Source organism: Acomys minous (assembly GCF_964271855.1).
Source record: "Acomys minous genome assembly, chromosome: 6".
NCBI lineage: Eukaryota > Metazoa > Chordata > Mammalia > Rodentia > Muridae > Acomys > Acomys minous.
In genome coordinates this window covers 61,071,082-61,215,260 of record NC_140487.1, presented here as the reverse complement: position 1 = coordinate 61,215,260, position 144,179 = coordinate 61,071,082, and the positions used below count along the sequence as shown (strand labels likewise).

The 144,179-nt window shown below is 42.6% G+C and overlaps 1 protein-coding gene and 1 pseudogene across 6 annotated transcripts; both read left to right on the top strand.

Annotated features, from left to right (window-relative positions):
• The first annotated feature begins 8,104 nt into the window (after positions 1-8,104).
• Positions 8,105-11,530, top strand: LOC311599649 (cytochrome c oxidase subunit 6B1-like; annotated as a pseudogene). The gene is made up of 2 exons: positions 8,105-8,135; positions 11,246-11,530. The product of its transcript is annotated as a cytochrome c oxidase subunit 6B1-like (transcript).
• Positions 11,531-70,750: 59,220 nt separating this feature from the next.
• Positions 70,751-140,420, top strand: CUL1 (cullin 1). 5 transcript variants are annotated; one of them, XM_084786144.1, is made up of 23 exons: positions 71,200-71,452; positions 97,698-97,761; positions 97,874-98,174; positions 111,407-111,581; positions 112,234-112,401; positions 116,264-116,314; positions 116,836-116,926; positions 117,524-117,687; positions 122,187-122,349; positions 122,909-123,039; positions 127,172-127,279; positions 127,360-127,466; positions 130,013-130,061; positions 130,677-130,808; positions 131,812-131,929; positions 132,558-132,634; positions 133,076-133,207; positions 134,296-134,388; positions 137,018-137,065; positions 137,145-137,227; positions 137,690-137,795; positions 138,849-138,962; positions 139,922-140,420. In XM_084786144.1, the coding sequence occupies exons 3-23, from the start codon at positions 98,035-98,037 to the stop codon at positions 140,000-140,002; spliced, it is 2,331 nt and encodes a 776-aa protein (XP_084642270.1). In that variant the 5' UTR covers positions 71,200-71,452; positions 97,698-97,761; positions 97,874-98,034; the 3' UTR covers positions 140,003-140,420. The 5 variants fall into 5 exon arrangements, with proteins under 5 accessions (XP_084642271.1, XP_084642270.1, XP_084642268.1 ...); XM_084786143.1 differs by lacking the exon at positions 71,200-71,452 and adding an exon at positions 75,979-75,999; XM_084786145.1 differs by lacking the exons at positions 71,200-71,452; positions 97,698-97,761 and adding an exon at positions 70,751-70,947.
• The last annotated feature ends 3,759 nt before the right edge of the window (positions 140,421-144,179 follow it).

Genomic DNA, 144,179 nt, shown 5'->3' with positions numbered 1-144,179 from the left:
TTCTTTTTAGAGTAAAGAAAAAGTTCAGCGTTAAACAATAAGTAGTTGTATGACATGGTGACTGTATCAAATGCCACCAGAGTGTTCAGATAAAAATAATGTTTTGCCTGCAATCCCAACATTTGGGAGGCTGAGGCAGGAGGATCAGGAGTTCAAAGTCATCTTCATTATCCTTGGCTACCTACCTAGTTATGGCTCTGTTCCCGGAAAGGCCACTGGGCACCAAGCCGGAAGTGTACACTTTTCCGCTGGAAGATCCGAGCAACAAAAGCATGGTGTCCCGACTTCATTTCTCTCAGGGGCATCAGGCTCCAGACAGGGGAGGGTGGAACGTAGAACAAGATCCGTGCCACAAGATTATGGGTCCAGGCGAGGTGCGAGAGAAAAAGATCTCTCCTCCCCCCACCCCCAGCAAAGTGTCTAGTTAACTCTTTTAGTCCAACAGCCACTTTAGCAGCAAAGGGTTCAGATAATCACCTGCTCCTGATCAGAGTACAGCTTGAAAGCGGGTTCTGGAGCTGAAGTTCAGGGTGACCATGAAGGTCCGGCCTGCAACATTCTGTCTGGCAGTCAAGTGCCAGGGTCCAGTGATGAATTCTTCAGGGAGAAAGGGGGCCCTTCTTTCCCCGGTGCTACAGCTCAGAATAAAAATCCAGCCTCAGACAATCTTCGATCTTCGGTGAACTAGATGGTGCACCCTTTATTTTATGTGAAACAGGGACTTAAAAACCTTGGGCAGTGGGAGGGGCTTTGAGGATGAATGCACCTCATTGGCTGAGACTCGGATGGAAGCAGTGCTCTATTTGCATGGGGAATGATAACAGGTGACAGCTCACTTGACTGACCACCTGAAGCCACCTTGGGGCTGTGTCACATGCTTGAGGCAGGCATGGAAACAAAGAGACAGCTTTGTCCCACACCTGTTTCTCAGGATGAGATTTCCAGAGTTTGAACATCCTCTATCTCAGCAGTTCCGTGCCAGTTCCCCTGAAGGCCCATACTCAGTGACTTTGAGGCCAGCCTGGGCCATATGAGATATTGTCCTAAAAAAAAAAAAAGAAGAAGTTAGAGCTTCATGTGGTCCTTTGGCCTCCACATTTGGACTGTGGCGTGTGGGACCCACACACATACACTAATACATAAATGTATTTTTGTAAGTTAAAGAAAATGAAGATTTTGCAGTGCCATATGAAGATGCCAACTGTTGGCAAGAGATTGCAAGCCGAGCCACATAAGAAGGAGGTTTACAGAAGTTGGAAATGGCAGAAAAACAGAATCTGTCCTAAAGCTTCCAGATGGGATATAACCTTATGAGAATTCTCCTGCAAGGGAAGTCTGAATATTCACAGTACAAAGAAGGACCCTGAGAATGGACTTGTCCAAGTTTGCTCTTCAAAAATACGCCCCCCACACACTGGCAGCTGCATATTTGCCGCTCCGGGTCTTCTTTTCCCCTCAGGGTGTCCAGACACCATCACACACCAGGCTGAGCTGGAAGGAAGGAAGCTTAGTAAAAGCAAATGGGTTACGCAGCATCAGCCGGCACTGAGTGAGGAAGAAACACGGTTTTCAGTGAAACAGCTCTTTTTATTGGGGTGTGTGTGTGTGTGTGTGTGTGTGTGTGTGTGTGTGTGTGTGTGAATCAGGGCTGTGTAAACCTGGGGGTGTGGGTAGGGGTATTCTGGGTGAATGTTCATCATTGGCTGGGGCCGAGGTGCTTCATTCGCCTGAAGAGGAATCCCAGGTGCCACTTGGATACGTCCTTATAGGAGAGAGGACATTTAACCTGAAACCTGGCCACCAGGCTATATAACTACCTCAAGGGTGGCAGAGGTGGGGGTCACACAGGCTATGTGTGCTGGGATGTGCAGGCCCATAGCATGGAGGGAGCAGTCCTATTCTTGTCGGTCTCAGGATGAGGATTTTGGGATTCAGACACGCATCAACCTCACATTTGCTCTGGACCAGCTCCCCAGGTCACACACTTTCCAGCTCCACACATAGTGAGATGAACTCAAATTGACACTAATCCTCCTAAGGCTTGCCCAGGAAGCCATCATGCTGGGAACTATTTTGCATATTTTTGGTTGTTTGCTTGCTTTGTTTTCTTTCCTCATGGCTATTATGTCCATTTTCCCCCCTTCCTTAGAAGCATGTTCAGTGCACAGAACAATGCCTAGTTTCTGGTTAAGGGTGTACAATGCTCTTGAAAAGAACCCGTGCTAGGTGGCTTAGACCACCCACAACTCCAAATTCAGTGGAGCCAATGCCTCTGCTCTCCTAGGGCCCCAGTGTTCACCTGCACAGATCCTGCTCCGCCCCCATACCACACACATACCATAACTAAAAATAAACTATTCTTTTTAAGTTCCCTGGAACCAGAATGATGTCTCAGCACTCACATGGCAGCTCGTAAGTGTCTATAACTCCTGTTCCAAAGGATCCAACACCTCTTTCTGTGCATGCATGTGGTACACAGACATGCAGGAAAAATATGCATGTGGTGGTGGTGATGATGGTGGTGGTGGTGGTGATGATGATGGTGATGGTGGTGGTGATGATGGTGATGGTGGTGATGATGATGATGATGATGATGTTCCCCAACTGCAAAGCTTCACCTAGAGACATTTATTTCTACATGGCTCCAGAGGCTGGAAGTCCAAGATCAGTATAACCACAGGGCTAGCTCTTCTGGAGCCTCTCTCCTTGCCTTATAGGTAGCCATCTTCTCATCTGTCTTTACAGAGTCTTCCCTCTGTGGGTGTCTATGTTATGTCCCAATCACCTCTTCCCAGAAGGACATCGGTCACCCCGGACTTGGCTCCACCTCAGTGAACTCATTTTAACCTAATTACCTCTTTATAGACTCTTGCTCAGACCACAGTCGAAATCTGAGGTACTAGGGATAAAGCCTTCAACATATGAACTTAGGGGAGACACAGCTTAGCCCTAACAATGAGAATGTTGTATTGTTAACTCACCCGCAGTATATGTTCATGTAATAACACGTCACTGACAATACTATTTTCAGTACTGTTCTGGGAACAGGTGCCCTGGCAAGGCAGGCAGCGAGGCAGCTGAGGCCTTACAGAAGAAAGAACACACTCCATTTTCATTGCATATAAATATGAATTTGCTTTGAGATTTTTGCTACTATGTCTCTGACGCATCTGCTTTCTCTATAAAGTAGCAAGCAAAGTCACCTGCTGAAAGGGAGGCATTGTTCTTGTTAGGAGAGCCAGGACCTTGCTGAGAAAATTATAGCCAGCCATTTCTACATTCATGGATGCTTCCCTCATGGATGCTTGTCTGATCTCTGAAATCCAACCTGTTTTGTTCAAACAGAACAATTGCTCAGGAAACTGGGACAAGACAATCACAAGTTCAAGACCAGCTACTTAGCAACAAGATAGTGCCTCTAAACAAAACAAAACCATACCCTTGATGACCCTCCGGATCTTGGACGACTGAACAACCGGCTCTCTCTGTCAGATGGGCTTGAGAACTTGTGTCTTGGAAGCTCAGGAAGTGGGTATAACAGAAAAACCAAAATAAGGGGTCAACCCGAGTCTCAGAACTTCCTAAGTTGTATACATGCAGCTACTGTCAACCTTTGAGCCTGGTCCAGCAGCTGGGATTGTAGTTTAGTGATAGAGCATGTACTTAGCATGAGTGAAGCCCTGGGTTCAATTCTCAGCACCAAAAAAGAATAAATAAGAACTGCTGCCCAGCCATGGGCAGATTCTATGAGCTAGCACTATGTACAACACAGCCATTAGGCTTCTGAACATACTCAGCACTCAAATTTGGCTTTTTGCTTCTGTTTTGAAACAGGGCCTCACTACGTATCCCTGGCTGGCCTGGAACTCACTCTGTAGACCAGGATAGCCTCCAACTCACAGAAGTTGGGATTAAAAATGTGCCACCATTCTGGGGTTCAGATTCGGTTCTTCATCTCTCCCGCCACCTTCACTTTACTGCTTGCTCAGCCTCCATCTTTTGTAGCTGCTTCTTGGACCTGAGTTCTCATCCTTGGCTGGTGGTAAGGCCTAATGTTCTCCATTATTCCCTTAGTAGTAATCTTCAAACCTGGCTTCAGCGATCTGAGATACCATTTTAGCCACGTACACCAGAACCCCACTGGGTAACATTTCTGAAACTTACTCTAGCCTCAATAGATATCAAACAATATCAAACAAAAGATAGACTAAAACAATTGGATTAAATAGTAGGGATGACAAGTGTATATTGTTTTGGGGAGAGAGGTGCACACGTGTGCACATGTATGTGGGCTCTTATACACGTAGGCAAAGGCCAGAGAAATATCAGGTGTCTTTCCCCATTGCTCCTCATCTCATTTTTTTAAGACAGGGTCTCTCAGTGAATGCAAACCAGCCATTTCAGCTAAGCTGTTTGGCCAGTGAGCTCCCAGAAGCAAATGCTCCTTCCCCAAATGCTGGGTAACAGACAAACATTCCAAAGTAGAAAGAGAAGAAAGAGAGAAACAGAGGAAAAGAAGGGAAGAGAGAAGGGGAATCACGGACAGAAGGAGGGGAAGACAGTAAAAGTAATGAGAGAAAACTGGAAAAGTCTTCAGAGTAGGGAAGGGCACTTGACGATGATGGCTAATCTTCTTGTCGACTTGGATGGATTCGAGACTACTGAGGAGACGCTGTTCTGGGTGTGTCTTTGAGAGCATTTCCAGAGAGATTTAACTGAGCAGGAAGGTAGGCAGCACCATCCCTCAGGCTGGGAGTCCCAAACTGAATAGAAAGGAAGAAGCCAGTTGGGCACCAGCGTTTGTCTCTTTCTGCTTCCTGAGTGTGGATACATTGTGACCAGCTGCCTGACGCCACCCTAGGTAAAGCCTCTCTCATCACCACACCTTCCCCAAGTCATGATCCCCAAAATATTTTTCCTTTTTTACCTTGCTTTTGTTAAATATTTTGCCAAAAGAATAAGAAAAGTAGTACACACACACACATACACACACAGTGATAAAAAAAAAAATCAAGCAACATTAAATAAAACATTTGTAGATTTGTCTTGGCTGTAATTTGTATCTGGAATGTTCCGCAAAGGCCTATGTATTGAAGGCTTGGTACTAAGCTTGGTGCTATTGGGAGACGGTGGAACCATTAAGAGGTGAGGCCTAGTGGCAGGATTTAGGTCTTTGCAAGTATACCCCTGAAGGGACTTTCAGAACAATGGTTTCTTTTTATTAAAGGCATGTGTCTACCTGCATGAATTTATATGTGCCACCTAAGGGCAATACCCTTGGAGGCCTACACACACATGTGAACACACACACACACACACACACACACACACACACACACACACACACGTCTATAAGCTGATAAAGAGCTAGCAAAGTATAGGTAGAAATGACTCAAAATGCCCAAAATTCAAAATGTTCCTGGATATGAGACCATCTACTAGAGTATGGTCAACTATATAGGAGATAACAGTGATTGGGAGACCAGGCCCAGGGCCTATGCAAGCTCAAGATGAAAGGATTAGCTAGCCTGACTCCATCTTAGGCCTGTCCTCCATCTTCAGTTCTGGGAAAAACTGTAAAAACCACCAGGACTGAGGGACCACCCATCAGCCAAGGACAGATGGATGCTCCCAATCCCAAGATAGATTACTGTTGCTTCCCATATCCTGCTGACTCCACACGTTACTGACTCCCTGGTCCTCACCACATCCCGCCAACTCCAGCCTTGTTAAAAATAATGAGTCCATCTGGCACTGACCAGTCTAGATAAGATTACCCCCCACCCCCAAACACACACACCTTCCCGCTTATGGTTTTTGATTTAAGAAGACTGTAACAGTCTTGCTCTGGGTTGTAGTTCCAACTCCAGAGCTTGGAGCTGCGTCCCTGGCTGCCAGTAAGTGCTGCCTGGAAAATAAACTTTTTGTTCTACTATAGGGTGTCCTTGGTATTTCCTTTGCGTGACTCCAGACCCACCAAAGCCAGACAAAAACCCCAGCGTGGAGGGGAGATGTGGACATGGAGTCTCACCCCTAGCTGAGAAGCTGTCGGCAATTAATAGTTGGTGGGAGATACATAAAAATATAGACATGGCATGAGGTTAGAGGTCGCCAGGTGTGGCCCCGTGGGGTCAGGGCTGCCGGGGCAGCTCTCGGCACCTTGCCGCGTAGGTCTGCTCAGGGTGTCGTACATGTTTGCGTACCTGCACAGTGGCTGGCAGGTAGACCAGGCCATCCTTTCAGAGGAGGACCGGGTGGTCGTCATTCATTTTGGACACGATTGGGACCCCACTTGTTGATGGACGAGGTTCTGTACAAGATCGCAGAAAAGAAACAAACACGTTGTGATTGATTTGGGCACTGGCAACAAGAAGAAGCTCAGCTGGGACACGGAGAACAAGCAACAGTAGGAGGAGATCGTAAAGACCATGGTGCCGGCAAAGGCCGGATCTGGTGGTGTCACCCAAGGACTACTCCACAAACTACAGACACTGAGCACTGCCCTCACGGGCTGTGCACAGAACACTCGGAGCCTCTTCCGTGTAGAAATACTCAGATCCTCATAGCCTTTGAAAGAGCCTGCGGCGAAATATGGCTGTAGGACTGGAGGATCCTTGAGCTGAGGGTTCCGGGCCCTTAGCTAGCTGAAGCAAATAAACATAGTGAAGGAACAGTTTGTTTGCTTTTTTTTTTTTAATTTAAAACAAAATAAGATTTTTTAAAAAGTAAATAAAAATTAATATATATATATATAGACATGAAAAAGCATTAAAATGTTCACTTCATTTACATAAATGCTAACCGAACCATGCTAAAACATCATTTTCACCTATCAGGTTAACAAGAATAAAAGAATGAGCTAAGATAGTCTGTTAATAAGATTACATCAGAAAACCCCTCATTCACTGTTAGTAGCAGTGCACACTGGTAAAATTTATGAAGGGCAATTTATCAGTAACTATCAAAATTACAATACATGGGCATTTTGACCCATAAATTTTAGTTCAAAAAATTTATTCCATGGATATTCATTTAATTGTGAAATGGCTGGGAATACGTTAATTCATGTCAATGTTGTTTGTCATCTAAAATTCTAAATAGTAGCTAATATAAGAAATAATTTAACAGAACTACTCTGGGGCTGTAGAGATGGCTCAGTAGGTAAAGTGTGCGCTGTGTGAGCACGCAGTCTCACCTTGGGATCCCCAGAACCTACACAACGTCGATGCAGGAGCGAGGGTCTGGCGCTGTGTTCTGAAATCCCACCACTAGCAAGGTGAGATGGGAGACGGAAGCCAGAGAATCCCCACAGCCTGGAGGCCCTTTCTCCCTACCAGGGACAGATCCCTAAGGAAAGTAGACTCTCCTTCTCCCAGAAGCTATCAATGCTAATATCTCCTCAGGCTGGGGTGGGATTCTATTTGGCTTGAACTTATGCAGGTCTTGTGGACGCTGTCTCAAGCGCTTTGCGTTCATATGCAGCAGACTATGCGACAGTGCATGGTCCCACATCGGAGAGAGAGTACGTGACCAGCGCGGACTGGCCTGGATGGGTTTTAAAAATAAAATAAAGAGGATACAAGGTTGAGTGGGTATGAAAGGAGAGGGCAGGAATCTGGGAGGAGTTGGGTGAATATTCAAAATATACAGTATGAAATTCTGAAAAAAAAATTTAATTTTGAAAAATTTTAAGAAATCCTGTCTCAAACAAGGTGGAAGGTGAAGGCTGACACCAGAAGTTGTCCTCTGACCATCATAGGCATGTTCTAGCATGTGTGTACACACACACACACATACACACACACACACACAACACACACGGTAAAAGGCACAAAGATTTTATTTCATTAAAGTAAGATTTACCCTCTTAACAAAACTATTAACTATGCTGTAGTTAATTGTTTTCTATAGGAAGGTGTTATGTTTAAAATAATGAAAAAATAAAAAACAAAAGAAAAAAACTAAAACCAAAACCAAATCCCTCCCAAAACCCAAAAGAAAGACTCCAGGAATAAAACTTCAAAAGTGTGCGACATTATAACTCTGGCCCTCCACGTGGGTCTGCAGAACTGTTAATTCCTCACAAAGCTGGGCTGGGGCCAAAATGGCCCCATCTCTGCCCACTGCCTTGGCAGGTAATCTGGTTCCCATGCAGAGCCTGGTCCTTGCAGTGCTATATTGACAAGTGGGCTTCAGGGAAAACAGAGCCACTCGGAAGAAAAGTAAAATCAATGAGAAAGAGTGCTCACTCTCTCCAGACAGGTTCTTATTAAGTCAAACATATAAGAGTTGATCAAAAAGATTTCTTATAAAAAAAATCACATAAACCAAAATATTTATAGCTGGTGTATTGCATCAGAGTGGTTCTAAGAAAATATCAGAACGAAAACATTTTGTAGGCTGTTTGCCTGTAAAAACTGGTTGTTTCAATCTTGTAAAGATGAAAAACAGCTTTTTTTAAAAAAAAAAAAAAAGATAGTCTATTTTTTTTTTAACAACCTTCATTCCCTAAATAGCTTATTTTTTAGTTTGCAAGTAATTTGAAAGCTTTATTTAAATGTAAATTGGGTGGATGGAGGTGGTGAGGTAAATTGATATACAGAAGATCAAATGTCGCTGAGAAAAACCCCTGGCCTGTATATTCAGAGCACTTAAGAATGCTCATTTGTCTCTTGTGCTTGGTACTGGAGAAAGAAGTAGCTGGGAGTTGGCAAAAATAACAAAAGGGAAACTGTAAAACCGCCTGTCTGAAATCTGTTCTTTCTTCGGGGTTCTTTGGGCCAGGCCAACTTCTTCGTGCCAGTGCCGTCTCACATCAGCCACCCTGAGCACGAGAAATCGGCACATCTGATCCCGTTCCAGCCAGCTCGTGTTGTCTGTCAGGCTGGGTGTGCTGTGGCTTTGTCTGAATTCATGGGAGGGATTACAGTACCAATGGAGGGGCGGGGGCGGGGAGGGATGACAATTCCATACCCTTTCAACTAATAAGTGATGAAAATAGGGTTTTTTTAATCTGATTTTTTTTTTCTCAAAAGAGTCACTAAACAAGCCTGAAAGAAGCCTCCCTGTGTGGAGAGCTGGTTTCATTTTGTGAAACATAGTCCCTGAAGGCTTTCTAAGAAATCACTGGCCTCAAATCACATTATTGACAAGCTAGAAATTTGCTTTGGTTGTTTAAAAGATGGCTCCTTTCCAATGAACTAGAGCCAGAATTGAGTAATTTATGCAAATATCTACAGACACTATTTATTAAAATACTGTGGGACAAGCAATACGGCAAGCATAGCAGTGTCCCAAGCGGCATGACAAACAGGTACCAGACTTAACAGTGCAAGCACCGCACTTCTATACAGGCTTTTCCAAATTGTAAAATGGTCACCTCTTTGAACAGGAAGTTGAAAAACAAAAACCAGAAACCAAAACCAAAAACCACTAAAAGCAAAGCAGATCTTAATTACTAACAGACAACCATTTTTTTTTCTTATTTCTGAAGCAATTCATTCAATGTTGGCAAAAGGAGCATTTTACAATAAAAGCCAACAAACGTATCACAGCAGTGCCTGTGTAGAGTTAAAATACTCATTCGTACAGTACAGTACACCTGTCTATTCCCTGCTATGATGCCAGCATCCCCTCAGGCGAACTGCACTGGGCTAGTCTCTCCTCAGAAGAACTCAGTTCCTTCACATCCTATCAGGCAGGAAGCAGCGCCAAAGGCAGGTTGAACCGAGGTCAGTTGCTTGAAGATGCCAAAGCCAGGCAAAAAGTCAGAAAAGCGGATTCAAGCATGGGTGGAGGTCTGAAAAGAAATAGCCAGATACCTCAAGTTCAAGCCGGGACAAACTCCCAAAGCAGAGATGATTTAGGAGTCAATCTAAGAACAAATTAGGCAGGGAATTCCTGAACGGGCACTTTAAAGGTGGCGGGTGAAGGCAATTCCTGGCTGTCAACTTGACAACATCTGGAGTTAACTGGAATCCGGAAACAGAGGGCACACCCGTGAGGGAGTCTTTGCTTGGTCTGAAGCAGATGAATTCACTTCTCGTCCAGACTTTTGAGGTGGCAAGATTCTTACTTCTTGATCCGGATGCTGAGGCAGGAAGACCCACCTCTGATCTGGGCCACACCTTGTGCTGGGAGCCTATAGGAAGACACGGAAGATGGGAGCTTCTGCTCTTTGCCTGCTCGTTCTCGTTCTCACCTGGCTAGTGAGTCCATTCCTTCACTGGCCTTCCAGCCTACTTTTTTGGAACTTCATCATAAACTGAAGACCAGTTGTGGCATCCAGCTGTGTGGAGCGAGAAACTTCTGGATTCTTGGTCTTGGCGATCATAGGCAGCCATTGTTGTGTTAGCTGGATCACAGCTAATAAATCCCCTTTTTATATTTACACATTCATTCTGTAAGTCGTTTCTCTTAAAAAAAAAAAAAGAAAGAAAGAAAAAGAAAAAGCAAGAACCAAAAAACCCTGACTAAAAGCCAGACACGGTGGCGCTCGCCTTTAATCCCAGCACTCGGGAGGCAGAGGCAGGCAGAGCACTGTGAGTTCGAATCCAGCCTGGTCTAAAAAGCGAGTCCAGGACAGCCTCTCAAAAAAAAACACAAACAAACCGAAAACAAAACCCTGACCACCACGGTAGCCAAGAAACTATGGAGTCGGTGCGGCTGTATCCGCACAGACATTCTGTGGCACTCAGGATCTTTTCTGCAACGGGGTTCCTGCTGGCTTTAAAGAAATAGGATTTTGAAAATATTAGCAAAAGGTCCAAGAGCCACTAATTCAAGGTGGAGACCTGGCCGTGCACCAATGGGTGCTGTCACTACTGTCCTCAAAAGAAAGAGCTGCAAGAAATGCACTTGCTAAAGAATGCCTTCAATGTTGTTTAAGCAGCAAATTCAGGGCGATTATAACTATAGTGCTCTTGAAACACAAAGTAAATGTGACGTAACACTCAAGTCCCAGGTCACTCTCTGAGCACATCTCCTGAAGGCTGGGGAGGTAGCACAGCCAGCAGAGTACTCATCTATACGCACAAAGCCGTGAGTTCAATCCCCTGAACCACAGAAAACTGGGCATGGTGGTTCACAGCTGTAGTGTCATCACTGAAGGCAGGAATATCAGAAGTTTAAGGTCATCTATGGGTACACATTGAGTTAAAATATAATAAAATATAAAAATTATATGTATGGCCCATCTGATATTGGCATCTTTGCTAAGGGTCACATTGAACTAACCCTGCTCCAGGGCAGGCTTTAGGAGTCAGCACGGCGGCTGAAGACACCAAGGCTAAGATAAAAAACTACAAAACTGCTGGCCTTGACAAGCCGCTTCCCAAACCAGAACCAGACCAAGAACTGCTGGCAGAACTACCTGGACTTCCACCACTGCGCGGAGGCATCGACCACTCGGGGGGTGATGTCTTCGGGTGTGAGTGGTACCGGTGCGTGTACAAATCCCTCCGCCCTGTATCATCGGTCTCAGCCTGGGTTGACTGCAGAGCAGAAGGCACCGTTTCCTGGGAAGATCTGACCTGGCTCCACCCGCCTCTCCTGTTCTCTGTCCCTACCCTGAATCATGATGCAACTACTACTACTAATAGAAATTCACTGGAAAAGTTTTGGAAAATGTATGTATGTACATATGTGTGTGTGTGTATATATATATATATATATGTGTGTGTGTGTGTGTGTGTGTGTGTGTACGTATTTGTGTATGTGTGTATCTATCTGTGTGCATGTGTATGTGCATATGTATTCATGTATATATATGTATTTGGACATACATGTGTGTGTGCATGTATATGTGTGTATATATATTCATGTGTGTACATGTATGTGTGTATGCATGTATATATATGCATGTGTATATGTATGTATATATATGTGTGTACTATGTATGTATGTGTGTATGTGTGTATTATTGAGCCAGCGGTAGTGGTGCATACCTGAATACTATCACTCAGATGCCAGAGACAAGAGGATTGAAAGGTTTTAGAACAGCTTTGGCTATAGAACAGGATTCTGTCTTTTTTTTTTCTTTTTTTGGTTTTTTGAGACAGGGTTTCTCTGTGTAGCCTTGGCTGTCCTGTACTCACTTTGTAGTCCAGGCTGGCCTCGAACTCACAGCGATCCGCCTGCCTCTGCCTCCCGAGTGCTGGGACTAAAGGCATGCGCCACCACGCCCGGCTAGGATTCTGTCTTTTAAAAAACAAAAAATAGCCAGGCAGCAGCAGTGGCAGTGGCAGTGGCGGTGGTGGTGGTGGTGGCAGCACACACCTTTAGTCCCAGCACTCAAGAGGCAGAGGCATGGGGATTTCTGTGTGTTTGAGGCCAGCCTGATCTACAGGATGAGTTCCAGGACAGCCTGGCCTACACAAAGAAACCTTGTCTTGAAAAGCCAAATAGATAGATGATTGATAGATAGATAGATAGATAGATAGATAGATAGAATAAAAAACAAAAATTAAAAATTAAAAACCCCGAGATGTAACAAGAATAAATTAATAAAAACTTTTTAAAAATTAAAATAAAATAAAAAAATTAAAAACCCCCAAACCTAGTAATGGACACCTGCAGCCAGGCAGTATGCTGAAAGGTGGGGATAAAAAGTTAAACAAAACACAAACAAAAAAATTTAAAGCTAAACCAAGTGAGTGTGGAGAGAGGGTTCAGCAGTCAAGAACACTGGATGCTCTTGCAGAGGACCTTGATTTGGTTCCCAGCACATACATGGTGACTCACAACCATCTGCAACTCCAGATCCAAGGAATCCAGTGCCCTCTTCTGCCCTCCATAGGCACCAGGACACTCACATGGCATACATGCAGGCAAAACACCCATACATATAAAATAAAATATAAAAGTTACAGAGAAATAATAAAGTAAATTAAATACAGTCTATGTTATTATTGAACTCACAAGAAAAAAATAATAATAATCCTGTTTCACTGTAATATGGACACTGAATGGAGAAAGCATAGTGTGTAAAGATAAGATGGTGGAAAACCATCAAAGGCCAAGAACTGAGGCCCCAAAATATCCCCACCTGCAAGGAGGAAAAGCAGTAGCATAGTTTAAAAACAATAATAAGGCACAAAGTACTGAATTACCAGCAAGTACCTTCAAAGCATGGTTCTAAAGAACACACACATGTGCTTTACATCAAAGTGGTTAGGGCGCCTTTTATTTGCTTGTGGTGGTGCTGGGGTTGAATCTAGACTCTCACACCATGGACTCACGTACCCAGCTGCTTCACTTCATCCCACAAACTGCTTCCGAAGGCCTAAGCACATCGTGATGAGGTGTACTTCAGGAAGAGCCTCCCTCTGACAGCAGCCTCTGTCGTCGTAGTGTCCTTTCTCCTGTTGCCGGTGATAAAATGCCCTGAGGCAATTAACTTAAGGGAGAAAGGCTTAATTTAGCTGATAGTCCAAGATATAGTCCGTTATGATAAAGAAGTCACAGTAGCAGGATGATTTGAGGATCTGGTCACATCACATCCACAGTTAGAATGGCAAATGTATGCATCGGCTCAAGTTCCCTCAGTGCACTCTTACTGAGTGAGATCTAAGGGGTCTTACCCACTGAAGTATAGTCTTGGAACACAAAGCAGAACCAAAGGTCCCACTTCTTAACAAAGATGCTATCAATGGATGCACAGCATCTCATCAAAGAGCCATTTCCTTGAGGGGCAGCGGAGGGCCGTTCAAGATGTGCCTGAGATCTCCATGGGGATCACCATGAGGAATCAATCACCTAGGGGTCAAGGAATGGAAATAGGAGTCGCCCACTTACTGTCACCTCCAGTCACTCAACAGGGGAACACGTGCTTCCATCTCCACAATGTACAGGTCCCTATTTCAGAGGTGGAAGCACTTCCACCTAAGGACTCAATGGGTTCCTTGGAGCTCTAGGCACTAAGAGGCCAATGTCATGCCGGTATCGAGTACCCCAAGAATCTCCAGGAGGGTTGTGACCCAGCTCGAGTCATAGTAAAAGATGCTTCGTGCTATTATATCGGTCTTGCCTCCTGGAAATTCTTGGGGCACTCGATACCAGCATAACATCCAACAGATAAGGGAAGTGGTGAGCCTCATCGTCAGGGGGAAATTGTCTCTAATTATCAGTAGGAAGTAAGTGGGTAGGTCTGGTCCTAAACATGTGTGGCCTATGTGTGGCAGTCAGACAACCTACTGATATACCCCTGATACTCTGGAGCCATTTTAGAAATGAATGGATAAGAAGAGTAGACATTGGCTAAGATTAAAGTATCTAGAAGCGAGTATTCTTCAGGTGACTGGGTTCAACTTACTGAATTAGTGAAGCCTCACAGGTAAGCAGGAATGCTAACCGGGGGAAAGGATTCCGGCATCAATAGTACAGAGTGAACTGTTCTAGGCTGTTCTAGGCTATCAGAAACAACATTAAGATCAGTTATACTTGCGGGATGCTATCCTATTCACCTCTCCCAAACGCTACCAACCAGAATCCTACAAACTTACTCTAAGAAGTAGCTGGGATTGAGTGGTTTAAAGGAAGGACTGTAACAGACACTGTGCTGTTCTTCTCAGTTCTCTCTCCAAGATAAACATATCTCCTGGCTGCTGCGGGAAAAACCAGCTGCAGAGGGCTGCCAGCCACGCTCCTCTATGGAAATCACTATCAGTCACAGGAAACTATTCTCTTTAAAACCTAAAAGCTCATCATCCCAATAAACTAAAAGAGCCCCGCCCCCTTCAACTGTATTTCTGAATGGACTCCTCAAAATTGTCAAAGAAGTGAGAACACTGACTATGGTGGGGCATGCCGGGAGGTGTGGTGACTGTAGGCCAAGGCTTGAACTGAAAAGCCACATGGGCTTGTTGTTATTTTTATTTATTTTTATTTTTTTTTAAGTTATAGTTATAGGTGTGGGTGTTTTGCTTGCATGTATGTTTGCACATCATGTGTGTGCAGTGCCTTGAGCAGCCAGAAGAGGGCAGTTGTGAGCTACTCTGTGTGTGTGTGTGTGTGTGTGTGTGTGTGTGTGTGTGTGTGTGTGTGTGTGTGAATATCCAATCCCTATCCTCTGGAAGAAGAGGGACTACTCCACTTGTTTGTAGTTTTTTGAGACAAGGTTTCTCTGTGTAGCCTTAGCTGTCCTGGACTCGCTTTGTAGACCAGTCTGGCCTCAAACTCACAGAGATCTGCATCCCTCTGCCTTCCTGAGTGCTGGGATTACAAGCGTATGCCGTAGAGCTCAACTATAGTGACTGTTCTTAATGGCTGAGCCATCACTTCAGCCCCTTGTTAACTTTTAAATCCACCTTTGCAGCTCACTCCATCTTGGTCTCAAGATGTTTGCCCACCTCCCCCTTTCCTTCCTCAAATACAAATCAGGATTTAAGGATTTAACCTTGATCTTACTTGTTTGATCTGGAACCTCACAGTTTCTGCAGTTCGCAAACTTGTGACCTGCATTCTTGCTGTGTCTACCAAAGCCTTTCTTCTCAGTAGTGTAGTGCAGGGTCCTCCCTCCCTGGCAGAGGACTTTTGCATGACAGAGATAAGAGGCAGACTATACCATCCAGCTGTGGCAGGGACTCTCTTCAAAGCCTGTGTGGGCCAGTTCCCACAGGTGCAAGCCCTGAGGCCTTACAGTCCCAACACTCACACCCCAGTGTCTAATTAGAACCGACAGTCTCAAAATGGCTTCACAGCTTAGCCAACTCAAGAAAGTCAAACTACTGACGTATTCTCCAGTCTCAGGAAGACAACCATTTAAAAGCTAGAGCCAATTCCATCTTTGGAGTTTGTTACAAGTCCCTTATCTTAGAGTTAAGTAACTTAATTAGCTAGAATCCAGTAAGCTTAATTGGTATAGTAGACACACAAAACAATCACTTATATGATTGCTTAGAGCCTGAATTGAAAGGCTAACTCTCTGTTCCTTTTGAACTTACAATTAATTTGTTGTGTAATACGAGTGCCTTTTGAGTGCACCAAAACACATTAGAGATGGGTAGATAAGTAGTGCAGTTGCAATTAGGTATGCCAGGGGGCGCTATGGCACCAGGTTATGGTTGGCTTTTAACGTTTGGTTCTGGACAAAATTTTGAATGGTGTTAACCCAGATGTTTCATCACTTCTTGGACCTAATGCTCTAATCATTACTCTCCTTTCCTCTGGATCACACTAGAAAGAAAAAGTGGTATCCACAAAATCCTTACTAATAAATAGCATAGGCGAACTTGAACAACAAAGGACCTCTTGAGGTTTCCTCATCCTGTCTTAAAAGACTTGAGACGCATGAAACTGCTGAACACAAAGTGGAGACAGAAAACAACATGGCGGGATTTCACACCAATGTCAGCAGCAGCAGAGGACAAACCTAGACCGTGCGGAAAGCCTGATCGTGAAAACATGAGCGAGGAAAGAATCAGAGCTATGGCAGAACTGGCCCGCTCTAGGAGAACACCGGCACTGTGTAGCAGGACAGAAGTTCCTTAGTTCGCTTGCCTTTCTGTTTTGCCCTCTCCATCTCCAACCTAAGACCACCATCTCTTGCCCTCCTCGTGTCCTGGCTTCCTGATAGATGCATGTCTTCTCTTTTTTCTTTTCTTTTTTTTTTTTGTTTTTTTTGTTTGTTTGTTTGTTTGTTTGTTTTGTTTTTGTTTTTTGAGACAGGGTTTCTCTGTGTAGCCTTGGCTGTCCTGGACTCCCTTTGTAGTCCAGGCTGGCCTCAAACTCACAGCGATCCGCCTGCCTCTGCCTCCCGAGTGCTGGGATTAAAGGCGTGCGCCACCACTGCCCGGCGATGCGTGTCTTCTCAAAGGAAGGCACAGGTCACAGAATGTCGCAGAATGACAGAACAGAAAGGGGACTCCAGAGGCGCGGCCCAACCCAGCGCCTGAGGGGCGGGCGCGGTGTCTTGCCGCACATCTGGAATGCTGTTCTAGAACCAAGGACTTTTCAATTTGCCTCTCACAAGAAGGAGCTTTGGAAAGTGAGATAATGCTAAGGAAAAAAAAAAAAGCTCACCAAAGAAAGACAAGGGTGAGGGGAAGAAAATAGAGGAAAAGAAAGGAAGAAAGTAACAAGATGGGCGTGGGGTGGCATGAGGAGAGAATACCACAGCTGTGGTGAGACCATCATCCTATAAACCTGGGCTAACCAAAGGCTCTGAGGCTCATTTGCCTCAGAGAAATGGAAATTTACCCACGGAAGACGCAAACAATTATGCCCAGAAAAACTCTCTGCATAGTATTTAAAAGTTGGAAATAGACCAGAGATGCCTCAGAAGGAAAAGGGGGTAAATAAAGTATAACTTCTCAGTCTCCAGAAAGACGGGACAGCAATACATCAAACTTAGGAACACGGAGGAATCTCACAGACATTATGCTGAGTTGGGAGAAACCAGGCATTAAAAAAAGTATACTGGGGACGTGGCTCAGTGCATAAAGAGCTTGCTGCCCAAGCGTAAGGACCTGGGTTCAAGTCCCTATGAGTCATGTGAAAGCCGCACGTGGCAGGTTTCTCTGTAAACGCAGAGTTATAGCAGGGCCCAGAGAGAAGCAATCCCAGGAGCTTGCTGGCCAGCCACCCCAGCCAAGCTCCAGGTTAACTAAAAGACCACACGTCAGAAAATAAGGTATCAGGCAAGAGAGGAAGGCAGAGATGACCAATGGGAGGGGTCAGAATAGCCACCACCTGGGTAAATGACAGGAGGGAGCTGTTGGGAAAGTAGCAATGACATCAGGGGAAGTGTGCGTGGGAATTTTTAGGGGGTGGTGACGGCCAAGGACTCGATGAGGCCTTGAGTTACACGCACAGCTTTGCCTGTCAGAATTAATTGGGAAAATATAATTAAGATCACTTACATGCCCTGTCTCAAAAAAAAAAAAAAAAAGACCATTTACATGTTATTGTCTCTAAGTTTTAATCCAAAAGAGAGGGAGGGAGGGATGGAGAGAGGAAAGGAGGGGGAGGGGGGGACTCAAGAGCCTAAACTAGCTTTGATAGGTATTCAAAAAACATAAGATGGAGAGACAATTGACATGAAATGAAGCAAGGACAGGAACCCCCTACCTACCCAGTCTAGGTGATGAGCTTATGGGTGTTCACTGTAATGTTCTCTCAACTTTTATGTGTATTTGAAAGTTTTCATTAAAAATCATTAAAGAAAAAGTCACTAAAGGGCACGGCATATAGAAAGATGAATACGCTGTACAGGGGGATATGCAGCTACAAGGGCTCCTTAAAGAGGGCGGGGGAGGGGGAGGGGGGGTGGTCAGGGAGGACAGGGAGGGGTGGGACGTCAGAAGATCACATGTCTCTGTGCTGAGCTTGGTTGCGCACTGTCCTCACTATAAATCTTTTACAAGCACAGAAGCGTTTTTTCCAGAGGAAATGCCAGCCAGTGAGTACAGCACCCCCTGACAACCCCCCCCCACCGTGTTCCCTCCCCCTCCCCTCCCCCACCCCCCCATGCTCCCTCCCCTCCCCTCCCCCACCCCCACCCCGTGCTCCCTCCCCTCCTTTTGTGTTGTTTCCTTCCTTCATTTTTCTGCCTTTCTCACAGATAGCTTAACCTGTGATAGCTCAACCTCATTTTTTTTTTAAAGTCAGTTGTCATATTCTTGCACTACTGGCTTCTCCAAATGACACACGAGTTGTATCAGACTCTGTTCCGGTCAGATCTCGAGCTCCCAGACCAGTGTGGGATTAACTCAGTGCAGAACGCAACCCAAGATGACCAGTGTGTAGATTTGACAGGCACAATTACTTTTGTGTTTTAGAGCCCTGGAGCACAAGGCTGTCAGTACTAAAACTGGGGTGAATCAGAGCCTTAGTCCTTTTCTATTACTCTCAGAAAATACTAGAAGCAGAATATTTTATAAAGGAAAAAGGTTATCTGGGTTTTCGTTTTGTTTAGAGGGGTTGATTTATTTAGTTTTTTGTTTGTTTGTTTGTTTGTTTTTTATGTGGATGAGGGTTTTGTTTTCATGTATGTCTGTATGCCACATGCCTGCCTGCTGGCCAAAGAGGCAGAAGAGGGCATCAGATCCCTGGAACTGAAGTCACAAATGTTTGTGAGCCAACATGTGGGTGCCGGAAATCAAGCCTGGATCCTCCTCAAGAATAACAAGGACTCTTAATGACTGAACCATCCCAGAAAGAAAAGAGATCATTACAGCTCACAGTTCTAAAAGTGAAGGAGGGAGGATTACGTATGACAATGGCTTCCTTCCGGCAGAGCCTGAGGTGGGCCAGAACACAGAAGGTCACATATGTGTCCTCTGGTCTCTCTCCCTCTCCTTACAAAGCTGCCAGATTCAATTATGGCATCTCCTCCCCGGTGACGTATCTAATCAATTACCCCCCAAAAAAGCCCGACCTCCAAACACCATAGTTAGATTAAGTTCCCACCCTCTTAATACCTTACTACAGGGATTAAACTTCAACACCAAGACCTTTGGGATTCACACTCCAAGCACACAAACCACAGCTGTCAGTCACCTCGATGCCACCCCTGGCACCTCATGTTCACAAGTGTCCAAGGGAATCAATTAAGCAGAGTGCATATTTCATTTAACACAACATTTTTATCAAGAAATATAACATTTAAATCAAAGTCTTCTTAAGCCGGGCGTGGTGGCACACGCCTGTAATCCCAGCACTCGGGAGGCAGAGGCAGGTGGATCGCTGTGAGTTCGAAGCCAGCCTGGTCTACAAAGGAAGTCCAGGACAGCCAAGGCTACACAGAGAAACCCTGTCTCGAAAAAAAAAAATCTGTGGCTTGCGTTACCGTCTCGCCAGCAAGAACGACGCTGCACACACACACACACACACACACACACACACACAGGATCCTTCTGCAGTAAAGCTTTAATGCATCTTGAGAGGGAGAGCATAAACTTACAGCAAGTAAAATGGAGACCCCAAACAGCAGAAACCCATCCCTTATATAGGAAACTGTCCTCCGCTTAGGATGTGTCAGTCCCTGATTGGCTGTTGCTCATCGGGCGAGATGACGCCACGGGAGAGGCAGAGCACAACAAGTGGAAAATCCCTTCGCACATGCGCAGACTAGTTGTTTGTCAGCATGGGACACAGGATGTCAGCGCCATCTTGTAATGGCGAATGTGAGCGCGGCCTCTCACAAAAATCAAAGTCTTCTTATTAAAAAATGACATGAGGGACTGGAGAGATTGCTCGGTGGCTAAGAGCTCTTGCTGTTCTTTCAGAGGACCTAGGTTCAGCTTCCAGATACCATTTGGTGGTTCACTCCAGTCCCAGAGCCCAACACCCTTCACTGGCCTCCACATGCACCAGGTACACACATGGTTTTGCACACGTATGTGCAGACAAAACACTTCACATGTAAAGAAAAAAAATAAATGAATCCTTTTCTGAGAGTGGTAGCATACAGCTTTAAACTCAGCACTCAGGAGGCAGTGGCAGGTGGACCTCTATGAGTTAGGGCCAGCCTTGTCTATATAGCAAGTTCCAAGCCAATCAGAGCTACGTAGTGAGACCCTGTCTAAAAGTCCTTGAAACATAAAATCTCCTATTTAGTGATATAATTAATGGAAACCACACTCATATCAATTAAGTAAAAACAAGTCATCTGGCCCATGGCGCATGATCCTCACACTAGGAAGTGCTGGGCACCAACTTGGGACACATCAGGCCATAACATCACTGTTTTCTACTAAGAAAGAAAGCAGAGCATTTCCTGGAACAGAGCTCATAGATTAAGGTACCTTGAGGGACATGGATTTCCCTGAGCCAAGGGTAAAATGCATTGTCTCTTCTTGACAAAATCATACAACTGGCGATGCATACTACAAATAGCACCCATTGCAGGGATGCCAGAATTCACTGTAAACAGGTGATACAGCTCTCAGCAAATCCCTAGTTAAAACACAGCATACACACCATCTGACCAAGAAAGCTCACCAGCTCCACTCTACAGTGCTCACTCTTCTGCAGATGGATTATTGTAGCACTGACTATAAGCAGTACTTCAAAATATCTCATCTCCTGGTCCAGCGAGGAGGCTTGCCGCCAAGCCTGATGATCAGGGTTCAATCCCTTGAATCCATGCTGTAGAAAGAGATAATCTCTTCATCAAGTTGACCTCTGACCCCATCATGGGCCATGAGGCAATGATACCTGTGAGCATGAAAGTGCCACAGGTGCAAACATCCGTGTAAATGAATAAAAATGTAAAGACATAATGAAAGCCTTAATACGGGCTGTGAAATAAACACGTAAACGTTTGTAGGTAATGCTGTAGTCTCCCTAAGCCTGTGCGATATTGGCAGTCTCCTTCCGGTCTGAGTGCAAAGAAAGACCTGTGTACACAGAGCAAGACACTATGGCTGCCACACCTGAGATGCTCACCCAGTCTAGCGCCTGGGTCAGCAGGACATGGTGAAAAGGAGAGCTGTGTAGTGCTTTTCCTGTAGCTCCTCTGAAGAATTTGATACATCTGGCTTTTCAGTCTATGCACTTGGCAAACTCAGAGGTTCGTCGAGCCTCTGAGTTTTGCCTGTGCTGTGCCTTCTGCCTAGAAAGCATAGTAAGCCTTGCCTTGTGGTGTTCCGTGGAAGGTGGACATGCTTACCGCTCCCTTGAAGCAACTGTGGCCAGGTCACGAGCACACAATCCTCAGAGATCAAGACCTATGAAGATTCCCAGGCAGAGATGGAGAAGGGTCACAAGAGCCCGCCTCTTCCGGGACATGTGAGAGGTCAGCAATTGCTGGAAGGGCACACTTCCATAGGGTGCTTGTGGATCAAAGGTGAGCTCCTAGCTACAGTTTCTGGTGGCATGGCCCGCTGCCGTGCTCCTCGCCTTGATAGACATGGGTTCCAGGTGACGCTGCTTTCAGGAGGCGACGTCCAGGTTAGGATAGGACTTTCCCATGATGTAGCTGCCCAAGTTATTCGTGCGGCTCTAAGTGACCCCTCCCCCATGGTTCACCAAGCTGGTCTGTTTGACCTCTATCTGGAGGAAACAGAAGTAGACTCCCCAGGAAACATCACACAAAAGCTCTCTCCACGAACTGCAAAGCTCTGGTCATCTCTAGAGATTTTTTTCCCCCCCGGCATGATGTCTCTCCTCAAACTCTCTTCAGATAATGGCAGATACATCTACTTTCTCTTCTGCTCCCCTGGTTCCCCCCCCCCCACGCCCCCCACCGCGACATTATTGCGAACATAGCTAGCTGCTTGCTTGTCGCTCTCCGCACTGAACAGTGCGTCCAAGAATGCGCAAGGTAAACATGACAGTTGGGAGACAGCTGATCATGAGCTTCTGTTAGTCCTTTTCTCTGAGTCCTCAATTCCTAAATTTAAAGAGTGCTGGTACTTATTGTTGTTGCTAAGTTCCCAACAAGGTCTGGCAGCATTGCGTTGCCCATAGTAGGTGTCTTAGTTAGGGTTACCATTACTATGATAAAACCCCGTGACCAAGGGCAACTTAGGGAGGAAATGATTTCTTTGGCTCATACTTCCGCAGCACTGCTCATCACTGAAGGGAGTCAGGACAGGAGCTCAAGCAAGGCAGGAGCTGATGCAGAGGCCATGGAGGGGGTTTATTATTCTTGGCTTGCTCAGCCTACTTTCTTTTTTTTTTTTTTTTTTTTTTGGTTTTTCGAGACAGGGTCTGTGTAGCCTTGGCTGTCCTGGACCCACTTTGTAGACCAGGCTGGCCTCGAACTCACAGCGATCCGCCTGCCTCTGCCTCCGGAGTGCTGGGATTAAAGGCATGAGCCACCACGCCCGGCTTTCAGCCTACTTTCTTACAGCACCCAGGACCACCAGCCCTCTCACACTAATCACTAGCTAAGAAAATGCCCTACTGGCATGTCCATAGCCCAACCTTATAGAGACAGTTTCTCAATGGAAGTTCCCTCTTCTCAGATGACGACTCTACCTTGCGTCAAATTGACATAAAACTAGGCAACACAACAGGGCAAAAATAGAGTTGGCTAACTGAGATGCCGTGGAATTAGCCAGGTGTGCAAAGCTGGCGATACCTTGTTTCCAGTTCCGTGCCGTCTTAATCCAGATTGCATAGTATTTGTCATCCTGAAAAGGGCAGAATGGCCTAAAAGGTATGGGAAACTAAGATGCAAGCTACAGATCATTAAAAGTCACTCTTGCCAACACACTGGAGCTGCCCTGACTTTCAGGCCTGCGAGAGTTGGAACCGCCTGAAGCCAATACAACAATCAGATGCTAGGATGGGGCCCTGTAGGGATCACAGTTGTTTGTGCTTTCACAGCAAGGCCGGACATGGATATAAATAGAAGCACAGGGCTCACAAGCAGCCCCAGAGCTACAAACAGCCGCTGGCCATGTAGCTCAGTTGATAGAGCGCTTGTCTAGGATAGGAGAAAGTCCTGAGTTTGATGCCTGGCACTGCACAAACCAAGTGTGGTGACACACAGCTATAATCCCAGTGTCTAGGGACTGAGGCAAGGAAGACCGGAAGTTCAAGGTCATCCTCAGTTACATGGTGAGTCCAAGGCCAGCCTAACCTACACGAGTCTCTGTCCAAAAGAAAGAAAGAAAGAAAGAAAGAAAGAAAGAAAGAAAGAAAGAAAGAAAGAAAGAAAGAAAGCCAAAAGTATCTTCTGCTTATACCAATGCAGGCCACAGTCCTCCTGAAAACCTGCTTCACCCTAGCAGCCAGAGATGATCTGTCAGCTCAGGGACGGGCACACTGTGCCCGCTTGAATCCCATCTCTGCATGGAAGACCCAGACGGGAGCCTCCTGACAGGAATTCTCCCTGCATTAGCAACCCCTTTTCCTTGGCCCTGGTACTTACTCTCTGTCAGAGCTACATCTCCGTTCACCTCAAGCAGATGTCTTTAAAGCTCTTCACTGGCCTCTCTCTCTCTCAGAGGACCCAGGTTCGATCCCCAGCACCCAAATGGGAGCTCACAGCTGCCTATAATTCCAACGCCAGGAAATCTAATGCTCCCTTCTGGCCTCTGAAGACACCAGGCATGCGTGTGGTACACAGGCAGACAGACATGCAGGCAAACACCCATAGGCATAGAATAAATAATGTAAAGATAAATGTAAAGCTTTGCCTGAAATCCCTTGAGTCATGTCTTGTCTTTATCATTTCCAGACCTAAAAACTCCCCTCCAGTAACAGGGCCACAGGAACACTTTCCCCACCCAAGTGTTTGCCTCTGAACGTTCCTCATCCCAGCACCAGACACACAGCTCAGGTCATCAACCAGCAACTTAACACACAAGCCTGCTTTGCCTAACAGTGTCTCTGTGTGTTCAGTGTGATTTTCTTTTATTAACTCTTCAAGACTTTATATTCGTACACATGATGTATTTTGATCACACCCATTTCCGTGTCTCCCCTAACTCATTCCCAGGTCCACCCACCCACCCTACTCCATCTCAATTTCCTAGCCTCTATGGTTGGTGGTGCTTATAACTCACTGGATCCAAACTGTGCTGTGCATATACCCGAGAGTATGGAGCTACCCAAAGAAACATGGTTGACCTACCAGGAGTCATAACCTTAAAATAAATGAATAAATAAATAAAAGTAAAAACCTGTCCCTCCTTCCACCAACTGTCAGAAGTTCCTTAGGTGAGGGGAGGGCCTGTGAGTTCCTCCTCCAGCTGGAGTGCTTGCTGGCTTGCTCGTGGGCAGGCAAGCACAGCTGTTAGACCTTCATCAGGGCAGTGATCTGAGCATGTCCAGAAGGTACCCGTTTCACCCTAGTCTTTCCCAAACTCCAGCTCTCACAATCTTCCTCCCTGTGGTGGTTTGAATGAGAAACGCTGCCCCACCACAACCACCACGGACTCATATATTTGAGTGCTTGGTCCATGGTTGGTGGACCATTGGGGAAGGATTAGGAGGCGTGGCCTTGTTGGAGGAAGTGTGTCACTGGAGGTAGGTTTTGAGATTTCAAAAGCCCATGCCAGGCTCAATGTCCCCCCAACCCCCTCTCCAACTTATGCATAAGATGTGGGCTTTCAGCTACTACTGCAGGGCCAGGCCTGCTTGCCTGCTTGCCTGCTTGCCTGCTTGCCTGCTTGCCTACTTGCCTGCTGCCATGAGCCCGTGGTGATGATCACCTTTTGAAATGGTAAGCAAGCCCCCAGTTGTTGGGGTGACTTTCTTTCATAATGTGTGAAGGAATGTCTCTGTATTTGGATTATTAATTCTGTGTGGGCAGCAAAATAAGTGCTGTGAGGATTTTGGTATTGTCATCACTGTGGCCATCACTGGCTTTATATTTGTATCTTTTTCCACACCTGCTCAGATACTTGAAGGTCAGGCAGCTTCTTGATGGCTGGTCGTAATAAAGAGCTGAAGGTCCATATCTCAAGCAGGAAGTGGAGGGCGGAACTTCCAGGAGAGGGAGTGACACAAGGAAAAAGAATAAAGGCAGGGGACTCCGAAGAGACACAGAAGAGAACAGACAGACGTGAACAGGAGAGAAGAGGTAGCCATGCCATGGGCCTCAGGTAGAACAGTCAGGTTAAGTCTAGATGGTAGCTGAGAATCTGCCCTAGCTATAGGCCTACGCTTTCAACTATATAAAGCCCTCTGTTATTTATCCCACTGGCAGGTGCAAGAAAATCCCCTACACCCAGAAATGGCTCACAGCAAGGCATAAAGGACAGATCATCAGACTTCATTTGTAATAGGACTCTATTTCAACATGCCCACGGTCGCCAAACCAGAGGTCCTAAGATGTGACATAAAAAGGAAAGATGCAAGCAGATGCAGAAAGCTAAAATGCCCCTTGGTCCTGAAAGGAAGATGCATTTTTCCCTGTGCTTCAGGTACAGCCTTAGGGTGGAGCAAGACATCATTAAAAAGTAATAATAGTAAATCACTGTGTGGTATGTTTAAACATAAGAGGAAGAGGCACAGTGATTAACATGCAACCCCAAAGGCTCAAGGTAGCTGAGAAAATCAAAGTGAAGACCCCGAAGGAACCTTTTACATGGAAGAGTGCACTGCCACAGCTGCCTGCGTGTTCTGATAAAGTGAAAACACAACACAGGGTGTGTGGTAGGGATGCTCAGCAGGTAGTGCTGGCCACAATAGGCAGGACCCGAAAGACACCCCTCGAATGCTTTCAGATTATATAAGCCCCTAGAGTTAGGGCCCTTGGTTTATTTCCATTTCGTAAAAAGGTAGGACTCAAAACAGACATTAAGTTATTAAAGGAGATAGAAAAAGAAATTTTGTTTGCATGTATAATAGTCTCTTAAGAATTTATTATAAACCAGCTTCATAGGCCAAAGAACTTCTGCGATTACAGTTTTTGCAAAACCGACAATGAGCTGAGGTGGACCAAGATAAATCTAGTGCCTTGGAGGGCACATTTCCCAGGGAGAGGACCCTGAAAGGGAAACCAGACAATCAAATGAGACCCCATGAAAAGCATAACGAACAGATAGCTTTGTGTTAACTTGGTCCTGAAAAATAAGGCCCCCGCCTTTGTGGAGCGACTGACATAATGCTGTGCAAAGATTAAAGCAGAGCTGCATCCCTGGAGAAGGAGAAGGAGGAGGAAGAGGAGGAAGAGGAAGAGGAGGAAGAGGAGGAGGACGACGACAACAACCACGAGGTCGCATCCTGGGAGACGGCATGCCCATTGGAATTCTTCGGCCCAGAATGACCCATGGGAAGCCTCCAAGCCCTGAGGCAGGTCCGTCATATCTGGAGGAGGACCCCCAACGCCAGGCGGGTACTGAGTTCAGACTCCTGCTATACTGCCTGTGGCTGCAGCTAGCTGCGGCAGCTACAACAGTTCCTTTTACTTGTGGGGACATCAAGTGCTGGGATGGCCCTCCAACCCCAGGGATTGGCTTAGCAAGTCCTGCAGGAACCTGGGGCATGGGGACACAGGCTGGGATTCCTCTGTGAGCACCCTGCGGATACCTGCACCTTGCCCCCCAAACCCACCCTGGCAACTCCAGCAAATGGCACTCAGGCAATGCCACTACGTTTGGGAGGAGGTCCTTCTAGTGTCAGGGAAAATAGTGTCTCCCCTCCAAGCAACACCAGACAGAGGGCTCGCATCTCTTCCCCCTCTGCTTGTTTGGAGTTCTTTGGCTTGGTCTTCCTGAACTCATCAGAGCGACAGAGCAGCAAATTCATACCCTTGTCAGAAAGCTTTGAAGGTCCCGATGAATAACCAGCCGTCTTGCAGGATGCATCTTATCTTGTGGTCACTGTGTGGCAGCATCTTGGTGCTCTTACCCACAGTCATGGTGGTGGCCCCAATGAGTCAGATTCCCATCAGAATCACTTCCTCCACAAAGGCCTGGTAGCCAGCCAGCTGCTCGATTCCCGCTAATGCTAACCAAAATGTAGCCCGCAGGATCTTTGTGAAGCTGAAACTATTCTTTCTTACCTGGCTCGAATACAAAGATTTTATACATCTTGCATACGAACTTCTGTACTGGTATTCTCCTTCCGGCTAAACTCTAAGATAACAGACTGCCATTCTCTTGTCTCTGCCATCACAGTAACTTATGCAAAACAGACACTCAGTAACATAATTTGGTTTTGAGTTGGTTTGAACCAAGTTCAGATTGGGGAAACTTCCAACAGGGTTGGCTCGCTGACAGCTACAACAAGTTTATTTTTTATTTCCGGCCAGAGCTTTGAACGTCTCGCATATTACTGTGAGAAAATTCAAGAATTTCATCAATGGTCTGAGCAGATCAATGGAATTTGCTTCCTCAGCAGAACGGAGGTTGTTTTGTCCTAGTGACTAGGAGAAGCTGGCAATGTCCCTCTCTTACATCCAGAGAAAACTTAAAACGTTTGCCAAGTCGAACCACGGAATTTGAAACCCCGGAAAGGATGTTAATCAGAATCCAGCCAACACGCTCACTTACAAATGAAGAGAAAACACAAAGCCCGGGACAATCTGCCTGGAGGGAAAGAGGCCCTGGGAGACGCTGGGTGTGAGTCCGCCCTCTCCCACTCTCCCCCCCTCCAGCAGAGATCCATGGCCCACCTTTTCGCCTCATCCCTTGCAAACCCTCAACTCTCTCCTTCTGTTGTCTCCGCTCTGCCAGACACCTGGCAAAACGCAACCGCGGTCAAGCCAGGGTTCCTGATCTCTTTGTCCACCTAGGCTGCACGGCCCCATCTTGGCTCAAAGGACGGCTTCACAAACGGGTGCCGCCACGTGTTCATAACTGCTTGGACCCTCCGTGCTGCCAGCCAGCCATGGCTTCTCTTCAGTCTCCTGTCCGAATACCCACTCAAGGTACTTCACACATTTATTCTCTCTCTTCAAACTCTGCCCCACAGACTCTCCCTTCAAGTCCTTTGCTGAGAAATGCACAGATCCACACCACCAAAACTAAATAAAAAAAAAAACCTTCATCCACTCACCGTGGACACACTTCCTTCCTAAAGCTCATTCCTCCTCCATCTGTGCCCTGAATTCCATCTCTTTTCCAAAGAACACTTCCTTTGTTCCTTCCCCTCCCCCTCCTCTCTGCCCCTTACATATCTTCTCAGCAGCAGTACTTGGGTAGATGCATGTATGTGGTTCTTTATTTATGTGAGGGGTGTGGTAGGGTACACACATGTGCATTTTTCAGGAGGGGTTGGATGCCACAGGTCAGTGTCAGGTGCCTTCTTGTATCACGTTCTCCCTTATTTTTTGAGATAGTATTTCTCAGTGACCGTGAATGTGGAGACTGGCTGGCCAGCACATTGTCGGGATTCTCCTGGCACTGCCTCCCCAAGCCCTGGGGTCACAGGTGAGGACACCACACCTGGCTTTCTACCTGAGTCCTGGCCTTCCAAACTCAGATCCTCATGCTTGGGCCAAAAGGACTTTATCAACCGAGCCATTGGCTCAGCCCCACAGACAGATAATCCTTATAATTTCAAAGTCAAACAAACTTGCTTCCCGCAAGCACCTCCCCTCCTGTCCCCTCTTGAATCAATGGGTCCTTGTCCACATTTCCCATGCCAATCTGGCTATCGTTGCTAACCCTCTCAGCCCTGACATGCTGGGCAGCTTTGACCTGGCCTGCAGACCTTCTCTTGTGGAAGCTTTCTCTCTCTTGAGATATATGACTTTAAATTCTTCTGACCTCTTTAGACTTCTCTAGCCATAGCCTGTCAGACTCATTTTCAAGCCACTTTTCTCATACCCACTCTTAAAAGGTCAATGTCCCTTGGGGAGTTGTTGGGCTAGCTTCCCTAATCACCCTAAATGCTTTCTCTGGGCCATTTCATCTATTCTTGGCTCCAGTTTACAATCCACAGTGGTGTCTCCGAATCCATTTTTTGCAAGTCTTGACCTGGCTTCAGAGCAGTAGATCTGTAATTCTTTTAGACATCTCCATGTAAAATTTGTAATTCAATCATCTCTTAAAAACAAAAACCAACCTCCCTCTTCTCCCAGAGAAAGACGGTGCCCCTAACCAATCATTATCCATACGTCTTCCTCTACCTCAGATCCTGTGATGTGAAACTTATAGTCAGACACTAGGATTTTGATCCCAGATGAGCCTCTGGGCAAAGCAAGTAGCTTAGCATTTCTCTAGTTTCTTCCTTGGTAAAACGTAGACGGTGATAATGGAGCCTTCCTCGTGTGGACACTAGCATTCTCTGAGGCCCTGCATGTCACAAAGCACAGGGCAGAGCAGTGCAGGCCTGTGATTCAGCACGTGGGAGGCCCGAGACGAGAAGGTAGCAGTTTCACGGCCAGTCTGGGGTTACCTAGCATGACCCTGTCTCAAGAGAACCAATCAAAGAAGCATGCAAAGAGCGTTTCACACATACGAAACTTTGGCTCTCATTTAAGCCTTCACTTCCCTATGTTCCACCCACCATCTCTTCCCCAGTGTCCCGCAGAACCTCCAGGAGTGTCTCTGCATGTGACCTTGTCCCAACTCTAACCTAGTTCTCACAGTACCATCAAGAAGTCCTTATTTAGTAGAATTTGACGTGTCATTTCCTTTCTAAAAAAATATAACAGTGGTTCCCCCATTACTCTTTTTTTTTCCTTTTTTAAAATTAATTTATTCTTGTTACATCTCAATGGTTATCCCATCCCTTGTATCCTCCCATTCTTCCCTCCCTCCCATTTTCCCCTTACTCCCCTCCCCTATGACTGTTCCTCCCCCTCTATATGCTCATAGGGTATCAAGTCTCTTCTTGGCAACCTGCTGTCCTTCCTCTGAGTGCCACCAGGTCTCCCCCTCCAGGGGACATGGTCAAAGGTGAGGCACCAGAGTATGTGAGAAAGTAATATCCCACTCTCCACTCTACTGTGGAGAATGTTCTGTCCATTGTCTAGATCTGGGCAGGGGTTTGAAGTTTTACGACCTGTATTGTCCTTGGCTGGTGCCTTAGTTTGAGCGGGACCCCTGTGCCCAAATCTGCCTATCATAATGTTCTACTTGTAGGTTTCTAGGACCCTCTGGATCCTTCTACTTTGCCATTCTCTTAAATTCTGAATTAAGATAAGGTATAACATAATCAGCACTCATGGTCCCCTACTCCCGGTCCCTCCTAAATCCCTTCTCCGGCCACACTAGTCATCCCTGTTTTGGTTCCTAGTAAACACCCGCGGTTTCTCTTCTGAGCCTTCTCCATTGCTGGCCCCTTCCCCAGAAGCACCTCTCCCCCTTGCTCTTTTCAAACTGTCACTCCTAAGCTCTTCCCAGCCATCCTCCAGTCTTCAGCTCAGTTCCATTTTCTGGAGGACAATGGCCTTTGCCCTTCCATGGAGCACGTCCATCCTCTACGCTGCATATTGCTTGGCTCCATCAATGCTTCTTTGTTTTGTGCTGCAGAGGTGAACTCCGCTTTCTTTCAGGATGATTTTGCTTTGAGCATTATGGCCCATCTCCACACCAGGGCAGGAGCCTTTGGAGAAGGGACTTCTGGTTTCCCACTATACCCCCCAAGAACCTTGAAGAGCATCTCGTATATGGGAGATGTTCAGTGACCATATTAAATGATACCAGGTTATTCTTTTCTCGGAATACATGTCAGTGTTTCTAGGTAGCAGGACATAATGTAATTCATTTGGAACACTCATGTTAAAACGATGTCTCCTGTCTTTGCTCAGAGACTCTCATCTTGAGAGCCATGCTTGCTCTTCTCAGATGACCTCACTTTCTAGAGTCCCTACTTTAGGAAACGCTATGGGCTTGAGACTTCACTATGGAGAAGTTCTTTTTGTGGCTATCAGAAAACCTGTGTGCTGCATAAATGTGAGACTCTGATCTTTGCAGAGGCCCTGGGCTTGAATTCCAGCACCCACACAGTGGCAGACAGCATTCTGTAACTCTAGCTGTAGGATGCCCTACTGCCCTCTTCTGACCACATGACACAGGTGATGCACAAACATACACACTGAAAAAAATAACGTGTACATAAACTAAAAATGAAGCAAATTTAAAAAGAAAAAGCACTTCCTCCGTGTTACACCTATCTTTCCAAATGACTTCCCTTCACCCAAAACACGTGTGACTCTAGAACAGCATCAAACCCAGAGCTTCACCCACACTAGGCGGCACTCCACCACCGAGCTACATCTTCAGCCCTTCTTATGTATCGTTTGGACCACCTGGTTTTGTTCTTTCTCCATTTTCCTTTTCTCTTTCCTCCCAAACTTCTCAATGGTAAAGAAAAAGAAAGATAAAGGGAGAAAAGAGTGTAGCATATACACAGATAAACACACAGAGAGACGAAGAGGAGCTTCATAGTATCTTCATATATGGAGAAAGATTTGCACCTATTTACATGTAATCTAGATATGTATGTGTATATCTTTATTATTATTTTACTATGTATGTGTAAGCATATGTATACTTTATTATTTATCCAACATCTTTATTATTAACTTCCAAGATTGTCTTTATAAATGGGTAAAATTTCCATAGATACATGTAAACACATATAAATATATATGCATGCCTGTCACATAAATTCATACAATCACATATAATAGATCACATAGTATACATATGTAACATATATGTGTCTTTTATAAACATAATATAGGCACATAATATAGGTATAATATTTATATGTGCATATCTACACATGAATACAAACAGTATACATGTATTACCATTACATTCATACTATAAATATAAGTATATCTGTGTGTAAGACACATGTACTTTACATATATGTTATGGGAATGCCAACACATTTATATGCATCTATGTAAATTATATTCATTTATAAATATAATCCTGGAATGAACTAAAAACCATGCTAGTGTAATAGTTAGTGTGGCAGAACCTAGAAATGCCTGAAAGACCAGCCTTTGGACACACCTGAAGAGAAATATCTTTTTTTAAAAGTTTATTTATTTAATGCGTACATGAGTACTCTATTTGTATGTACACCTACATGCCAGAAGAGGGCATCAGATCCCAGTATAGATGGTTGTGAGTCACCATGTGGTTGCTGGGAATTGAACTCAGGACCTCTGGAAGAGCAGAGAGTGCTCTAAACCACTAAGCCATCTCTCCAGCCCCAAAGAGATTGCATTCACTGAGGTAGGAAAATCTGCCCACCATTCCCTAGGTGGAGAAAGGTGCTGAGCAGCAATGGCGTACATTCACCTCTTTTTCTTTCCAACAGTGATCAACTGCGTCAGACTCCTGCTGCCATGGTGGATCGGTCATGAACTGTGAGCCTGAATAAGCCTTGCCCCCCTCCCTTAAACTGCTTTTGTCAGAATATTTCATCACAGCAACCAGAAAAAAACAAAACAAAACTCTAAGACACTAAGTATTTATGGCACTTATACAACTACAGCAACACATGTACTAGTTTGATATTTTGTTGTTAATAATCTCCAACTTTTTTTGGGGGGGGGGTGTTTTGAGACAGGGTTTCTCTGTGTAGCCTTGACTATTCTGGGCTTGCTTTGTAGACCAGCCTGGCCTTGAACTCACAGCGATCTGCCTGCCTCTGCCTCCCAAGTGCTGGGATTAAAGGTGTGCGCCACCATCGCCTGGCTTAGTAATCTTTTTGAGAGGAAATATTGCTAAACTCTTTGTGTGGTCTAAATTTCCTTCCTTCCCCAAACTGTGATATGATAGCCAAAGTGAACCCAATGCCTCACTGGACATTGAGCACTAGAAAATCAGTGAGGCACCCCGGAATGTGACAGCAGGAGACGCACGTATCCTGCTGAAGGCCCCTGAATGTGACAGCAGCAGGAGATGCAAATAGCCTGCTGAAGGCCAGCTTATATTTCGTGCACAGCACACTCCTTGCATATCCCAGTCAGGAATCTATGTAGCAACTGTGCTGTGTTCCTGTCTCAGAAGACCAGTGACCTTTCCAGAAGAAGCCAAGGCCCCCCTGCTGCCTGCAGGCCTGCACCTGGCTGAGCCACTCCCCAGGAGGAATGTGGGGTGCTGTGTTGCTATGGACCAGCAGACCTGGTTTCTACCAAGCTGTATTAGTAATGAACTGTGCATATCTCTTTCCTTCTCTGACCCTCAGTTCCTCACTGTCAACTAAGGAATTCGAGCAATGTTATCTATAAGCCTCTGTCAGGACCATGGTTGCTTTCTCACTTCCTTAGTATCCCTTTACAGATGTTGTCATAAAAAGGTCACTGCCATTCCAGTCTATTCCATGCAGTAAAAATGTTTGGGGGTTTAATTAGAGCCTAGGTAACAGAAAAATAGATCTAACAGCAGCCAGTACTTTGAAAGAGGCTCTTGCAGCTCATATGCCTTCTACTAACTGAATCTTAATAGGGAAAGCATATTGGAAAAGCAGTTTGCAGACCAGCTTATCTCACTTAAGAGGTCTGGAAACAACAGGAAATATGACAGCAGTCTTCTTGGCACCAACTCTACTGGGACAGGAAGATAACATCTAGGAGAGAGTGGACAAGCTGGATTATGGAATGTTCGATTCTTTGCTTGTATATTTGCGTTTGATGTGTGAAACCATATGCTACCTTCATACTCAAAAGAAAAAAGGTCCGTAAAATCAGCGAGACAGAAAATTCCCACAACACGTTTCTGATGCTCCCGTGGGGTTTGTTTTGCTCAAGGCTGCTCTCTGGTGTAATCCTGTTTCTCTTCTCCCTGTCCACAAGAAGAAAGGAAACATCTTACGATTTCATTAAATAAAATATTAGAGCCTTGAAGCACACTGCCAACAAGAGGGAGAGGAGCCCATACTTGTTTCTCCTCTTCCCACAATGAAGGCGTAAGTCACAGAGCTTTAAACCTAGCGGTGTCTTGCCAAGATCAGGCAGGACATGAGATTTTGCCTGAGCAAGATAAAAAGTCAGCACAAGATAAAAACACAGCTGAAGGTCGCTTACTAGTCTCCCAAGGAGCCTGAGACAAATTGGTCTTCTACTACATCGTTTTACTGGCATTTCCTATTGACAATTTTATAATAAAGGAGGGAGTTAATACCACAGTGAAGCATTTCATTTTTGTAAATCCGAGTGTGTGTGTCCTGCTACTGCTTTGTACATCTTAGAGGACTCCATTTGGATGTAGCAAGGGAACTTATGATCACAGCTACGCAGAGCTCTTCCTTAATTCTATAGCAGGGGCAAGCGGTGGTGCCTACAGTGGTCAGATGATGAGCGGGATGGATTTAACCAACCAGTCTAGTTATAGAGGTCCTGCCAGCCAGCAGCTGAGTGGTGCTTATAGAGGTGGTTATGGTGGTCAGAGCAGTATGAGCAGATAGGACCAAGTTCTTTGGGAAAACTCAAGTGACTATCAGTCAAACCTTGCTGGCGGGGCAGGGGGAGGGCAGGTAGCACCAGTTTCTATAGGAAGAAAAGCTACATTTATAGGAACTGGAGAGAGCAGGAGGGATGTCCAGCATATCCAGATTGGTAAATGGGAAATACAATTGCTTCTAGTCACTACTGGTCAGCTTCCCCTGCCTCCCCCTCCCCCAGCCCCCACCCCCACCCCACCCCCGCCCCACCCCCGCCCCAGAAAAAAATTTGCATTACAAGCTTGTGATTTGTGCTTACTGTAAAGTGAAAGTTAAGGTGGTTTTCAAACTTTAAGCTCAGCAATTTTGAACACTGAAAGTATTCATCTAGGATGTAATAACAAGTTCAGTATTGACCCCCGACTCTTGAATCCACTTTCAGCTTTCCTCAAGTTAGTCACGCTACAGGAGTGTACTTAGGCAGTAAGCATATTTAGGTTTAAAGCAGCTTCACCTACATTAAATGCTGCTCTTATACCACAGTACATCTGAAACTTCAGATACATGTTGAGAAACATGCTTTTCAGTGAAAATCAAATATAGGGGCGGTGTCTATGATTCAAAGTGACAACATTTGTCATGTTGTTAAGTCCACCTTTTTGGTTTAATATAAGGCACGTGAGTGCGCACTTTTCACTTTAAGATCTGGCACAATTTTGAAATGTGACACCAATACTTTAGGAGATTGATCATGTTGCTTGTACGGAATTCTGAAGCTTTGATTTAAATCTTACCTTGTATTGTGAATTCCACTTAGATGCATTGTACTAAGTGAAACTTGTTAAATAAGCAAACCAGATAATTAACATTTCTACCTACTTAAACATTTAACATTTTCTGATTGAATCTATTTATTAGATACAGTATTTACTGCTGCTCTGGTCACAACAGCTAAGATACAGGACCAACCTGCCATCCCACCAATTAATGAATAGGTAAAGAAAAATGTTTTACTTGATATCTGTTTGTAATGAATAAAGTTTTATTGAAACACAGTCACATGCATTCATCTATGTATTGCCCTTAGATACTTCCTCTCTGCCATAGCAGAGTGAGCTCATTCAGGCAGAGGCACAAAACTCACAAAGCATAAGTACTGCCAGCTGGTACTTTTCAGAAATACTTACTGACCCTCTTTCTGTAACAGAAGTCACAACTTCAAGTGCACTGAAGAGAGGATTTTCTAGCTTTCCTGGAGATATAGCCTGTGTCTAGAGGTTAATAATAAAATGTAAGTATGTAGTCACTGGAAAGCTGTCCATGCTCTTAGAGGCAACATTAATTGAACTCAGTGGGCTGTTTAAAGGTAGGAAAGGCAACTGTTTCAGGGCATGGGGGTGGGTACAGGCAGTAAGACATGCACTAAAATGTCAAAGAATAAATAAGAATATTTTCAATAATAGGAGTGTAATAAAGTTGTTTTCAGCTATACACACAATTTTAGAAAATAATCTAAATAATAAAGTAATTCCAGAAGTGACCCCTCGTCCACTCAGCAAAAGCATTCTCATAAAGAGGTGCTAGCTTCTTCATTTTCATCGAAAGCCCCAACTTCTCAGCTTATCGTCCCTGTCCTTAATTAGGTGAGGACAGGATGTAATCTCTTGTACTGATAATAACTATTAAGCTAAGTTGTCACGCCCCAAGTAATTGAGAATGTTAAATCCAAAGTGTCTGCATTCCTAAATGTGTCATCACAAGTTAATCGACATTTGTTGGGAAAAATAAATCAGGGACATATTGGCTGTGTCCCTCTGGCTGTGACTTTCTGTCTGCCTCCTTTGTTAGGTAATGAAACTGTTCTATCATGCCAGGCAAGAAACCTGCACCTGGTGACACAGCAGGTGTGAGGCACATGTTTTAACAAAATGCCTTTTTATTAATTTAATTAGCACCTGTGATCCCAGACGCAAGAACGAGAAGCCAAATAACAAACTACAAAATCTCCCCTCCCTCACAGTATTGATCCTAAAGACGTTTGTCATGTGTACCCCTCTTTCTGGGATTAAAGGGGTGAAAATGGAGTCGGAAAAGTGGCTCACACCTTAATTCCCAGCACTGGGGAGACAGTGTCAGGTAGATCTTTGTGAGTTTGAGGCCAGCCTGGTCTACATAGTGAGTTCTAGGGCAGCCAGGGCTACATATATAGCTACCCTATCTGGAGGTGAGGTGGGGAGCAGGGAGAGGGAGGAGGCAGGGGCGATGAAAATGAGCCATTTTTCTAGAAGTGTAGTGATTTACCCAACCATTTCATTTTGCTTTGAGAGAAAAGGTTTGAACACTAGAGAATGTGTGTAATTTATATGCTTAGAGCAGAATCACAGACTTTGAGATGGTAATAAACAGCCTTGACATCACTTGGGACCACCACCTTCCTTTCCAGAATACTGACACCTGCGGAAATGAGGCATTTAGTTCAAACTCATGGTAAAATATGGGTTAGGAAACCAATCTTTGATCCTGTGCTCCAGGCGTCTTCCACAAACTGCGTATTCTTTCAGCCTCAAGCCTTATCGTTGCAAGGACATTTGACACTGAGCTTGTGTGACAGTTTGCACCTCCATAGGGGATGCTTCCCAGGGAACGTGGAGTTCTTATGATATGCCTACAGGGTTAGGCAAAGCACAGATGGCTCCACCAGGAAACGACCGCATATGACCATCACTCCCAGTATCATGCCATTACCTTTTGTTTATTTGAGATAGGGTCTCACTGTGTAGCCTTGGCTGACCTGGAACTCACTGTGTAGACAGGCTGACCTGGTACACACAGAGATACACCTGCCTCTACATCCTTGAGATGACAGGGGCTACCTGGGCTGTGCCTAGCTACACCATTGCTTTGTTACTCTCTTTATAACTTAGTAACAACACTGGTCTTTCAGTTGAAGAAAATACTCTTTAGTTTTTAGTGATAGAACAGAAACAGAGGACAAATGATTAATTACTGTAACAGAAGAGCTTAAGATACAGTAGCTTCAGACAAGCTTGGATGCAGATGTTAAAAAGCATCACTAAGAGTCTGTTTCCATCTGTCCAACACTGCTTGCTTCTGTGTTAGCTTCCACCTTGAGCCACCTCTTGATTTATGATAAGGAGACTACTGCCAGCAGCATGCTTACCTCAACTTACTTAGTGACATCAGAGGGGTCACGAGTGTACCCCGGAATTGTAACATGTGGTCAAACTCACAGGAACTGAGAAGTGCATGCTGGGGAATGCCAGTTGGCATGCTGAGATATGTTTAAAAACAACCAGCGGGACAAGATTCTCATTTGTGGTTTGCCAGCTTCCTTGTAAACTTGCACCAGGAGGCAGGGTTCAAGTTACCAATGTAGATTCTAAACTAAGAGAATGTTTGTCTTGCCATGGCTCTGCCTTACTGATACATTTCTATAGCTTTGAGACCATAGAAAATCAGAAAATGGGGCTGGAGAGATGGCTCAGAGGTTAAGAGCACTGACTGTTCTTCCTGAGGTCCTGAGTTCAATTCCTAGCAACCACATGGTGGCTCACAACCATCTATAATGTGATCTGATGCCCTCTTCTGACTTGCGGGTGTACACGCAGAGCATTGTATTCATAATAATAAATAAATCTTTTAAAAAATCAGAAAATGTACTAAAACAATTAGAAAGTGATGAGTTCTGAGTATAGATTAGTCTCTGTCTCTGCCTCTGTCTCTGTCTCTGTCTCTGTCTCTCCCTCTCTTTCTTTTCCTTTTTGAAGATGGGTCTTAGGTAGCTCAGGCTGGCCTCAATTTCCCTATGTAGCTGAAGATGACTTTGAACTCCTGCCTCCACCTCTTAAATGAGATTGCAGGCATGTGCTTTCATGTACAGTTTATGTCCTGCTGAGGGTCAAACCCAGATCTTTGTGCTTAGCAAGCAAGCACTCACCAACCCAGCTACATCTCAGGCCCGGGCACTTTTATTTTTAACATAATGTATTGAACTCACGGAAGCTTTACTGCCTCCCAAGGGCTGAGATTACAGGTGTGTGGCACCATGCCTGTCTTAAGCAATAAGTTTAGATACATAATTTAATGTTAAAGAATGTCTATGTGTGACAATGGGCTATCCAAATTCCCAAGATGTTCTAACAATTGGCCCCTCACTTCTAAGTTAGTCCACACCTACTCTATTGACATAGGCAAAAGAGATAGATGTCCCATATAAATAAAAGATAAGATTTTAATTTGAATGTTAGAAAATAGCTATATTATAGCTCTAGAACATACAAAATAAAATGTTTATTCCTGCCAAAAGATGTATTTCCAGTGAAAATTTGTAAAAGAGAGAGAGAAAGACAGAGAGAGACAGAGGACTTGTATGTGGTTACCTCCTAAGTATGGCAAGGTGACTGATCTTGGGTACTTCTGACCTGAAGTGTTGCTGAGTACAAAGCAGCTTAGGGACCACACTCATGGCCTTCAAACATACTGCTCCCACTATAAGCTCTAAGTGGAGACCAGGCTGTGCCCGCTCTGCGTCATTCCTTGTGCAAAGAGTAGCTTTCAGAACTGCTCTGCCCTGAGTGACGGATCTTTATAAGCAGCAGTGACTCCATTTTAAATGCAAATGCTGAAAAAAAAAGGGTGACTGTGCTTGTTGACGTGAGTAAAAAACCATGTGTGTCTAGCACCAACCATGGCACAGAGTGATGCCTAACTCACTGGAGTGAAATGTCCTCAGCTATGAGCACATGAACACACTGGCACATCACACCTGCGTTAGAGGGGACCTTGGCCAGTAAGGCCATCTCATGGGAAAGTCAATGCATTCTGCTGTCTCCTCTCATTTGAACACTAATACAGTGTTCCAGACACCTACAGAAAAAGAAGAAGGAGGAAGAGGAAGAGGAAGAGGGAGAGGAGGAGGAGGAGGAAGATGGTTCCTCAAATCCCAGGAAGATGTTTGGGCTCCTCCACTTCTGTCACTAAGTCTCTATTACTTCCATCAAGGAAAGCTGAAAGTAAGAATTTGGGGGTGGGGGGGGAGGGGGGAGAGGAATCCAGTTTGTCTGCCTGCCCAAGTCCCAAGGGGCAAAATGGAACTTAGAGGGCTAGATGAATGGCTCCACAGTTAAGAGCACTGGCGTCTCTTGCAGCAGACCTGGGTTTGGTGACCAGCCCTCAAGTGGCAGCTCACAGCCCTCTGTGACTCCAGGTCCAGAGGGTCTGACACTCTCTTCCAGCCTCCAAAGGCACCAGGTAAACATATGGTTCACAAATATACACGCAGGCCAACACTCACACACCTAAAATAAATTAAGATTTTAAAAGAGGGAATCAGAGAACTGTTCGGGTTGTTGTCCCCTTAAGATTCTGAGAAGTAGGGGCTGGAGAGATGGCTCAGAGGTTAAGAGCGCCACCTGCTTTTCCAAAGGTCCTGAGTTCAATTCCCAGCAACCACATGGTGGCTCACAACCATCTGTAATGTGATAGGGCGCCCTCTTCTGGCTTGCAGGAGTACATGCAAGCAGAGCACTGTATATATAATAAATAAATTTTTTAAAAAGGAAAAAAAAAAAAGATTTTGAGAAGTAGAGCCGGGGTTCCCGATGACGGCGCAGCAGTGACTCAGTATATGCAGAAAGAAAAGTATGTGGACTGAGCCTATTCAGAGATACTAAAAAGCAATGTTCTCTGTTTAACTGGTATTCTAGGATGTAAATTTTGGCACAGGCGTTCATTCAATAGGCTGATTACATTTGTTTTAAGGCGAGGCTAAAATTTAGTGGTTCCAAAGCAGCTAGGTATGGTCTGCAGATGTAGCTCAGTCAATGGAGCACTCGCCTAGCAAGCACAAAGTTCAGCCCCCAGCACTGATTAAAACAAGGTATGGTGGTGCACTCACACAGTCCCAGCACTCGGGAGGTGGAGGCAGGAGGATCAGGATTTCACGGTCATCCTCAGCTACGCAGTGAGTTTGAAACAAGCCTGGGCTGCATGAGGCCCTGTCTTAAAATGAGCCAAAACACTAAACCAAAAACAAAGCACAGTTATTTGTGAAGCTGTAGAATTTGTAAAATTATGGTCACGTCATTCAGTATTTAATGTAACGTAGTGTGTCATTTCTCCTGCCTGTGTCGCTCTTGGTGAAAGCAAATCTCTGCAGGCTACTCTGGCTACTGAAACTGCCTCCTTGAGCTGGCCTTCCGTCTATCTGCTGACGCCACTTTTAAGCAAGTGATTATTAGAATGATGCTATATTGCTATTTAAATAAAACAGCTAGATGTCTAACATTTAGAAACTCGATATTAATTAAATTGGATATCTGTCATTTTAATCTCGATAACATTCTTATCTGTTTTATTGGGTGGCATGTGCAGGCCACAATATGTGTGTGGAGATCGGTGGATACTTCTGAGCACCTTTGCCTGCTAAGCTATTTCACCAGCACCAAAGATAGAGTGTCTTTAAAAGGTGGGTGGGGATGGAGAGATGGCTCAGTAGTTAAGAACGTGAGGTGCTCTGGCAGAGAACCTGAGATTTGATTCCCAGCATGCATGTCACAGCGTCCTGTAACTCCAGCTCTAGGGGAGCTACTGACACTTCTGGCCTTCGACAGCACCCTGCACTCACATGCACTCACATGCACACATATGCACACACACACACTTAAAAGACACATAAATAAATCTGTAAAGCTGTTGGTCAATAAAACACTATAGGCCACCTGTAGCCTCTGCACAGAACTGTACACTCCCTATATTGTAGTACGCTGTCAGGGAAGCCAAGTATCTTGGAGAGGTAGGTCAGACAGCATAGCTGACGTTCTTCCTTCTCATCACACATTGTGTTTGCTGACAACTTTCAAAACCAACCATGTTTTCAGCAGGCATCATTTTTTGTGTGTGAAATGTGTTTGAATAAATGCAAAACTCCACACATTCTCTCTCTCTCTCTTCTCTCTTCTCTTCTCTTCTCTCTCTCTCTCTCTCTCTCTCTCTCTCTCTCTCTCTCTCTCTCAGAAAAACAGGCTAGTTAATTTATCAAATTTATCAGAGCAACAAAGGTTATAGGACCATATAAAAGGAACAGCCCCTTACACTAGGATATAGTGACAGCAGACTGACAGGTGGCCAGAGCTCTCACCTCTGTCTCTGGAGCTACAGCCTGTGGTTGATATGGCCATCCACACTGCCATATGCCCCCCCCCCCACAGGCAGCCCTGCAGCCCTGCAGCCCTGCAGCCCTGCAGGCCTGTGCCCATGGCCTTGCCTGCCTTTACCTTGAGCTTTGAGCCGGTTCTTCACCTCCTAACAACTCTCTGCCTGGCTTCTTGCTCTAACCACCTGCTAATATGTTTGATACTTTTCTTTTTTGTTTTTGTTTGTTTGTTTTGTTTTGTTTTGTTTTATGTTTGATACTTTTCTTTGCTCAGCTCTCTCCTCAGCTCTCTGCCTCTGCCTTCTGTATCAGCTTCTTTGAATGCAGTAGCTCCTTTAACCCATTCTTAGCCATTTTAATACATACAGTTGTGTGATGCTTAGAAAGTGAGCTGAGAATAAAAAAAAAAAAAAAGCTGTAGTCGCCAGCAGCTACACTATCAAGTGAAATCAGAGTTACTTAGTGATTTAGAGCCAACAATTTCAGTGTCACTTGTGAACTGACTATTATTAAATAAACTCTAAAAAGACACAAACACATCCACCTGTGTTTCTGTATATGTGTGCCCACAACAAAATCAGAAATAGTAATTAAAAATAAAGTCAGAAAAATCCTCTGTAAGCCAATGGACGTCTGCACTGTGTGTGTGTGTGTGTGTGTGTGTGTGTGTGTGTGTGTGTGTGTGTGTACCAGGTGTGCGCAGGAGCCCTCAAAGGTCAGGAAAGAGATCAGATCTCCTGGAACAGGAGCTGAAGATGGCTGTGAGAAGCCTTTCTGCATGTACCTAGTTTTTAGTCACTCTGACAAGATAACCAAAGAAGGCAGCTTACAGGAAGGGCTCCTGGTCACTGAGGCTTTAGTCTGTAAGAACTTGGCTTCACTGCCTTTCGGGCTATATGTAGTAGGGCAGAACATCATGGCGGGAGCACCACTGAAGCAAAATGTGTCACCTCAGGGTGGTCAGAAAGCAGAGAGCCAGACAAGATATAACCTTCAAAGACATGAACCCAATTATATGCTTCCTCCAACCCAGACCTAGCTCCTAGCATCTTCCACCTCCTAATAATGCCATCAAATTAGGAATCCATTAATGGGTCCATTCATTGATTAGGTCAGAGCACTTAGGATCCAATTGCATCCACAAAGCACCAACTTAGTTTTTGCGTTAGTGACAAGGCCTTCAACACACTAGGCTTCAGGAGGCATTTCGCAGTCTGAACTACAACCTTATCCATGTGACAGACAGCCTCTAGTAAGTCTGCCCTCACTCACTCACAAGGCATTAACTTCTGCCTCTCTGAAGCTCCACACTCCTTAATCATGTCCCAGCTTATATTGTTAAAATCTTGGTTATATTTTTTAAAAATCTGGTTAAGAGCAATAGTTGTCCTTTCAAAGGACCCTGATACCATTCCCAGCACCCACATGGAGGCTCATAACTGTCTGTTACTCCAGTTCCAAGGGCTCTGACACTCTCTTCTGATGTCTACTAGCCTGAGGAATACGCATAGTTTTAGCCTGCTAATCAGATCATTGGCCATTTAATATTTACTTTTATCTCTAGTAATAGTGAACATTTTTATTAAGCAAATACAATGGGTTCCATTAAAATAATATTGACATTAGAAATGGACATAAAGCAATAACTTGCTGTCTCCTACTGTTAGCATACAGGCGACTCAGCTGGCCTGCCTTCAGGGTCCTAGCACTTGCTTATACCATCACCTGCCACTACCAACCAGGTATGCCAGGTGTGTGCCAGATAAAAGGACCTCCGCCACCTCAGTGCTCTCGCGCTCTCTCCTCTCTCTCTCTCTCTCTCTCTCTCTCTCTCTCTCTCTCTCTCTCTCCCTCCATCTCTCCATCTCTCTCAGCTTCTCTCTCTTCCTGCTGTTTCTCTTTGTGCCCCCTGGGTGCCCCTTTCTCTCCCCCCCTCCCATCCTTCTGGTCTATTCACCATATCTATCCCTTCCCCAGGCCCTCACTCCTCCCTTCCCCCAATACCCAATAAACTTTCCTACACCAGTTCTGTTGCATGGCATAATTCCTTGGGGGGGTGGTATACCTTGGCATGGCCCCACCATGGTGCTCCCCACTGTTGCGTTATCTTTAGAGATCATAACACAAGTTACTTCATAAAAGACAGTCAATGACATTTTAAATGTCACATCTAAATGCTATAGAGAGCCTGAGAATCATTTGCTCTCTGAAATTTAATTAGCAATGCAAATTTAGTTCTCAAATAATTTTTACAAAGATGGCATACTGGTGTGGTGACTTAAATGAGAACGGCTCCCACGGGTTCCTGTGTTAATGCTTCTTCCCTAGTTGGCAGAACTGTTTAGGAAGGATTAGGGAGCGTGGCTTCGCTGGAGGAAGTACGTCAGTGGGGGTGTGATCTGAGATTTCAAAATCCCCCACCATTCCCCGTCAGCTCTCTCCGCCTCATGCTTGTGGATCAAGATGTGAGCCTTCTAGGTACGGCTCCAGTGCCACAGCTGCCTGCCCGCTGCCGCGATCCAGGCCGTGGTGGTTATTAACTCACCCTCTGAGACTCTAAGACCCAAATAAACTCTTCCTAAGTTGCCTCGGTCATGTCATCTTATCACAGCAATAGAAAAGCAACTAAGACAACCGGTAAACTATGTTAGACCCAAATTAAATCAAAATTACATTCATCTGGACCAATATACAAGATTTCGTGGAGGATAAAATTAATAATGATGCCTGGTCTACAAAAGTGAGTCCAGGACAGCCTAGGTTACATAGAGAAACCCTGCCTTGAAAAACTAAAAAAAAAAAAAAAAATTAATAATGACAACTTTGTCCCTCTCAGTCCATTATGGCCACTACATATAATAAAAAATTGACCCATAACCGGCTAAAGAAGCATACGACCATAACTGAGACCTTGGGAGTCTGAGGCAGGAGGATCTCAAGCTTGATGCTGTCCTGGGTTAACTAATGATACACATAAAGGAAGAGAAAGAGAGAGAGAGGGAGAGGGAGGGAGGGAGAGAAGTGTTGGGGGTTGATTTGGTTGCTGCCCAAATGAGCAGACTCACGGACCCCAAAATGATGGTAGTAACCTTGCCTAAAAGCTTATTCCTCTCTGACCAATAAAAAGCCAACACACCTGGGTAGGGCAAATGGAATAGCTGGGGCTAAGGTTTGTGGGCTTGGAGGACAGAGAGAATATTGGTTACACACAGGAGAGGAAGAGGTGAGAGAAGGAGGCCGCGCCATGGCTTAGGTGGAGAAAAAAGCACATGACCAGCACGGATAGAGGATTTGGCCTAGATGAAGAACACTAGCAAGTATTTGGGATTATGGATGGGAGGTAGCTTGATAGAAATCGTTGGAAGCAGATGGTGTGGGATGAGGGCGGGGAGATATGGAAAGTAGTTTAGGGGATTATAATCTGCCCTACGCCAGGTGAAGCAAGGTATTTTAAAATATAACAGGTGTCTGTGTTTTTATTGATTGATAGCAGGTTAGAAACTACTGCCATAATAATTATAGGGCTAATAATAAACAGTTATTAGATCCTACCTTTAAGTTAACAGCAACAAAAAAGAAAGAAAGAAAAAAATGAATAAAAAATAGTTGGGAGCCGGGCATGGTGGCACACGCCTTTAATCCCAGCACTCGGGAGGCAGAGGCTGGCGGATCGCTGTGAGTTCAAGGCCAGCCTGGTCTACAAAGTGAGTCCAGGACAGCCAAGGCTACACAGAGAAACCCTGTCTCAAAAAAAAAAAAAAAAAGTTGAGGGAGGAGAGGTGGGAAGAGGGAAGGGAAGGAGGGAAGGCCCTGATGAGCTCATGCTTTCTGCTGATGGCTGCAAGTCAGGTGACCAGTTTCTTAACACAGAGCTTGAAATCAGACATTAGCTCCAGCAGCGCCTTCCAAGCTGAATGTGAAAAGCAGCACTAAGTCAGTAATCATTTCACCTACCTTTAGAGTCCAAGTCATCTTTCTGGTTAGAAAGCTGAAACAGTTATCACTTAGTCATCTTAACTGTTCACACCACATATTAGAAAAAGTCAGACCCTCTAATACAGTAATTATGGCATCTTATGCAGCCTCTGTACTACAGCTGTTCCCTAGACACCCTGCTAAAATAGCTTCCGGCTAGAGTTCCCCAGTTTAAAGGCGATTTATACCGTATTTCCTTTTGATTTTTATGTCCCAGTCTTATTGGGCCAGCTGCCATAACCAAATGGGAATTTGGTCCCTTAAATAGTCTGTGTCTGTTGTGTACCCACTGACATCATTGCTTCCCATTTGTGTTGAATTGCAGATACCTTTGCCTGCAGGCTTCTTCAGCCACACCTTAAACCACACCTAAATTTAATTTTCATTCTAAACATAGTCTCTCAGTATGGCAAATATAAACACCTAATTAGAACTCTGCAAGTTCCTAGTATAACAATATATGGAGAACAGGGGGGAAAGGGCGTGACTACAGAATTTAAGGGGTATGCCTAGGCACTTTTCATGAAGCCTAGTGGCCTGTGGTGGATCCTCAGGACCTATACAGTAGAGAGGACGGATATTAATTCCTACAGGTTGACCGTGCACACACACCATAGCACATGCATGCCCACGCATGCACCAATACGGTTAAATCTCCCCTTTACCTATATACAAAAAGAATGCAATTTTTTGTTTTAAAATACTTATTTTATGTGGCCATATGAGTGTTTGCCTGCATGTATATATGTGAACCCCATGCATTCAGTATCTTGGAGAGGCCAGAAGACATCAGATCCCCTGGAACTGGAGGCACGGATGATTGTGAGGCTCCCAATGTGGATGCTGGACGTTGAGCCAGGGTCCTCTGCAAGAGCAGCCAGCGTCTTAACTTCTAAGCCATTTCATCAGCTACAGAAATAGATGTTTGTTTTGTTTTGTTTTTGGTCTTTGGGTTTTTTTGGTTGGTTGGTTGGTTGATTGGCTGGGTTTTTTATTGTTGTTGTCGTTTTGTTTTGTTTTGCTTTGCTTTTTAAAGATATTATTTCTCAATGTAGCCTTGGCTGTCCTGGACTCACTTTATAGAACAAGCTAGCCTTGAAATCATAGAGATCCACCTGCCTCTGCCTCCCAGGGTGCTGGGATTACAGGCATGTGCTACTGTCCCTGGCAAAATAGAATATTTTTAGACCATCACCAAATTTTTCTGATATCCTTAAGATTCACAGATGCAATTTTGCATAGCTGGCTTTCTCACACAGCTGAACAACTATACCTTTAAGAATCAAACTTTTGTAGCTAGAGAGTTGACACAATGATTTACAGCACTCATTTCTCTGGGAAGAAAATTTGGGTTCAATTTCCAGCACCCACATGGCTCAAAAACATCCTTAATTTCAGTTCCAGAGGACCAGACACCCTCTTTTGATTCCCATGAGCACAAGGCACACACAGAGTATACATTCAGGCAAAACATGCAGCAAATAAAATAAAGATAAATAAATCTTTAAAACTAACCAAACCTTTAAAATTATAATCATTCTTACTTAAATACTTTTCAAGATGTAGTATATTAAATGTATATTTAATCCACTTCATGATAGTCATCTTCATAGACAATGTCCCTTAGACAACATACTTGTTATAGATAGCACAATGAGACAGAAATAAGACTTGTTCATTTCCTTTCACTACCACAAACATTTACTCTCTCATTGCCAGACATGATGCTGGGTCCTAAGAATAGAAATGAATGGACTGTGGGTCCCATTTCCAGAGTTGTCCATTCTTATAGAAGTCACGTGAGAACACAGGCAATGCACAGTTGAGAGGTCCAAGACGACTGGCCTCTACCAGGTGAGCAAGAATCAGATTATAAGAGACTTCCGACATGACTCTGAAGTATTTTACAGGGAGAGTAACCTGACCAGACTCAAGGAATTAACCAAAGGGCAGTAAGAGTGCACTTGGCAAAAGGGGAGCTCAGAGCCAGGAGGAGGAGAAGAAAACACTGAAATCCTTTTTATGTGCATGGATGTTTTGTCTGCATGCATGCCCTGTGTGTGCCTTGTGCTCATAGAAATCAAAAGGGGGTGATTTGGAAAGAATAGAGTTGCCAGGAAAAATACTGAAATCTTTTTTTTTTTTAAAGGGGGTTTGTTTATTTGACTTTTTTAAAATTTTGAGACAAGTTCACACTATATGGACGAAGTGATGCAACATGAACAGAGGTAGAAATGGGCTTAGGAGGTAGAACTGATCTGGTGTTCATCTAAATGGTGCAGTAAGGAAGGACCAGTTAGGAAAGACTTCTGAGTCTTTTGCTGGGACAACTGGGTAGATGATGTCATGAGCTGAGATGGGAAATTTGGAAAGAATGGAATTGCCAGGGAAAGTACTAAAATATTTTTTTGGGGGGGAAGGGGGGCTTGTTTGGATTTTTTTGTTTTATTTTTGAGACAAGTTCTCACTGTATAGCCCAGGCTTGACCTAAAATTCATATATGCCTCTTGCCCCAGCCTCCAAAGTATTGAAACTATAAATATGTATCACTGCACCCTAGACCCTGAATTTAATTTTTTTTATTCACTCACTCAATCAGTACTTATCGTCCACATAGGATATGTCAGTCACTACATTGGCCCTTGGGATACAAGGGTAAGGAAAGAGACAAAATTCCTCAACACCTGAATGACGAAACAGGATTTGCTGATTAATCTTCCAACTATGTATGTAAATACATCAGCTGACATGATTGCTAGAAAGGAGAAGGGTGTGGGGCTATGAGGGAGCTTTTAAGTAAAACCACTGGAGAGGTTCTAATTTTTAAGAGAGTCAAAGAAGCTTCCTGAGGATTCAGCCTTGGGTGAGAGCTAGGAAGGATGAGCGTGAGCCTAGAGATGGAGGATGGAGACACTGCCCAGGGCTGTGTAGTGGAAGTGAAGTATTTTCAAGGAACTTAGCGAAAGCCAGTGTGACTGTAGCAGAGAGGGTGGGAGACAAAACTAGAAATGTGGACTGTAATGGAAGTTTTAGTTTCCTTGTAAACTAAGTTATGCTATGTAACTATGTTTTTTGTTTTAATCCCAAATCTGGGATTTTAGTTTGGGCTTTAGTTTGTCCACAGATGATAAGTGTCTCTTGTGGGGCGTGGTCTTTGCCACCGGGTAACAGCCCGCCTCGTGGGGCACTGAGAGTGGTGTGGCTGAGGACTCTGAGGAAGATAAACAGTAGAGCCTGGAGAGAGAAGTGTGGCATGTGGAGTGTGGCAGTTTTGGAGAGACCAGAGGCAGTGTAGCAGAGGGGCAGGAGTGTTTCAACGCAGTGGCTCAGAGGAGATTCCTGCCTGTGTTTGCTGTTGACAGAGATTGGCATTGTCCCAAAAGAACCCAACTGACCCTAAAAGGCCAGGAACAGTAAAGGGGTCTGCTCCCTGTCTCTCCACTAAGCTTTTTTCTTATACCCAGGGTTGAGTGGTTGGTGGAAGGGAAGGGAGGCTTCAATGACCCAGATAAAATAGAGTTGTTTTTTTTTTTTTTTAAAGAGCGCATCTCAACAGGTGGTGCTCAGCATGACTGGTAAGAAACCAGTTAAAATAGGAATAATGGGAACCAGGGTTTCTAATGCTGCAGAGGAGATAGCAGGGTACAAAGGACTGAATGTACTGTTTCAGGATGCAAGCAAAAGGTTTAGTGCCGCCTCTGCTGCTGGGTTCTCCCCTGCTTTACTCCCAGAGTGGATGTTCTATTTCTTTTTTGTCTTCTTCCTACATCCTGGTTTTTTTTTTTTTTTAAGTTTGGAAAAATTACTGAACAATCAGAAGAGTTATGAGTTGATAAGGAGGGGTCTGAAAAACAAAAGGTGGCTGACATAGGAAAACCGGATGTGTCACTCAATTCTAGCCTTTTTGAAGTGAGTTCAGAGTTGGCTGTGCAGCTAGGAAGTCTACACATAGAGGCTGAAGCACTTGGCAAGCAAATAGCGCTGCTGGTAAAGGGAGGAAAAAAAAGTGTTCAGACCCAGTAACTAAGAACTCCCCAATCTTGCTGCCCCGCCCTGTTCAATACACTTCTGTGTGTCAGAGCGCCTGTGTGCCGCAAGGGGCAGGAAGAACAGGAAGCCTACAGGCCAGAAGGGCTAATCTTGAGCCAAGTGTGCCAACAGAGTCCTTGTCTGGAGCTACACAGGCACCATCAGCCTTCCCAGTCTTTGTGTTGGTGGAAGGAGGCAGAGGCTTCAATACCCTAAGTAAAATGGAGCTTTAAAAAAGAGCGACAACAGTGGATGGATACTAAATCACAAGAGGCCATGGAAGCAATCTAAAGGGCTGCCAGTATGTACCAGTGTGGCAATGATGTTCCATGTCAATTCTTGTTCTTAGAGTACAAAGTATGTCCTTCCTCCCCCCCCCCCCCCATTTGGCTTAGGTGTTTAAATAGTTGGTGGCACTTTTTAGAAGGTTGTGGAACCCTTTGGAAGTGGAGTCTCACTGGCAAAAGTGGGCCATTAGGAATGGGCCTTGAGGTTATGACTAGAGCCCATCCCCCATTCCTTCTGTACTTCTGGTCTGTGGATGCCACGTGGCCAGACCCCTGGTGCTCCTACATCTACCCTTCCCTACCATAATGAACTGTGTCTCTTTAAGCCATAAGCCAAAATAAACTTTGTCCATTGAATTGCTCCTTGTCAGGTATTTGGTCACTTAAATAAGGGAAAGTAACTAATACAACCATTGACAGATATCCGTTAGACTGAGCAATCCCTAGTGTCACTGCCCCCCTCATCCTCTACACCCCCATGGTTGCTACCATAGGTGTTCATCCCCATTTTGTAACTTCCCCGGGAGTTAGCAAACACAGTAACGATGCCTGGTAGGAGAGATAAAAATGCTTCTCCGAGACGCTAGCTATTTTTGATGAGTCGGTACCTGTGTACTAATAGTCATTAAATATTTTGACAAGAATAATGAGACACTTTGGACTAGGTGAAATGATCAGATACATGTTTTGAGAATAGCACTCCAAGTGCAGGGTGGATAAGACATTGGGGAGGATCCAGGGAAAAGGCAGATGGACCAATTGGCAACTGACTCGTACTGGCTTTTTTAGGATGATGACTGTGGTAAAGATGTTAGAGAGGCCGGGCGTGGTGGTGCACGCCTTTAATCCCAGCACTCGGGAGGCAGAGGCAGGCAGATCGCTGTGAGTTCGAGGCCAGCCTGGACTACAAAGCGAGTCTAGGACAGCCAAGACTACACAGAGAAACCCTGTCTCGAAAAAAAAAAAGATGTTAGAGAAACAAACTGATTCGAAACATAGAGAAGAAATCCTAGTCAAAACCCTAACACTTAGGGAGGGAGATGGCCCTTGCTGCTAACCCTGATGATCTGCGTTTGATCCCTGGGACCTACATGGTGGAAGAAAAAAAAAGAACAAAAATCGAAAAACAAATAAAACCAACTCCCTCAAGTCATCCTCTGACATCCACACATGCACTGTGGCGTGCCCAAACAAGCAAACAAATAAAATGTAATTTAAAAGAAATTCAAAGTCCCAGAAGTCTGCCTTAGAGAAACTAACAGTCTGACTAAAAAGGTGGGTAAGGAAATGCAAAAAGTTGTTGCTAGTCAAAGCATAGAACAGACAAAAAGAAAAATAAAGTTGAAAGACTTAACCCACCCTAACTGCAAGAGATACTAGGAGAGCTTTCAGGGTGATGCCTTATAGCATAACGATAAATAAGCCATTGTAACAGAACTCAGTGTGTGTGTGCATGCATGTGTAGTCACGTGTACATATGTGGTTATGGGGGCCAGAGGCCAACTTCTAGTGTCGTTTCCTTTTTTGGTTTTTGTTTGGTTTTTTGTTTGGTTTTTTGAGACAGGGTTTTTCTGTGTAGCCTTGGCTGTCCTAGGTTCATGTTGTAGACCAGGCTGGCCTCAAACTCCTCACAGCGATCCCCCTGCCTCTGATCTGCCTGTGTTAGACTGGGATCGTCAGAGTCTATTCCTGGAAGCCCAATTGAGAGTCAGAGTCCAGAGTCAATGCGAAAGCAAAGGCATTTTATTGAGCCGACGCACCGGGGTCCACCAAGCTCAGAAGAGTTGGAAGACCTCATTCTGTAAAAGCAGAGGGTTTAAATACCCTTTACAGAAGCAGAAATCAGTGACCGTGATTAGTTATCAAGTGAGAGGCTAACAATAGGTGACCTTTTAGGTGAATGGGGGGTCTGAGGTAGTAAATTCCAAATAGCGCTGCATGGAGGCAGTAAATTGTGAGGGCAGGGTGGAGATGGAGGCTAGGGGAGAATTTTTAACTTTGGCCTGCAATTCTTAACTTGCTTAACAACGCCATTGTTATGATGGCTCAGCCCAAGCCACCTGGAATCTCACATTGCTTAGCTAACAATGTTCCTGTTATGATGGCTGAGTTCAGGCCACCTGGAGCACTGGGATTAAAGGCATGCACTGCCACGCCCAGTTTAGTGTTGTTTCTTGGGAACAATCTAGTTTTTATTTTGTTTTGTTTTTGGCCTCATACTGCCTTGGAACTCGCTGAGCAGTCTAGATCTGCCGGCTTACAGTTTCTGAGGGTTAGTCCATTGTCATCACGGCAGGGAGCATGGCGGCATGCAGGCAGACATGATGCCGGAGAAGGAGCTGAGAGTTCTACTTTCAATCTGTAGGCAGCAGGAAGAGAGAGAGCCTCTGGGCCTGGCTTGGCCTTTGGAAACCTCAAAGCCCATCTTCTGTGACTCATTTCCTCTTGTGAGACCACACCTCCTAATCCTTTCAAAGAGTGCCACTCCCTAAACATTCAAATATATGAACCTGTGCGGGCCATTCTTAATCAAACCGCCACAGGTACTGTGAGTTCAAGGCCAGCCTGGGCTACAGAGTGAGACCATGTCTTGAAAATAAAAAAGACACCCTATGATGAATCTTAGCAACCCTAATTTATGTCCTCAGTGAAAAATTCAGATTATATTTTAAAATAATGACATGTATTAATGTATGTTGTACATCCATTGTATTCTTGCAATTGAGACAATTTTGAGGTTTTGTTGTTATCATTCAAGAGAGTTAAAACCTCCTTGTGCCAGGTATATTTTAATGAAGTTCTCTGTACAAAAATAATAATAATAATAATAATGCTTAAAACAGTAAAAGGGAGCTAAGTTACCTACTTGGGAGGCTGAGGCTACTCTGGTAGGCTGATTGCTTGAGCTCCAGGAACTTAAAACCAGCCTGGGCAACACAGGAAGGTTTGTTTTTTGGTTTTTTTAATCTCAGATAAGTTGATTATTATGGTAATTTAATTAAATTACCAAAATACAAGCTGCAGAGTGGAAGAAAATATTTACAGTAAATATACCTGGTATTTATATCCAGAATATAAACTGGTTACGATAATCTCAACACTCAGGAGGCAGAGGCAGACAAATAGATTTCTGTGAGTTCAAGACCATCATGAGCTACATAGAAAATGTCAGGTCAGCCAGTCTACATGGTAAAAATCATGAAACTCTGTTTCAAAACCAAAATAGAACATAAACCTCTCTTAAACAAACAAACAAACAAACAAACAAACAAAAAACCCTCCAGACTAAGGAGGCATGTGCATTTGAAATAGGGAGGTATGTGAATTTACCATTTTGACCATTTTAACTGTGTGGTTTGGTGGCACAAAATGCTTTCATATTGTTTTAACATGGCTACTATCCATAGTCAGAGCTTTGCTTTTTTTTTTTTTCTTTTGATTTCTGAGACAGGGTTTCTCTGTTAGCCTTGGCTGGCCTAGACTCTCTTTGTAGACCAGGCTGGCCTTGAACTCAGAGAGATCCACCTGCCTCTGCTCCCTGAGTGCTGGGATCACAGGTGTGCACCCTCATGCCAAGCTGAGCTTTGCCTATTTCCAAACTGAACCTCTGTACCCACTAAATAATAACTTGTTTCTTGTTCCTAAATTTCCTGGCAATACCAATTTACTTTCTCACATAAGTAGGAGCAAGTGTTTGCCATTTTATGTCTGACTTGTTTCACCTTGGACAATCTCTTCAGGGTTCATCCACATTGCAGCCTGTGTCAGAATGTCTTTGCCTTTTACTCTACAGATCAGCCACATTTTGTTTATCCATTCATGAGTTTGTCAACACTTGGGTCAAATCTTTTGTTGGCTAAAATGAATAATGCTGCTATGGACAAGGAGAGCTAAGTGTGTGTCTGAGCCTTTGGCTTTCAGTTCTTTGGAGTATGTACCAAAACTGCTGAATCACCTGATGGTTCTCCGTTTAACCTTTAGAGGAGAAGAAAGGAGTTTTAAACTATTGAAACTTTAGTATTATTGTTGTTTTGGTGATGGTGATGTGATATTGGAGGAATAAGGAATAAAATGGAAGTTATGGTGAGAGCATGAAGTACAGATCTTTCAGCTTTCCTAGGAGAAACAGCTCTGGGTAATTTGATGAAGAAAGTTCCAGAGTAGTGACCCTGCTAGTAGAGGTGAAGGAACTGGAGCTGAGGCTATGAATTCAGGACACCGCATGGGGAAACTTAGCATCGTGCTCCTAGAGCTTCCCCTCCCCCACCAGAAAGATAGGTAAATGAATAGAAATGCTGAACTTGAGGGAAGAAATGGGAAACAGCAGACATAAGTGATAAACGTCGGGGCTAAAAAAGGGGGCTACGTCATGATTCTCAAGAGATGACAATGAGCAAAGAGACTGTCTTAGATTTCTATTGCTGTGATTAAAAAGAAAGAAAGAAAAGAAAAAAAAGACAGGGTGCATCATTTGGCTTACATATCCCAAGTTGCAATCTACTGATGGAGGCCAACACAAGAACCTGGACCGAGTGACTGATGCCGAAACCATGGTGGAGTGTTACTTACATTTTGCTTGTTTATAACTTGCTCATCCTGTTTTCTTACACAACCCAGGACCATCTGCCCAGGGATGGCACCACCCTCAGTTAGCTGGGCCCTCCATTTTAACCACTAATCAAGATGCCCCCCACAGACTTGCTTACAGGCAATCTAATGGAGGCAATTCCTCAGCTGAGAACCTTTCCCAAACATGTAAAGTTGACAAACACTAACCAACACAGAGACAAATAGCTTGGAAATGGGAGCCCAAGGCCAGACAATGCAGATATATCTTTTTTTTCCCTCGTACTGTAGTCAGGACAGAAGACTAAAAAACTTGGTGGAAGCAACCTTGGAAAGATAGCAGGCCCCAAGTCCTTAGCACAATATTTGCCAAGTTTGAGATATCATTTTTGTTGTTGTTGTTCTTTTTTTTTTTTTTTTTTTTTTTTTTTTTGAGATGCCATTTTGACAGAGGCCATTTTGTTCAGAATGGAATCAGGTGTGCAGGTGTGCCAGGGCTGCAGTTGTCACCTTGGATAGGACAGTTTGAGCCCAGTCTCTCAGTCAAGGGACATCATCAGTTGTATAAACAACTGAGCTCCTGGCACTAAGTCAGGTACTTTGTGAGGATGAGGGGTTTGGGGTTGAGATGTATTTTTGGGAGCAAAGCCATCACCCTGTATACAGAGAGCTGATATGCATTTGTAATAGCCTTTGTCCATGGGGCCCTCTAAGGGGAAAGGGCGCTTGTCACCTCAGCTAGAAAGAAAATTAAAAACATATAGGCTTTGATCTTTTTAAAACCTACATTGTTTGGGGTTCTTTAATGCCTCTACCTCTTTTCTAACCCATTACTAGATAGGAGAGAAAGGAGGTTAGTAGAGACAGTGGAAGTAGATCTTTGTAGACTCGGTTCCTTGGGGCAATTCCTCTAGTTGTAGTAAATATTCTAGCAGACCCATTAAACAGCAAACCCACAATTCAACCAAAGCAACTGCAACTGCAGCATCCAGAGTCTAGAAGCATTCTCTGCAGCATTTCTCTCTAGAAGCTTCTAGAAGCAGAGTGATGAGTAGCCAAGCGATGTGAAGTGATGCAAAGCAATACAAAAACTATTGAGCTTTGTTATTTGGATTATTTATACTTTTCCATAGTCCATACTGGATGTTTTTCAACTGAAAGAGAATACTCCTGCAAGAGGCAGTTCTCTTTCTAGCAAACAAATATCACATACCCTCACACAAGTCTATTTCACAGCCCCCACTTAGGATCAAAACAAAAACATGTTTATATCCACTTCAATAACAAAGACGAAATCCTGGCCTATTAGAGGCCATATGACTGTCAAAAGGGGCAGCCATTGTCCACCTCAAAGGACATAAAAAAGAAATCTCCAGAGGCCCAAGGAAACAGGATAACAGACTTAGGCACCCCAAGGGCAGTCTAGAGCCAGTGGGGCCTCTACCCTGTCCAAACCCAAATCTCTCCAAAACCAAAGCTACATACAGGAAGAAACCAAATTGACAGAAAGAAAAGAAGCCAAGCAGAGTACAAATGGGTAACAGTTCTTCCTGGATGGGAGGCCTGGACTCTCAGCTGCTCTCCCGGAGGACAAATAGTTATCAAACTCCACCAGACCACCCATTTTGGGACATCTAAAACTGCCGAAGTATCTAGGCACAGATATTATCTCCCTCAGCTAAACTATCTTATCAAAGACATTGTGTCTAGCTGTTCCACATGTACACATGTGAACTCCAGAGGAGGAAGGAAAAACCCCAGAAGGAATCTACACCCAAGGAAGCACTTCCCAGAGCTCCAGAAGTGGACTTCCCAGAGATGAAACCCACGGTTCTTGGGTACGTATGTTTGTTAGTTTTCACAGATACCGTCTCTGGATGGGTGGACGCCTATCCTACTCAACAGAGACAGCCTTGGTGGTCACCAAGAAACACCATGAGTTGATTCCTACCTTTGGATTGTCCCTCTCACTGGGGTATGAAAATGGTCCAACCTTGATGATCAAAGTTTTCCAAAATCTGGCAAAGGTCCTAAATGTTGATGAGAAATTACATTGTGTGTATAGCCACAAAACTCAGGCCATGTAGAAAGGATAAACAGGTCCTTGAAGGAAACTTAACTAAAAATGTCCTTGAAACCAGTGAAAATTGGGCCAACCTATCATTTGCCCTTCTAAAAGCCAGATACACCTCTTGTCCAGAGTGTTTCACCCCACTGAAATTATGTTTTGGAGTACCACTCGCCCAAACTAAGAGATGTCCCTCCTCAAGTCTCCACAGGTCCTGCCACAAGCTCAGAAGTTTATTCATCAGATGATTCAAGAAGCTATGCTATTACCTGTGTCTGAGACTTCCCGCAAGTTCCAGACGGGTGACCTTGTGTGGGTAAAAATCCCAACCCAGAGGCTCATATCCTATGGTCCTTAGCACCTCCTCAGCAGTGAAGATCAACAGTGTCACCCTGTGAATTCACCATGCCTAGCTGAAGGAGGTTACTAAGGACAATGGCACCACGTTGTCTGACCCACTGAGGATAAAATTGGCAAGCGCCTTATGGCTATGGTTGTCCTACTTTTGCTTTCTTTGTCTCCCCATGGAAAAGCCCAACCCATGCCAAGACTCTGGGTGTCTTAGGCACTATTCTATCACTATAAAGACACTGTGATCCAGGCAACTCTTGTGAAAGAAAGTGTTTAACTGGTGTCTTAGGGTTTCTATTGCTGCCATAAAGCACCATGACCAAAAAGCAAGTTGGGGAGGAAAGTGTTTGTCTGGTGTCAGCGCCACACCGTCCAGCGGAAATAAGACACCAACAACCAGACTTCTTCTCGAGATCTTTACTCAGGATTAAGCTCAGTGGGAATGGCCCCGAAGAAGGGAAGGGCCAAGCTTAAGTACAACTCAAGGGCCAATCAGCTCATGCCAGGCGCCACCTCCTCATAGGTCCGCGTCAGAGCAGGACTGCTCGTCATCAGATCACCAGTTACCCTTGCACAGCCTTTTGCCATATGAGGACTTGTCTATCTTAGAGAGCGCTCGCCGTCGGGATGGCGGAGGGTGGAAGCCTGCGCCATGTTAAGGCGTGGCACCTCGCAGCTCTCCACAGTCTGGCTTACATTTCCACATTGTAGTCCATCATTAAAGGGAGCCAGGACTGGAACTCAAAATAGCTGGCCCTGGACCCAAACTATGAAGCAAAATAAAGTTTTCTTTTGTTTTTATGAGGAATTTGTCACATCACCAAAAACAAAAACAAAAACAAAAGAAAAAATATGTTAGCACAGGTCTTTTCCAATGAGGCAAGGACATGTGGGCAAAGAGAACCCAGGAAGTCTCTTGGGGAGTGGGTAAGATGATGCAGCAGGTAAAGGCACTTGTTCCATCTGAACACTCAAGTTTGATCTCCAGAGCCCACATGGTAGAAAGAACTGACTCTTACAAGTTGTCCTCCGACCTCCATAAGTGTGCCATGGTATGAGCAGGCATACACATGTACAAGTAAATAAATCTAATAAATAATTAAAGAAAAAAGAAAGTCCCTTGGATAGAGTGAGTAAAGAGGAATGGTGCTTTGTAAGTAGGTGAAGCCAGTGAGCCATCTAGACCCGCACTTTGGACTGTGAATAACAGTGGGTGTGGTAGGCAGAAGACTGGAAACCCAAAGATGTCCACAGGCTGATCCCTGGAACTCAGGACTATATGACCATAAGTGGGCATGAAGTTATGTTTAAATTAGCTATCATTCTGGTGGGATGAGGTGGCACACGCCTTTAATCCTACCACTCGGGAGACAGAGGCAGGCTGTGAGTTCGAGGCTGGCCTGGTCTACAAAGACCAGGACAGCCAAAAAAGAAAAAAGAAAAGAAAATTAGCTATCATTCTTTAAAGGCATGATTTGTATAGGTAAAATTGTCCAATCTGTGTGCAGCATGCCAACAAAAACTCCACCTCCAAACTGTGGCCGTCCAGATGTTAACATACTGTCTGGTGGCTTTAGTACATAGACACTTTTTTTTTTGTTTTTTTTGTTTTTGTTTTTCGAGACAGGGTCTCTCTGTGTAGCCTTGGCTGTCCTAGACTCACTTTGTAGACCAGGCTGGCCTCGAACTCACAGCGATCCACTAGCCTCTGCCTCCCAAGTGCTGGGATTAAAGGCGTGCGCCACCACGCCCGGCCCCATAGACACTTTTCTTAAGTGGAGCCAGTAGTTTGCTTTTTTTTCTCTTTCTTTTCTCTCCTTCTGAGTACGTGGTTAATGACTCTCCAGGCAACAGAGTGAAGTGGACATGAGGACTGAGTTTCAAAAGACTTGGTCAAAAGAGGCAGTATGGCTTTTCCCTGGGATTGCTTGCCTCCCCATATTGTTTCAGACTTTACAGACTCTAAACAAATAAGCTGTGGTGGTTTGAATGAGTGTGTCCCGCCCCATAGGTTCATATATTTAAATGCTTGGTCCTCAGTTGGTGGAAATGTTTGGGAAGGTGGGAAGTATGGCCTTATTGGAGGAGGAATGTCACTGGGGTGGGCTTTGAAGTTTAAAAAGCCCGTGTCAGACCCAGTCTCTCCCTCTCCCTCTCCTTCCTGCCTCTCTCTGCTTACAACATTTAGAACAGATGTCAGCTCTCAACTGCTTTTCTAGTTACCTGCCTGCTTGCTTGCTACTATACTCCCGATTATAATGATGATGGATTAACACTCTGAAATTGTAAGCAAGCCCAATTAAATGCTTTCTTTTATAAGTTGCCTTGGTCATGTGTCTCCTCACACAACACGGCGGTAACTAAGTCATAAGCAAAACATAGTTTTAATACAGGTCAGAGTAAGAAGTGGACGTGTTCATAAAACCCATCTCAGCTAAATGCTGTTTTCAAAGAGCCCCACTAAATGATTTTTATATACCTTATGCAATGTTTTGCAGAGAAAATCTCAAGACACTGGATAGCATATTGCATTGTCATTTGGAGCTTCCTTTTTGCATTACCTATTAGCAAATGACTGTCTATTAAATAAGTATGTGAAAGCCAGGCGTGGAGGCGCAAGCCTATAATCCCAGCACTCGGGAGGCAGAGGCAGGTGGATCGCTGTGAGTTTGAGGCCAGCCTGGTCTACAAAGCGGGTCCAGGACAGCTAAGGCTACACAGAGAAACCCTGTCTCAAAAAACCAAAAATAAATAAATAAATAAATAAATAAATAAATAAGTATGTGAAGATGTAAGTATTGGAAACTTAAAGGCTAGACAAAAGCTTCATGATAAACTTATAAATTCATGAGAAATCTTCTCTTTCTTGTTTTCTTGTTGTCCACCTTCTATTTCTTAAACAAAACAAAACCCTCTTTCCTGTCATTTATCCAGTCATCGGGTTACATGCAGGGCTTGTGTGGCCTCTAGTTTCTGTGTCAGGAGGACCCAGGAAAGGTGATCTCAGGCTGGTGCAAACAGCTTTTCAGAATCTTAAAAGCTAACTCAGTAGTTGTACAATGCCTAGAAGTCATTGAATGCTGTCTTTCAACAACAACAAAATAGTTAAGCACTATGTGGCAGGCATTGAGTTAGATGCTACCACTGGCAAGGCAATACAACAAAGTTGTAATAAAAGAGAAGACAGAAATCTGGTCCTGAAAGCCCTTATACCTGCACGGTTCAGTGGAGAAGACTAGAAAACCCAGAAACAATAGCTCATAAATATGTTTGACTGGCTTGTGTTTTGACACATTTCCAAAGAACATCCAATGGAGGACAGACAGCTTTTTCAACAAATGCTGATGTAGCAATCAGATATCCACAAACAAACCTTGACCTAAATTCCATATGTTACATTTAAAAAATTAACTCAAAAGGGATCCCACAGCCAACTGTGAAACATAAAATTATAGGGCTAGCAAGATAGTTCAGTAGAAAAAGTGCTTGCTACCAAGCTTAATGAGCAAAGTTCGATCCCCAGAATACAAGTGGTAGAACGCAAGAACTGACTCTGCAAGTCGTTCTCCAACCTCCACAGGTGTGCTGTGACATATGCAAATTTGTGCGCACAGGTAAATAAACAAGTGAAAAACTACAGCATATTTAGGGGGAACTTTAGATCATTTTCAAAGTCTAGGGTGAGAAGAACAGTTCTCAAACTTGACAGAATAAGAGGAAAAGCTAGGGGGAAAATGGATAATATCAAAATTAAAACTCTTTGCTCTGTGAAAGACAATATAAGATAAACAGACAAGAAGTTCAGTGATTAGCAAGACAGAAATACAGACAAGACTCTCTCTCATAGAGGTCCTGAGCATATAAGGGAAGATGACAGTCCCATCTGCCCAGGGACTCTTCAAAGTCTGACACGATGAGAAATGACCTAGGATTTGAAGGACAAGAACTTGCAATGGATGGATGGACTCATGAGGATAAAGACTATGAGAGAGCAAACCTCCCAGGAAGGAAAGTGCAGGGAGTGCTGCTGTGAAAGTGCCCTGCCCAGCGCAGGTAACAGTGTGTGGGAAAAGAGCCCAGGAAAGGAGACCCAGGGAAAATTATTTAACTGATACTGGGGCTATAGCCCTGCTCCAAAATGGTTGGCTGCTAGAAAGCATTTAATCCCATAAGAGGTATAGACATAGCTGATAGATGTGATCTCTGGGCATCCAGGAAAATGGGGTTGTTTGGTTAGGGGCCATGTTTGGTTAGATACCCATTTGTTAGATACACAGAGCCTGGGGGTGAGGAGGGCAAAAAGGATGCCGAGCTGCCTTGTATGTAAGGTATAAGAGAGGATACCCCAGCCTATCTTTGGCCCACAAAAGCTTTTTCCTTCTTATACTCTGATCACAGCTGGAAGGGCTGATTTGAAGCACAGCCTTGGTGGGATTACAGCTCACCTTGCACTATACTCTTTGCCTTTTGGGGAGAAGAAAAAGGAAAATAGGTCAGTTAGCAAGGGGTTCACAAAGTGTTTACTCAAGAAATACATCTCAGCAAATGCTTTACAAGCCATGATAAGTGACTCTCCACTGAGCCAAGCAACTGCCACCTTGGGACATTCAGCCATGCCCTCCTGAACACACATACACACACACACACACACACACACACACACACACACACACACACACACACGGGGTGGGGGTGGTGTTGTTGGAAAGGAGCTGTATCTAATAGCTCCCCATCACCTGGCAACTCTACCCTTGGCCAGAGAAGACTGTGGTGGGGCTCCCTCTATGCAGCTTTGGGGAAGGCCTTGTCTTTGCTAGGTAAGGCTTTTTCAGGTGCTGCCACTTCTGGGAGGAGTGCCCTCATTCCTGTAAGTAATCCCTTACCTAGGCTCTGAAAGGGAGCCCAATAAACTCATTAGTTCCCCTGAGTGAATTTTGGTAGAACTATGCCTGTTCCTCATTAGAACCGTGGGAGGAGCAGTAGATGTTATTTTACGTTTGTCCATAGAAAGACATTTTATAAAGACAGGACATCCTTGGACTTAAAAAATCATCTTGACACCCTTATATTTACTCTCCACATTTACTCCCCTAATTTGTACAGGAGGGTTAGGTCCTAAGCATCTATGACTCAAAGTAAACTTTAACCAGTTCTTCTTCCCTCCTGCGGTGTTAGAACCTTCACAATTCATTTTGCAGTATTCAAGTAAATAATGCAAGCAACTACGCCAGCAGTCTTTCAACAGCTAGGGACTAGGTGACTGGATGATTACCTAGTAGCAATCTTTTAAAAGTGAAGGGTTGGGTGTGTCTCACAGCGGTAGAGCACTTGTCTAACAGGTAGCAGGCTCTGGGTTTGAACACCAGCACCACACACTCACACACAATAGGTAGAGTGGGATGGTTACTATCGGTCTTCAAGACAGGATTTAGAATCATCTAGGATACAAGCCTCTGGGCACACTGGTGAGAGATAACCTAGATCAAGTTAGCCTCCGGGCATGCCTGAGGGAATATCTAGATTAGGCTCACACTGAGATGGGAAGATCCACTTTGATTATACACAGTGCCATTCCGTGACCTAGGATCCTATACTGAATAAAAAAGGAGGCTTAAGTGGAGCATCAACTTTTGTCACTCTCGGCTTCCTGGCTGTGGACGCAAAGAGACCAGCCACCTCAAGCTCTTGCCACTTTCTCACCATGATGGACTGTCAAACTTGGAACTATTAAGCCTAAATAAATTCTTCCTTATGCGGCTTCTTGCCAAATGTTTTGTCACAACAAGGAGAAAAGTACCTAGCATAGAGGGGCTGGGGAAATATGGCAGAAAAGAATGGGAAAGTTTACCAACTAGGGGCTAAATTTGGGTGCTGTGTATTGAGTTGCTGACTTTCTACCTACCTCTTCTTATCTCCTGCTCAGCCTACCAGGTTATTCACAGGCAACATTTACACACTTGTTCCTATCTCATGTTTCCTTGAATGTTTAACTGTTGATGTACACACACACACACACACACACACACACACACACACACACACACACACACAAACTGAGGCTAATGGCATCTTCATGCTCAGAGAAATCAGCCCCTGCCAACAACCTAGTTAATGACATGACCTTAAATTTCTGTGATATTATCGGCAAAATAATATGTAGCACTCTTGGTAGAAGGGTCATTTGGCTTCTGAGTTTACTCAACAGAACTAGCCAGAGTAAGTATCCAGATTCTAACTCTGCATTAGATAGACATTCTTCAAAATACAAACAAACAAACAAAAATGTGTCTTTAAAACTCAGATAAAACTCGGGGTTGGAGAGATGGCTCAGAGGTTAAGAGCACTGCCTGCTCTTCCAAAAGTCCTGAGTTCAATTCCCAGCAACCACATGGTGGCTCACAACCATCTATAATGGGATATGGTACCCTCTTCTGGCATGCAGGTTTACATGCAGGCAGGACACTGTATACATAATAATAAATAAATCTTTAAAAAAAAAAACTCAGATAAAACTTACAAATTCCAAAGAGGTGTCTTTATTGTCAAAACCAGAAAAATTTAATTTTGCCTATTATATTGGTTTTGCTTAGCTTCTGGTTATTGAGGACACCCGTCTTCAGGCTCCCTGTGTCTTGTTTTTCTATTCTTAAAGTAACAGATGAGTTAAAAGCAGCTGGCCTTACAGGCCAAGAAATCCAAGCTCTTAGGTCACGGGATTTCTTGAATTCTCTGTGCATATTCTCTAAATAGTAAAGACATTCTTGAAAACGTACAAATAGTGGTGGTGAGTAATTAGTTGCTTTTCTAGTCCTGTGATAAAGACACTGTAACCAAGGCAACTTAGAGAAGGAAGGGTTTATTTGGGGCTTACACTTGCAGAGGGATTAGAGTCCATTACCATCACAGCGGCGAGTGTGGCAGTAAGTGCCAGGCACGGTGGCAGGAAGAGCTGACAACGCACATCTTAACTGCAAGCAGGAAACAGTGACGGGGGTGATGAGCGGCTTTGAAACCTGAAAGCCCACCCTGAGTGATGCACTTCTGTTGGCTCTGTTTCTTAACAATTAAACTTTATTGTACAACCCAGCTAGCTTACACGAGAGGGAAAAAAAAGAGTGACCCTTCCGGTATCCGTTCCACGGGACGCATTCCTAGGTGTCTCTGGTCTCTGCGCTGGTCCGGCCTGTTCGCCGATCCTTTTCCCCGATCCATGTGCGCTCAAGCCGGGTTTGAACCTGTTGTTGTCGCTGTCCTCTCCGCCTGTCTGTCTGTTAGATGTAAGGGGCGGTCTCCCCCTCCCATGGAGGGTCAATTAGAAACACAATAGTCCAGGTGGAGTCCCCAGGTCCGCTTCCTAAATTCCAGGCCCAGGATGGCTCCACCCACTCCATCTCTAGGAGTATCCATGGTGTGTCCAAGGACAAAACCCGCCAAGATTTCTTACACCTGGGACAAAGTTTGCAATCCTTCCTATACCCTTCTTCCAGTGAGGCCACACCCCCTACCCTCTCCCAAATCCCCATGCCTACTGCCTGCTGCTGTGTTACTCACCTTGATGGTCATGGGCCCACCCTCAGAAACCATAAGCAAGCCCCCAATTACTTTCTTCAGTAAGTCGCCTTGGTCTTGGTGTCTCTTCACAGCAATAGAAAAGTGGCTACCATACTATGCCAGAGAGAAAAGTTAAGCACCTCCCAAAGGTAATGAGAAAAACAAAACAAAACAAAACTCCTACCTTTCATAAAAGACTACCACTCTGTTCTTCCTGTTTTGCCCTGAACATCACCCAAACATCAAAAGCAAACACGTAGGTCCCTCCATTGGGAACACTTCAAAAAGGTGGTGAAATGCAATATGAATAATTAGCCAAAAATACCCAGATGAACAGAGAACATAGTTAAGCTAAGAGAGAAATATGAAGGGTGTCAAGAACAGAAACGAGGAGGAATAAGAGGAGAAGTGGAAAAAAGGAAAAGAGGAGTGAGAGATTAATAAATGGTCATCCTGTGATGATGTGTGAGGGGTGTGTGTGCTTTAGGCAATTGTTTTAAGAACAGGAATTTGCCGGGCAGTAATGGCGCACGCCTTTAATCCCAGCACTCGGGAGGCAGAGGCAGGTGGATCATGTGAGTTCGAGGCCAGCCTGGTCTACAAAGTGAGTCCAGGACAGCCAAGGCTACACAGAGAAACCCTGTCTCAAAAAACTAAAACAAAACAAACAAAAAACAACAACAACAACAACAACAACAGGAATTCAAGTGTAGCTCAACAAGATGTTTGAGGAGCCAGTAAGCTTCTTTGAAAATACTTAAGAAAATAGAGGTTATAGCTCTGAGGGCTACAGAGACTGCAGCTTCTGTTATTGGATGTTCCTGGTCTGCGGGTTTTGTCTTGTCTTGTCTTTTTTTTTTTTCTTGTAGTGTGTAGTAGCACAACTTCCTACAAGTTAGCACCAGCAATATATTTTGAATTTTTTTTCAGACACTTACATTTGTGTTTGTTAATTCTGTGATAGAATTATATACATTTAAAAAATCTGAGGTGAGACCTGGAGAGATGCCTTAACAGTTGAGAGCACTGGCTTCTCTTCCAGAGGAACCAGGTTCAATTCTTAGCCCCACAAAGCAACTCACAACTGTCTCTAACTCCAGTTCCAGAGGATCCAACATCCTTTCACAGACTTGCATGCAGGCAAAACACCGATGTATTGGGATAATTTGATGTATTTTGATGCTAATAGCTGCTTGTTGTCTGACCCACCTTTTGTTTAATAAAAAGCCATCCCACCTGGGCAGGGCAGGAGAAAGGTGGGGCTTAGAAAGAGAAGAATCTGGGGGGGAAAAAAGGACCGCCACGAGAAAAAAAAAAAAAGAAGAGAGACCTGAAGCAAAGAGAGGAAGGCCGCCATGGGTTAGCTGGAGGAAAATCCAGCCCAGATAAAAATCATTAACAAGTATTTGGAATTATGGATGAGAGGAAACTTGATAAAATTTATTAGAAAATTTATTAGAAACAGATGACATGATATTGGGGCAGGGATCCCATGCCTGCCCCACTATAGGAGGTAGTTTAAAGGATTGATATCTGTCCTGCCCCAGGTTAACTAAGACTTTTTAAAAATACAACAAGTGTCTGTGTCTTGATTGATTGCTAGCTGGGCCTATAGATAATACGTGTAATTTTAAAAACAATACCAATGCACATTAAATAAAAACAAATTTAAAAAATTAAAGCCAGGCATGGTGGCGCATGCCTGTAATTCCAGCTCTTGGGAGGCAGAGGCAGGCAGATCGCTGTGAGTTGGAGGCCAACCTGGTATACAAAGCGAGTCCAGGACAGCCAAGGCTACACAGAGAAACCCTGTCTTGAGAAACCAAAATTAAAAATTAAAAAATAAATAAAATCTGAGGCGATCAATGGTAAGCACCTGTGAGTGGTTTGTTCCCAACTACTTAGAATCCAAAGACAGACTCATCAAGAGCATGGAGTGGGGGAGGAGCCTGAGTAACACAGTCAGGCCACACCCTGTTTTAAAGATACCTACTACCTGCCTGTAACTCTTAGCACTCAGAGGCATGGGGAATCAGGAGTTTAAGGCCAGCCTGGGCTACCCTGTCTCAAAAAACATAGGGCTGAAGGCATAGCAGTTAAAAGTATGTACTACTTGGAAGAGAATCCAGGTTTAGTCCCCAGAAACCATGCTGGATTGCTCACAACCTTAGCTCCTCTGACCTCCACACACTCCTCCGCTTACATGTCCATACTCCTATTCCCCCAACATATGTATATGTAATTAAAAAAAAAGAACCAAACCTCTTTTTTATTTTATTTTTTATTTTTTGTTTTTTTTTTTGAGACAGGGTTTTCTCTGTGTAGCCTTGGCTGTCCTAGACTCACTTTGTAGACCAGGTTGGCCTCGAACTCACAGCGATCCGCCTGCCTCTGCCTCCCGAGCGCTGGGATTAAAGGTGTGCGCCACCACGCCCGGCATCTTTTTTTTTTTTTTTTTTTTTTTTTTTTTTTTGGTTTTTCGAGACAGGGTTTCTCTGTGTAGCCTTGGCCATCCTGGACTCACTTTGTAGACCAGGCTGGCCTCGAACTCACAGAGATCCACCTGCCTCTGCCTCCCGAGTGCTGGGATTAAAGGCATGCGCCACCACGCCCGGCTCCGGCATCTCTTTTTTATTTTTTAAAAAACCTGATTTACTCGACTGACCTCTTACTCTTTTCTTCTTTTCCCTTCTTTTTAAAGGTCTCATTTTGTGGCGCTGGCTGGCCTTAAACTCACAAAGATACATCTTCTCTGCCTCCTGAATGCTAGGACTAAGGGCATTTGCCACTATACCCAGCCTATACCTTTTATAACAATTACTCTGAGGGCTGGAGAAGTGGCCCAGGGAATTAAGAGTACCTGCTTTATGCAGAGAACCTGGGATCCCACACACATGGTAGCTCAGAACTGTAGTCCAGTCCCAGGGGCTTGGACATCCTCTTCCGGTTGCACTCAGCATTAGGCATGCACAGGCAGCACACACGCGTGCAGGCAACACACTCATACACACGAAAAATTAAAAACTACACTGCCTCAAAACATATGAGGTTTGTTAGAATATATTATGAAGCTTAATAGTGGAAATTTTAGGGTTCTAACATTTGAAACTTGGACAGAAGGAACAAAGAGTGGTTCGCTAAATCTGTGGTCCCCAAACTCAGGCTCTGGGTCTTTCAGAGGAAGGATAACAGGTCACCAAGAAGAGACTCGATACCCTATGAGCATATACAGGGGGAGGAGGTCCCCCTCAGTCACAGTCATAGGGGAGGGGAGTAGAGGGAAGCGGGAAAGAGGGAGGAATGGGTTGGATACAAGGAATGAGCTAAAAATTGAGATGTAATATGAACAAAGTAAAATATTTTTTAAAAAAAGAATTATCGCTGGGCATGGTGGCGCACGCCTTTAATCTCAGCACTGGGGAGGCAGAGTCAGGCGGATCGCTGTGAGTTTGAGGCCAGCCTGGACTACAAAGTGAGTCCAGGACAGTCAAGGCTACACAGAGAAACCCTGTCTCGAAAAACAAACAAAACAAAACAAAAAGAATTATCACCAGTAACATCTGTCAATGTTTAGCTTACAATTCCATGAATTACTACTGTTGTCATCCCCGTGTCAGAGGAAGACAAAACCCTGAGAAGTTTAATATCTTGCTCAAACCCACCCAGCTAATAATGGTTAAAACAAAATATAAGCACTGCTAGTTTTCAGCTTCTGGTTTTTGCTCTTTTCCTTCCAGGTTTGAGTCTTAAATCTAGAAGGGGCCCCTGAAGTTAGTTAACTATATCTCTGGGTAATTCAGAAGGCAAGTCAGTTCAGGAAGCAGCCTGTGAAAGCCATCTTACTTTCCACAGTCGGCTAGTTCCTTGTCCAAGTCTTAGAAATACCAGTTCTTAGGCTGTTCAAGTGACCCAGTGCTCTTCCTTCTGAGCAGTTAAACATGCTGTGGGCAGGCTTCAGTGCTTTCCCAGCAAAATGCTAAAAGAACTGGCAAACTAACAAATAATCCCTGTTCCCAAGGCACACCTAAAGGCACACATGGGAAGCTGGCAACCAGGTACTCAAGAAACAGCCTAATAAATCTAAAACTTGAGCTTTTCCAACTGCATTACTGTTTCTAATTTGCAAAGCTATATTTTATATCTCATTGACTTTGGCTTGATAAAGCCTTTTGGGACTATTCTGAACTTTTTAAAAGATTTATTTATTTATTATGTACATGTGCAGGCAGAGGAGAATATCAGATCACATTATAGATAGTTGTGAGCCACCATGTGCTTGCTGGGAATTGAACTCATGACTTCTGGAAGAGCAATCAGTGCTCTTAACTGCGGAGCCATCTCTCCAGCCCCCTATTTTGAACTTTTGATTCTAGTGTCACTATCTTTCCAAACTGGCACATTCGGAAAGATATCAGTTTTACTGAGACAGAGAAGATGAAGAGTACTTTGAGCAGGAAAGTTACTACTATTTCTTTTTGTCCTGTTAGGTAAGGTTAATCTGCTCAGAATAGATGCCACCTGGTTGCAAAGTGGACGCAGGTAAATGAACTAATGCAGCCACTGATGACAGTGTTGACAGTAGGTAAGAGACTGTAAAACACGAAGCGAGGTAGTGAGGACTGGGGAGTGGCTTCCGCTAGACTAAATACTTGTTCTTACTGCAGAAGGGGCTGGGGGAACCGCGCAAAGCTGACATATACAACTCACATCTAGAGGTAGACAATCACAGAAAAGGAGACCATTCAGAGTGATGAGACTGAAGACAGCTATGGAAAGGAGGTGGTCAATTCTTATCTCTGAACACATGGGAATCCAGTTTAAAATGAAAGCCAAAATACACGAGGGACAAACCTTTCCTCTTTCCCTCCATCACTACCATGTGTCTACAAAAAAGTTACTAAATACATCTAAGTTTCTTTTTTTTTTTTTTTAACATCTAAGTTTCTCTAGACTGAGTTATTGAGATGTTCGATATAAAACAAGAAATTAAAAAAAAAATCTTTTCCCCAGACAAATGTAAGGATATAACATAATTTGGGATACACATATACAAACACTTCTAAAAATGCCTAATAGATGTTGACAAAAAGCTACCGTTCAACAGAAGGAACTAAACCAATGGTTCTCGGCCTTCCTAACGCTGTGACCCTCTCCAATTATAAAATTATTTTTTATTGTTACTTCATAACTGTAATTTTGCTACTGTTATGAATATTAAGTATTCTTGGGAGTTTGTCAAAGGTGTCGCGACCTACAGGTTAAGAACCGCTAGACTACACACCATTGGGACCGCCCTTTTGAGAGAAGTACAGTTTCCTAAGCGGTGGACTTGGGACTGTCAGAAGGATTTCTGCCTTGAAGTGCTGCATTAGAATCTTCGTGGTGCTCTAGTCTGGTGAAAACAGGAAGTTGCATTAAATACACCTTTTGCCCGGATGATGGGCTGACTGAAAATGTTTCCTTGCTTCTTCAAGGTTTAAATGGCAGATCTAAGGCAGGATTATCAAAACAGCTGCCTCTAACTAGGTGTAGGCTAAATCCATTTTCCCTCCGGCCTTTCACCTGTGGCTAGGGGTGTTGCCAAATTTACAACTGAATTTTAGAAACACAAGACAGATGATTTCCAATGAGCGAGAAATTTCTAGATGTAATCTCAGGCTGGAATCGCAAACTCCAACTCTTCAGAAGTGAACCTTATGGAGACTGAAAGTGAAAAGTATCTAAAGAGGGAAGGGAACCTACTTTAGTTTGGAGGAAAGTATTTAAAAAGGGGGACACGTGCACGTGGGTATGTGGACACACTGGGACTTTCCGCGGGGCGGGAGGGAATCTCCGAGGCCTGCAGGGAGAAAAGGGGTCGGAGACGCGACTGCACGTTTTCCTGGCGTCTACGCGGATTTGGGGGCCGCCTACACATTTGACTTTATCATCTGGCGGAGGGGGACGTTGCCTCTGGTTCAACTCCAGGACCGGATACACCCGGCCCACACTAGTGGGGGGTTCATGTCAGCTCCCGGGATGTGCGCGCAGGAGCTGGGCCAGGGAGGTCAAGGCCCCCCTCTCTCCCACGGCCGCTTCCGGAAGTTTCTTCAGAGGCCAGAGCCCCCAACCTCAGCTCAGCCTCCAACGAGAAGTCCGAAGTGGCGGGAAGCCGGGACTTGAGAGAGGCCGCCCCGACGCGAGGGCGGCGGGAAAACCTGGCGGAGGATCCGGCACGTCAGGAGGGGCCCGGCTCGGCGTTTGGGAAGCAGGTAGAAATTGCCCGCGCGAAGCGGGACCTCGCCACGGAGGGACGACCTGGGCCTGCGGGAGGGCGGTTTCGGGACCCCTCCCGCGCCGCCGCTAGCCCGGCGATGGCGGCGACAGTTTCTTGGCTCTCCCCCCCCCCCCGCCCTCCTCCCCTCCCCCCACCCGCCCCGGACGCCGATGGCGGTGCGTTCCGGCCCTCCCTCCCTCCCCCACGGCTTCGCCCCGCGGCCGCCAGAGCCGGTGAAGCCGGGAGGGCGGGGAGCGGCGGAGGGACGGCGAGAGGGCGGAGGTTGCGTGGTGCAGGCGGCGGCGGCGGCGGCGGCGGCGGGAGGAGGAGGAGGAGGAGGGCCGGCAGGCGGGCAGGGGAGGAGGAGGAGGAGCGGGCGCCGTGTCGCACGCAGCTCCAGGCGGGGCAGCCCGGGCGCTGAGGGACGCGGCCAGACCTCGGCGGGCCCCGCGAGCACTACACGCCGTCGCCCGAGCGTCGGGGGGCGCCCGGAGATGCGGGTGAGTAGCGGCTCGGGCCGCGGCGGCGGCGGCGGCGGGAGGCAGCGCAGGCCCCGGCGGAGCCGCGGCGTCGCAGTGACTCGGGCCGCGGCGTCCGAGCCCGGGCTGCCCGGCGAGGCCTGAGGCGCCGCGCCGCGCCGTGGCTAGGCGGAATGGCGGCCGGGCCGGACAAGTCGTGGGCGTAGGACGCCGAGGGCGGAGCGGAGCCGGCAGGCCGGGCCTGAGTCACCGGGCCGGCTGGGCTCGGCCTGGGCCGGGACTCGCGGGGCCAGGCCCGGGCTACGCACTGGGAAAAAGCCGGACTCACCGCGGCCTGTGGCGCCGGCCGGCCTCCGCGCCTCACGCGCCACCCCTCCCTTCCCCTCGGCCCTGCGGGTTCCGCTCGGCCGGGGCGGCTCTGGGCCGGGGGACTCGTGTTCTCGGGGAGCCCGGGGCACGCATTGTTGCGACGGTGCGGGGCATGATTATTTGGTAACTGGTGCCCGGGGGGCTCCGTTCTCTCGGGGGAGCGTGGCCGGGCAGGCGCGCAGGGATGCGGTGTGCTTTTCCAAACGAACGGAGCCCCGAGGCGTCCTCCAGCTCCCTCCAGTCGGGCTGGGCCCAGCGCGGCGACCTCGGCGCGCCCCCGGGCCCGGCGGGAGCGCGCGCGCTGACCCCCAAAGGTAACTGGGCGCCGGGCCAGGAGGGACCGACTCGGGGTCCCGTCGGCCGGGGCTCGCGCGCCTCTATTCTTAAATCCCGCGTGGCCTTGAAAGCCCCCCTCTTCCTGTCACCTGTGCACTGCGAGACACAGGGGAGAATTGAGAAAGCAAGCGACGCTTCCACACACTCATTCCTGGAACCTAAATCTCCAAAGTTAAGGGAGCCAGGCCTGCCAAGAAGAGAATTCCTCTTTCCGACGAGGTCACCGCTGGTGCTTGTTAGCTCGCAGTCGTTGGGGGTTTGTGGTAAGGGCACGCGCGTACTGAAATGCGGTCTCAAGTTGTTCAGTTGTTTTTAGTTGGCTGTGTGTACTTGCTCTTTGCTGGAGTAGCATTCACACAGCCAAAAGCCAAGGATGGAATAAGTGATCACAGTTTTAGAAAGGTACTTACTGGGGTGACAGGAGAGGAACTAAGTTTCTTTTTACTTTAAGTTTCTAGGACCTAAACCTAACACACACGGAAGAAGCGATTGTAGTTTAGGAAAAAATATGAGGTTTTTCTTTGTTTTGAAAAGGTTTCAAGATGCTAGTTTTTGGTTTTGGTTTTTTTCTTAAAACTTATGTGTTGCTTCCCATAGTAAGTTGAAACATCTCAGTTTAGATTCTGAATATGCAAGCACAAGACTGGCTTGCTTTATCTTCTGTTATGCCCATTTTTGGAGGTTTTGGGGGAGCACTTACTAAGCCTGGGAGGACAGGCTGAAGTGCTTCCTAAAAATGTCCCCCCCCCCACCATTGGCATCATCTTTAAAAAGCTATTTTGCCAAAAAGCCATCCAAGTTTTTAGGTATGCTAGGATGTTTCATCAGTTTGTAAGTTATTTTTTTTCCTGAGCCTATGGTCAGGCCCTGGTAGGTGTGTCAGGCCTTGGTAGGTGTGGCCCAAATTCCCAGTATGTCACATCTGAAGTGTGAGCTAATTTGGCCAGGTGTCTTTGGATACTACATAGACTCTGTTGTTCTAGGAACTCCACCTTCTTGCTCTACAATACAGGCTTATTTCCCGTGGATCCAACTATGAAATCATTGAAAACAGGGAATAAGTCCTTTATTTTGTATCCCTCAGATAATAACATAGAACGTGATTTTGGTGATACCTTGAATGCATTTTTTTTTTTTTACTAACTGTAAATTAATTCTGGGGTTTTACTACTCCCCCTAATTTTGGCTGCAGAAAACCTCGTCAGTGCTGCTGTTGAGCTTGTTAAGAACGCAAGTTTATTATTATGTTGTGTGCTTGGCTAGGTTGTAACTTGTCATTTTTCTTGTGTTTATCCTTCTACCCTCAAAACTAGTTACTATGTCCTGGCGGGTGCGGGGGTGTTGAGGATTTCTTTAGTTGTGGAAATGCAAACAGTTGGTAAAATTAATAATTCTAGTTTAAAGAGTCAGTGTTTAGACTTTTGTATTAGTTTTGTTGTTTTGTTTTTGTTTTTGAAGCAAGATTGTTTAACCCTTTGCCTTTGAAGTAAAGCAGGCTAGTGTTTAAGGCTGTTCCCTGCTGGGAAAATAGGCCAGCCCAGTTGTACCAAAAATTTCTGTGGGAGGGATAAGGGATAGCATACCTTCATTTCAGCATGGAAATTAAGTTAAAGTTCAGCTTTAGTGTCTTAAGGTCCCCCAAAGTTAGGAATTTTTTGCAGTTTGGGCTCTCCATACATCCCCAAACATAGTCTTTCTATCCTTAGCAATGAAATCATGGGATAATTGTCTTTGAGGATCAGTGGTTTCATTTTGAACTTATCTTTTAGGTATGCTGTTAGCCAAATATTTTAAAGGATAGTTCTAAATTCATCTTTTAAGAAAAATGTGCACACACACACACACACACACACACACACGCTTGCATGTGCATGCACCAGAGCACACACGAGGAGGCGAGAAGACGAACTTAATAGTCTATTCTCTATTTTGTGGGTCCCAGGGACACAACTCAGTTTCTCAGACTTGGCAGCAAGCTCCTAAGGTGGATTCCATGGGAATGTCATAGCTTTCAACCACAAGCAGTGAGACATTGGAGAACTACTTTTTCGAACATGCCATTCATGTTTGACCACCAGAGTTTTAATTTAATTTTTCCCTTGAGAGGGCAGAAGAAAGATTCTGCTCTCTGACTTCCACTCATGCTTCGGTTTGATTGCATTTCTGTTCTGGGTTGAAATCATGCCTGTTTATTTTCTTCTTACACTTGCAGCCCAGGCATCTCCATCTCAGGGAAGCTGGCCCTGCCGTCCTCTAGAACCTTTTCCTAGGTCCTCATGATGTCCTGTCTGTGATACTATCTCAGTGCTTAACCTTCTGATGACACTTGGTGGTTTCTTCTACTAGACTGACCTTTACCCGGGGCAGGGTGGAACTAATCTGACTCTAGTACCTAGCACAATGCTCATGTCAACATTCCTATACGTCCTCCTGCGTCAAATCTTTACAAAGCCTTTCTGAAGTGTAAGTACTGACATTTAACCCTCCTTGGAGAAAATAGAAGGGTCCTGGACTTTGTGTTGTTTCCATCTAGGGAGTGAAGCAGTAAAGCCCCAGGTAGCAGGTTAGAGCAAGTTGGTGACCCCAGAGCTTGAACTCTTAACCAAGGGCTCACCCTGAAAGTCTGATGTATATGAAAGTGAAGGAAGATTAGCGGAGACTAAAGAGAAAGTGTCTTTAAGGATTGATGTCTGATCATTACAACAGAATGCATCATACATAACTATGGTTGGCTCCCAAGAATGAGTTTATTCTTCCTGATCTTTCAGAAAACGCTGGAGAGTACTTAGTGATGGTGTAGACATGAACAGCTTTAGAACTTTGGGGCTATTGTTAAGTTGGGTGTGATGTTATGACTCATTGGCCTTGCAGAAATTCTTAAAACCATTTAATAAGCTTTTTTTTAAAGGCCTGTGTCAGAAAATACTTTAGAAAACAAAATACCAATTTAAGTATGTAAAAGTATGCACTAGTATAAGTAAAGTTGTAAAATGGTGGTGATTTTAGGTGAACTTGTGTGCTCTGAAATTTTTTATAAAAATTTTAGTAGCCAAAAAAATAGCAATTTCAAGTCTCAGGGTGGAGAAACATAAGAATAATACCTAAACTGTAGACTTTAAAAGGATGCACCAGTTACTTCAGAATTTAAAAACTTCCTTATGATAAAATCTTGTAAATAGAATAAAAGGCAAATGACAAACTGAGAAAATGTTTTTACAAGCAAATTTACTTTTTATACTATCAAGGGGGGACTTATGAACTAATGGGAAAAAAGGATTTCCTCCCATGGCAAAAAATGAGCAAACCAGAGTAGGAAACATGAAAAATACTCAGCTTCACTAGCAGTATTCCCAGAAGTGGAAATCTAATGTTTTTAAAGTAAACCGCTTTTGTTGAGAAGATGGGGAAATGTGCCTACTCATTGCTAGAAGGAATATAAGTAAATACAAGTTTTTAAAAGGCAGGCGTGCACGCACACATTTGCATGCATACGTGAGCCTGGTGCCCAGAGACCTGGTCACCACACAGCCTAGAAGAGACCATCCGATCCCCTGTAACTTGAGTTATGGGATGCCAAGTTGGTGTTGGGAACTAAACCTGGGTCCTCAGGAAATGCTCCTATGTGCTGAGCCATCTTTTCCCCCAACTAAGTATAATTTTCAAGAGCAAAATGTAACAAAAACTTTCAAACTGATGTATAGTTTGAAATAGCTAACTAACTTTTAAGGATTTTGTTAACAATATAAGAAGTGATTAATAGTTTAATGATCCCCCCTCGCCCCCCCCCCAATATATGACTTAATACCTTATGTATTCGTTTTCAGTTTGGGGCTATTACGGATGACCACTTCAATCTTATTTAGGTAAATCTTTGCATTTCTCTAATACTGTATTGAATATTAAAGTGCAAAAATACTAAAAATTAATATGTATAAAAAGTTTTTAGTGTGTGAATGTATGTGTTTTTGGAAAATAACTTCATGTGTGTAGTGATTATCTTTAAGAAGTGGTTCTTTAGTTTTGGGGTTTTTTGTTTGTTTTGTTTTGCTAGTTTTTCTATACTGCACATAGACAACTGAAAATACAGTATAGTGAATCATTTCATCTTTGGAAGTTTTTTGGGGCAAGGTGCTAGGGATGGAACCCAGGTAGCCTCAGATTCTTTGTATACTAGGCAAGTCCTCCAGCACTGAGCTACACTTCCAGCACAGCGAGATAATTTTCAAAAGCATAAATCCTAAGAAAATAGCAATAGAAGAACCACTGTCAAGGAAGATCATTCTGTTTACTCAGTGCAGAGGGTATTTGATTTACCTACCTCTCCTTTCCATGTGGTAATGGCTACGGCTAAATGTCTGATTGAGTAGGCTGGTTCCAGTGGTTGATATTGTTTATTTAAAATAACCTTCGTAGTGGAGGTTTTCTTTCTTTTCCTCTAAAAAAAAAAAATAGTGTGTGTACACACATGCACACAGACATGCTATTCCACAGTTGTGGAGGTTAGAGGACAGACCTGTAGCACCAGCTTCCCTTCTTCTACCATGTGGGTTCTTGGGATCAGACTCAGGTCACCAGGCTTGGAGGCAGATGCCTTTCCCTGCTGGGCCATCTGGGCAGCTGACTTTTCCTTTTCTTGGTGATAATTGAACTTCCCACGCTGTTTTGCTTAGTTCATAACTCCTGATAACAGGAGATACATTTTAAGTTGAATGTTTAAATGATAATGCCTTCATGCATAGTAATAAAACTTACTAAAAATTAGGAAAATAAATTACTTGACATAGCTTGTGCTATAGGTTGGAAAACTGAAAGTTGGTGGGTTTTTAAAAATCTGTTATATATGGAAGATCTCTAAATTAGAAATATTGTGAGAGGGGGCTGGAGAGATGGCTCAGTGGTTAAGAGCACTGCCTGCTCTTCCAAAGGACCTGGGTTTGATTCCTAGCACCCACATGGCAGCTCACAACTGTCTATAATGCCAAGATCTGACACCCTCACACCAATGCACATAAGTTAAAATTAAATAAAAAATTTAAAAAAAGAAAGAAATATTGTGAGAATTAAGGAGACGATAGGCACACAGAATTATGCATAAAATGTACAGAAATTGTCACCAAGACATCAAGGGGGGAATGCCTTTGCTACACAGAATACACTAATTATTTACTCAATAAAATAGTTAGCTGTGCCTGATAGGCATCTTAAACTCACAAAGTGGAGAAAAGGTAAGAGAACTTAGACCTTCCTTTCTGGTGTTTGGGGAGAGGCCTTCTCTGGTCAGACTAGAAGGAAAGGTTTGGGATCCTACAGTGATAAGCCATGGAACAGATTCCTCAGGCCCAAATGGGGTCCCAGGAATAAGTTCAGTATAATACTGGTTTGGGAGAGAGATGGAAGAGAGTACAGGGTGGTGGACTTCTCCCATCTTAAGGATTAAAAGTTTAAAAGCTTTACTTACAGGTTAGTGTTACAGGAACACTGATGTTCGTGCCAAAGACTTGCTTATTAAGTGCTTTTTTACTTACTGGCTGCTGCCCCTCAGCTTTCTCTGTCTTGCAAATGCCTTATATTGGAAGAAGTCCATCTTTGCTCTCCTGTTTGAAACTGGATTTTGACATGTGTCACGGAAATGTTTGATGCTTATCATCATATAGTCTACTGAAGTTCATCCTGAGGACGTCCAATTTGGTATGGTGATGAAAGACCACCTCAGAAAATTATGTAGAGAGAGGTAGGTCACTACTACCAGGGTCCCCAAAAGATACAGGAAGATGAGAGGGCGTAAGGATGTTGAAGACTCATAGGGTGGAGCAATTTTTCCTGTTAGCTCATTTGTACATGTTTTGTGTATAATTGACTTTGCCTTGTACAGAGACTTTTTTTTTAATGTATATGAGTATTTTGCCTGTATGTTTGTTGTGGCTTGAATAAGAATGGCCCCCATAGTATCATATATTTGAAAGCTTAGTCACCAGGGTGTGGCACTGCACTGTTTTAGAAATGATTAGGAGGTAGGAGGAAGTGTGTCTAAACTTGGAGTGGGCTTTGAGGCTTCAAAAGCCCACACCAGGCCCAGGTGACAGAGCTCAAAGGTGCCCCATCCCCCACCTTGTGGATCAGGATGTAGCTCTCAAGTATTTCTCGTGTCATGCTTCCAGCCATGATGATAATGGACCTCAGAGACTGTAAACATGCCCCCAGTTAAATGCTTTTCTTTTATAAGCGTTGCCTTGGTCATGCTGTCTCTTCACAGCAATAGAACAGTGACTAAGACAATGCATGTGTACCACGTACATGCCTGGTGTTAGACAGGCCAGGGGAGGCTGTCAGTTCCCTTGGAACTGGAGTTAACAGTTGCTTGTGAGCCACCGCGTGGGTGCTGGGGACCAAACTTGGGTCCTGGAAGAGCAATAAGTGCTCTTAACTGCTGAGCCATCTCTCTGGCCCCTTCTGTTTTGTTTTTAGTGTATAGGATCACTTTGGCTGTTCTAAAGTTTTGATTTGTTTGTTTTGATTCTAATATTTTATAATGAATATATTCATTCTACCTGTTAACTGCTTTTTTCCAGAATTTTAAAAAAAAATTTTTTTCCTTGTCTGTGGGCCCAAGGGCATAGCCACACACAAAGTTGACATGACAACTTTGAGGAGTTGATTTTCTCCTTTGAAAATCTAAGATTATGAGGCAAATGCCTTCATCTCCTGGGCTCTCACTAACCCTTGTGTCTAAAATCTCAGTGCTGCTAAAACTATGGGGGAAATCTGGATTTTGTAGTTTTAGTGATTTTTATCTTTACAAAAAAGTGTATTTTCACCTGGAAACATAAATAATGGTTTTTTAAAATAAGCTACTTGAAGATAAGCTTGAAAGCAATACTCAAGTAAGTAAAGCAAGTTAAGTGTCAGCAAAAGTAAGACAGTGTGGTAGTTTTGTTGTTAGGTGTATTAGGCCTAGGGGTATGGTAGCCAAATGCCTACTGAGCTATAATTTATCTCTAGCCTTTTTGGTTTTCTTTCTTTCTTTCTTTCTTTCTTTCTTTCTTTCTTTCTTTCTTTCATTCATTCATTTTGAGTTGTCAGATTGTCTTTAGGAATTGATTGTCTGCATTGACCTTGAACTACCTCTCAGCTTAGGCTGGCCTTGGATTTGGGAAAGTTTCCCAGCCTCCTTAGTAGCTGAAATTATAGGTCTATGTCATTAGTCTTAGTCATCAGCATGGTTTTGTTTTTGACGCTTCTTACACTAGAGTGCAGCAGTAAAGACAGTGTGTGGCTCTATGTAACACCAGTGTAAGAATGAAGGCCATGAACACCTTCACATGGCAGGTTGCTTTATGCTTATTTAAAATACAGACGCCAGAGTTCTTTAGTTTGATTTTTGGTACTGGGGATTGAATCTAGGGCCAGACTTTAGTTATTGCAGATAAGCTGCTAGTGTGTTTCTCCTGCCTCTCAACAATACTTGCCACCCCAGCTTCTGGAGTGCTTCAGGTGGGAGGACCATTGGAGCCCAGGAATGTGAAATCAGCCTGTGTCCAGGTATGAAGAGAAAGGCTGAAAACTCTAGTTACTACTCTTATATTTTGACAGATAAAAGCAAGTTATGCAAGTTGTGAAGATTTTGTAATTGAAAAAAAATGCAGGAATCTTGATTGGGAGCAGGCAGTTCTAGAAAAATCTGTAGCACGTACAAAATGTTGGAGGCTTACCTGTTTGAAAACCATCTTCTTAGGGGAAGTTGGTATTGTAGGACTTAGGAGACCCTGTCTCAAAAACAAAACCTAAAGTGTGTTGGTGGCATCTGAGGGGCACCTAAGGTTGGCCTCTAGCTTGCACAGATATACAGGACACGATGGCTTTTTGTGAGTGTACAACTTGACCTCGTTTGGGGTCAGTACAGTAGTAAGTTGTCTTCAAATTAAACAGTGTAGAACTCCAAGTTGGGTCTGTGTGAAGATACATAACTGAAGCTAAAAAGAAGAGAAAAAGAGGAAAACAAGAGCATTGAAATAAAAGAAATGTCCATTTTCTTCAGCTAATTTGTAATAGGATGGGAAGATTGCTTGAGTGATAATGGTCTAACTAAGGAGAATGGCTGATGAGTTTTCATCTCACGGTTAGATGAGTTATATTTGCAAAATAGAAAAAGGGTGAGATTTTGTCATTGTTTTGTCTTTAATTGAAACCCCGATGATGAGGTAGTTAATAGCTGCATGCTTATTGAACAGGTAGTTTCTCAGCCCTGGTATCAGCTGACTACAGGACAAAGTGTTCACATGTGCATGAGACTGTTGGAAACTGACTGAGTAGGACTGTGGGGACCATGAGTTGAAGTAGAGTTCATTGCCACAGTCATCACAAACCTAAGTGAGAGAGGGAGAGAGACAAGGAACCATTACCACCCACCTCTACTGGGAACACTTGGCTGTGAATTGGGGGTATCATTGTATCAACAGTATTGTGGAATTTACAGGGAGCGTTCATGTGCTTCATTCTGACTGGAAACCCAGTATTTTCAACCTATAGACAATGAAGGCTTAGCAGTGAAGAGATCTGTTAGCAAGTTGTGGAGTGAGGATTTCAAGTATGTTTGTCTTTGAAATACACCTGTATTTCTATAGTACTGCATTTGAACTGCTTAAAATGAGAAACTTTGAGGACCAGCTCAATGCTCTAAGTGGAAAAACCACAGCAAATTTCATGTGACTTGTCACTGTCAAAACACTGGCATCCTGATAATGTTATCTGAAACTACCTTCATTTCAGCTTGTGTAAAGTATGTGCATAAATGAAGCTGGTATTTAGATTTGAATCCCACCCCCAAAATATTGTATATGTGCCTATGCCATTCTAAAGTCTGGGAGGAAAAAAGACACTTTTGGTCTGAGCCTTTGGATAAGGAATGTTCCAATGTAATTGAATACCTGTAATGCATACCTTGTTAAGTCCTATGAGGTTTGTTTGTTTCTATTTTACTCTTTAAAAAATAGTCCCAGTTGCTATATACTAAATTGATTTCCTGACCTGTAATAAATAATGGACTATAGCTCTCAGTTTGAACAACATGCATACTATAGGTGGATGACTGTGATAAGATAAAATTTCATTTCTCTTTATTTTTTTTTAAAGAAAAATGCTTAGCAATAAGATACACAAGATTACCAATCTGTATCATTAGAGAAATGATTTAACTAGATTATTGAAAGCATTGCCCTGAAACTGATATTTAAAATTTAGTTCTTAGCACTTGAAACTAGGTTATTTGGGGGCTGATGAGATTGATAGCTTACTTAGCACAGGTAATAATGCTTGCAGCCAAGCCTGACCACCTGAGGTCGAACCCACATGGTATAAGGAGAGAACCAACTCCTGCAGGTTGTCCTCTGACCTGAACACAACACACACATTGTATTCTCTCATATAGATTCTCTCTCTCTCCTCTCTCTCTCTCTCTCTTCCCCCCCACCCCCCCCCATATGCACGCACACAAGCTTCCGTTACCCCACAAGAAAATAACTATAATAGAACACTTTAAACTAGATTTTGGCACACAGGCCAGCTCTATACGACACCTTTGGGGTCTAATGTACTCATGTTTCTTGGCAAACTTTCAAGTTTTCTAAATGCTCATGGTACTCTATTGGAATCATAGTAATTAAAGTAGGAAGGATATAGAGGCTGGCAGAGCCTAAACTTCAATATGAATTGAATAACTAATACTTTTAATGCTTTAACGGAGATATTCTTTTAATAATCATTCTGGTACAAGTTCTAAGAGAACCAAAATTATTTACTAATTACTAGATGCTCCTATGATATCTGAGATTTTCCATGGTTGGAAAAGTGTGTTTGACAGAATGATTATGTTAATATTTATACTCTTCAATCAGAAGAACAACAGAAATGATCAAAAGAAGACTGCTGTAGAGTTGCGTGTTGTAGCACATGCTTTAATTCCTGCACTCAGGAGGCAGAGGCGGGCAGATCTTTGTGAGTTTGAGGCCAGCCTGGTGTAAAAGCAAGTCCATCACAGCCAGGACTATAAAAACCAAAAGAGAGGAGTGGGGGAGGGGGGACACAGCTGTATTGATTTTTGTAAGAACTTGATCTGATTTCAGAGCTCTGCTAGCTTTCGGAGAGTGGTGGGAGCAGGACAGTAATTTATTTGCTCTTTTCCTTCCCCAAGATTCTGCGTCATTGTCTGCTTTCTTTTTTTTTTTCTCCTTTTTTTTTTTTATTAATTTATAATTGTCTGCTTTCTAATACTATCAGTTTTTATAGTATGTACAGCTTATTTGAATAACTATATTTCATTCAAATCTTCAAATGATTTATTTTTATGTGTGTAAATGTTTGCCTGCATATGTATGTGTCGTGTATGCTGTTGTAGCCAGGAGAAAAGTATTGGATCCCTTGGAAATGGAGTTGTAGATGGTTGTGAGCCAATATAGGTGCCGAGAACTGAACCGTGGTCCTCTACAGAGTATCCTCAGAGAGTCAAATGTGTCCCCACAATATTTAGAGTACTTACCTAACCCGTATTCCTAGAACATTTGTATTGTGCCAGGGTACTGTTGAGTGCTGAACATCAAACTGTCAAGTGGGCACCAACTCTAGCCATTAGAACCTGTGGATCAGTGGTTTTGCTTTTGTGAAATCTCTAATGCAGTGAGATGTTCTGTTTACAGATACTCATTATAGTACACGTAATAGTTAGCTTTGATAAGTTGGGATTTAGAGTCACCATAGAAGCAAATCTCTGGGCACATCCATCAGGAATTGTCTATAGAGTAGGTTGGGGTACCACTCCACCAGCTAGAATCCTAAACTCAATAAGAGAAAGCTACCTGAGCAAAGTTCTGTGTGCTTGCTGACGATGGAAGCAGTGTGCCCAGCTGCCTTAGACTCCTGCCGCCATGCCTTCCCCTTCATGATGCACTGTACCTACCCTTAAAATGATTGAAAATAAAGCTGTCTTCTTTGAGTTGCTTTTGTCAGAACAACAGGTATAAATGTAAAACCTACTTAGTAAAACATTCATCGCCCAAATAGCCTAATTTTGAATTAAGAAAATAAGTATGACATTTAATATTAGTGTCTTTTGTTCACTGATGTTTTCTGCCTTATAGAATACATGTGTGTTTCACAAGTACAATAAAGAAATCTGCTGGGCGTGGTGGCACATGCTTCTAATCCCAGCACTGGAAAGGCAGACGCAAGTGGATTGATGTGAGTTCTTAGCCAGCCTGGTCTACTAAGCGAGTCCAGGACAGCCAAGGCTACACAGAGAAACCCTGTCTTGAAAAACCAAAACAGAAAAGAAAGAAAGAAAGAAAGAAAAAAAGAAAAGAATAAAAGGAAAGAAATCAACAGTAAACTTTTAGTTTTCTTTTTAAGGAAAGTTCTAGAAATACTACCTGAATAAGTTCATCCTAGGATTGCCCTTGTGTTTAATGGCTTGTAAGCATTTTCTAGTAAATGCATATGAATTAGAAGCTTTTGGGTTCTAAGTTACATCACCTTTCTTTCACTCTAAGTTTTAAAAGGAAGGGAGGGTTCCTACTGTATCCAAGCTGTATTTTTACGGGTCTTACTTAATCTTTACATCAATTCTGAGAGTTTGATGTTTAACTTCCCTCCCTTTTACTTTCTTAATGTGAAACTTGTTTGTTTATGACTACAGCACGATAACGTATTCTTTGTTTTGTGGTAGTAGGGGGTGGGACCCGGGGCCTGTGCATGCCAGACAGAGCCCTTACTGCTGAGATAGTATGCCTCAGATCCCCTAAATATAGTTAAATGATAAGATCAAGCTATAAATAATTTCAGTAACCTCACATACCCTTTTGTAAGAACTTTGAGGACTTCCTCTTAGCACTTGTCTCTTTTTTCTTGTTCTCCACACCCCCCCGCCCCCCAGCATGTATCCAGTATTCAGTATGTTATTAACTACAGTCACTATGCTGGGCAGCAGCTTTCCAGAGCTTACCTAGTATAAACTGAAACATAGCTAGTATAACTGAAATTGATCCCTCTCCACACCCTGCTCTTAATTTTTAAGGATTACTTTAACATGAATGAATGCAATTAGAATTGTCAGTATGGAAGGACCCAACTGTGGTTGCCTTCTAGGTGAATCTGCTAGTTATGCTTACATTTTGCTGTGTTTATCTCTTCTCATCAGCAATTGGTGTGTTTGTTCAATGCCATCTGGTTGTGAGCTGAGTTGGGGTCATGGTGTTGAGGTTGCCAGAAGGACTTGTTTCAGAGAGTGGAAAGCAGAAACACAAACATGCTGTAGCAGAATATGATGTTTTGTATTAGGTTGTGAATTCATGGTCACATAAGTTCAGCCATGAGACAATACAGAAAGGGTTGGTTCTATTTTTGAATAAGGTATGTGGTATTTTTGGTAATTGAGGCATGATAGTTGTATTAGCTACCCATTTATTTGTAAGTTATACTTACATTCCAGCTTCAGAACTTAAGACACACAACTCATTCTAGTGCCATAATGTAATGGGGAGTGGGAATAAGCTGTTACATCTGAGGTGTTCTGGGGGTCCTGCTGTGACACTGGTCTCAGAAAAGGCAGTGTCTGTTTCTGTTAGCAACAGGAATCTACCATCCTCTTGTCAGAATTGTTTTGAGTGGCTGATTATGATTTCTACTAGGCTTTGGGCTGGCTTCCCGCTTTAGTAGAGGCCCCTGCTTGCCCCGTGAGCCTTGGGGATTGAACCCAGGACCTGTGTACTCTACTACTGGCTATTCACGTGAAGCAACATTCTTTTAGATCAAAAATCTCCAGACACTTGAGGCCCTCGATGACTTTTTCAAAACAGATCTTTTTTGTTGATAGGTGTTCAACCTTTTTACACTGTATCCAGTGCGACATAGGAGCTCCCATGTCCAGTGCTTATATTGTAAATGCCAGTCTTCATCTCTGTTTTGTTTTTTTTTTAACACTTTGAGAATATTTTTCAGGCTCATGCCTGTACTTGTACATTTTTATTTATTTCTTCAGGTGTGTTTTCCTTTGGGCTTCAGGTTTATATCTTATTATTTTACAGATATTTATTTAGACATTTATGGGAGCAGTGTCCAGCATGCACATCATGCACACCTATAGAGGTCAGTGGACAACTTTCTGGAATTGGTTCTCTACTTTTACCTTACAAGCACAAGGGTGGTCAAGCCCAGGTCATCAGGTTCAGGACAAGGACCTTTAAATTTACCCACTGAGCTGTCTTACTGGCCTAGTTTTATATTAAAAAAAAAAAAAAAAAAGATGTCTACTTTGGCATTTTCATTTTGGAGTTCTTTTGAAATTTAACATGTAAAACTAAGACCATTGCCGGGCGTGGTGGCACATGCCTTTAATCCCAGCACTCGGGAGGCAGAGGCAGGTGGATCACTGTGTGTTCGAGGCCGGCCTGGTCTACAAAGCGAGTCCAGGACAGCCAAGGCTACATAGAGAAACTCTGTCTCAAAAAACCAAAAAAGAAAAAAGAAAAAAAAAAAAAACTAAGACCATTTATCTCCATTTTCAAGTCAGTCTTCACAACAATTCCTACCTATATGAGGTTGTTTCAGGCTTCTTTGTTTTTGAGGTTTTGCAGCATGAGAACCTTTGAATCAAGTGTTCAGTTTAACACTACAGAAAGTTTCACAGAAGCACACTTGAAGTGTCTAAATAATCATTTAGCCTGTCCAGAACTGTTGTGAAATAGCATACTTTTGAACTCCATGTATGTTTACAATATGTTGTTGTCAGGTGATTGCTTAAACGGGGTGCAATTGGTTGAAATTATACAAGCAGCTGTTGTCTGAACATGTTTTTATAGCCTTTTTCATTCTGTTTTGTTTGTTGTTTTGTTTTTTGTTTTTTTCCAGACAGGGATTCTTTGTGTAGCAGAGCCCTGGCTATCCTGGACTTGCTTGGTAGACCAGGCTGGCCTTGAATTCAGAGATCTGCCTGCCTCTGCCTTCCTAGTGCTAGGATTAAATAAGGCATGCACCACCACACCTGGCCATTTTTATAGCTCTTAAATTTTTATTTATGTGTATGAGTGTTTTGCCTGCATGTATATGTATGTGCATGCATCACAGTTGTGCCTGGTGCCTGAGGTCAGAAGAGGGTGGTTGTTAGATCCCCTGGGACTAGAGTTTCCTATGGTTGTCAGCCTCCATATGGATGCTGGGAATGGAACTCAGGTCCTCTGAAAGAACAGTCAGTGCTCTTAACTGCTGAGCCATCTCTAGCCAATATTTGTTTGTTTGCTTGTTTTTGTAGTTTTTTGTTTTTGTTTTGGACTGTAAGAACTGTTCCAAGTGAAACAGACCTCTCCACTTGACTTAATATACTTCCTACTTAAAAGCTGGAATGGCTTCTTTAACTAATGTAATCTCAATACTGGTATAAATGATACTGGCATTAACTAACAGGACAATGAAGAAAATCACTGCAGCTTCCTTTCCTTTTTTTCCTTTTCTCTCCTCCTTCCTCCTTTTCTCCCTCCATCCCTTCTCACCCTTCTTCCCTCTTTTTTCTTTATTTTGGTTTTTTGAGACAGTTTCTCTGTGAAGCCCTGGATGTCCTAGAACTCACTCTGTATAGCAGGTTGGTCTCAGACTCAGAGAGATCTGCCTGCCTTTGCCTCCTGAGTGCTGGGATTAAAGGTGTGTGCCACCACTGGCTGGCCTTCTCTGTAGTTTCTTACTGAGGAAACACTACTGTGGGCTGTTGCCAGCATTCATAATCAGAAATTGTCACATTTCAGACAGGTTAGTGAAAATAAAGAAGTCATTTTCTTTCTTCATTCACAATGTCCTTGAATTTATCTTTTTATGTGTGTGAAAGGGTGCAGGTGTGTTCATGTGGAAGTCAGAGGATAACTTTCAGGAGTCCGCTCTCTCCTTCCCCAAACTCAGGCCATTAAGCTTTCAGCACTTTGACCACTGAGCTTTTTTACTAGCTTCATGCCCGTGAGTTTTATCTATGAACCCCACTGAGGTTTTTCTCATTTCACCTTCCTTCCTAGCCAGTTTCACTCCTCCTGTGAAGGTGGCTATTTTATTTTTTACTTCGTAGAAACAACCTACACACAGGTCTGTTCTGATCAGCTAATGTCTGCTGAGAAATGCCATCAGTGGTCACTACCCAGAGGCACTCCTCATTCCTTCACATAATGGGTAGGCCACCAAAGTGTGGACGTGCCAGAATTAGGTTCTCTTGTCCCTGTTAATTAATCTTTTTTGACCAATTGCCAGTCTTTTGCAGTGACTAGACTTGAATTTACAACAACTTATGATTTTGACTTGTTTATTTGAGAGAGGCATTTCTAGAAGTGGATTTCTGGGCCAAAGGTAAAATGTTTCCATTTTTAGCATCAAACAAACAAACAAAACTTATATCATTGAACATTTCTTCAAGCTTTAGCTTAAGTTGAGCTTTTTAAAGATTCATTTTTATTTCAAATTATGTATATATAGGGAAAAGGTGTTTTTGCACACAGGCGCTTCCAAATCCAGAAGAGACATTGTCAGATCTGCTGTTGAAGTTACAAGTAGTTGTAAGCTGCCTGACGTTTTTGGTGGGAACTCGTCTTCTCCAAGAGCCCCAAACGTTCTTCATGACAGAGCCCTCTCTGCATCCTCTTGAATGTGTGTGACTGTCTGTCCTGGAATGGAAAGGGGAACTGTTGGAGGTTTGCAAGTGCAAGTGTGAGACAGCCATCGCTTCCTCCTGCTCTTTGCTTACTTGTGCCACTCTTACCCGTTCAGCTCACTTATAATTATTGGTTTACATTGTCTTGCTCAGTTGGCTTTTGTTTTCCATTGCTCTTGTGGGTACTGAGCCATTATTTCAATTCTCCTAAAATTCCTACAAGTTTCGCTGCCTGTGTCCTCTCTCTGGTAAACTTAACAAAGGTGTCAGACTAACACTTAGGAACCTCAGGTTAGTAAAACCTCTTGTCTATCATAGCCGCAGACTCAGGCCTTGTGTACACTTCTCATGGATATGCCCTCCCTGCCTCTTCTGGCTTTCTGCACACATCCTTCTCTCAACTTGTGCAGAACCCCTCTCCCCCTTCACTACTCCTCCCTGTTTGTACTTACGCTGTTGAAATGATAGTCACCCTTGCTAAAAGAAGGAAAGCATTCAGTTTAAAACCTTCCTCCTTGATTGTTACAGCCAGACAACACTTCTTTCCCTTCTGAACTTGTATTGCCATTATTATCAATGTCTTTAGTAGGGCAATGAATTATATACTCCACATGACCTGTGTATTTGGGCAAATCTTTGAAATTGCATGCTTGCCTTCTTACATATTATTGCAGGGCAGAATAAGCACCTCTGCTAATAGAGTAAGCTTAAAGTTGGAGGACTCCCCGTAAGCTGACTCATAGTGGTAGGTTAAAACACATGTATGTAGAACTAAAGGCATCTTGTAGAGATATACTTATTTCTGTGAATGAACTAAACAACTCATACAGATTTAAAACTAGAATGTTTAAGTTTATTTTTATTCTAGTGTATGAATGTGTTGCCTTAATTTGTGTCTGGTGCCCAAGGGTGCCAGAAAAGGGCACTGAATTCCTTGGAATTAGAGTTAGGTAAGGATGGTTGTGAGAGCCATTTGGGCACAGAGACCCAAAGCCAGGTCTTATGAGTGAATAGCCAGTACTCTTAACCGCTGAGCCATCATCGCTCTAGTCTCCCTTTTCCCCTTTAATAACTTTAAGTGTTATATATGTATAGAACACACTTGTGGCCGGGCGTGGTGGCGCACGCCTTTAATCCCAGCACTCGGGAGGTAGAGGCAGGCGGATCACTGTGAGTTCAAGGCCAACCTTGTCTACAAAGGGAGTCCGGGACAACCAAGGCTACACAGAGAAACCCTGTCTCAAAAAAAAAAAAAAAAAGAAAAGAAAAAAGAAAGAATAGAACACACTTGTTTAAATTTATAATTAAATTATCTCTAGGAAAGTTAGAGTTATGCAGCCAAGACTGCATCTAATTCAGAATGTTTCTACAGCCTAAAAGATTTCTGTGCCTGTTTGCAGTCGTTCCACCCCTGACCTAGACACTCACTAATATACTTTCTGTCTAGAGATGCTTCTTCTGGACATTTTACATAATACAAAGCATTAACTCACATCCACTTGATTGCTCTATTTTTAGGGTTCATCCTTGCTGTATCAGTACTTTTTTGGGGCGGGGGACAGTTTTGTTTGTTTTTTTTTTCTGTGTAACAGAGCCCTGGCTGTCCTGGAGTTGCTTTGTAGACCAGGGTGGCCTCAAACTCACAGAGATCCACCTGCCTCTGCCTCCCTGAATGTGGGGATTACAAGTGTGTGCAGCACCATGCCCAGCTAGTACGTCATTTTTTTTTTTTAAGTTTATTTTGTGTGTGGGTGTTTTGCCTGTAATTATGTATGGGTACCGCCTGTGTTCCAGGGCCCCTGGAGGCCAGAAGAGGTCATTGGATCACCTGAAACTGGAGAACAGGTGGTTGTGAGCTGCCTATCGGTGCTAAGAACTAAACCTGAGTTCCCTGCCAGAGAGCAAGAACTATGAACCACTAAGCCATCTCACCAGTCCCTAGTACTTCATGTTTTAAATTATCAGTAGTATTTAATAGTAGAACTGCCTTATATTTTGCTTATCATTCACTTGTTGATCAATGGTTATTTGAATTGAACTTTTTTGACTCTTTGGCTGTTAATGTGCCATGAACATTAATGTAAACATTTTTGTATAGACTTATGTTTTTTGGAGTTTTGGAGGGAGTAGATAACTTATTGGAATTGACAGGCCACATGCAAAGTTTGCTTTAACTAGGTATTTCCTTAAATTCTGTAGCTATTTGCTCACTTGGAAAGAGATAAAATAAGGCATTGCAAGTATTTATATTTGCATGTCTTGAGGATTTGATTTTGGTTGTTCAAGGAGCTGACTTTATTCTCCTTTGGACACATAGTTTTGTTTCTTCTCTTAGATCCATTGACTTAAAACCTTGAAGTGGCCTAAAGAACTATAGATAAAGCTTGGCTAATGTCTGTAGAAAGCCGGTATTAGCACTTTACTCAAAATTGATAGGGCAGGGGATAAAACAGCATTCTACAGTTGCGCCACAGTGTCAGCCCTGATTGCCTGATTGAATTTTTATGTGCTTCAGATCAATTGTTTGAATAGAAGATCCTTTCACTTTGTTTAAAAGAGATAATCTAAATTTTAAGTGAGAGCTTTGTGAGCCTTGAATTTCAGTACTGAAACATAAAATAGCAAATGCTGTCCTCATTGGATATACAGAAAGGATGCTGAGCTTTGAATACACAGGTTGTATTTACAACATACCAGTCTGTGTTCTGGTATGCTTAAGTGGATTTACAGTAATGGCAAAAATTAAAAATGATTAATGAACAATCAAACAAGTTTTGTATAGTTTTGGAAGCATCAGTAAAAGTCAAGGCCATGCAATTACTAGCTTTTTGACCTGCTCACTTGGCAGAAGTATAGACGTGTCACCATACACATGTACCATAAAGCCTTTAAGCTGTCTTTTTGTATGGTTCTTTTGGGAGCACCTGCTGCTAGTATTGAATTAAGAGTAACTGTTCGAAACAGGCCCTTTGAGGAAGGAGAATAAGAGGCCCCACCTTGCTAAGGAAGCAACATGTGGCAGGGGATAGAAAATAGATCCCAGAATTTCAAGTTTTAAGTTGAAATCCTTGTCCATTCAGTAATATTTTGGGGATATATATTAAATAATTTTCCCAAATTACTATATATAGTAATTTGGGAAAATTATTTAATATCTCTGAGCCCGAGTTTCTTTGTTGGTAAAATGTAGAGTGTCGTGCAGAGAATATAGTTAATGTAAGGATTAAATGAGCTGAAACAAGCTTCTATTAGAACCTGGAGTATGGTGGTGCATACCTGCAAACCTTGCTGCTCGGGAGGCTTTTTGACTTTAGTAAGACCCTGCCTCTGAAACAAAACAAAAAGTGCTGTTTGGGGCCAGTAAAGTGTAGTACCCTGTAGTAAATATTAGTTCTCTTTCTTCTGTGGTTGATAATGGACATGCAACAGTTCTACATGATGGAATAGTCTGGAAGTGGTTGGGGGAGGGGTACATCAAAAGCAGGCTGTAGAAGATGAGATTAAATCATTTAACAAAATGTGTATTTCTGTACTGTAGAGATTTCCTGGGGCAGCAGTTTAGAAGGGCCAGATTAGTGACAGTGAGAGCAGTGAAGACTCTTTAGTTAATGACCCAGGTAGAGATAATGCCCAGCCTATAGTAGTAATGAGTGTAAAGGAACTGAATGGATTTAAGAGATAACACAAAACTAAACTTAATAAAACTGACTTTATGTTGATAAGAACAAAAGGAATCAAAGCCATTTCTTTTACCAGGGTGGGAAAAACAGAAGTAATGTTTGTTGAAGGCTGGACTTGGCCTGTAAAAGAAACCTCAGGGCCCAGGGAGAAAAAGAAGGGTGTGATGTGTAAGCAGCTTAAAAGAAGAAAGTGGTGCTCTCCCAGTTTTGAGTTGACCAACATAGCTTTCCTTTAACTAAGAGAGAAAGTCAGGTAGAAAGAAGGAAGGAAAGACTGCTTAGTAGGTTTCAGATGGCAGTTTTGTAATGAACTTGCCTGCATTTTTGTTGTGTCCTGAGATTGGGAATACATTGGTGACTGACTAATTGGCAGAGACACTTCAAGGCAGGTGGGATTCAGGCTGTCGCTGAGGTACTCAGGGCTGCTTTGAGCCAAGAATACAGAGAGCTGTCAGTAGAAAGTAGAGTGCCAAAGGATGAGATCTTGGAGAATTTACCCACACTTCAAAAGAAATCTTGGAAGGCCAGGCAACTAGTGACAGAATATGAAGACCCTTCAGTAAGCTCCTACAGAGCATAAAACTTGGAAGTGAAGTCTAACCTTGTTGGAGATGACAGGAACATGGAACATTGTCGGGAAGGGCTGAGGCCACAGATTAAACCACACTAACACAGGCAAGGTGGACTGCGGTAGGAAGGTCATCCAGACAGGGCTGCTGAAGCCCATTGACACAGCTGGGCATGGCTGACGTTTGCTTCCTCTTCTAGATAACAATCTTCCTTTGGTCCTATCCTTTTCTGTCTCCCATCTCTTACCTTTTAGAAAAGGAGTGTTGGGCTGGAGAGGTGGCTCAGTGGGTAAGAGCGCCGCCTGCTCTTCCAGGGGTCCTGAGTTCGATTCCCAGCAACCACATGGTGGCTCACAACCATCTATAATGTGATCTGCTACCCTCTTCTGGCGTGTACATGTACATGCAAGCAGAACAATATATATATAATAAATAAATAAATCTTTAGAAAAGGAGTGTTTATTCTGTGCCATTGTAGTCTAGAATTGTATAACTTCTTTTTGGCTTTACCAGGTTCTCACAGTTGAGTTTGCTTGGAGGGTCAGAGGAAACTTTGACCTTGGACTTTGACAGTGTTGGAACTGTGAAGACTGGAGAATCTTGGAGAAGGGCTGAGTGCAATTTACATTATGAGATAGGTACGAGTGTTTCGAGTGCCAGGAAGATATGTTTGGGTGTCAGGCTAATAAGGAGTAGACTTCTAGTGTCTAATCTTGATTGTCTTGAGAAGAACCTGAGACATTAGGAAAGCACGCCTTTGAGATATCTGTGAGGGCCTTTCTAGGAAAGATTAACCAAGGGGAAAAGACTACCCGTGAAGGTGATGGCACTCAGCCTCCCCTACCTGCCTGATACCTGATAGACCTCTGAACCTGTGACTAGCATTAATTCTTGTTCTTTTAAGTTATGTCAGGTAACAGAATACCTGACTGGCGTACACATGCTGGAGTTTCTCTAGGTCTGGATAATTTTACTGTACATTTCAGAAGTATGTGCCACACTGCAAGTACTATACTATCCAGGGTGTTGTGCATACTTTTGACCAATAGATAGAAAATGAGTAATAATTTTATAGAGTAATGCTCAGGGTCATCTACATTTTTATCATATTAAAATGTTACTGTATTAAGGCTGTGGAGATGGCTTACTAGGTCACTTGTCACACAGAAGTAAGGACCAGAATTTATATTCTTATTCCCAAGTAAATGTTAGTGGGTGTGGTGTTTCACCTGTAATTCCAGCACTCAGAAGACAGAGGCATGGCTGGCTGGCTACACTAGCTGAATTGGCAAACTTTGGATTTAAGAGATGATGCCTGTCTCGGTGTGTATGATCAAGAACAGTTAAGGAAGACATCTCACATTAACCTCTGGCCTTCATCCACAAGTGTGCACACTACACCCAGGAATGCGTGATAAATGACCAAACTAGAAAAGCTATAAATTTAGTCTTATTTAAATCTAAAGGCAAATTTTTATATGTACTTTTCATTAAGTTAAGGCTTCCTCCCCCCCCCCCCAGAAAGTACAGTAATGTTTTTGTCTTTCTAGTTTTTTTTTTTTCTTTTTCTTTTTCTGCAGCAATCAACCTAACCAAGCAGTAACAGTCTTTTTGTGAAAACTTTTGATTCTTGTGTTCCGGTTACAACTCTGAATCATCTCACTTTACCACTTCTCAGCTTTGGCTTCAGAAGCAACAGCATCTGCTAAATGTTTTTGGTCTCAGTTTATAGGAATGAAGGCAGGTATGTCACATTTTGGCATGCTTGAGGGAAAAATTGAAATAAGCAAAGAGTTGTTTCCTTAAAGTTTATGAATTCTGCCTTTGAGTAGAGATGTACTAAAAAGTCTTAAGAATGTATATTCTTTGGTGCTTGGTTTTCAGAGGAGTAATGAAGAAACACACATAGCGTTCTGACCTTTAAGTTAATGCAGCTGAGATAGCCAGGTCTTACAGAGTGGATGCTATCCTTCTCCATGAATATACAGCCTCGTCTCTTAGACCTGTTTGTTTTTGTTTTTTCAAGACAGGGTTTCTCTGTGTAGCCTTGGCTGTCCTGGACTCACTTTATAGATCAGGCTGGCCTTGAACTCAGAATGATCCACCTGCCTCTGCCTCGAAAGTGCTGGGATTAAAGGTGTGCGCCACCACGCCCAGCCCCGACCTGTTTATTTTGACTGCTGTGTTCCATTCTGTTGTTCTTGGACAAGAGTGAAGACTGGAAGCTAGTGTAATTCACATAGGCTTCAGAAGCCAGTGGCCGTGTATGAAGGTACCGCCGCTTCTGTCATCTGTCTCTGCCCTTGGTTGGTGATGTTTTGTGCCTTGGTTGCCTATCAGGAATATGTGACTTGTGCGTCTTCCAGGAATTGGAGGAGCCTGTATGGCTGGGGTTCCTGGAGAACACTGAAGTGGTAAGGGGCTAGAGCTGCTAGAGAAATGGCATCATTTCTCTCACTGGCAACCTAATCTGCAGGCTGTTGGGAACACACTCCCAAATTATTAGCAGATCTGCAGATGATGTGTTCTCTACAACTTGTGGAAATTTGTCACCCACCTTGGTAATCCTGTCATGCCAACAGTGCTTGAAAACAGCCCTGTTTCCTAAGTGTGTCTTGTTAAGATTTAATTGAAATTAACTAAGTTTTGGAGAGTTCTCAGCCTTCTGGATGTGTGATAAGAAACTTTTACTTCTTAAAAGTGTCTGAACTCTGACTTAGGAAATCTGTTAAGATTTTCAGGGTTTTGATGGCTTACAAGATAGAGGGTGTGTAGTTAGTAAAATAGTGTATTTCTGACAAATCAACAGTGACAATAAGCCAGTCATTTGTGGATACCAATATTCTGCTTTACTGCTCTAATTTTGCAGTCAGTTTATCTCACCAGCATTGGGTGGCGTAAAGGCAGGTTAAGGGACACACACTTGAATTTGCACACACATGATCTAGGCTGGCAGACGCTAAAGCCACAGCCTTTTATGGCTATTGGAGGAGTCTGGTGGGTAGCCCTAACTTGCTGAGGTGTTCTGTGTGGAGAGACTGCTCAGAGCTAAGTAACACAGGGTTAGCTTTAGCTGCAAGCTACCTTACTGTCTTGGTCCCTGCAAGTTTGAAGGCCTAGTGAAGAAATGACAGAGTTCATTGCTTGGTTGGCCTTGGCTTTTATGGCCTGAATCACAAATCACCTTCTCAACCCAATTGGCTTTCTGCTCTTATTTCACAAATGTCTATAGCTTAAGTGTGTTTACCTATACTGGCACCATACCAATTTGTAATCTGCCCTTTAGACATTTCTGCAGTGTGCTTATGTTTTACAGTACCTTTCAGACTTAGGTTTGGGTTTCTGGAAGGATAGAAAAAAATACAAGTTGTTCTTTACGCTTACCCACTTACACAGATACTGACTTGGAAATCTTTGAGAACCTCTGACTAATTATGAATTTTAAATACTCAGTACTCAGTATGAATAACTAGAGAAGGGAACAGGTAGTTAGAAATTAAGGCACAGAATACACACACACACACACACACACACACACACACACACACGGAAGAGTACAAAACACTGCACTGAGTATACATGTACCAAGCATATTGTGTACGTTGGGATAGAAAATGTGTTGTGTGCCAGGCAAATTTGCCAAGACCATGTGATTCTGGGGATTGACCATTTATTTGGAATTAGGATGACAGTTTCAGGCTCTGCTGCTTTAAGAAGAGACAGCTGGGTACAGATGGACAGATGTATGAGAGTCCAGTTTAGCGAAATGGTGATGGTCACTGGAAGAGGAAATAGCAGAGAGCAAATTGATGTGAAGTGTCCTTGACTGCATTAATAGCCTCCTGGTCAGAATCCTTGCAAGAGTCCTGAAAGGTGTTCCCAGCTATAAGATGGGCTACTCAGGGAGAATGAAGTCAGGTGCTAGAGAATATTTTCCTCCATTGCTGGTAGGAATTAGAAGTAACTACACAGTTGATTTTAGTTTGGACAAATTTAAGTTCTCCATGGGGAAATAGTAAAAATGTGATGGGGATTTCGGTGTAGGAGTTGATGCTGTTAGATGGTAGCAATGGTCTAAATGCTGATGATTATCAAATGAAGGTGTGACTGTGATTCCCCCAAGGTGAGTAAAAGGAAGATTGAAGCTGTGTAGGAAACGCTTCTTTATATTTGAAGGAATTTTGCATTATATTTCATAATTGAGCACACACATTTGAATGTATGAAAATGCTTTTAGGATAGGAATGATGATGTGGTTTCATACACTTCAGTCCTTTAGTTCACAATATAAATGTTAGAGATGATTGAAGTGTCAGTAGTCAAACTTAACCTATATGCATGACCAACTAGGGCCTTAAAAGGGCCCTGTGTCGTATGGACCTTTGTAATTTAGATGAGGAGTAATGGTGTGCTGGGTGACTGGAGGAATCCCAAGCTTCAATCTGTAGACTGGCAGCCTGTACTGACGTCTCTTGTTTCATTTATTTCATTGACATTTATTTTATGAAGCCATTAAAAGAATTCAGTGTTTTTTATTTGCTCTTAGAAATATGTATTTAAAACTTCTATATTTTAATGTGTTGTGCATAAACAATTCCAAAATGTGTGCACATTGTAAAGTACCAGCTAAATACAGAATGATATTCCATAAGGCCCTCGATTGGTCCAATATTGGTCCAACATCAGAAGCATTACAAACTAGGTTTTGAAGTAGTGCCATACACTTAGAAATAATAACCACATTGTTACAGTATTTCCATATTAATGATGCCATAACCATTTTGTAAGCATTTACTGTCTAATATTCTCTATATATGTTCTCTTTAAATTTTACAGCAGCCATGTAAGGAAAGTAATTTGCCCCCCTCTTGCAGGCTAGGAAGTTCAAGCTTAGTAAGGTGTGAGCTGAACTTCAAAGCCAGTACTCTTGAATCTAAGGTACATTATAAATTTTTATAATTCTTAAATTCCCTTGTAAAAAGAAAGCTCTGTGTCCTTTTCATCTTTGTTATTACCACTGTTAGCTTCTTGCCAAGTGCTAAGCAAAGGATTCCTAAAACTGACAAGCAACTAGTGAGACTGCACTGCATTTCCTACTTGTTAGTTAGCTCTTCCTGTCTTTCTGGGAGTGTCCTAAGTGTTCTCCACTGTGTCTTCTTTAGAGTTGTCTAACTATTATATAGGTCCAGTGCTGTGTTTCAACCTTTGATGACTTTAGAAGGTAAAGAATGACGGGGCTGGAGAGATGGCTCAGAGGTTAAGAGCACTGACTGTTCTGTTGTTCTTCCAAAGGTCCTGAGTTCAATTCCCACAACCACATGGTGGCTCACAACCATCTATAATGTGATCTAATGCCCTCTTCTGGCCTTCAAACACTGTATACATAATAAATAAAATCTTTAAAAAAAAAAAGGGGGGGGGCTGGAGTGATGGCTCAGAGGTTAAGGGCACTGACAGTTCTTCCAGAGGTCCTGAGTTCAATTCCCAGCAACCACATGGTGGCTCACAACCATCTATAATGTGATCTTCTGGCATGTAGGTGTATATGCATGCAGAGAACTGTATACATAATAATAAATAAATAAATCTTTTAAAAAAAAGAATGATAATGGTCTCTTATGCTTGTTTTTCTCAACTTTTTTCAGGAACATTAATGGTTAAATAACTTTGGATGAAATGTCTAAACATATTTTACACCCATACCAAACAGTGAGTTTATTTCCATGTAGAAAGTAGAACGTTTGAAGCCACACATTGCATGTTGCCCCGTTACTGATCCCAGAAAGTAGAATTGATGAGTCCTCTGTTATTTCTTCTTCAGGTTTGCCTGCGATGAAGTTTTACTCTCTACACTTAAAGAACATTCTTTCTGAGCTACTGTGAATAAATTTGGAATGATATTGTCTATTTTCAACTAATGGAGAATTAGCTGTATCTTGAACAAGGATTGCTATACTGGACAACTTCAGAACATTACTCACAATGTCATCGAACAGGAGTCAGAATCCTCATGGACTGAAGCAGATCGGCCTTGACCAGATCTGGGATGACCTCAGAGCCGGAATTCAGCAGGTGTACACCAGACAAAGCATGGCAAAGTCCAGATACATGGAGCTCTACACGTATCCTCTTGCTTGGGCTTCAGTTGGTATCTAGAGTTTTGGTAATTTAGTGGTATGCTCTTTAAATTACTAGGGATGTTATGTCATATTTTCTTCCTTGTTTATCTGTAATAAAATCACAAGTTCATTTTACCCTTCTCATTTTTAGCAGATGTAATTTGGCTAGACAGTTATTTATGGTGGTGCTGGCTAGTACCTGCAGATGTTTACATGTGTGTGCTTGCATGTGTGCCTGCATGTGTACAGCACACACATAGGGGACAGTTTTAAAGAGTCAGTTCATCTGCCAGCACAGTGTGGGTCTGGGGATTGAACTTAGGTCTTTAGGGTTGACAGCAAGCACTTCTACCTGCTAGGGCTTTTGCCAACTTTATAGCCTCCCCTTAGATAAGCAGGTTCTATGTTCATGATTCATTGAACATATTTGAGAACACGTGTAGCTCTTTTTCGTCATTATTCCCTGATCAGAATAACAACTTTTGTGAAGCACTTACATTGTATCAGGCATTATAAGTAATCCAGAGATGATTTAAAGTATAACTCAGGTAAATTCTATGCAAATTCATTGTCATATTTTATAGTGTAGTGCTTCAGATTTTCCTTTTGGGGAGGTCCTGTAATGTGCACCCTGTTGTATTAGTTACTCTTCATTTTGTTCCCATGAGGAGACGCCATGGCCAAGACAACTATAAAAGAAAATTTTAGTTGAGGGCTTTCTTAGAGTTTGAGAAGCTGATTCTATGACCATCATGATGGGAAGCAAGCAGGCAAATACGGTGCTGGAGCTGAGAGCTCATATCTTATCCACAAATTGAGGCAGAGGGAGTGACAGGGAGAGCTGATAAGAGCTCTTGAAACCTCAAAGCCCATTCCCACTAACTGACCTATTCCAACAAGGCCACATCTTTTAATCCTTCAGAAACAGTTCCAACTGAAGAAACATTGGAATATATGAGCCTATGAGATCTGTTCTCATTCAAACCACCATACCTAAAAACACTGAGAGTAACTATAATATACACCTCCTTAGCAATAACAGCCATACTTCTAAGTTTTCAATGGTTAAATAATAAACTATATTCCAGAAAGTTTCATGAGCAGTATTGTCCTAAATGGGTTTAAATACTCATTGTGGCTGCTGTCATGTTACAGGAGAGTAGGGTAGTTGTATCAGAAACAGTCTGATCCACAAAGCCCTAAAATACTTCTTTTCTGACTTTACCAGTTTTGAAGGACACACGTAAGAACAAATGCTTGACTATTATGGTCCTGTTTGCATTACACAGTACTAAGAGAGCCCAGTAGTTACTTTCCTAGTTGCCCTGACAAAACAACGTAACAAAAGAAGGGTTTGTATGTGTTTAGAGTTCACAGGTATATCACAGTAGGGAAGATGTGGCCGATGTACTGTGGGCACTGTGATGGCAGCAGTGTGTGGCTGTTGGCAGCAGTGTCCACAGCAGGCAGTGTGATGAGTGCTTGTGCTCTACTTGCTCCTCTTTCCCTTCAGTCTAAAGATGCTTTGCTCCCCATGAGGTGGATCTTCCTTCTCAGGTAAATCCTTTCAGAATTCCCTCACAGATACCCAGAGGTGCTTCTCTTAGGTAATCTTGAGTCCTCAGCCAGTCCACAACAGAGATTAACCATTACAAAAAGCATTGCATTGGATTTGGTTCATGATGTATGTGAAGCACTATTCTGTCTCTTGCAAAGGTCATGTGGCTATAAAAGGCATAGTTCCTGCTGTTACAACAGTCAGACACAGTTAACTTTAGTTTTTTAAAGATTTCTTTTTATTTGCTGCATATGAATGTTTGACCTGCATGTATGTAATGTGCACCACGTCCATGTGTGGTACCTGTGGAGGCCAGAAAAGGGCACCTGATTTCATGGAACTGGAATTGTGGATGATTGTGAGGCACCACAGTGAATGACTCTACAGTGTAAAAGTAACTTGTATTTGCTTGATGTAATTGTCTCCGAAGCTCTCTGGCTCTGCTAAGGTAGGCCTAGTCCTGGAAGCTTCTAGGCTCCATACAATCTAATCTAGACCTAGAATGTTTTCAGCCTTTGAGACTTACTGCTAAATAAACTTATCCTTTCTTGTTCTTTCTGAGCTCAGGCTGGCTGGTTCAACACAGCTGTTCTGGCTCAAACTTCTCTCCAGGCTGACTGATTCCAGCTGGCTTCTTTCAGCTTGGCCCTGTATGTTCTAATCTTTTTGTTCCTTCTCATTTTCTGGCTCATTCCATCTTCACCTGTGTCCAGCTTGTTCACTCTTCAACCGCTCTGTAAAGCTGTCTCTCCCCCTCCCCCTCATTCTCTGTGCTACTCCCTTAAGCAGCTTCCCTATCCTCTTGAGAGTTGGGCATATCCTATTCTGTCTGCTCTTCTCTGATTCCGTTACTTTGTCTACCACTCAATTAGACATCACTTTTGAACATGGGGCCTCCTTCTACAAACTGACTTTACTTTCATTGTTTGGAATTTCAGCCATGTACCAGCACACCTGGACCTAAGGTTTTCTTTACCTGAAATTTGCTCCATACCAGGCTGGCCTTGAACTCAGATCTGCTTGCTTCTATCTCCTGGGATTAAAGACATGTCTATATTCCAGCCAGATCACAGAGTTAGGTCTTTGGATGTGCTCTCTTTCCAGAGCAGCCATGTTCTGAATTAAAATTCCTCTACACTAGGAACTGAACCCTGGTCCTCTGCAAGAGCTACAAGTGTTCTACACTACTGAGCCTTAATTTGTGGTTTCTTGATTCTATACAAATATAAAATTTAAATTAGAACTCACCAGTCAGGCTTAGTAGTGGTCTGTAATCCTACCAGCACTAAGGAGGTAGAATGAGGGTGATCAGGAGCTGAAGGCCATCTTCAACATAGCAAGTGCCAGGGCTGCATAAACTACATGAGACATTATAAGTAAATAAATCTCAGCTAACTTAATGGAGCAGATTGATACTAATTCCAGAACTTTTACAGTTGCACATTATATTGGGATGTAAGTTTAAAATGTTGGTATAAGCCGGTCGTAGTGGCACATGCCTTTAATCCCAGCACTCGGGAGGCAGAGGCAGGCGGATCGCTGTGAGTTCGAAGCCAGCCTGGTCTACAAAGAGAGTCCAGGACAGCCAAGACTACACAGAGAGACCCTGTCTCAAAAACAAAACAAACAAACAAAACAAAAAAAACAAAAAACAAAAAAAGTTAGTATATATCAGTACTTATCAAAATATGTTATGTGATATTTCAAATATTTCAATTTTAGAATACTAAAATAACCTAGATAAATAAATATAGATGAAACTGCATCCAAATTAAAATGTATGTATATGCATAATATACATCTTTTTATATTTAAGTGCATTTATTCTGTAGGACATCTTTAAAAATAGCAGCTTTTAGGGGCTGGAGAGATACCTCAAAGTTAAGAGATCATAGTCCTCTTGCAGAGACTTGAGTTGAGTTCCCAGCACTCAACCACCTGATGCCAGCTCCAGGGGCTTTCACTCTGATCTTCTCAGTCAATCCCACTCTTATGGACATACAGACAGAGATAAACATATAATTTAAAATTTTAAGAAGTTTAAAAACAAAAACAGCTTTGGGCTGACGAGATGGTTCAGTTAATAAAGGCACTTGCTACCAAGCCTCACAACCTGAGTTCAGTCCTTGGATCTTACATGGTGAAAGTTAAGAACCAACTCCTGTAAATTGCCCTTTGACCTCTATAGGCATGCTGAAGTATGTATGCCACGCTTCCCCTACCCCCACTAAAATAAACACAAAATAGTTAAAATATGGACTACTAGGTATAGTGGTGCACACCTTTAATCCCAGCATTCAGTAGGCAGAGGCAAGCTAACCTCTCTTCAGTTTGAGACCAGCCTGGTCTACCTAGCAAATTCCAAACCAGTCAGGACCATACAGTGAGACCCTATCTTAAAAAAAATAAAGTTAATTAAAAGCTTGGGGCTAGAGAAATGGTTAGTGGTTAAGAGCATTTTCTGATCTTCCATAGAACCTGAGTTCGCCTCCCAGCATCCATATTGAGCAGCTCACAATAGCCTGTACCTCCAGCCCCAGGGGATCCCAACACCTTCCTCTGACCTCCAATGGGCACACACATACAAATAATACAGTCTTTTTTTTTTAATTTAAGTAGTAACAGCTTAATTGAACAGTTAATTAAAATTAACTCATTTTAGAAATGTACAGCAATTTTCAGTATATTTAGTTTTAACAATCATCAGTGTCTACTTTTAGGATATTTTCTTTTAACTTTTATTTTGTGTGTGTGTGTTTTACCTCTGTGTATGTCTGAGATCCAGCTGTGAGGTGCTATATGGGTGCTGGGAATTAAACCCAGAGCCTATGGGACAAGGTGCGCTTAACCGCTGAGCTCACTCTCCAGCCCCCTTAGGATATTTTCATCAGCCCTGAAAGGCTCCTTGCTCTCATTAGCAGTTGACTCTCCATACTCCACCCCCTTCTCTGGCAGCCACATATCTAGTTTCTATGAATTTGTCTATTCTGGACTTTCCCTGTGAACATTTATATAGTATATGGCTTCTGTGTCTGCTAATTTTCACTTAGCATAATGCTGGTAAACTTCAACCTTGCATATTGTGGAGCTTCATTTCTTTCATGGCTGACTGTATGGACATTTTGCATTCATCAGTTCTGCCTTTGTTATTTCCCTGTATTTACTGTTTATACACATTGCTATGCACATTCAGTACCAGTTGTTGAGTGACCATATGTTCACTCATTCTCTTGAGTAGAAACCTGTTAGAGACTTGCTGAGTCATAGATAAGTGAGAAAAGGAAAATGGAGTCTGCCAATGAGTAGATATATGGCTCACAAGGTTTGGCTTGATAGGTCTGACTTGTGGCTGGCTTGTTTGTAATAGAGCTAAAAGGCTGATTTCAGTGTAAAGCAGGATACCTGGTTGGATTTCTGCTGTGCACAAAAGCAGACCAGCATTACTTTGGAGATCAAGAAAACTTCATTGCTGATCTATTCGTGGGTTTGTTTGTTTGGTTTTTTTAAAAAATATTTTGCTTGTTGAGATGAAGTCATTATTGTGATAGCCCAGACTAGCCTTAAACTTGATTCTTCTGCCTCAGCTACTAAGTGCTAAGATTATGGGTGCCTGGGCCTGGGGAATTATTTTAATTGATTGTTTAATTTGTATAAGTGTGCGTGCATGATATGAGGAAGGATATTTTCCTTGGTGTGCTTGTGGTGGTCGGAAGACAACTTCATGAAGGTACTTCTCCCATCTACCTTCACAGGGATCAAGTTCAAGTTGATAGGCTTTTGTCTAAATTTCAACAGTTCAACATTTCTTCGTATATAATTTTTCACTAAATCTGATTTTGGTAATTATTTTTGCTTTTATAAGGCTGTGAGGGAGTAGAAGCTTTCTATGCTTAAAGAAATTACTGAGCTGGGTGTGGTGGCACATGCCTGTGGTCCCAGCACTTGGGGAGATAGGGGCAGGTGGATCCCTGAGTTCGAGGCCAGCCTGATCTACAGAGCAAGTCCAGGACAGCCAATTAGATAATTATAATTTATTGCTACTCTGATACCTGAAAAGTTTTAGCCTTGAGCCCTTTTCAACTTGAGTGTCCATTTAGCACTTCCAAGCAATTTTGCCTTAGATGTAAAAAATCTCAATGGTGCACTTAAAAGTATTTTCTAGATAGGTGAGTAAATAAAATTCTTTTCTTTTGATCTTGAATTAAATAATGAAATTTGTGTTCATTTCTTAGGGTTATTATGTATTGTGTCCTATCCTGGGCTGAGGAAATTTTTAGTTTTAAAAATTCTAATATACAAAAGTTAAAAAGCTCAGCTACTTCCTAGCCTTTGTTGCAGCATTCAGAAAGAAATCCTCTTAATATGGCAGTTGGGCTTGCTGAGCATCATCTGAGGCAGCACTGTGCTAATGTCCTTCCTTTTCCTATTAAATGAATTCTCAAAACTCTTCCTTTCCTACTTTTCTCTCAGTGGTGTTGTGAACTGAAAATAGTTTTCTCAGCCGGATTTTCTAAAGTCTTTTTCCCCCCAGCAACTCTTAAGGATCTGATCTGTTTCAGCCTTGGTTGTTTACCTTAGCAAGTCATTTGTACCACTAGGACTAGTATAATTAATTACTCACCCAGTGCAGTCTGCTCTTGTACCTGCAGCACATGCTGGTTCCTAATGCTGCAGAACCTGACAGTTGCCTTCTCACTGCTGGCCACTGTTGCTACTCAGGCTGCAGTTTCCCTTTCAGTCTCTTCTGTAGGCACTTGGGTGTGAAAGAGTATTGGAGGTGACAGCTTCCTATTTCTGCCTGCCTGCCACAGGTTTCTGTTTTCCTTTGTAGAAAATAATTAAAGAAAAGCTGATCAAACAGAACAAATAGATTGTTTCCAAAGCAGATTGTTGATTATCTGCATTCTTTTTTATAATAACCATCTAAACCAACAAGCATATTTGGGTGTTTCATCTTGTGCTTTAGGAATCTTACACTGATTTGACATGGATCACCTGCTAGCACGGCTTACATCAGATGAGCCTAAACAGAGGAAAGTTTTCCGAACTTTGTCAAGTGCGATCTTCCATTTTATTAGATCTGTATTTGTCTAGAGTTTTGGATGGCTCAGCCAAGTCTATTGGCATGCCAATTCTAGCTGCTCAGGAAGCTGAGGTAGGGTCCTGACAGGTTCAAAGCCAGCCTTGGCAACTAGTGAGGTCTTATCTGTGACATAAACACAAAGGAACTGAAGAGATAGCACAGTGAATGGTAGGGCACTTTGCTAGCATGGGTGAGGCCTTGGGTTCGATCTGAGTGCTACAGATACAGATTAAGGCTCTAACGGGAGTAACTAGTTCAGATAAAGAAATGTAGCTAGTAAACATGGGGTAATACTCAGCCTCCTGACTTCCAAAGAAATGACGGGTGATAGTGAGGTTTTTTTTGTTTTTGTTTTTGTTTTTTAAAGAAAATGTAGTGATGTGGAAAACATTGTAAGGAAATGTTTAGAGCCAGTGCTGGAGATACTAGGGAGAGAGGTGGGATAAGCTCCTACAGTGCAGATGGGAGCATTGCTGTGATCTTTCTGAAAAGAAATTTAGAAACACATTTCTCACGATAAAAATATATGATGGCTTATCAATTTATCTTTAACTCTACCTTAAAGAAATAGTAACTAAATTATGAGCTTGACTCCCTCATATTTTGATAAATCAGAAACATCAAAACTGCTTCAGCCTGACCTGTTACATTTAGTCATCAAATGTGTGAGAAAGTGTAACTCAGTACTAGAGTCTGTACTAAGCTGCACAAAGTGCTGTCTTCAACCCCAGTACCACCAAAAGGATGCCCTGAAGATTGTCACTTGGCATGGACTAGTGCTCATATGATACCTTGCGCGAACTCTTCTGCCTTTGAAACAGGTAGTACATATGTTATACTGGATAGAAAGTGGCTCTGTGTGTTGGGGTAGGAGATTGTTTTGTTTTGTTTTAGACAGTTCTCTTCCTTTGTAAGTTTTCAGTATAAACATGCACTTAAAAATAGGTTTTTATTTTTCTTATATAACTCTTGATATAGTATACTCCACAGAAGTTACCGCCACGCAAGTGGCTAATGCACAATTTTTGTTCTTGTTGTTCTTTATTAGCGTAGGAGTGGCATGTTTACTACTTTCCTTTAAAACCTAATGCATAGTCTTTATGTACAGATTAAACATTCTAAAACAGGTTTTAGAATGACTCAGTGGTTAAGAGCACTAGCTGCTCTTCTGAGAGTCTGGGTTCTGTTCCCAGCACCGTGTGGTAGCAGCTCACAGCCACCTGGAGCTCTAGTTCCAGTACCTTCTTCTGTCTTCTGCAAGCACCAGGCATAGACTTAGTTGCACAATATACATTCAGGTACTTAGACTTATACAGAAAATAAAAGTAAGTGAATCTTTTAAAAAAGAAAAAAAATTCTATAGTTTATCACAATCAAGTGCAAATAAACTTTGCTTTTGAAATATGCCATGAGATGTGTTACATGCTTTGGTGGGATATTTCTTTTCAGAAATGAATGTAATTGCAAAACAGAACGAGCTGTTTTATGACTTGCCAGTCTGATTATACCAATGATATTCTGCCTCTCACTCTTGCAATTTTGCACAAGCATTCCTCTCGATGAAGGCAAGAAGCGGGTTTGGTTTGGTTTGGTTTGTGGTGCTACAAATTGAACCCTCTGCTACTGAGTTTTATTGCTAGCCCAACAAGAAGTGGGTTTTTAAAAATAATTTTAAGCCGGGCGTGGTGGTGCACACCTTTAATCCCAGCACTCAGGAGGCAGAGGCAGGCGGATCGCTGTGAGTTCGAGGCCAGCCTAGTCTACAAAGTGAGTCCAGGACAGCCAAGGCTACACAGAGAAACCCTGTCTCAAAAAACCAAAAAAAGTAAATAATAATAAATTTAAAATAAATTTATTTATTGTTTATATAGTATTCTGTCCTCATGTGTGCCTGCACACCAGAAGAGGGCATTAGATCACATTACAGATGGTTGTGAGCCACAATGTGGCTGCTGGGAATTGAACTCAGGACCTTTGGAAAAACAGACAGTGCTCTTAACCTCTGAGCCATCTCTCCAGTTCCAAGAAGTGTTTTTAATACAGTGTTCAGTGCACTCTTTTAAACGGATATCAGTAGAAATAGTTTAGGTTTCAATTTTTGAACTTCAATTGGGGAAGAAGGGGATGGAAAGTGGTTCTGTTTAGTTGTGTTGCTTTACTTGGATTTTGTTAGAAAATAGAAGTGATTTGAGTTTTGTAATAATTAGAAATAAAACACTGATTGCCCAATGTATGTAAATGAGAAGTAGTATGCGAAGCTGTGGGTAGCAGCTACTTGATGAAGCCCAGCCTGTCCTTCCTCGCTGGTGGGTGTAGAGAACACACTGCACCCATCCCCATTTCAGGTCATTGTGAAGTATGGGGAGTTGGCGATGGACTGTGGGGAGGCAGTGTCTCTTGTGGCTGTTCTTCAGCAGACCTAGCATAAGCCAGGTGCCTCAGGGAGGACCTGTTGCAAGAGGCCACCAATAGGATCCTGTTACAGACTTTAATTCCTACTAATCCTGAAGAACCCATGGTAAATGAGTCATGCCTTTGATGTTAGGAAAGTGGTAGGGTCATTTTTGGAGCCTGAATCCAACTTGGATCTGTAACATAAAGAACCACGCTGTCTCATAGCATTTCCCACCCTCTGCTAGTAGAAAACCCTAACAAACTTCTGAGAGAAAAGTGTAGATTGCTGCTGAGGGTCCTGTTCGCTTTTTTGTCAAAGAAACTGAGGGAATTCTTGGAAAAGAACAATCCAGTGTTTAAAAAGTAAGTGTGTGGATTTGTTATGGTCTGTGGCTGACAGTAGTATACAGTCAGTCCATTGTTTGCAACATAAAGTATCTGTTTTATAGGCTTTTAGATTTTTATGACAAAATATTATGTTTCCTCTTTATTCTTGAATTTCTTTTGGGGGGGTCACATTGTACTTTACTTTTGCTTTAAAAGTGATTTGTGACCAGCTCTTTTCTACTTAGTTTATTTTTAAATACCCATTTTATACCATGTATCAGCATTCCATTTGTTTTTATAGTAGAGTTATTCCAATATGCATGGCTATATCACATTTTGTCTTTCTGTGTGTTGGTGAACATTTAGGTTGTTTTAGATTGGGTGCTATTATGACCCCCCCCCCCAATGCACGCTTGCTCGCATGTGTGCACTCGCGCGCACGCGTGCTCTCTCTTTCTCGCTCTCTCACTGTCTCTTTTGTTCGTGTGTGTGTGTTTTGATACAGTTGCGTAACTGACTTATAAAGTGGCTGCATCATTTTGCTTACCCACTAGCAATAGATGACAGCTCTTATTTCTTCCCATTTTGGTCCGTTCTTACTTTTGTTTCTAATTTTAGCTATTTTAGTGAACACGAAGTACTAGCTCATTGTGGTTTGATTCGCACTCCCCTGGAGGTTAATAGTATTAAGGATCTTTTCATGTGTTTATTGGCCATTAATATCTCTGCTAGATCTTTTTTGCTTATGTTCAATTGAATTATTTATCCTTTTGTTACTGTATTTTAAGAGTTCTTTATATATTTTACTTAAGGGCTCGATCTCAGATTATGGCTTATAGATATTTTTTACTTTGTGGGTCATTTGAAAAACATACTGTTTGATTTGTATGCATGAACGTGAGTGAGTATCTGTGAACCACATGCATGTAGGAGCCCATGCAGGCCAGAAGAACATGTCTGATACCCTGGAACCGGAACTTCATGTGGCTAAGTCATCACGTGGGGGTTAGGAATCAAACCTGGGTTTTCTAAAGAGCCACTGGTGCTCTCAATCAAGTAATGGCTGAACTATCTTTCCAGCCCCCAGTTGTGTTTTGTTTTATTTTGTGTGTTTCTGTGTGAGTGTATGCTACATTACAGGTGCCTATGGAGTCCAGAATTCCCCAGAACAGGAATCATAGGCAGTTGTGAGCCACCTGACTGGGGTTCTCGGAGCTAAACTCGGGTCCTCTAGAAGAGCAGTGAGTGCTCTTAAACACTGGGCCATGTTTCCAGTCCCTCAGTTAAGTTTGTTTTCTGAAATTGTTTATCTTATTAAATACATATCTCTGTGTGTACGTGCACGCGCACTCACATTTATAGGTGCACATACATACATGTGTATGGAGGCTAAAGGTTGATGTCATTTGTCTTCCTCAGTCACTATCCACCTTATCTTTTGAGACTAAAAAGCTGGTGTAAGATTCCATTATTTGGCTCAAGTGTCTGGCAGCCCCAACGATGATCCTGCATACCCCTGCACAGTGCCAGCACTCCTGACCTTTTTTATTTGGGTACTGGAGATGGAACCCAAGTTTGCATTGCAGATGCTTCAGCTGTCCCATTGTGCAGTTCAGTCTGTCATGGAACTTACCATCTCCCTCCTTCCACCTCTGTTAGGGTCCAGCTTAATTTTTGAGTATGTGGTTATTCAGTTGTCTGAGCACCATTTGTTGAAGAGACTTCACAAAAAAATCAGCACAAAAGCCAGTTTACCAACATACTGCTGGATGTAGCATTAAGTGAAAGATATTGATAGTGGTATTGGATCATTTATCCTTCACTTGATACTTTTTCTTTGCTCTAGTTACTGAGACATTAGAATCTGCTGGTGCACTCCTTTAATCCTAGCATTCAGGAAGCAGAGGCCGGGAGATTGCTGTGAGTTCGAGGCCTGCCTGGTCTACAAAGTGAGTCCAGGACAGCCAAGGCTACACAGAAACCCTGTCTCGAAAAACCAAAAACAAACAGACAAACAAAAAACTTACATGATTATAGAAGTGTTTCTTTTTAACAGACTTTGTTTCATGTATTTTGAAGCTGTTACTAGGAAAATTGCTTATAGTTAGGTCTTTTCAATTAATTACTACTTTTGTTATCATGGAACAGCCCTTTTAAGATCTCTGAGATTTCATTGTTTGGTGATGTGGCGGTCTTTCCTAGCCATATACTTTGAGTATTTGTGACATTTGTTTATATTATGTCTTGTATGAACAGTGAGTGGTCTTACAGTTCTGTCCCTTCTGACCCTCTGCCTTTGATTGTAGTGTAGTCTATGGATAAACTTAATTATAACGAATAGGTTGATTTTTTTTTTCTTACCTTTGTTTTTTCATGTTTTTCTTCCTCTGGGACTACTTGAATTTCTCTCTTCTCCCATCTCCTCCCATTCCCTTCCCACTCCTCTTCAGTCTCCTGTAACATAGACTAGCTTCAACTAGTAGTTTCTGAGGATGAGCCTGAACTCCTGATCCTCCTGCTCTCAACTGCCTATATGCTGCTGGGATTGCTTGTGTGCGGCACTACTACATCATGAGCAGAAGATACTTACTGTAGTTTTTGAACCACTGCAACATGTAATGATCTGCTGCTTTAAGTTGTGGTTCTTCAGTAAAGAACTGCAGTTGGGTATTTTATTAACTGTTTGGCTGTCAGTTTCTCTTGTCTGTAGTATACTTTGCCCCACCCCACCCCACCCCCGCATTGTTTTTATTTATGTTTTTTATGGTACTGGGTATTAAGCAGGACCTTTATAGGCAACTGGGCTACCACTAAGCTGTATAGCCCCAGCTCAAATGAATTTGCTGAAGATACAAACTCTTCCTTGAAAGTAGTTTTACTTTAACCTGTTCAGATTTTCAGATTAGACATTTGTGGTTTTGTTTGTAAAAGTCATCTTCAGCCTGAGAACAGGTAAGTGGTATTCCTGTGTCGTCTTGGTTTTATTCTTTTAGTTTATATATTTTTGTTGATTCATTGTGATCTATATTGAAGTGTTCTTAATGTCACTTATTAAATAATATTTTACCCATTTATTTTTGAAGTATCTTTATATAGTAAATTCTTAAGCACAGAAGAACAGTATGTTTTATGACTGTGTGTCTTATTTAAAGCTCTCCCTGTCTGACAGTAGTAGTTGTCAAAATGGTCCTTACAGAGGCAATACTCTGGCTTTCTCCTCCCCATCCCAAGTCCTGTCATGCTCCTATGTAGAGACAAACTGGTTGAGCCTTTTACTCTAGTTCTATAATTTACATGCCTCTGTTGTCCAGTTTTAGACATCTATGACTGTTGTATGAAGATGTCACTCTCCTGTGTGTCCTTTCCTTTCATTCACAGAATGTATTTCTGAGTCATCTGAAAATAATGTTTTGGCTATTTCAGTATTTCTAATGTATGCTTCTGGATATGTTATTTGTAGCCAAGCATCGTTGACTTTGATTAGTATTCGCTTTTTTTTGTTTGTTTGTTTTGTTTTGTTTTCAATATTGCAGTTTTTTTTCCGTATCATTTGCAACCTTTCCAACCTGTTGGGGTTTTTAGGACATTTTCCACAAAGTCAATCATGTTAGGCAATCTTAGAGGTTTGGGGGTTTTCTTGGCAGTCTTTCAGGAATGTTCATTTGCTTTCCAGGCCTGTGGGATATCCTTGTGATTGGGCTTGCTGTCTTTTAACTTTATCAGTAGTGTGATTGGCATCTTTTCCCATTCTAGTTATAGCATGTTTTGATCAATATATTAGGAATATATTGATATGTAAATAGAAGGAAATACATTCATATTAATCACTGTCAGCATCTATGATATATGTTCATTTCCTTAACTTTCTCCAAGTCATGTTTATAACTACTGTACTAGTGTGCATCAGTCCAACCAAGCCCGGGGTGCTGGAGTCCCTCCTTCCAAGTCAAAAAAGGGGCAGACTCCTGGGGGAGCTCAGTTTGTTGGCTTGGAGTTGTATAAGCGGTTGAAGGAATTTTTGAAGAATTACTTGACAAATCTTCTTAAGGTAAGATATCTCACTGCTAATAAAGCATACACAAATGTTTGGGTTTTTTTCCCTAAGTGCAGTGATTTTGCTGTGACGGCCGTCTCTGTCATGTTCGCTGCTTTAGATTGATACAGTGCCTAGACTGGGTTGCCTATTGCTACAGCTATCCACATCCTGTGAGCTAGAGGCTCGTTAGCACAAACCATTGCTTGGGCAGTGGTGAACCTTTTACCTTAGCCATCTGCCTTTGACCTTTAGTAGTTTGCTCTGTAACAAACGAAGTGGGTTCCCTTACACGCAGCCATTGGGTGGTCAGGTAGTTCCCTCATCTGGTGTTGTACATGATGTCTTCAATTATTGAAGGTATTTCTACTCTCTACCTGGGAAAGTTCTCATAGTCTCTTCTATGTATACAATTTACATTTTTAAAGTTGACTTAGATGATGCGCAATGTTTTGTGCGTACTATAAAAAATGGGTTTTTTTCTTAATTATTTTATAAGCTAAATGGAAACACATTGTAACAGACTATAGTTGACTGACTAGTAAGTTATAACTAATGTACCACTTTCATTTCATGAAGTGTCTTGCTGCAGTCGCTTTTCCAATAAGTTTTGTCTTGATTATGTGATAAACTACTCACATTAAAGCCTTAGTGAACTTGTGTTTAGGATGGAGAAGATTTAATGGATGAGAGTGTTCTGAAGTTCTACACTCAGCAGTGGGAAGATTACCGATTCTCTAGCAAAGTGCTGAATGGAATCTGTGCCTACCTCAATAGACATTGGGTTCGCCGTGAATGTGACGAAGGACGGAAAGGAATATATGAAATCTATTCAGTAAGTTGGTTTTTGGTTTTTTTTTTAAAGGATAAATAACCTTTAAATATGTTGTGTCAAGAAAGTAGAGAGGTAGGAAATACTGTAAAACAAATACAGTTAAACAGTTCTGTTTGCTTTTAAAGTATCTTCCATTAGTTGGCCGACTCTCATGCTTTGCCTGGAACTGCTTATGTTTTAGCACTAGAGTCTGGCCTGCGAATCAGGATTAAGCTCTTAACTGGACCTTCATACCCTTTCTTGATCTGAGAGTTCTGTATTTGAGAGAGGACCCTGAATTAATTTTTACGTTGGTCCTCAAGGTTCTTGTTTTAGGCCTTCTGCTTTCTTCAAGAATGACCTCTAAATTTATATCATCAGTGTCCCCTAGCAACATGGTAGAGATGCAGATTCTCAGACCTCCTAGGCTTGAGACTTTAGAGAGGAGTCAGTGGTGGGGGCAGTTAGCAGAGTACTTGCCTAGTGTGTATGAAGTCCTGGGTTCAGTCTGCTGTACTGCCCTGGACACACACCTGTAATCCTAGCACTTAAGATGGAGAGGTAAGAGACTCATATGTTTGAGTTATTCTCTGCTGTGTAACACGTTCCTGGACAACCTGGACTAAATGAGACCTTGTCTGAAAAAATAAATAAATAAAGATGAAAAACTCCACAGAGTTGGGGTGATAGCGTAGTCAATAAAATACTTGCTTTGTAAACATAAGGACCTGAGTTCAGTCTCCAGAACTTGTGTAAAAAGAGCATGCTGTTGACGTTTGTAATTGCAGTGCTGCGGAGGCAGACACAGGCTGCTCACTGGCCGGCCAGCCTATCATTCTGACAGGTACAGGCCATAGTGGATAGTCCTGAGGAACAACAGCAGAAGCTGTCCTCTAGATTCTACACACACCACAGTCGTGCACACACACTAAATAAACACTTCTCCACATAAGCAGTGTCATGGAGAGTCACTGTTTTATAGAAATTGAAGGAATAGTCATTGAGAACATTAGTCTCCTCATGGATGTGTGTCAGATCCAAACCTTTTGGGGTCACTTATTAAAATGACAGTTTCTGATGTTGTGTTATAAAAGCAATAGTCTGTTGCTTTGCTTTGACAAAATTAGGTGAAAAATAGGTGCAGGACTTTTTAATACTTACAGAGCTCAGTTTCTGTACACCAGTTGTACTTCATAGTGACACTTTATTTTATAGTTAGGTAGGTTTTTATTTGGTTGGTTTGGTTTTCTCTTTGTTTAAAACAAGGTATCACTGTAGCCTTGGCTGGCCTGGAACTTCACTTTGTAGATCAGGCCTCAAACAGAGACGCCTGTCTCTGCCTCCCAAGTGCTAGGATTAAAGGTGTGTACCAACCACCTTACCCAGTTAATTATGTGGCTTTAACATTTTCTAGGTTCAGTTCTTTGAATTGAAGTTTTTGTATTTTTCCTTTCTTTAATACATCTTAACTGACAAAAATTGTATATTTATCCTTTTGAACATGTTTGAACTCTGTCCATCATGGAATGGCTAATGTGCTTCCCTCTTTTAAAGTTTGCAGAGTGGGACTCAGTGTGGTTGATTTCCTTTTGGAAACCTCCTGACCTAAGTTCCATGTGTATGCTTTACAGCAGCATTACAGGCTCCTAAAGATTATTCCTGCTTTTTCACTATCCACAAGTTAAATAAAAAGTACCAGTATACTCTGTTTCTCAAGATTCAGCCAGACATGGCGTCACACACTTTTAATCCCAGTGCTTGGGAGGAAGAGGCAGGAGGATATCTCTGAGTTCAAGGCTAGCCTGTACTACTTAGAAATGCCAGCCATCACTACATAATGACACCCTGTCTCAAGTAACTAAGTAGACAAGAGTCAACCACTTTCATTACTTTTTAAATCTACTTTCATAACCCACACTTTCTGTGTCATCCAATAGCATAGCTACTGTTTGGAAATGCAATGTGCAGTCATAATTTCCAGCAGAGGACAATCAATGACCCCACCTAGAAACAGTATTCTCATCTATGTAACAAGTGTGCTGCTTCAAGACATGCTCATTTGCTTGTTTGTGTCAAAGCCATGGGGAGCAGTATAACCTGTGGTTTTGTTATAGGCCCAGAGTCTCCAACAAATGTGACTGCTTTGTCATGTAGTGACTTCATGACAAACTATAAGGCTTTAACTCTTTTATAATCTTTTTTCTTTTTAATTAGAGAGAATTGTTGGTTTCCTTCCAAGTCACCCAGAGAATATAAGTTGCTTTCATTGTTAGTGTGCTGAAGTGCTGCCAGCATACTTGTTTCCACTAACCTGCTCTGAAGTTTCTTTAGTTTGCCTTCACCGCTTCTGTCTTCTTTTGCTCTCTGACTTTATTACTTCAAAGGATAAAGTCAGATCGTCTAAGGTTGGGGCTGGTAATTAATTTATAAAGTAGTTAGAACAAAATGATTTTTTTTTAAAGTATAGGGGTTCTGTTAGAAGCTAATAACCATAGCCTGATATTTTCACTGCCTCTTTACTCCTGTCTGAGGGCTGAAGAAGAGGGACTAGGGCTACATAACCTTTCCAGGTTACTTTCCTCCTGGACAGTTGAGGCTGAGCCTTCCAGCACAGTGGCACACCACAGTCAAGAAGCCCAATAATGCTGGGCCTGCCAGTGCATGCCTTTAATCTCAGCTCTCGGATAAGAGGCAGGTGGATCTCAGTAAGACCAGCCAGAGCTACATAGGGGGAAAAACAGACAGAAACAAACAAACAAAAAACCTACCTTAAATGTTGCTTTTATTGCATTTATTTTATGGAGACACTACTTGGAAAATACTTTGCATAGATTAAAATTAAATATATATAGTGTTTTGTCTTTACAAACTTATTTTATCTCTAGTTAAATTGGGGAAAAATAAAAATAAAACTATTGACATTTATGTTTAATTAACAGTTCTCAAAAAAAAAAGCAGTTCTCTACACTTTATATGTTAAAGTGTTGTAAATTTCAACTTTGCTTTAACTTTCTAATATCTCTCCTAACAAAAGTTTAAAAACTATGCTTAAATTTTAACTTTTTTTCGTTCAGAGACCATCTTTTCAGTAATTAATCAATATAATACTTGTGGGAAGTTTAGGAACAGAAAGTAGACCATGATATTTATACATTCAGGTTAAAATGCACATATCAGGCGCTGGGAGATGGCTCAGAAAAGAACACTTGGGTTCAGATAAAAAGCCATGCTTTCCCTGAGCTTGCTGCCACCAGCCTAGCTTCAGGTTCAGCAAGAGATTTTGTTTCAAGGGAATAAGGTGGAAAATGATAGGGCAGGGCATCCAATATCTTCTGGTCTCCATCCATGTGTGCACATCTTCAGATGCACATGTGAGCGTATACCTTGTTCACACGAAAACATGTGTCTCACACAGTCACATGAAGACACAAAGTACAATGGGAGGTTTTAATTTATATATAAGAAACTGCATTTAAAATATACAATCAAGATATAAAAGTTGGAAGATTATTATAATCTCTTTATCTTGATGTGTCAGGAAACTGTTAGTGACAGGAATTACTTTTATCAGGTTTATCTGGTCAAAAATTGTTGGACCCAGGGAATACATTTAAAGTTTCAATCTATTGCTGGCTATTTAAACTGATACAACTATCCTCCTTAAATCAGAATTTTCTTTCTGAACTTTGTTGTTAAAATGTGAGTTTGTGAATATTGTGCAAAGCGATTAACTTACAAGAGGGTAGCTCTGATTTCATTGTGATAGTAGTTTTTTACTAAGGTGTAACCTAAGAATTTTGGTGAAATTATTGTATATGACCAGTTTGGGGAAGCCGTAGCAAATCACAGACATTTAATACATCTTTTCCCCTTTTTCATCCAGCTTGCATTGGTGACATGGAGAGATTGCTTGTTCAGGCCATTGAATAAACAGGTACCTACTGTGGAATGTATGTGTGTGTTCCTTTCAAAAACAAAAAATCAAAAACCTCCCACTTTTGTCTTCTCAAGCCTTTGAACTATCTCAGGAGTATTTGTTGGGCTGGGGATATGGCTCGGTTGATAAAGTGCTTGCCATGCAAGCATGAGGACCCGGGGTAGACCTGAGGCTCTATGGGTAGACCTGGGGTACCCATAGAAGAAAGCAGGTATGGTGATGCCCCCTAGTGATCCCAATAATGGGGAGGTAGGGTCCAGCAGATCCCTAGGGCTCCCAGGCCAGTGCCAAATTTGCCTCCTAAATGAGCTCTGTGGCTGTGAGACTGTCTCAAAAACCAAGGTGGATGACTCCTGGGGAACAGTGCTTGAGATTGTCCTCTGGTCTGCACACACACACATGCAGATACTCATCCTTCAAAAATACTTGTTACCTTGTATTATTTAGTGGCTTTAAATGTATATATAAGATACATTTTGACCTGTAATATTTTATTGTGTGTGTATGTGTTCTTAAAGGTAACAAATGCTGTCTTAAAACTGATTGAAAAGGAAAGAAATGGCGAAACCATCAATACAAGACTGATAAGTGGAGTTGTACAATCTTATGGTAAATAATTTACTTTTATTCAGTTTTCATATCACATGGCAATTGTGATAATGCTCTAACATTCATCTAAATTTTATCAAGTATTAATCCATCTTTAAGGTATTTTTAAGTAGTAAGTTTACAAATCATAAAACATATTTAATCTTTGTACTTTAAGGACATTTTGCTAAGGAATTACTTTTATATATTACTACATAAGTTTTTGAGCTAAATGATATAGTAGCCTTATATTAGCCTGACAAATGAGATTGAGACACTGATTAAGTTCCAGCTCAGATGGGTTTGTGTTGTGCAACATTTAGATTGCTTTTGGAAATGTAAACTTTCTCTAACTGAACTTGTGGTCATTTTGAAGTGTCCCCTGGCACAGGTAGAGATGATTAGCTGTTTGTTATTCGTCTTGGAGTTTACTGTTTTGTGTTTTCTTTTATTGAAACAAGCATACTTCAGTACTAGTAAATTAACAGTTACCTTACAACCTTCTATTTCACATTGATCTTTTAAGTGTAACTAAACCTGAATGCTACACCAAAGTATTAACTGTGAACTATAACAAAAAAATATGGTAATTTAAACACAGCTCATATTTATTTCTAGTGGAATTGGGGCTGAATGAAGATGATGCATTTGCAAAGGGCCCTACGTTAACAGTGTATAAAGAATCCTTTGAATCTCAATTTTTGGCTGACACAGAGAGATTTTATACCAGAGAAAGTACTGAATTCTTGCAGCAGAACCCAGTTACTGAATATATGAAAAAGGTAAGCTTAAACATAGTATGTAAAGTAGATATAAGTTAGTCATTTCTCCTCCAGTGAGGTCTGGTAGTGCAGTGTTCCTCATAAGTCAGTCTTGGCACTGCTGTCACAGCATGTCAGCAGGCCTAGCTCCTATAACTCTTCAAGGGATTTTTACAAATTGATAATCATAAGTGAATATTCCCCTTGCACAGAGAGGTGCCTTGATAGCTGCATGCCTTCCATGTTTTTGAATCGGCTCCTGTTGACCTGCATCTGGCTAGTAGACAGGCCTCAGAATTTTATGTCAGAAAGAAAATAATAAGAAAGCAGATATTCCAGATCTCCCTCCCCCCCCCCCCCAGTTTTTCCTGTTTTTCTCCTAAAATATTCCCTGAGAATCATAGCTTAGCCTTCAAGATTATATTAGAAGGAAGGATCTAAATTCTGATTTGGGAGAAGATCCAAAGGTGAAGCCATGTATTCTTCTGCTTGCTTTATTTTACTACACAATGCTTCCATTAACTTCTAATAGGATTTTTCTTTGCTCTTTTTCTTGGACACTCAGGGATTCTGGATGTAGGGTCTGCGGAATGACTATGTGAGGAGTCAACAAGCTTTCTGTTACGTGTAGTGCCAGGCAGTAAATATCGAGGCTTTGCATGCTATATATGATCTCTTCTGCCACTGTGCAACTCTGCTGTTATGACTCAAAAGCAGTCATGGCAGTGTGCAAATAAGCAGGAAACGGGTGCAGCAGGATTTTTCCCACAGACCATATAGTTTGGTGACTTTCCTTGCCTGCATGTACTAAATTTTCAAGAGTCTGGTTCATACTAAGTCTAATGCCTACTTTGCCCTCTCGTGGGCAGGAAATGGACTGCCAAGTCATTTCTTCCATTTTCAAAGAAAGAAAACCTAAGCTTAACCACCCTGCTTCTGACACAGAGAAAGCCACGCCCAGCTTGTGTTCAGAGTGCATTTTCATATGGTACACTTATGGGCCTTCTAAGCTTTAAATGGAAAATCATTTACACATTTCTGGTGACTCAAAATTCAACAGAAATGGAACTATACAGTTACATATGTGGGATAATAGTAGCTTTTTATGTGTGTTTTGTATGTAGCTGAAAACTAACCGGTTTCTTAAAAGAATTTGAGGCATAATCTGTTTTGAATCCTGGTATTGCTCATTATCTAATTTTGCAGTATAACTGTTTTTTTGTAAACAGGTATCTTGAACTGTTTGAAATATTTTTGCATTTATTTATTTATTTTGTATGTTTGTGTGTAGCATATGTGAGCCATGGTAGCATACATTTAGATGGGTTCTTTTTCCATATTAAGTACCAGGAATCGAATTCAGGTCATCAGGATTAGCAGCAAGTACCCTTAGCCCCACTGAGCCATTTTGCCAGCCCAGTAGTTATTTTTTCCTTAAACTATCTTTAAAGTGGAACCTTCCCCCATGTTGCACATCACTGTGGTGCCAGCCTGCCCTTCATAGACTTCTTCATAATTTATGGTGATGTCTGCTGCCCATGCAGGTGACAGTAGTAGTAATTCAAGGAAAGCAGCTTTTAGGGCAGTGCTACATGCACGCTAAACAAGGAAATCTACTTCTTAGATTTTGGTAGCTTTGAGAATAACAGTGCCTGGTGGGTAGGGTGTTTGCAACCCAGCCTGCCCCGGTATCCAGAAAGCTCTCTAAAAGCTTTAGAGGTTTGGTCCTTGACCCACTTAGAAGTCTTACCAAACATGACTTCCTATCTTGTTCCTGAAATCTATAATTCAGACTCTAAGAACCATGAGCAATGTATAAATTTAGCCACATGAACACTTTACCTCATGTAGAGGTAATCTTATATCCTTGTATCACAAACTGGGCCATTAGTTTTAAAGGTTAAAGAATGACCTTAACCATTATGTGCCTTAGTTTACTCACCAGTGAAAGAGGGATAATAACAGTACAGTAGTATTGAAGATTTAGCAAGCTTTACTTTTAGAATAATGTGAAAGGGGATTTGAAACTATGTATGCATTGGATGTTTTATTAAAGGCTTTATAGAAATGTATGGCAAAGCAAATCTGATGAAGGACTTTGGTCTTATACATGTATTCTTCAGAGTCTCCAGCCTGTGCCTGGGCAAGTATAAGACCACCAGATAAAAGTGACAGTTTCAGTAACTCGGGGAGAAATTACATTTATATTAAAACAACCATGTAGAATACAACATCTGAGGAATAATATTGAAGTAAAGATTAGCTTTCAGAAAATATCCTGCTTTCAACAGCCAACTTGGGCCAGGTATTCACAGTCCCTAGGGGTTGCTGTCATTAGGAGTATTTCAGTGTAAACATTGGCCCATTCAAGGTTGGCTTTATTGGCTGAACACCTACAAGCCATATTAAAATTTAAAATCAACCTAATGTGATTAAGACTAATCTGACCTATTAAAAAAATGAACTTGTTTGAATATTCTAAATTCCTAATATTTTTATTATTTAAAAATAAGATATGGGCTAGAGAGATTATTCAGCAGTAAAGAGTGGGCATTGCTCTTGGAGAGATCCTGAGTTTGGTTTCCAGTACCCCCATGTTGGATCACAACCGTCTGTAACCGCTTCTGAAGGATCCAGAAACCTCTTCTGGCCTCTGTGGGTACTTCATGCATAAGAAAGGAAGGAAGGAAGGAAGGAAGGGAAAGGAAAGAAAATGTCTTATTTATTAAGTTGCTTACCAACCTTTGGGTTCTGTTTTGTTTTTGTTGAGAATTGATTCAAATGGAGTTAATCAGGGTCATTGTCATGAGCATTTTAGGGTACTTAAGTCATTTAAATATGATCTTGATATTTCATGATCAGTACATGACACAAGTGATGGCAAAGATAATTGCTGCCACAAATTGTTTCCGAGTTCGAGACCTGTTTCCTCTTCCCTGCCATCTGGCCCCTGCAGGAAGCCCTGTAAACTGCCACTAGAGTCTGTCTCCAGAGTAAATCCACAAGGACATCAAAGTTAGCCTATCTTCTGAGAAGGATGAGTTTGTTTTCCAGACCAGGAAGATGTGTGTTCTAAGAAACAGATGTAACTTAAATAGGAAGAGTGGTAGTTCAGTATTTATCTGCTTCTGTTCTTCAGTATGAGATGGAATGAAACCCTGAATTCAACAGCAGAGCCTGAACTTAGAATTTATTGTCTTAAAAGAACTTTTTAATCCAAGAAACAAAAGTACAAATTAAAGACTTTCTGGAATACACAGGGACAGACCCACAGCCTCGGACAGTTACCAGACTGGAATGTTGCCATGGGCCTTTTATTCCCCCAAGCTGGGTGCTGTTTTACTTTGATTATTTAGTATATTTTACTGGATAATATTTCATTTATCAAGTGTATATTATAAGTTATTTTGGCATATTTTGATTTTCAAATTTCTTATTAGAAATTTACTAACTTCAAAACTTTCATGTTTATTTGTGCCTTATCTGTTCCCTCATTACAGTTTTTAGATATACTTACTAGTTTGTTAGAGGTTATTCTGTGTTTAGGATTCGGACTTTGTGATTAATACAGTTTGCTATAATTAAGTTTACTTTGCATGTTTAGCTTTTTGCCAAGTGTGAGTGTATGCTGTGGCTCTAGCTGCCCTCCTGTCACATTTGTTGGTCCAGGCTTTGCCTAGTCAGCTGTTTTCTTGGTATTGAATGTTTATTAAATTCCAATGGCAATTCTCCAGATACATCCACAATTATACCAAATGTGAGACGTCTGTGTGGAGAGCTTTTGTCTTTTTTTATTCAGATCATCTGAGTAATTTGATACTATCATTAAAATCTCTTCCTTGTTCTGATAATGTAGGAATTCCTCAGTTACTCTATACCATATGTTTCTGGTGACAGATTCTGAAATACACTGTTTTTTACTTGGGTTTCTGTTGTGTAAATTATTTGCTAGCCTTTCTTGCTTGGGAAAAAAAAAGTCCAAGAAGTTGAGATTCCTAAGTTGCTAAGTCCAAATGGGCTTTAGAAGTGCATGTTCAGTGATTGACAAGGGAGGGCTGCAGTGTTCATCATCCATCTATCTATTCATCTGTCCTTCCCTCTGTCTTTCCTTTTTCCCTCCCTCCCTCCCTCCCTCCCTCCCTTCCTAGAACTTCTTAGTTCAATGTCCACATGCTGGAGAGGAGCTGTAGGTTTCTCTCACAGGAGTGGAGATCATTGCCTCCAAAATGTAAAGTACCATTTACCAAAAGAAAAATGATATGAAGACATTTGAACTGTTACTTATGATAATGTTCTTAGGACTCTTAAAAGGATTAGAGCATTGTATTAAAGAGAAAGTAGAACATACCAGTGGCTTTCTAATATTGTGGTTGGCAGTCACCCTACAGTCTAACGCCTCTTCCCTTTTTCCTAATCCTACTTTACTAGAAGATTTGTAAATTTAATTTGTTGTTCACAGAATAGTTCTTTAAAAGTAAATCAAACCATTCATTGGTTTGATTTTATTTACTTCTCTGCAGGCTGAGGCTCGTTTGCTTGAGGAGCAGAGGAGGGTTCAGGTTTACCTCCACGAGAGCACACAAGATGAGCTAGCACGGAAATGTGAGCAGGTGCTCATTGAAAAACACTTGGAAATTTTCCACACAGAGTTTCAGAATTTGTTGGATGCTGACAAGAATGAAGGTGAATATAATTGTTCCTTATACTTTTCTTATGCAGATTGTTTTGTTTTGTGTTTGAGTATTCTTCTTTCTTTGAAAAGATGCTTTTGTTTTCCCTTGCCTTAATTGCCTGTCATATGTGCTAGTGGGAACTGTTAGTGGTTCAGTCACTTTGTTGGGATTTAGGATTTCCCATCTTTAACCATCATAGATTTAACACATACATGAAGTGAATAATTCGAGCAGTCCCTTCATGACTTATAGTTGAAGTAGATATCTGTATTATGTTTATCTAATTTTTAATGTTTTAGTACCTTTTGGGACATAAATATCTCATCAGGAGTTTAGAAAGCATTAAGTGTTTTTTCTCTGTTACATTAGCATATTCTTATGGTAGAGGAGAAATAAATTTCTAATAGCCTGCCTGACTCTGTTGTCACTTTAAAAAGAAAAAACCCACCAGATCTAGAAGATGTTTTCCTATTTCACTGTCTCTTTCACTTTGATACAGGTGTATTATGAGCAGAATAGGTATGTACAGTTGGTTTCAATGCATAAATTTGGCTCCTTTTTTCTTTCAGATTTGGGCCGCATGTATAATCTTGTATCTAGAATTCAGGATGGCTTAGGAGAATTGAAAAAACTACTAGAAACACATATTCATAATCAGGGTCTTGCAGCAATTGAGAAGTGTGGAGAAGCTGCCCTAAATGTAAGTAGTACCTGCCTGAAAAGCAGTTGAGCCAGCATTTCCACATGTCAACTACAGGTGTGTACAGTACACCTTTGTTTGTAACTATGTGCAGTTAAGGTCTTACTGACACTCACAGAGAACCTGTTTTGGCTTTTGGAAGTAGAAAGTCCACAAAATCCTTAAATTATTCTAGCACTCTTTTTTTAAAGACAGGGTTTCATTATGTAGCCCATGGTGGCCTTGCATATACAAAGATTCACCTACCCCTTCTGCCTTCTGAGTGCTGGGATTAAAGGCTTGCACCACCACTCAGCCCTCTCTAGCACCTTTTAAGTATTGATAATCTTTTTAATTTTGTCTTGTTTTATTGTGTATAAGTGTTTCTGTGTGAATGTATGTATGCCTGATGAGGTCAGAATAGAGAGGGCCTCAGAGTCCTTGGGACTGGAATTGTGAATGGTTGTAAGCTGTTGTGTAGGTGCTGAGAACTGAACCCTGAACCTCTGGAAGAACAAGCAGTGATCTTAACTGCTGAGTGCTCTCTCTAGACTTTTTTTTTTTTAAACTTTGTTTGTTTGTTAATATTTTTTCACTGTGTCAAAAATAGGTTTGTGCCCACAGAAGTCAGAAGAGGGTGTTGTGAGTCACCCAGCTTGGGTGCTGGGAACTAAACTCTGGTCCTTTGTAAGAACAATACACATTCTTAACTGTTGAGCCATCACCTAAGATATCATAAGTTTGTGAATGATAGATCTATAACCTCAGGAGAATAAGCATAGTTTAACTTCTTTTGCTATGGAGCCAAAAAAAAAAAAACAACAACAACAAACCCCCACTATACAATAATTTTTTAAATCTAGCATTTTATATCTAAGATATAGTGTGACATTCTTGAAAATTCTGGAATTTTGGTTTCTTTAAAAAATACAGAAATAGCCAGACATGGAAGGTATATGTCTTTACTCCCAGCACTCAGGGAGGCAGAGGCAGGTGGATATCTGTGAGTTTGAGTCCAGCCTGGTCTACAAAATGAGTCCAGGACAGCCAGGACGACACAGAAAAACCATGTCTCAAAAAACAAAAAAGAAAAAAACCAAAACAAAACCCACGGGAATATTGAAAGAATGTGTTTTCCTTTTAGTTCCAGGTATAGGGATGTGGTGCTGCTTCAGATTGTCCATAGCATCTGACTATGATTTGCCTCCAGCTCTTAACAGAGGTGTGGTTTTGCCAGGTGCAGACAGTTTCTGAGAGTGACATTTGAAATTCTAGGAACCAGAGGGTATATAAATGCTAGGGCTCCCAATGGGCAGGGTCGTTGTTCAGGGTGGTGTTTGTGGTTTGTTAATTGCTTGCTCAAAAAAGAAACAAGAAAGAAATCAGATTCAAGAATTTCTCTCTCTCTCCCATCTACCCTTTTTTCTCTCCTATCTAGTGATATGGGGGTGAAAGGGGGAGAGGAGGAGATAAAGGGTGGGGGAAAGAAAAACCCACAAGTAGCAAAAACCAGATTGGCTACACCATTTTTTTCCAACAAAAAGAAGACTTTAATTCTTCGGTAAATAAACTCATTGTGGACGCAATTCATTTCCAAACCAGTCTTTATGCCACCTCAAACTAAATTCTAATGTAAACTGTGCTGTACAGTGACAAGTACTAAAGTGAGCCCCTGTTGGTTCAAGGCCGTCCTGGGCTACCTAGTGAGTTCTTGACCACCCAAGGTTAGAGAACCCTGTCTTAAAAAACAAACTCAGAATTTTGTTCACTGTAGCCTGACTCTTAGATCTGGCTGTTTGACAGGCAAAATATATATGTTAGGAGCAAAAGGGAGCAAACAAGTTACAATAATGAGAATAAATAGTGTGTCTTAAATCACTGGTGTTTGTCTCATCAAACTCCATTACCTGTAGGAAGTAACCCAAAAGGTAGTCAAAGAAATGAAATTTGGCAAATGGATGTATTTCATTTCATAGAGTTTGGTAAACTGAAATATGTGTACCGTGCTGTAGACGCATATTGAGCTTTTCAACAGGCAACAGTTTTAAGTTCTGAAAAGACTGGTTCTGTTATGCATTTATTAGAAGTATGGCAATTCTGAGTATACCTAAACAAATTAAGACTGACAGTGCTCCATTATATATCTCTAATAAAATGAAACTTTTAAAAAAACCTTTTACATAATCCTACAAGACAAGCATATAATTCTGACTTTTGAACTCAATCATAAGGACTCTCAATCACCTTACTTATATTTTCTGACTTATAACCTGCCCTTTGTGATTTATTGGCATCAGTGTAAAATGAGGAGCACCAGAAATTGCAATCTTCTTTACTATATGATGAGGACTCTAGTTACTTCTTTTTATGAATTGAAGTCACTTGCTTATCTATTGTTAATTTCTCCCAAAACATCACTGCAAGCTCTCTGCTAGTGGTCATTGTCTGCCATGATGAAGCAATCTCAACATTAGTAAAAGGAACCACAATCTCAGGTGAATCTATTCCAGCTAATTGGCCAAGTCTCATTTTTCCAGTTACGATCAATTCAGAAACCTTTTCTGAGGTTTTTGAAGACCTTAACTATTTTACCTTATCTATCTATAGAATTATATCTATCTGTTAAACCTAGGATATATATTCCTATGATAAAAATAGACTAGTATTTGACGTTACCGTGACTTGGTCAGCTAACATTTAATTTGTCTTAATTATCCTGAATAGCACTTTCAAAGTCAAGCAAAGTGGAAAATGTATTCCTTAAAAAAGAAGAGCCCATAAGAAGTAAGGTACTTGCTTGACTTGTGGGTGCTTGCTAATGCTTTCTTTAGAGTAGTGCCATCTCTGTAACATACAGGAATAGTTGTCATGAGACAGGGACCAGATTATCTGATTATATCAGTAAAGACCATATTTCCATCTCAGTGGAATTGTACCATCATACCATATTTTCATAATTTTGCATCTGTTATATTTTTATATAAGACACTTACAATGTATAGAAAATGATTGTATAGTAGGGTTATGGTTTTACCTATTATTAATTAAAAGCAAAATTTACCAAACATGTACCTTATTTTCTGACCTATAAGACGACCCCCAACTTTAACTTTTCCAGTTAAAATATAGAATTTGGAATATACTCTCCATAAAATTACCCCTCTTCAAATGCACACCCTGTGCAGCAGACTTGGGCTGAGAACTCTATCTTAACTGGAAAAGTTAAAATAGGGGCGCGCGCGCGCGCGTGTGTGTGTGTGCACGCTCATCTTAAATGCAGGAAAATGTGTAGTTATCAATATTCAGGGTCTTCTGTTTTCTCATTCCTGAATCATACAAGATAGTGTGTCAGGAAGGGGTCTGGACACAGTGGTGTACCTTTGCAGTCTCAGCCAGGGAAGCAGCATGGTACCCAGTTCATGACCAGCCTGGGCTACATAGAGAGAGGCTGTCAAAAATATCAACAGTGAAATAGCACATCAGGAATTTGGAGGCATTGCCAGAGTATATTTCATTTCTGTGCACCTGAAGCTCCTGGTTTATGAAGGGGATAGTCAAGAGCTTACCTGCCTCCATGTGTCCTTCCACTGGGCCTTCTCAGGGGTCTTCTACCTGGCTCAACTGCCACTTACTTTAGTAAGAAGTGAAACTTAGTTTAATCATCTAAGGTGGACATTAAAAATGATACCTGCCTCACATTATGGGTCCTTGGCTGGCAGATAGTGGCTCCTGATCACGACCATTGTGTGATTCCTCCCCCATCCATCTTCTTTATCTCCCACCAGTACTGTCCTTTTTAGCATCTTCCACTGTGTTCCTTTGTCTGAAGTCTCTGTTGACCCCACCCCCAAGTCGCCGGTGCTCACACCTGACCTTGGCCACACAGTTGCCATTGGGCATTCCCTTCTGTGTTCAGAACTTCTTATGTTTGAAAAATAACTTTAATGATCTTTTCAAGTTTTTTTAAGTATTTTATTTTTAATCTGAAGAATTATTTTGTTTTACATATAAATACAATGTCCTGTGTGTTTTCAGTGGTGGTATTTCTGAACATGTTAACTTCTTTGAAGATATAGTTAAAACTTGTAGAACATTTTATAGCAGCAGAGGATGTGTGCTTTAATACCTGTTTGTGGTTTTTCCTCTACATAAGGACCCCAAGATGTATGTACAGACAGTGCTGGATGTTCATAAAAAATACAATGCCCTGGTGATGTCAGCATTCAACAATGATGCTGGCTTTGTGGCTGCACTTGATAAGGTAAGAGTGTCACTGTGCTGGCTGTTTAGTATGTATGTATAGGACACCTTTTCTCTAACTGTCTTTTATATATAACACAGGCTTGTGGTCGCTTCATAAACAACAATGCAGTTACCAAAATGGCCCAGTCATCCAGTAAATCCCCTGAGCTGCTTGCTCGGTACTGTGACTCCTTATTGAAGAAAAGGTACTGACTTTTTTTTTTTAATGGTACCCCTATTTAAACCCCTGTTTTATAAAAAGATATCAGTATTTGTATTACATTTGCTTGCATTGCATCACATTTCTTGAAACCTGCATCAGCTCCCACTGGCTTTTTGAGCAGTAGAAGACTGAGTACTACAATGTGGATTGTGTGTTGGTCTACACTACAAACTTTGCTTTTGACAGAGCTGCTTTATAGCTCAGGTTAGCCTCAAAACTCCCAGCAGTTCCCCTTCCCACAACTTCCCACATACTGGGGTTACAGAGCACACTACCATGTCTAGCCTTCTATGTACCTTCAAGTTTTGCTTTTATTTGGTCATTTGTTTGTACTACTTATATTTCATTTTTCAGTCACCATATATCTCATCTGATACTTTTCCTAATATTACCTGTATTCAGAGCTGGCGGTGGTATGGTCAGGCATGGCTTCTTCCTCTGTGTTTTGTTTCTGTTGTTTGTTTGTGTCCAGCTTCCCTCAGCTTCTCTCCCTTTCACAGTTTTTTGTTCAGAAATATTCAAGGTTTGCCTTAGTGTCCCACATACCACACCACTAAATGCAATGAAGGGGACAGGTGATGAGCCTACACAGTCCCTTACCACATGCATTCACTATGACTCCTAAGTGCTAGCTGACCTAGGTAACATCATCATCATCATCATGAATGAACTGGAAAATAATAGTACAAAATGTAGGCCATGCAGCATCCTTGGACTGGTTGTAGCTCAGCAGCACACCTAAACTGTACTCAGAGAACTGTGCTGTCTGCTTGGTACATGGTGGGGAAACATTGGTTAGGGTTCACTTGCTATCTCTGTTTTTACATTTTTATTACTTTTTAATAGCTGTCTATTTTAGTTAGCCAGAAAGCCATCCTCCCAGGCCAGTGGGAATTTGAGTATTTTATTTTGGATGCTATGTGCCATGGTGCATCTGTGGAGGTCAGAGGACAACGCGCAAGAATCGGTTCTCCTTCCACCATGTGAAGTGCTGGCGTTAAACTCAGATCATCAAGTTTAGTGACAAGCACCTTTCAGTTTGCCATCTTGCTGGTTTGGAAAAAGGAGTTTAAACTTGGAGCCTCTTAAGACTTGTAGAAAGTAACTTAAATACAGAGCTTCTCCATGAGGCCTTCAGTTTGTACATAACAAGCAATTGTGTTTCCATAATTATCTACATCCAGTTAGTTAAGGCTGGTAGAGGTGAGTGATGGAAACATCCCAGAGTGTTCCTTTAACAAGTGGAGTCTAGTTGGCATTGAACAATAAGGAGAGAGAAACTACCTGAGCCAGCTCTCTTTTTTATTGTTTTGTTTTGATTTTGTTTTTTAAGATAGGCTGTCATGGAACTCACTTTGTAGACCAGGCTGGTCTCAAGCTCATAGAGATCCCCCTGCCTCTGCCTCCTAAGTGCTGAGATTAAAAGCATGCACCACCACCACTCAGCTGAGCCAACTCTCTTAAACACTTTTCATAGTCGATATGATGATGCACACCTGTAATCCCAGCACTCAGGCTGAGGCAAAAGGATTTCCATGAGTTGGAGGGAAGCTTGGGATGTCTTAAAACAACAACAAATCACAACATTGTTTTATAGAGATTGTTTGGTGACCAGTTTTGTTTTGTTTTTTTTACATTTGCTTGTTTCTGTTTTTTGAGATGGTAATATAATTACGTTTTCCTCCTTCCAAACCCCCTCCCATATTATGCCCCACCCATCCAATTTCAAATCCATGGTCTCTTTTTCTTTAATTGTTGTTGGCTGTGTGTGTGTGTATGTGTGTGTGTGTTCTTAAATATATAAATACAACCTGCTTAGTCTATATAATACTACTTGTATGTATATGATTTCAGGCTAACCTTGGCATTAGATAACCAATTGGTATGCTGTTATTGAGGAAGACTATTTCTCCTCTCTACGTTCCTTAGTTGTCTTTGTCTAGGGTTGAAGGAAACCTCTTCATTTTACAAACACTTATATATATCAAAAGCAACAGTTTACCCTTAATTCGCCTTTGCTTAATATATATCCATAGAATACATTAATCAGTTGTTTTGTAGATATGACCACAGGTGAAAGCACATCTTACCCATGGCTCATACCTTTTTATTATCTTTAATTATTAGGCCGTTAAACAAATTATGTGCTCTTTTATTTTTTTAAAGTAAAAGTATACAGATTATAGGGAGCAATTGTAAGAATGAAGCTCATTTACAGATATTTAAATGAATTATCTTAAAGTTTACTTATAATTAACTTCTGTTGATTTTCATCTTAGATAGTCTAAGTGACTATTTCATAAAATATTTCATAATGGGGCTACAGTGTAACACAGCCATAGGAAATTCCATAATGGGGCTACAGTGTAACACAGCCATAGGAAAGGAAAGTGACCTCCCTTTGCTCACCAGCTGATCTGAGTACTCATTTAATACTTGAAACCACATGTGGCCCTGGCAGTTTGTCGGAGTGGTATGTGCGCACATCTGCTTGATTGTTTGTAAACATGCTGCCCTTTTAAATTTCAGTTCCAAGAATCCAGAAGAGGCAGAACTAGAAGACACCCTCAATCAAGTGGTAAGGTGCTTCGTGGCCACACCTGTTGTCCTTTGTAAGGCTGTTTACATAGGGCCTAAAATGTGCAAAGTCATAGGCATCTGATTTTGAATTTACGATTTTACTCCTAAAATTTTACTTTGTAAATTTACTTTTAGTAAAATTTTAGTACTTTGGTTCCTTTTTGTTTTAATTTTTCAAAGATTTCTTTTATTACATGCATGTGAGTATTTTGCCTGCATATATGTATATATATGCTCCACATGTATACGTGTGCCTGAGGAGGTCAGAAGGGTGTTATATCCCCTGGAACTGGAGTAACAGATGGTTGTGAGGCACCAAGTGCTAGGAATGGAACACAGGTCCTCTGCAAGAACACTAAGTACTCTAATCCACTGAACCATCTCTCCAGCCCAAGGACTTTGTTTCTTGTAACTAAGTCTAGTCTAACCAACTGTGATTTAAGGAAAGGGTGGCAATACTTACTGTAAACTTTTCAGGGAGAATTGTGCCATCAATACAGGTTAGAACACAGGCCCACCTAAAAACCAAGCAATCCTTTGCTACTGATGGTAGCTAGAGACAGTTAGCTTCTAAGTTTACTTCGCTAATGTGTTCTTTCCCGGGCTTTGCCAGATGGTGGTCTTCAAATACATCGAGGATAAAGATGTGTTTCAAAAGTTCTATGCAAAGATGCTTGCCAAGAGACTGGTGCATCAGAACAGTGCAAGTGACGATGCTGAAGCAAGCATGATCTCCAAGTTAAAGGTGCCCTTCTTTTCCTGGAGAACTCCCAACTTCTCAGGCTTTATTAATGTGGTTATTAATTTCCCCACACTGTCAGTGGGCAGAGGAGTTTGTGCAGTGTGAGCCCTGCTTCCCAGCCAGGCCTCCAGTGCTTCCTTCCTTTGCCACCCTGTTTTGGGCTTTCTGATCTGCATAGTCCTTCCTTAGCTGGGGGGTTCTTTCTGCTCATCAGTTCCACATCCTTACCAGCCTCCTACATGCTCAGCCTTGTTGGCTTTGACTGCTTAGTGGTTTTCTTAGCTCAAACTGCCAAAACAAAATACCATGGACTAGGTGACTTAGGCACAGAAATTAGGTCTCCATACTGGGAGCTAAGAAGTGTAAGATCAAGGTGTTACGTCTGTTTCCTGAAGCGTGCTTTTCTAGCTCACTACCAACCACTCTGGTGGAGTGCTCTCCGGGAACATCCTCTTAAAGAGGTACCAAGCCTGTGATGAGAACCCTACACTCATGAACTCACAAGGGCCCATCTCCAGACACCTCGCACTGGAGGTTTAAGCTTCAGTGGGCACATTGTAGAAGAGATAGTTCAGTAGTAGAATAAAGGACAAGCAGATTAATTGGTATATGAAAGGGTTTTGCTTAATAGTCATTGAGATAGCCTAGGCTAACCTCAAATGTGTGATCCTTTGCTTCCACTCCTGAGTGGCTTTCAGATGTGTATCACTCTACCTGTTTCTAAATCCTTTCCTACTTGTAATCTATTGCAGTGGTAGAATACCTTGTTTTAAATGTTTATTGCATATTGAAGACTCAGTTGTTCAACATTTAATGTTCTTTTTATAATAGTAATCAGTATACATTTATGCCGTAAGATATGACTAAATGTAGTAGTAGTTGTAGCTTCATACAGCTAAAGATAAAGATATATCATACATTGATTTCTCTAAAATTTCCTTATGTGCATTCTATACATTCATGTTTCTCTGCAAATTAATGAGACAGTTGCCTGGGTTTATTTCAGCAAGCTTGTGGTTTTGAGTACACTTCCAAACTTCAGCGAATGTTTCAAGACATTGGTGTAAGCAAAGATCTGAACGAACAGTTCAAAAAGCACCTAACGAACTCAGAACCACTGGACTGTGAGTACTGAGTGCTCGAGGGAGGACTGTTTCGGGGCTCTTTGTAGCAGATGAGAGAAGTGGCAGACTATGGAGTGAGGGTGGTAGATGATGTCAGAATTTGAAAGACTAAGAAGCAGGAGCTTTCTTTCAAGAGGCGTCTTCTGTTGAGCTTTCCATTTCCTTGTATTTGGATCTGTTAAGCCATTCCTGGTTGCCACACACTGCGTGAGCAGGCCAAACTTCATATCCATGGGGGGAAAGTGAAATTGAACAGGCAGACCAGCTTAGGAATTCTGCATTGACAGTAAAGTGGAAAAACATTGCCCTGGAGGAGAAGTTTCTCCTTCTTCAACCTTAATTTCAGTGTTGGAAACAAGGTACCAGGCTGTGTAGCCTACTTGCCTGGAACTTATGATCCTCTTGCCTTGGCATCTGATGCTGGATTATAAATATGCACCAACATGTTAGGCTTCCGTTTTTACTAATTTTAATTGGATAAGTTGAAACTCTTTACTGTTCAATTCTTAATTTTATACTTAAGCATGACTTTTAGTGTATTTTCTTTAATTTTGACTTTCTTGTGTGTATGTGCAAAACAATAGAAATTTAAATTTGTAGAGTAATTAAATGTGTTCCAATTCCCCAGTGGACTTCAGTATTCAGGTCCTGAGTTCTGGATCGTGGCCCTTTCAGCAGTCTTGCACATTTGCCTTGCCATCAGAGGTAAGGGTGGCTCTGTTACCTGGTTTCTTTTTGGAGAGGAAAAAGGGCAGCCTGTCCATTTAGTGTGCTGAATGCACTTCTGTGTCCAGCAGTCAGAGCAGTGTTGGTGGAGAGTGTGAAACAGGCCTGGGTTGGATAGCAAAGGGCTGGTCAGCTCTGTGGCGACAGACAGTGTTCATTTACTCCTATCACGCGGCGAAGCTCACTGGTTGCATGATGAACCCTGGATGTGCCTACCTACTGGGCCTGGAGTAGACACATGCTTTGGTTTACCGTCTGGTGTCTTAGAGTGTTCACAGGACAGTCGCCTGACATCTGTAGTTCACTTCTTTGTAAGCACTGATTTCGTTCTCAGTATTTGGGAGCAGGGAGCTTTATTTAGAAATGCTGACTGTAGATTGTAGAGCCATTGATGCCATATAGTGCTGTTCTTCCATCCAGTTGGAGCGCAGTTATCAGCGATTTACAGCTTTCTACGCCAGCCGTCACAGTGGCAGGAAATTGACATGGTTGTATCAACTGTCCAAAGGGGAACTAGTCACTAACTGCTTCAAAAACAGATACACTTTGCAGGTAAAATCATCTTTTTATTTGGGGGAAATACTTTAGTACTAAATGATAATAAGACAAATCATAGGAACCCAGTTAGACAGCTCACAGCATGGGATCTGTTCATCTCTTCAGACAGTGCAGTGTAGGGAGTAAAGCATGCTCGTCGTGACCCGACTCATATTGTCTGGCTGGCTGGGGCTACAAGTGACCTCCTTACTCTGACCCTCGGTTTGCTCCTTGAGTTAGGAGTGTGTGTGCTCAGTGCCACAGGCATGGTCTTTGGTAGGGGTTTGGCATGCGCCTTGCCTGACACCTTGGGTAACAGATTTAAAGGCTGACATTTCACTATCGTGTTCCAGTCACAGCTCTCTGCAGCCTCACATTAGTAAGACTCCTTAGTGCATCCGACCTTGTGGAGTGCTGAATTACGTAGCCATGGAACTGATGATATCTGTAGATAAGAAGCTGGTGTCCACCTAACTGACTGCACTGTAGCTTGTATGTTGCAGAGCCAATTTTTCTGTTCAGGCGTTTTCTTTCAAAGTCTAGGTTCTTTCTACTCTCACTTCTGTACTTAGTATGTTTTCACAAGTAATACATCATATCTTGAGAAGGTCTCAGTAGCAAGCTGGTGATGATAAGTATAAATTTCTTTTAGCATTAAACTTTAGGATGGGTGACTCAAACTACTCCTTCCAACGTCTACATTGATAGGATACTTAAGTAACCATTATACCTGGTCTAGAAGTCTCTATCAACCTGAACACATACACATAATATATACATCATCTATATGAAAAAAATCATATTTGTTCTACTGTGCATAAAAATACAACTAATGACTCATGTCTCTATACCCGGTATGTATTTACACAAGAGTGGAGATGCTTATGTAGTTACATTTCATGGGAAAACTGAAAGCCCTTTGAATGCTTGGAAGGTGTCTTTAGGAAAATGTACATTACCCTGGCCTTGTGCCGTTTTGTATTCACTTTCCTTTTTTGCATCTCTTTGAAGAATGCATTTTGTGAAAGTAGGTTTTACCTGTGAAGACCTTTGCCTGTGTTTTCACACTTCCTCCTTTCTTTCTTCTGGGCCGGGCTGTGAAGGCGTCCACATTCCAAATGGCAATCCTGCTTCAGTACAACACAGAAGATGCCTACACTGTGCAGCAGCTGACTGACAGCACTCAAATTAAAATGGTATTCCTATCATTCCACGCTTGCTTCGTACTTTGAAGTTGCCATTCCTTTGTTCATCGAGATGTTGTGGAAAGAGGAGAGGACATGAGTGTCTGACATTATAGATGTTTGCAGCATGGAAAAAAACCAAAAACCGGTAAACTTTGTCTGACCACAAGGCACCAGGAGACCAGGCCAGATCCACAGAGGGCACTTCACTGGGATCTCAGACATACCTTGGGTAGCAACAAGTGAATCCTCATCGTTTGTCAGAAGTTTATACAATGGGCAGGGTTTGTTTGCACCAAGAAGTAACCTGATTTAATCTCAAAACTAGTGTGAAGGACACCCAACACATTGGCTGACACCGGCGGCACTAAGATCTGGGTTGTAAAGCTCCATGTGCACTCTAATGATTTTGACTATAGTTTTGAGGAAATTGTTTTGGAGAACACAGATGGGTACTCAGGCAGACATGGTGCCTAGCACTTGTGATGCTGGTGGCCAATTCCAGCTAAATCCTTAAACTTTTATGCCAGCATTGTAAAGATGTTATGAAATACTGTTTTGTCAGTATTTTAAGGACATTATGAAATGCTTTATTTTGTTCTATTTTATTTTTTAAGAGTTTTTCTGTGGAGCTCTGGCTTTCCTGAAACTCAGTACCAGGCTGGCCTTGAAGTCACAGAGATCTGCCTCTCTGCCTCCCACATGCTAAAATTAAAAGGCGTGCACCACTGCCGCCTGAGAAGATGCTCTATTTTTAAACTCAGTCTGTCATTCACTCAATCTGTATGTCTACCCCCCTCTCTCCCTCCTACTCTGTACTCTGTGCACTTGTGTATTTCTCTAAGACATGGTCTCATTCTGCAGCCCAGGATGGCCTGAAACTCTTTCCTCCTCCCCCAGCATCCTAGTTCTTTAATTTAACCAATTTTTTCTCCCTTTCCAGCTAGATTTTTCTGAGATTAAATTTTGACCTATTTTTCCTACTATTCTTCCCATTAGTCACATTCACCTACAGTATCTTCAAATAGCACAAAATCTCATGTAACAAAGCTGACTGTTCAAAGTGTTATTTAGTCAGTAAACAATTGTCCCCACTACTAACCAGTTCCAGGACATTTGCATCCCTTAGGAGTAGACCCATAACCATCAGCAGGGACAACTCTGCCGTCCCTTTTTACCTCCTGTCCTTGACAGCCATTAGCCTCTATGGACTCCCTTACTCCAGACATGGCATAAAAGTGAAATCAAGCTGTGTGTGGCTTTCTGTACTGCCTAATTTCACTTAGTATGTTCTGTTTGCAAGGTTTAATGGCTGTCAGTATTGTATCCATTTGCATGTGTGTATAGTTGTGCACATTTGTGTGTGTGTATATATATATGGATATATGTGTGTTGGAGACGGGGTGTTGCTGTTGAGTGCTTTTCATCCTTTCTTTGAGGTAACATCTCTCATTGAATCTGGAGCTTATTCATTCAGCTATGCTACATGACCAGTGAGCCTCGGAGATTCATTCCTTTATCCCCACAACATTACAGAAAGGCTGAGGTCCCCATGAGTGCTGGGAAGCATATACATGACTTTAAAATTTTATTCACTTTATTTTTTGTTTGGTTGAGGATTTTTGTTTATTTTTGAAACCGGGTCTCCTAAAGTCTAGGATGACCTCAAACTCACTAACTAGGTAGAGAAGGCCTTGAATGTACTGTCCTTCTGCCTCTCTACACACATCCTTAAGTACTAGAACACTGGCATGCTCCACTACACCCATTTTTATGCAGTGCAGGAGACTGAACCCAGGGTTTGTGCATGCTAAGTAAGTACTCTACCAACTAAGCAGTAGTTCCAGCTTCCATTTTACTTTTCAATTGACACATCTACTACAGTATCAACATTGTATATACATTTTTTATTGGCTGCTTGGAAGGACTGACAGGTCTGGCTCTCTAGTTTCTACTTGGCTTTACCTCAGGGCCACACCAGTTTTTCTACTCTTAAGCAGTATTAAAATTGCCTTATGGAAATTTCAGCTGCTCCCCTTCAGGCCCCAACTCATAGCTTGCCACCTCTCTGACAGACCTACCTGCAGAGCCTCAGACCAGCATGGGTGCCATTATGAAGAGAGCAGAGTTATGTTTAGCCTGAATCACCAGACCAGCTACTGCCTACAGATAAGAGGTCACATGATGCACTGAATTCACTAAAGCCAACTTGGCAGCAAGTCAGCTACCACTGAGCCTCAGCATGCTCATGAGTACAGTATAACTTTGGCTCTACTGAAGCTCCCTAATGCTTTCTGTGAATGTTCAGGAGTATAGTTCAGTGGTAGAGCACTTGCCTGGCACACATAAAGCCTTGGGTTTGATTCCCCAGCACCACAAAACTTTACTGTGAACCTTCAGGCTCTGAAGATGTGAATCATTTCCTGTAGGTTTAATTAAAGTAGGAGGCCACACATTGTGTCCAGCGTTTGCTTTGATTTTGGGGGTGCTTCAGGCCATAAAGAACAAGCTGTGCCACTTTCTCTGGGTGGGTTCTGCTTTGGGTTGATGACCATTCGTGGGGGACAGTAAGCTGAATCTCTGGGACAGCCACTGGAAAGAAGTGTTCTTTCTTGCTTACCATATTTCTCTCTAATTGCAGGACATTTTGGCACAAGTCCTACAGATTTTACTGAAGTCAAAGTTGCTGGTATGTTTGTCTATTTTGTGTTGAGCTAGAAGAAAGCCTTTCCCTGGGACTTGCCTAAGTAACAGTTATTTTCTTCTAGGTCTTGGAAGATGAAAATGCAAATGTTGATGAGGTCGAATTGAAGCCAGACACCTTAATTAAGTTATATCTTGGTTATAAAAAGTAAGGAAAATCTAATACACAGCTGCGGGTCTTATCCCCTGGCACCGGGCATACTTCAGTGTCAGCACAGACCAAGGGAAACGACTCTGCACGGGCTTGGTGACTGCCAGGTGGTCCTCAGGCTGCTTTGTTTGATGCTGAGTCTTGAGTTTGATTTTCTCTTTATTTTGAAATTAAGTCTTCTCAAGTGGCTTGTATGGAATGTTATAGCCTTCGTGTCAAATTATTTTGGTGTTACTACACTTAACAAAATTGAGGGATCAACTGTCATAATAATCACAGCTCTGGTAAAATTTGATAGCATTGGGGGAAGGGTACTTCCCAGGTGGGTGGTAGAAGTGATGCAGAAGAGATGGGTGTGAACCACTTTCTACCCCAGGCTAGAGAGGCAAATCCTGCAGAGTTGAAAGACAGGAAGGAAGCAGACTTTTCAATGACCTATTTCCTCTCCTGTTTTGACAGTAAGAAATTAAGAGTTAATATCAATGTACCAATGAAAACCGAACAGAAGCAGGAACAAGAAACCACACACAAAAATATAGAGGAAGACCGCAAACTACTGATTCAGGTGACTGTGAGCCAGGTCTATGGTAAACTGAGAGAAGTGTGTTGGCTTCATATTGTTCTAATTGGCAAGTGCTTAATGATGGCCCAGGACATTGGTGTTGGAAGGGTGGAGTGTTTGATGTACCAAAAGAGAATAGTTTCATTTCTTGGGAAACAGATAAATACAGCATATTGAAAGAAACAAGAGAATAGTAGAGTTGCGGGCAAGAATTGGGTAGCTTCTATGGCCTTAGAGATCCAATTTCTTTTCTTTATTTTTTAGTGCTTTTTAGTTGGCCAAAACTCTTTAATTTGTTCACTTTACATCCCAATTGTAGCGCCTCCCTCCACCCCTTGCTTCCCAGCCCTACCCTCCCTTAGTCCTTAGAAAGGGGAGCCCTCCTCCCCTAACATCTGACCTTAGCCTATCACGTCTCATCTGGACTGCCTGTGTCCTCTTCTCTGTGGCCTGGCAAAGCCACCCTGCCAGAAGGAAGTGGTCAACATGTGGGAACCAGAGTCCATGCCAGAAGTAGTCCCTACCCCATATTATAGGACCCACAAGGAGACTGTGCTACCTATTGACTACATCTGGGCAGAGGGTCTAGGTCCTCACCATGCATGGTCCTTGGTTGGTGCATCAGTCTCTGCAGCACCCCTCCTCCACCTGTATTTGTTGGCTCCATTGGTCTCCTTTTTAAAAGATATATTTTACATGCATGTTTTGTCATAAGAGCACATGTGCATGACTGGTGCCCCCAGAGACCAGGAAAAGGTGTTGCATCTCCTGCAACTAGAGTGTTGGGAGCTGGAAACTAAAACCTGGTACCCTGGAAGAAGAGCCAGTGTTCTTAACCACTGAGCCATCGGTCTAGCCCCTTGGCTAAAACATTTTAATGTTTGTTCCATTAGGGTTGAAACATGGTAAAGCTAACTGCTTGCACCTTCTCTGACCTTTAGGATACTTGTTGCCCATGCGTGGAAATAGAGCTGATGTGGCCTGCACAGGCTGCCTTTAACTTTCATGCTCAGCTGTTAAAGCTCTAAGTGTGTTTTCCCTTGTTGATTGTATTAGGCTGCCATCGTGAGAATCATGAAAATGAGGAAAGTCCTGAAACACCAGCAGTTACTTGGTGAAGTCCTCACTCAGCTGTCCTCCAGGTTCAAACCTCGGGTCCCCGTGATCAAGGTACAGGAATTACAGAGCAGCAGCTGTCCCTTCCCATGTTAGGAACATGCAGCAAAGGATTAGTGGCTGTTTTATGAAAATGGGAACTAGCTTACTCAGACAAAAAACTTCACCAATGGAAAGTCAGCTAACTTCATTCTTGAAGTAAATATATAGAGAAGTGTACAGGTCATAAATGCATTTTTGTAATTGATACCCTAATCAAGAATAAGGAGTCCTGTGCTATCCCCTATCCTCACATTTCTGTGTAGTTAGCTGTCCTGACTTGTGAGCCATAACACAGCCTTGGCTAGTTTTGCCTGAAGTAGTATACAGAGATGTACAGGTGAGAACTTGCCAGGCAGTATGGGGGCACCCATCCCAGGCTGCGTTGTTAGAAAACACTTTTCCATCTCCATTGCCATGCAGGGATTGTGTTGTATGAACATACTGTATCTAGGGCACTGATGATCTCATTTGCCTAGTTACTGCTAGCAATAACTCAGCAGGCCTTTCTTTTTCTGAAACTACTTGGGTAAGCCTCAGCCACTGGAGAGCCTCAAAGGGTAGCAGTGGGGGGAAGTCCTGAGCAGTCAGGAGGCCTAAAATACCCAAGGGAGCTATTAGGACTGTGCTTGAGGTCGTTCAGGCCCTGTGCTGCTGCTGACCTGTGATGCTGCCAGAGGCAGCTGGGCTTAGTTAGAAAAGGAGAACTTGGCCTAGCTATGCTGCATCCCTTGCTCCCTTAATGCCCAGAGCAGATTGTGGGTTGCCCAGTCACTCTTAGCAGTGCTTACCGAAGAACTGCATTCAGGAAAGCAGTGTCTTTACAGCTAGTTCCAGGCTAGGCAGACAGGTGAACTGGGTCCCTGTTGAGCTCTCATGGAGGGTAGCCATAGTAAGGGAGGCAGACCTCTGTCCTGATGGTTATGTGTATTTCTCTTCCCTTCACTCCCTCTTCCTCCTAAAATAATGCCCAGAAATGCATTGATATTCTCATCGAAAAAGAATATTTGGAGCGAGTCGATGGTGAAAAGGATACCTACAGTTACTTGGCTTAACCCATCTAGAAGGGTCTGTGTGACCCACAAACAAATAGTTCCAGTGAATAGAATGGAAACAACTCAAGTTCATAGCAGCCAGCCTGCCGCCATTTGGACCTCCCTTTTTAAAGCTGAGACCACAGTTTCCCACCAGTTGGTCTCAAGCTACAGCAGGACTGCTCAGGACTGACACATTTCAGTCTGTAAACAGACACCAACGCCATTTCCCTACCTTACGGACAGGGGACTGAACCTTCCATGCTGAGGCCGCATGCTACTGCACTTAAAGCAATTCATTGGCTCCCTGGTTAACAGCTGTCATCCGAGGCAGCACACAAGAGAGAGTCTGAATGGACCTACGTGTAATCTGCTATGAAAACCATTTGTATAGTGTGTTTCATTTTTTTAATGTGTGAAAATAAAGAAAATTAAAGGATTTCTGTACAAGTTGCATTTGGTTTTGTTTTAAGTTTTACTAATTTCTATATGTAAATAAAAGACTTAATAATTGTGCAAGTGTATATTCCCAGTGTCTTCCTGGAATCCAAAGGGCTGCATTCTGTGGATTGAAAAGTAATATCTTAATTTTTAAAGTCCCTAATCTTTTTGGGCACTGATCTTGCTTCTGAGACATCCTGAGTGCCATGAACATGTTGTGTGAGAGGCAGTGATTGCAGACTGTGCTGTTGGCCCTGCGGGGACTAGGTGAATACCAAGACTGGTGCAGCGCTGGGCCGTGTTACCACTCCTAAGCAAAACTGGAATATGGAAGTGGAACCAACATGCGCTCATGGCCGCCTTCTGCTCTCCTACCTCCATAGTACGGACGTCAGTTAGGGACAGGAGATGGCTAGTCACTCACAGTTCTAACCTGGAAAGAGGCTGCCTACTGAGGTTAGCATCTGAATTACTGGTAACTCCCTGGATCAGCAGGGAGGGTGGTCAGCCCTCTCCACTTGTGCGTGAGAACTGAGAATCTCTCTCACTTCAGGTCCCTCCTAGTGAAGCTTTTCCAAGGAGGCTGCCATATTCACTCCAGGATGGGCCCAGGCCAGGGGTTCAAGTCGCTCATCCTCAGATCCAGTCCAGCCCAAGGTCATCCTCAGACCTCCAGGGACTCTGCCAAAAGGTACTGCATCGGCCTTTGTTCGCAATCTACATTTCCTGGCCAAAGGACAAGAGGAATGCAGAGGAGGCATGGATCTTCCCAGTAGTCAGCACTGCCACTCCACTATACCAAGGACGCCTTCAAGGTTCTTAAGCGGTAATATTTAGCCACCTATAACAAGCTGTCTTTACATTAAAGTCTAAACAAGTAGACACTGAGCAGCCTGGCACTGATGCACTTAGGTTTCTATGCTGTATTTTGGGGGCAAAGGTCACAGTTGTTTTGCACATGTTGGACAAGTTCCATATCACTGAGCCACCTCGTTAGCTCTTTGCTTTGAGATGTCTTGTTGGGCAGCCCAGGTATTCCATGCATGCTCCATCAAACTGCATCCCTCTATATCTCTTAGTAGGTCTACTTTTCAGTCGAAGACTCAGTATATAAGCCAGATAAAAAGCAAAGCAAACTGAATGATGTTCACAGCTTGCTTGTCCTTCTAACAGTTTATTTTTATATCTGAGAGAAACATGCTGTTAAAGTGGGCCCATGGTATTTTTTTTTTTTTAAGAAGAAAGAAGACAAGAAGTTTGGCTGCTCCAAGTTTGCTCCAGGATCAAATGTGCCTTTAGGTAAGTACACAGAGATTGGATTGCAGGCTGGGCTAGGGCAGGGCCTAACCTCACATCTTACATTGCTGGTAAGTGAACAGTGTTGCTATGTGTTCACTCAGCATCGTGCTCTGCTGCCATTCTTCCCTGCCATAGTGGACTCACCCTTCTAGAACCCAAATAAGCGCTTTGTTCTGTATGCCAACTTTTGGTTGTGTTCTATCACACAAGAGAAGTAACATACATACTACCTTTTGAGGCTACGGGGGATAGGCAGGAGGATCTCTGAATCCAGGGTCTGCCTGGTTGATAAAGCAAGTTCTAGGCAAACCTAAGCTACATGAAAAAAGGCCTACTGTTAGGTCCAAAGTTAACTTCAATTTCCCAAACTCCAAAAGGTAGCCCAAATATATAGAAATGAGCTCAACCTGAACTGTAGGAGGATTTCTGACAGGTAAAAGCCAGCATCCCTCAGGAACTTGTGAAGCTGGTTGCCCTCTACCAAAATGAGCCATTTCCCTCCCTTATTGGTGGAAGAGGCACAACGGCTCATACTGGCCTCCAGGCTCCTCCAGTGTCACAGGCTCACATTCCAAAGTCCATGTTAGCTAGCATTCCCTTAGCTCCCAGGCTTCCTATCCCATAGCCATCCATTCTCTATAACCATCATATTTGCCATACGCCCCCTTTATCTCACTTTGTTCCTGCTTATCTGTTTTCCCTATTCATCCCTGTTGTTACTCTCTTTACAACTAGCCCTGGCCATATGCAGTCTACTTCCTCTCTCTGCTCTGGGTTCCTCCAGATGCCTTTGGCTGTTCTGTTCTCTATTTAAAAAAACAAAACCCTTCTTTAACCCTAACATAGGGTTGTCAGTTTATACACCTACCCACCTTGACTGCTACCCCATACTAATTGTTATTCCGTGGTGACAGGATAACTGTGAAACTACTTAAGATCTAGGTTATACTAAAGTGTGCCAAGGCGCACACCTCCCTGGGCCATGCGTTGACAACTGCCTTGGCAACTAGGAAGAACTGAAAAGGCAGTTTAAAAGCAGAACCTAGATTCTGGATAAGTCTGCCCAGTCCCTTTATTAGCCTACTCACTGCCCTTGTTACTGCTTTCCCAAGACCTGGCGTGAAAAATGACCAAGTATGGGGCAAAACTGGCAACTATTAGAGCAGTTTTGGCTTGTCTCCTTTTAAAACAATGTTCTAGTCTGAAGATGTGGTTAGGAGCACTTGCTATGCAGCCATAAGACCCCAGTTAGGATGCCCTTGCACCTATAATCCCTTCATGTTCGAACTATTGGTTATGTATAGATTCTTGGGAATGGGGAAAGTCTTTAGTTGTGTAACCTACTAGCCCACTAAACTCAGAAGGATGGCTCCAAGCCTAGTAGTAACACAGATAGCACTGGGCCAAAACACTACAGGGATAGACAAGAATGTATAAAAGTTTTCATGGGTCTAGGATGCAGGGTGCCTATGTGAAAATGAAAATCAACTGTTTGGGCTTGCCAAATAGACAAGGCCTGTTTTCTCCATACTACTCTCTCCTACTACACATAAACCTGGTGGCCTAAAGAGGAGGGCTTTTAACTAAGAAAAGTTGACCGGGTTAAGGGAAGTGGCTTACCCTTAACCTAAGACCACCAGGTAAGGGGTCTAGCATTGCAGGGAACTGCTTTTGTGGGAACTTGAAGACCTGCTCCAAGAAGGCCTAAGTGGCTGCTGAACTAGAAGGCTCCTGAAATTTAAAAATATTAAGCATTTTACAGTGTTAATTCTTTATTCAAAACATCACTACCTAGTTTTCCTCCTTTAGAATAGATTTGTGGTGAAAAAAAGATCAAAGTAATAGACCTTAATCTTTTCAGTTCGTGCAGCTAACCAGTGGCAGACTAAACAATGCCTTTGTCTAACTAGGTGAGCATGGAGCAAAATGATTTTCAATACTGAAAAACAAAGAGTGCTTCTATGTAAATAACTACTTCTTAATACAAACTATAGAAACAGCTGGCCCATGCATCAAGCTCCGTGCCAATCCCACACTGTGCAGGAGCTTCAAGCTGACTGGATCTAACTAGAATGGATGTTTATCAAATAAAGCCAGTGAGAGGAGTCAGTGGGTGAAGTTCCTTACTGCCATGCCCGGTGAACAGTTGGAGTCCAGAGGCCCATAATGTGGAAGAAGAATGACTCCTGTAAGTAAGTGGTCAGCTTATTTATGTGTGTGGTATTTTCCTGAAAGGTCTCACTAGATAGCCTAGGCTGGGCCTGGGTCTCCCCCACAACTCGCATCCTGCCTTGGCTCTCTAACTACTGGCATAGATCACTGCACTACTCCGCACACAGCATCTGCAGCCATGTCTAAACTAGTCCAACCCGTGATCGGTTTAAATATGGACAGCAGATTTGGAGGTTCAACAGCTTTCTCTGTGGTACAAGCTAATTGGAATGTGCCTCAGCCATCT

What these genes read in the sequence shown, in the direction of transcription:
- CUL1 (XM_084786145.1), top strand. Translation starts at nt 98,035, where the DNA reads ATGTCATCGAACAGGAGTCAGAATCCTCATGGACTGAAGCAGATCGGC. An exon ending in GCATGATCTCCAAGTTAAAG is followed by an intron (nt 130,809 to 131,811) that starts GTGCCCTTCTTT and finishes GGTTTATTTCAG; the next exon opens with CAAGCTTGTGGTTTTGAGTA. An exon ending in ACAGCACTCAAATTAAAATG is followed by an intron (nt 134,389 to 137,017) that starts GTATTCCTATCA and finishes CTCTAATTGCAG; the next exon opens with GACATTTTGGCACAAGTCCT.